The sequence below is a fragment of the Crinia signifera genome, chromosome 4 (assembly GCF_055691185.1).
Source record: "Crinia signifera chromosome 4, ASM5569118v1, whole genome shotgun sequence".
Classification (NCBI taxonomy): domain Eukaryota; kingdom Metazoa; phylum Chordata; class Amphibia; order Anura; family Myobatrachidae; genus Crinia; species Crinia signifera.
Window position 1 is genome coordinate 112,464,210 of NC_139220.1, and position 144,179 is coordinate 112,608,388.

The 144,179-nt window shown below is 43.8% G+C and overlaps 1 protein-coding gene and 1 long non-coding RNA gene across 2 annotated transcripts; one reads left to right on the top strand and one right to left on the bottom strand.

Annotated features, from left to right (window-relative positions):
* Positions 1-19,471: 19,471 nt before the first annotated feature.
* Positions 19,472-77,105, bottom strand: LOC146072401 (uncharacterized). Its single transcript, XR_014473110.1, has 4 exons — positions 76,972-77,105; positions 75,998-76,097; positions 54,363-54,430; positions 19,472-19,602 (listed from the first exon to the last, which is right to left on the bottom strand). It is a non-coding gene; the product is annotated as an uncharacterized LOC146072401 (long non-coding RNA).
* Positions 77,106-105,560: 28,455 nt separating this feature from the next.
* ASCL1 (achaete-scute family bHLH transcription factor 1) lies at positions 105,561-108,338 on the top strand. Its single transcript, XM_083179655.1, has 2 exons — positions 105,561-106,359; positions 107,268-108,338. Exon 1 carries the CDS (start codon positions 105,755-105,757, stop codon positions 106,340-106,342), a length of 588 nt encoding a protein of 195 aa, XP_083035781.1. The 5' UTR covers positions 105,561-105,754; the 3' UTR covers positions 106,343-106,359; positions 107,268-108,338.
* The last annotated feature ends 35,841 nt before the right edge of the window (positions 108,339-144,179 follow it).

A 144,179-nucleotide genomic window follows, 5' to 3' on the forward strand; every position in this document is an offset into this window, starting at 1 on the left:
TGTGTGTATGGGTGTTCATATACAGTATATATGTGTGTATATAGTATGTGTGTGTGGGGGATGTGTGCATTTACAGTATGTGTGTGGGAGGGATGTGTGCATAAACATATTTGTGGGGGGATGTGCGTGTGTGTATATAGTATGTGTGTTTTGGATGGGGGGGTTGGTGTATATATACAGTATGCGTGTGGGGAACGCTAAGCAGAAGTGCCCAGCTCACTATTTTTGCTGTGCTGTGCCTCCAGGCTTCCTTGACTTCCGCCGCCGTGTCCATGTCTGCTGTGCTGTCCACCAGGGATGTTACTGGGAGAAGTGTGTGTGCTTACATGAATATCCGGGACAGATTAGCGCATCTGCTGTAAGGGACTCCCTGCCACATGATGAAACTCAAGCAGGAGCAAAGGGCAAGGTTAGTACACTACACTAAAGAGGGGGTGTGGGTTTATCCTGCGCTAACCTTCACTGCTTAATACTTGTGGATGTATAAAATGGATGAGTGACACAATGTGTTAGTAAATAATAGTTTGCTTTATTTTATAAAAGGTAGAAAAAATACTTAGTACAAGTGATCATTTACAATGATAACAGTTCTCTGGGGTGTCCTAATACCGGTATATAACAAGACAAGACAAACTTACACAGAACATGTATGTGCACTACTCCTCTGTGGGCGTTTCTGGTGTTTAAATAATAAAGTCTCAATGGTAATCCAGAGAGAGCAAAGTCACTTGGTTTATAGCAAAGAATTTGCTTACCAGTAGATGGTGTTAGTGATGTATATTAGGTTTCCAGGGTGCGATCCTGGTCTGCCGGCAGACTGAACCTCCTATAGCAGCAGCGGTCTGTGCGGCTTGCTGTGTCAAGAGGGATCGATTACTCTGAGATCGACGTGTTTCGCCTGTATCACAGGCTTCCTCGGGATAAAACAGAGTCTGTTTTATCCCGAGGAAGCCTGTGATACAGGCGAAACGCGTCGATAAAACAGAGTCTGTTTTATCCCGAGGAAGCGTGTGATACAGGCGAAACGCGTCGATCTCAGAGTAATCGATCCCTCTTGACACAGCAAGCCGCACAGACCGCTGCTGCTATAGGAGGTTCAGTCTGCCGGCAGACGAGGATCGCACCCTGGAAACCTAATATACATCACTAACACCATCTACTGGTAAGCAAATTCTTTGCTATAAACCAAGTGACTTTGCTCTCTCCGGATTACCTTTGAGACTTTATTGGTTAAACACCAGAAATGCCCACAGAGGAGTAGTGCACATACATGTTCTGTGTAAGTTTGTCTTGTTATATACCGGTATTAGGACACCCCAGAGAACTGTTATCATTGTAAATGATCAGTTGTACTAAGTATTTTTTCTACCTTTTATAAAATAAAGCAAACTTTGATTTACTAACACATTGTGTCACTCATCCATTTTATACATCAACTAGTATTAAGCAGTGAAGGTTAGCGCAGGATATACCCACACCCCCTCTTTTGTACGTATACTTTGGTATAGGGTATTCTGTAGTGTACCCAGGATAAGTCCCGCAGCAACCATCTATACTGCAAACTCAGCGCAGTTGTTACCCATCTCCACCTAGTACACTACACTACACTACATCGCCCCTGACAGCCCAAACCATATACCCCACAGCCTAACCCTAACCATACACCCTGCAGGCAGGCTAACCCTAACCATACACCCCACCCAGGCAGCCTAATCCTAACCATACCACCTCCCAAAGCCTAACCATAACGCCCCCACGCAGCCTAACCCTAACCATACACCCCCACACACACACAGCCTTATTCTACCCATACACGCACACAGTCACAGCCTAACTCTAACCATACACAGTCACAGCCTAACTCTAACCATGCACAGCCACAGCCTAACTGTAACAATACATACACTCCCGCAGCCTATGTCTACCCATACACACACTCCCGCAGCCTATCTCTAACCATACACACACTCCCGCAGGTTATCTCTACCCATACACACATTCCCGCAGCCTATCTCTATCCATACACACACTCCCGCAGCCTAACGCTACCCATACACACACTCCCGCATCCAGAGGCGGATTTGCCCACCGGGAAACCGGGCCGTTTCCCGGTGGGCCGGACCAGATTTCACTTTGGCTGGGCCGCTTACCTTTGTTAGAAGCGGCCGCAGCCCAGCCTGGTCACAAATGGCAGCATTGCCTAAAACAAATATGGCCGCCGCATATATGCATATATTAAATCCACATATGCGGCGGCCATATTTGTTTTGGGCAATGCTGCACTGTCTGGGGAAGCTGGATGTTGCAGACGGAGGCACGGCGGTGAGTAATGTCTGCACCCCCGCCGCCCCCCCCCCCCACCCCTGGCTGTGGCGACAGCGTGCCCCATGTCATTATACAATGTCTGTGTCAGCGTGCCCCATGTCATTATACAATGTGTGTGTCAGTGTGCCCCATGTCATTATACAATGTGTGTGTAGGCTTGCCACCTGTCCGATTCGCCGGGTGTTCAGCAGTAGCTTGGCTGAGCTCTGACGCATTGCGGGTCCTCACTTGGTGGCAGTGACCTCCTGCCGTTGTTTATTGTGTTTCCTCGCTTGGCGGCAGGAGGTCACTCTCTTGCTGAGTGAGGTGACTTCCCCAGCGCGAGATTTTGCGCCTTCGCTGTTGCCTCATGCTGTGCACATTTGTCACCACCACCGCCGCTGGTCCAATTGGGCCTCCTGTAACTGGTAAACTTTCATTTTTTTTTTAAACCGTGTGTGTGCTGGCTATTTGTGCAGTGCGCATCTGCTTTGTGAAGTGCGCAGTAGTTCAATTTGCCTTTGACTCCAACCTGTGGGGCATATGTATAATGGGCATCATGTGTGTGGCATATGTATAATGAGCATCAAGGTGTGGGGCATATGTATAATGGAACCTCACGGTGCGGGCCATAATGTGTAATGGGCATCACGGTGTGTTGAGTAATGTGTAATGGGCATCACGATGTGTGGCATAATGTGTAATGGGAATTACAGTGTTTGGTATAACATGTAATGGGCATTATAGCGTGTTGCGTGCAAATTACGGTGTGTTGCATAACATGTAATGGGTATTATGGCACGTGGTATAATATGTAATGGGTGTGTGACGTGTAGCAAGCAATACGGTGTAATTTGGCGCGCTTTATCCCTGTTGTCCTTAGTTTAAAAAAATTGTTGAGCCCTGGCATAACTCGTAATGGGTATCACGGCCTCTGGTGCGCACTGTCACTGTTGTCCTTCTTTTATGAAAAATTGTTGAGCCCTGGCATAATCTGTAATAGGCACTATGGCATGTGGTATAATATGGATGTGTGACGTGTAATAGGCATTATGGAGCAAATTTTTGGTGCGCGCCTTCGGCGTAACATGTAATGGGCATCACGGTGTGTGCCATAATGTATAATGGGCATCAGTGTGTGGCATAACGTGTAATTGGCATTACAGTGTGACATGTAACGTGTATGTGGTATTGCTGTGTGCGAAATCAAGAATAGATTTGAAGCAAATGTAAAAAAAAAAAAATAAGGCGGTTCAAGGGGCGGGTCAATGGGTGGGCTGTGGGTGTGGGTGAGCTACTAGCCATGCCCCCACAGCGGCGAAAATGGGGCGTGACCTCATTGAAATAGGCCATGCCCCCATATCACTAGGTCACGCCCCCCAACATTTGTGGTACCGCGCCCCCCCCCCCCCCTCTAGGGCTGCGTCAAATTATTTCCCGGGCCGCTTTTAATTCCCAATCCACCTCTGCCTGTACCCACAGCCCAGGGGTTCCGGGGACAGCCCCAGGCTTCACCCTGGGCAGGTAAGTTCTGGAGAGGGGGACCTCTTCATTGGGGGGGGTCCCTACTTCCCCAGGACCCCTGCCTAGGCTGACCGGTCAGGGGGTTAAAGCTTTGGCCGGGGGACTTGTATAAAAAGTTTCCCCCCAGCTGTGGCATTACCCGGCTGGCTGTTTAGGCCTGGTGTTGGTTCACAAAATACGGGGGAACCCCTACTCGTTTTGTCCCATGTATTTTGGGAACCAGGACTGACCCTTGGGCCTGGTGCTGGTTTTAAAAAATACAGGGAACCCCTATTTAATTTGGTCCCTGATTTTTTAAAACCCAGGACCGGCTCTTTGAGCCTGGGGCTGGTTTTGCCCATTGGGGGGGTTTACAACCTGCATGGATCTTACTGATCCGTGCAGGCTAAGGCCAAAAACGCTTGGAAAATGAAGTGTATTTTCTTATTACTTATGGCTTAGTAAATTAGGAATCATCATACTTTTTAATGGGGATTCGTATTTGTTTAATGGCGTATGCATTCGTATTTGTAAATACGAATGTGCCATAAATACGAATATGAATTGTTGTATTTTTGGCATAGAAATTGCCAAAAAGACGAATATGCCTAAAATATTCGTATTTTCTAGTACGAATACAAATTTTTTAGGCATATTTGCCTTAGTAAATTTCCCCCGCTGTCTGTCTCTTGGGGATATTGGATTTCACAATAAGCTTGCCCTGCATGTAGTCATTCCTGTATTATGTTGTATGGCTCTATAAATAGTAGGAAAGATCTGGCACTAGGTCAATATGTCATTTTGTCTGAGTTTGCCTGAGGTAGAGGACCGGCAATCATTTACAAGGCAAAACCATCACACTGCCATTTGTTGGCACCTGTATAATGTAATTGAAAGATGCCAGGCCTGGGGCATGCCAGCAGTGGTGACGATACTATCCATGTGTACATGCCTGGCTTATCTGGGCTGCACTAACTGCAGCCCATAGAAACCATCTCTCTGTTTATCGCAGCCTGGACTGGCAGTCCCATAGGGAGGGATATCACTGCCAGTCACATTGAAGCCAGTGCAGTCTCAAGGACTGCTCCTGGCTTCACTGACACTGAAAGGGGTGGCGGCTATGGCGTATTTATAATGGGTGCAGTGGGAGCAGAGTTTTAGAGGCCCCACACTACACACGCTGTACCCATTTTGTAATGCTTACCCCTCTGGAGTCCTGCAATGAAGGCAGTAGTGCTACGGAAAGCACCGGATAAAATGACTGCTGCACAAATTTTGTACGGAGATCTGTGCAGCATGTATGATCTCCAGATCCGATCCCGGACCCTCAGTGTGATTCACTGATGGCTGCTTTCAGAATTCCGAGGGATTTACTCTTCCCTCCACAAAAATAAATTAGGGATGTGCACCGGCCACTTTTCGGGTTTTGGGTTCTGCTTACCTTGAGGTTTTGGGTTCTAATGGGTTTTGGCAAAACACCTCCTAAGTGGTTTGTGTTTGGATTTTTTGGGTTTTGGGTTCTGATTTTTTTGTTAAAAAAGCATAAAAACTGCTAAAATCGCAGAATTTGGGTGTTTTTTTTGCTCCTACGCTATTATTAACCTCAATAACATTATTTTCCAATCATTTCCAGTCTATTCTGAACACCTTACACCTCACAATATTGTTTTTAGGGCAAAAGGTTGCACCGAGGTAGCTGGATAACTATGCTAAGCCACACAAGTGTGCGGCACAAACACATGGCTCATGTAAGAGTGGCACTGCAGCGGCAGACAGGATGGCAGTTTAAAAAAATAGGCCCAAAAAAGACCCCTATCTGGCTTGATCGTGCACTGTTTACCATGTGCAGCCAAGGAGCGGTGGGCATTTTGTGCAGCACAGAGTTTGTCTGCAAGTGTGTAACTGTTTTGATCACTTTAACATCCAACAAGACCCCTATCTGGCTTGATTGTGTGATTATGATTAATTAATGTAATCTGATTGTTTAATTTTGTGATTATTACTAATTTATTACCAGTCGTCTCATCAATCATTGCCTAATGAGTGGAGGCGAGGGGGCTAATCAATGACTAGGTGGCAGCTGGAAGAGTTCTATCTGACTGCGACTTCTGTAACTCTATTGATCGCTAGGGTGGATTCAGGTGATCTGGCTCGCTAGGCGGGTGTTCCCTTTGCTCACTGCTTCACATGCGTCCCTCGTGAAGCTGCACGCTCGGTCGAGGAGGATGTCCTTTGCCGGTAGAGAAGTACTGATCTTCGCTCAAGGTGTTACGAGTAGCTGCACTCCCAGGGCCGTTTCTAGAGGCGGACAAGCCGTGCAGCAGCCCGGGGCGCCGCACGGCTTGCCCGCCTCTGTAAACAGCCAGGGCGCCCGGCAGCTTCCCCCCCAACCCCGACGCACACGCTGCCGCCGCCTGCCGCACCTTCTTCCCCCTCTCCCCGGCCGCCACAGCACAGCCCCAGGATGATTTCCCTGGGGAGGGGAGGAGAGCGGAGCGCATCGCCCGTCTCTCCTTCCCCTCGGTCACTGGGCTGTCAGCCAATCAGAGCTCGCCTCGCGGGCCGGCAGCCAATCAGGAGCCAGCCCGCGAGGTATGAATGGCTGACGGCTCAGGTAGTGGTACACACATTGAAGGGGAAGGGAAGGAGAGACGCTCCGCTCCCCTCCCCAGGAAAGAAGAAGAAGCAGCAGCAGCACCACCAGCGATGGCAGGGGACTTGAGGGGGAGACCCATGGCCACAGTGAGTTGTGCTGCTTCTGGCACTTTGGGGGCATATGTGTGGCAGTTTGGGGGCATATGTGTGGCACTTTGGGGGCATATGTGTGGCACTGTAGGGACATATGTGTGGCACTGTAGGGGCATATCTGTGGCACTGTAGGGGCATATCTGTGGCACTGTAGGGGCATATCTGTGGCACTGTGGGGGCATATCTGTGGCACTGTGGGGGCATATCTGTGGCACTGTGGGGGCATATTTGGCACTGTGTGGGGCATATATATGGCACTGTAGGGGCATATGTGTGGCACTGTGAAGGCATATCTGTGGCACTGTGTGGGGGCATATTTGGCACTGTGGGGGCATATTTTGCACTGTGGGGGCATATATGTGGGGGCATATCTGTGGCACTGTGGGGGCATATTTGGCACTGTGTGGGGCATATATGGCACTGTAGGGGCATATGTGTGGCACTGTGAAGGCATATCTGTGGCACTGTGGGGGCATATTTGGCACTGTGGGGGCATATTTGGCACTGTGGGGGCATATATGTGGCACTGTGGGGGCATATCTGGCACTGTAGGGGCATATGGCAGCGGCGCGGGACTGGAGGGGGAGACCCAGGGCCAGAGACAGTGAGTTGTGCTGCTTGTGGCACTGTGGGGGCATATGTGTGGCACTGTGGGGGCATATGTGTGGCACTGTGGGGGCATATGTGTGGCACTGTGGGGGCATATATGTATGGCACTGTGGGGGCATATATGTATGGCAATGTGGGGGCATATCTGGCACTGTGGGGGCATATTAGTAAACGGTATCAGTTGTACGGCAGCGGCGCGTGGGGCATAATGTGTAATAGGCATTCGTGTGGGGAGTATTGTGTAATTGCCATCACAGTTTGGGTGTAATGGGCATCACAGTGTGGGGTCTAATGGGCATCATGGTGTGTGACATAATGTGTAATTGTCATCATGGTGTGCGACATAATGTGTAATTGTCATCATGGTGTGCGGCGTAATATGTAATTGTCATCATGGTGTGCGGCGTAATATGAAATTGTCATCACAGTGTGCGGCGTAATGTGTAATTGTCATCATAGTGTGCGGCGTAATGTGTAATTGGCATCACGGATAAAAAGTGTATAATGATTTAAGTAGCCTGTCATTGTTTGGCCTTGATCTGTGAGGCGTACTAGGTCACTGTGTGGGCCTTTATATTTTTATGTCACTGTGTGGCCTTCAGCCGGCCAACTTAAATGCGGGAGGACAATGACAATTCTTGCGGTAACCAATGTCTGGACATGCAGGTTGCAAAAGTGAGATGTAAGGTATTTGTTTTCCTGCTAGACACGCCCTTATATTAAGCCACACCCCCTATAAAAATAAACCACACCCCTATTTCGCCGAGCGCGCCTTCAGCATGCGCAATTTCTTATGTGTATTTGGGGGGGTGGGGGCGCATTTTTTATTTCTTTGCCCTGGGAGCTAAATTGTCTAGAAACAGCCCTGTGCACTCCCCTGCTACAACCTTAAAACAAGTACCAAGACCCCTATCTGGCTTGATTGAGCACTGTTTACACAGTGCAGCCGAGGAGCAGTGGGCGATTGGTGCAGCAATCAATTACTCTCATTAGTGGAATGCAATCAGTTGTATGCATTTAAAAGACAAGTCCCTCATACGAATGCGTTCAGGGTCAAGGTCAAGCTCAAGTTTAAGCCCCAGCAGCAGCACCAACACACCCTCTCCCAACCCACTACTAGACTGGAGTGAAGATGGCGGGCGCAGCAGCCGCTTTTAAAGCCTCGCGAAATCTCAGCAGTGGGCACCAGACCAGACAGGTAGATGAGGCAGTACTAGGCACCACACTGTAGATACTGCAGTACTAGGCACAAGACCGGTAGATAAGGCAGTACTACGCACCAGACGGTATATAAGGCAGTATTAGGCAGTGAGCCCCAGACCAGACATCTAGATATGGCAGTATTAGGCAGTGGGCCACAGACCAGACGGTAGATACGGCAGTATTAGGCAGTGAGCCTCAGACCAGTCGGTAGATACGGAAGTATTAGGCAGTGAGCCCCAGACCAGACGGTAGATACAGCAGTATTATGCAGTGAGCCCCAGACCACACAGGTAGATACGGCAGTATTAGGCAGTGGGCCACAGACCAGACGGTAGATACGGCAGTATTAGGCAGTGAGCCCCAGACCAGACGGTAGATACGGCAGTATTAGGCAGTGAGCCCCAGACCAGACAGGTAGATACGCTAGTATTAGGCAGTGAGCCCCAGACCAGACGGTAGATATGGCAGTACTAGGCACAAGACAGGTAGATACGTCAGTAATACTAGTATTGTGCACCAGCAGAATTTATAATAATTAATTTTATTTTTAGGTACTGCTTGGCAGTGGCACTCAGTGGCACACGTCAGTGCACAAGCAGCATGGAATTATTTTTTACAGTCCCACACAGCACAAGTATTATTATTTTTTTTATTAAATTAGATATAGCAGCCTAGTATGTACTTGTACTACTAGGTAGGTACACTTAGGCAGTAACACTGCCAGTGGCAACAGTGGACTGAGTAAATAATACTGGCAACCTCTATTCACAGTATTCAGTGCAGGCAGGCAGCACCAGTGGACTATATATAATTCAATTCATTATTAATAATATAGCAGCCTAGTAGGTAGAGAAAATAAACTACTAGGTAGGTAGGCAGGCAGGCAGTAGCACTGCCAGTGGTCACCACAAAAGGTAGTTATTATATTACACACCACCAGTAGCTTTATGCAGTGCACCAGCAGAATTTATATAATAATTAATTTTATATAAGGTACTGCTTGGCAGTGGCACTCAGTGGCACACGTCAGTGCACCAGCAGCATGGAATTATTTTTTACAGTCCCACACAGCACAAGTATTATTTTTTATTTAAATTAGATATAGCAGCCTAGTATGTACTAGGTAGGTACACTAGGTAGGCAGTAGCACTGCCAGTGGCAACAGTGGACTGAGTAACTAAATAATACTGGCAGATTCAGTGCAGGCAGCACCAGTGGACTATATATATAATATAATTAATTAATTATTGATATATAATATAATATTACAGGCACAGCACAGCACCAGAGGTAGGCCCCAGCACAGAGGAGACAGTAGTACTACAGGTACACAGTTAGACTGTTCACCTAAGCAGAGAGGAGAACAGAGTACACAGCAGCACTGAGGGAGACAGCCCCAGCGAATAAAATAATTAATTACAGCACAGCACACCAGAGGTAGACCGCACAGAGGAGACAGTAGTACTACAAGTACACAGTTAGACTACACAGCAGCACTGAGAGACAGCCCCAGCGATTAAAAAATATTGCATTCAGGGTCAAGGTCAAGCTCAAGTTTAAGCCCCAGCAGCAGCACCAACACACCCTCTCCCAACCCACTACTAGACTGGAGTGAAGATGGCAGGCGCAGCAGCCGCTTTTAAAGCCTCGCGAAATCCGGCACCGGGAGATGACGTTCTGACCACGCGGACGGACCGGAGTCAGGCGGGAATCTCCGAGCGCTGCTCGGAACCGGGCTCGGTATGATGACGTCCGTGGGGGCTCGGATCTCTGGAATCCGAATCTGCACATCTCTAAAATAAATACAACAATTATAAATAAGAAAGAGCTGACAATCAGTGTTGTTAATCAAAGGAGCTTTTTCATTTTTAATTCTCTCACTTAAAGGTTATTTAATTTGGTATTTTTAGAAAATTATTTTTAAGGCAATTGGACACTGGCCTGTGCTGTGCATATATTTGTATTATGTGATAAGAGCATTTGCGATAAGTGAATAAATTAAAAATAAAAAGTTAATTTGATTAACTTATGGGGCGAAATGTAATAGGGTGCGATTTTTAGACTAAAAAAAAATCGCACCAAATCGCACCTTTAAAAATCGCATTTTTTGCCGCGAATTCGCATATGTAATAAGATGCGAATTTGCGGCAAAAAAAATGCGATTTGCCGCGATTTCGGGCGATTTTTAGTCATAAAATGTGCGCATTTTCAGTCATGAAAATGTGCGCATTTTCATAAATGCGATTTTGTGCTAAAAAAAAAAAAGTTTAAAAAAAAACGGCGTGGGGTCCCCCCTCCTAAGCATAACCAGCCCCGGGCTCAATGAGCCGGTCCTGGTTCCAAAAATATGGGGGGACAAAAAATCTGGGGGTCCCCCGTATTTTGAAACCAGCACCGGGCTCCAACAGCCCGCGGTGTCATGCCACAGCCGGGGGACACTTTTTACACAAGGTCCCCCGGCCGTACCATGAGCACCAAGGCTGGTCAGCCTTGGACGGGGTACCTGGAGGAGTGGGGACCCCCCCAATAAAGTGGTCCCCCCCCCCAGGCTTCACCCGTCCAGGGCTGAAGCCCGGGGCTGTCACCGGCGTCCGTGGCCAGTGGACGCCGGCCTGATAGGTTTAAATCGATCATACGTTACATTGCTTTATACCGGAGAACTACAAGTGCCAGCAGACCTCCCCCGCATGCTGGGACTTGGAGAACCACAAGTCCCAGCATGCGGGGCATTAATGGGCCCGCTGGGACTTGTAGTCCACCTGTAAAAAGAATGTTTATAAAAAACACACACACAGAGAAGTAAAAGTTTATTACACACACATCCACACACCTCACTTTTACACCAGCGTTACTTACCATTCCTGGATCCAGCGCTGGTCTGGCGGCTCCCCCCGCACTGACAGGCAGCGGGGAGAACCGGCTTTCTCCGTTGCCTCTAACAGCTTCTGTAGCGCTGCAGAGGCTGAGAGCGCGATTGGCTGAGCTATGCGTCTCCATGGAGACGTATCGGCCAATCGCGCTCTCAGCCTCTGTAGCACTCGGACAGCGCTACAGAAGCTGTTAGAGGCAACGGAGAAAGCCGGTTCTCCCCGCTGCCTGTCAGTGCGGGGGGAGCCGGCTGTGAAGCAGCCAGACCAGCGCTGGATCCAGGAATGGTAAGTAACGCTGGTGTAAAAGTGAGGTGTGTGGATGTGTGTGTAATAAACTTTTACTTCTCTGTGTGTGTGTTTTTTATAAACATTCTTTTTACAGGTGGACTACAAGTCCCAGCGGGCCCATTAATGCCCCGCATGCTGGGACTTGTGGTTCTCCAAGTCCCAGCATGCGGGGGAGGTCTGCTGGCACTTGTAGTTCTCCGGTATAAAGCAATGTAACGTATGATCGATTTAACCCTATCAGGCCGGCGTCCACTGGCCACGGACGCCGGTGACAGCCCCGGGCTTCAGCCCTGGACGGGTGAAGCCTGGGGGGGGACCCCTTTATTGGGGGGGTCCCCACTCCTCCAGGTACCCCGTCCAAGGCTGACCAGCCACGGTGCTCATGGTACGGCCGGGGGACCTTGTGTAAAAAGTGTCCCCCGGTTGTGGCATGACACCGCGGGCTGTTGGAGCCCGGTGCTGGTTTCAAAATACGGGGGACCCCCAGATTTTTTGTCCCCCATATTTTTGGAACCAGGACCGGCTCATTGAGCCCGGGGCTGGTTATGCTTAGGAGGGGGGACCCCACGCCGTTTTTTTTTAATAAAAACACTTTTGGGGGGCGTGGCCACGGCGGTGGGAGTGTAGGTGAGCGTGCTCTAGCCTCCCCATGCCGGCTGCACGAAAAATGTGTGCTCTCCCATACCCACGTGCAGCATAGTTAGCCGGACAAAGACCCCTTTCCTATCGGCAGTGGAGAAGCCGGTTGCGGGCTGACATACTTGGAGTGGAGGTGCCGGGCAGTGTAGTCTGTTGGACCCCAGTGGCGAGAGCGGCGTGTGACGGCGAGGCGCGAAGCATCAGCTCGTGCAGAAGGAAGGCGTCTGACGTCACAGTCCGGGGACGCCGCAGCCGGGCATACGGCGGCCGGGTGTGAGACGACCGCTGGGCAAGAGTGCGGACTACCCGGCTGTGAGCTACAGGCCAAGCTGAGCCTAAATACGGCGGTCGGGTGTGAGGCGATCGCCAGGCAAGAGTGCGGGCCTCCCGGCAGAGAAGCACAGGTACATTGTGCTATAAGTGGCTGGAACATTATTTCCCAGGTGGGACCCCCGTGTGCTGCCGGCCACAATAAGGCAATTTCCCCCGCTGCCCGGATGCCTGTGTGAGAGGCAGACGCCGGGAGTTAACAGCAGCAGACTGTCTAGTGAGTACAGAGTTTGACTCACAAACGTATCGGCGGTGGAAAATACAGCCAGGTGAAGGCAGCAAGGTGCATGTGGATCCGGGTGTCATAAAAAGCCAGCCTAAAAAGTAAAAGTCTCCACGGAGGACCAGCAGCTACACTCTAAAAGTGGAATATACAGCAGAAGCTAAAGCAGAAAAGTCCCAAACCAGCAGTGAGTAACTTCGCTTTTTCTTTACATATACTGTATTACGGTGCCAGTTGAAGAAGGGGTTTCTCACAGTGGTACAGAGACAGACCAGTGAGGTCCCAGTATACTGTGTAAAATGAGTAAAGCAGGTCAAAAAGCGGCAGCCAAATTGGAGAAATATGCCCGCACCCAAGTCCAGTCGGGAAGCAGCTCCCAATCCAATACCCCCATGACAACCCCAGTTAAAAGCAGCAATATACAACAAACCCCAGAAGTTACGCTACAGCAAGTCTTAGAAGCTGTAAATAACTGTGAATCTAGACTCATGGAACAGCTTAATAAAGTCCAATCGGACATAATGCTTCTTAGGAATGATGCCCAGAAGACACGGGAAAGGGTAACCGAGGTTGAGAATCGGGTGTCATTATTAGAAGACACTGTTGCCCCCTTGCAAGTCCAGGTAAAATTGATATCGGGCCAATTCACAGATATGCGTCAAAAAGTGTCAGACATGGAGGGGAGACTCCGACGCAATAATATACGGTTTATTGGTTTTGAGGAGCGGGCCGAAGGAAAAGAACCAGAGAAATTTCTGGAGACCTGGTTGATCCAAGCGTTTGGCAGAGAGGCATTCTCGGCTCAGTTCGCAGTAGAGCGTGCCCACCGTATACCTGGACGTCCTCCAGTACCCGGGGGCCCTTCTCGTGTTCTAATTGCTAAAATTCTTAATTTCAAGGACCGGGACTGTATTTTGAGGATGGCTCGTGACAGAACTGATCTTATGTACAATGGCAAGAAAATTGCTACATATCCGGACTTCCCGTTAGATGTCCAGAAAGAGCGGGTAAAATAAGGATATAAAAATGAGGCTAAGAGATCTGAACCTGAGTTACTCTATGCTATAGCCTTCTAAACTAAGAATTGCGGTGGATGGCAGCACCAAATTCTTTTTCACACCCGGGGAAGTAGCCAATTGGCTGGATGAGTTTTACCCTGGGAGTAAACAAGTGTTAGCTAAATGAATGTGTAAATATGTCAATGTAGTACAGTTATTGCTATTGGTTATATTGTCCGAATAGGAAAGTGTGGTTAAATAAAAGGAAAAAATATATATAAAGATTAATTAAAAAAAAAAAAAAAAGGTAGTAAAGGGGAAAATTTTTAAAATGTGTAAAATAGTCCGGCTAGGGGCTGCGGAGGGGGGCGGGGGAAACTAAACTACAATGTGTAGACAAATAATAGCTAAAGAGGCAGTGCGGGCATGGGGAGGGGGGAGGGAGCTCGTTTTTTTTCTGTGGCTAGCAGTTAATTGCCCTAGGGGTTAAGTAATTAGCGAAGAGTCAATAGTGGGTTTTTTTTTTTTGGTTTATTTTCTTCTCTCTTTTCTTTTTCTAGGGTTATAGGTATGTCTATGGGATTAGATCATACAGGGTGGGGGAGGGGGGGGTGTTGTGTGTAAATGTATTTGTGATGTAGTAAATGTATTGTTAGTCGAGAAGACGAAGCGGTGTTTGAACATGACATTAAATGAAGTCCTGCGGAGTGAGGTGTTAGGAGCTCGGTATACATTAAAGATAGCATTTATGATTAATCAATGGTTCGCATTTTAAACTGGAACACCAGGGGGCTGAACGATAAAATAAAGCGTTCACTGGTTCTGAGGCAGATAAAGCAAAGTGGCGCTGAAATAGTCTGTTTAACAGAAACCCATTTGATGGGAGCCAAATTACAAACTCTCAAAAAGGCCTGGGTGGGCCATGTATACCACGCTCCTTTCACATCGTCAGCACGGGGTGTATCGATACTCATCAAAAAAACTGTAACCTTTGTCTGTAACAGGGTCAAAATCGACCCAGGTGGAAGGTATATTTTTTTAGAATGTATTATCAATGCCCTACATGTCCACCTTCTTGCGGTGTATATTCCCCCTCCTTTTTCCTTTGATACCCTGGTAAAAGTAGCAGACTTTGTTGCAATTTCGCCGGATATTCCTGTTATCTGTTTAGGTGATTTTAATAATGTAATAGATCCCAGGTTGGATAGATGGAAAAAGGAGCAGGGAAGTAGAAGTGGCAATAGTGGAAGTAAAAGCTTTGGGAACTTTATCAAAGATATGGGTTGGGTAGACCAGTGGAGGGAAAGAAACCCAGAGCTAATTCAATTTTCCTGCTTTTCGGCATCCTACACAGCATTCTCAAGAATTGACTTAGTCCTGCTATCTAGAAAATTGCTTCCTCAGGTAACGGAAGTAGTATATAAAACAAGGGGTATCTCTGACCATTCCCCATTAGTAATTGAGTTAGCAGAATCCACTGACAGGGGGTGTACATTCTGGAAATTCAATGCATCCTGGCTGGCAAGCATGGGCGACACGAGGGCTCTAACAGATCAGTGGGTAGAGTTTTGGGCAACAAATAGAGGATCTACATCGGAAGCTATAATTTGGGACGCCTTTAAGGCATATATCAGAGGCTCACTTAAAAAAAAAACGGGGGAGATTAAAAGGGCAGGTAGGCAGAGAATATTAGAGCTAGAGAAGGAGTGTAATTTAAGTGAAATTAAATATCTGGCGGTAAAAACAGCAGAGGCCAAAACAGATTGGGATAATGCTAAAGAAAGGTGGCTAGAATACATCAAAGCAGAAAATATAAAAGCAATGAAGTATAGCTCACAATATTTCTATGCAAACTCTGATAAATCAGGTAGCTACCTACAGTAGCATACCTAGTCCATGCCGATAAACCTACAAATTCCATACCCAAAATAATGAATGTACATGGGATAATTCAAAGTAAAACAGCAGACATAGGAGCAACCTTTAGGGATTACTTTAGGTCCCTCTATGAATCAAGATCACCACATAATGTACTCCAAGTACAAGAATACATTAATAAATTAGATCTTCCGTCTTTAACAGCAGAAGACAGCCTAGATTTGGAAGGCCCTATAAGATTGGAAGAGATCATACAGGCTATTAAAACTCTACCCGGGGGCAAAGCCCCCGGTCTCGATGGAATCCCCATTGATATATATAAAAAATACATCGAGATATTTGCCCCATTATTGCTGGAAATGTTCACATCCTGTTTTGAGGTGGGTGTCTGTCCTGAATCTATGATGGAGGCTAAAATCATTCTTTTACTTAAACCAGGCAAGGACCCTAGAGACCTTGAAGCCTATAGGCCAATATCTTTGCTTCCATCAGAGGCCAAGATACTGGCAAAAATAATGGTAACAAGGCTGAATAAGCATATAGAAAAAATCATACACCCCAACCAAACGGGTTTTATGCCTGGCAAGTCGACCTCTATCAATATAAGAAAAGTATTCAGGCATATACAAATAACTCGGGAAGGGGAGAGCAATCCAGCAATAATGTCACTCGACGCTATTAAAGCATTCGATGCAGTAGAGTGGGAATATCTATGGGCTGTAATGAGAGCATTTGGGTTTGGACCAAATTATCTGAAGTGGGTTCGGCTATTATATTCAAACCCATCAGCTAGAATTTCGGTGAATGGCTGGACATCTACTGCCATCCCCCTATCTAGGGGAACAAGGCAGGGCTGCCCCCTGTCGCCAAGTTTATTCTCATTAGCCATTGAGCCACTGGCCTGTGCAATAAGAGCGCACCCAGATATTATTGGATTTAGGGCTGGGCAGGTAAATGACACGGTCGCGTTATACGCGGACGATTTGTTAATATTTTTGTCTGACTATATAAAATCTGCTCCACATGTGTTGCATTTGATTAAAACACATGGTAGCTTCTCAGGATTCGAAGTGAATTTGAGTAAATCCAGTATCCTAGCCCTGAATGAGCAGGAAGAATCCACTCCCAGAGCTACAATGCTGGTAAAATGGACCGAGACATTTAAGTACCTAGGTATTTGGGTGTCAAGAGATCCATTTGAATTTGTACAATTGAACATACAACCATTAGTGGAAGAACTTACGGTAAAACTCAAAACATGGAGCAAACTTTTAATTACCACGACGGGCAGGGTCAATCTAATAAAAACTATTGTACTACCCAAATTTTTGTATGTTCTGCAGCAGGCACCGGTTTATTTGCCAGTATCATTGTTCCAAAAAATAAATAGTTTAATATCCTCATTTATATGGAACAATAAAAGGGCTAAAATTCAGATAAACACACTAATGAGAAAAAAGGGGCAGGGTGGGGTGGGTCTCCCCGACTTCAGGATGTACTACATAGCAGGTCAGTTAATGCACCTCAGAGAGTGGGTTAAGGATGACGCGAATAATTCCATAATTAAATTGCTAGTAGGTCAAAAAAACACAAACTGTACACCAATGCATTATTTACTAAAGAATAATATCTCTAAGGAAGACCCACCACTTGTAGTACAGGCTGTGAAGGTATGGAGAGAAGCTAGAACTATAAGTAAATTCTCAGGCATCGAAGCTGATCACCCCATAGCAGACTATAAACGCTTTAAAGAACTGAAAGAACTACAGATAGAAAAGATATGGGGCCAATATGGGATTGAATCCATGGGTCAGTTGTATGGACCTGATGGGTTAAAATCTTTCATGCAGCTGGCTGATGAATTTAAACTCCCTAGAGCACACTTCTTTAGATTTCTGCAGTTGCGAACAGCACTTGTGGCCCAATTTATTAATACAACACCATTGCTCTCGATATCCCCTATAAAGAAAGCCCTGATGGGAGTGGGGAAAAGAAAATGGGTCTCAAGGCTGTACAATATACTGCAGGAATCAAAAGGTGAGGACGGGTTAAGTAAGCTTAGCCAAAAATGGGCAGTAGACATCGGCCCCATGACGGGAGACGAGTGGGAAAAGGCAATGGCTTCAATACAGATAGCTACCAACTCAATAAGAGTGCAACAAGTGCAGTTGTACATTTTGCACAGGTCCTATCTATCCACGACAAGGTTGGTGAAAATGGGGGGAAGAACATCACCAATATGCCCCAAGTGTAAAAGTATGCCCGGGACCTTTTGGCACTTGGTGTGGGAATGTCCAATCCTGGTAATATTTTGGGACAAAGTGAAACAGTTACTGATAAACACAGGAATACCTGTTAATATACTAACCCCTAAATGTTGTGTTCTAAACATCTGCCCAGTAGAAACAAAAAACAAATGTGATACAATATATATAACTAGCATATGCGCACTGGCCAAGTTATTAATAGCTAGATCATGGCTTGCGAAGGATGGTCCGGATTTCGCAGCATTCATACCATTAGTTAATCACACAGTTTTACACGAGAAATACATTTATATGGGTAGGGCAAAGAATGATAAGTATATGAAAATTTGGCACAGATGGCATAATTCTGGACACACACTAGAGAATTCCTAATTCACTTGTAAATAGATAGACATAAGCAGGTCGTAGTGTAGTAAACACAATGAAAGGTAAACACACAAATAAGTAGCACAACAAAAATAAGATAGAAGAGTGTAAATAAACAGATAAATAGAATTGCACATGTAAAGTAGGGGGGGGGGAATATATATAAATAAATAATCACATTAGTAATATAAAATAAAAGCAAGAAAGTGTTGCTAGAATAACCGGAAATGAAACCGCAGGTGCACGTGCAAAAAGAGATAATCAACTATGTTATATATAATGTATACAATATAAAATAGTCAGCAGGACAGGTGTCAGGTGGGACACCGCTGAACCATCAAGCTTAGTCTTCATATATGTTTTTTAGTATTATTCCTTTTTTTTTTTTTTTTCTCTCTGTTTCTTCATTTTTCTTTTTTTTTTTGTCAAGTTATGTGGCGTGTCTAATGTAATGTAAGTGTGTTGTATTTGTCAAACATAGCAAATAAGAAAATAAATCAAAACAGGTATAAAGTATGTAAAAACAACAGAATGAAATGTAATGCGAACTGCAAATATATGTAAAAATATGAAATGTAAGCAAAAGCACTTTAACCTGTAAATAATATCGGATGTTATGTTTTTTATAATGGAAAATAAAAATATTAAATCTCAAAAAAATAAAAACACTTTTACACATTTTTATTAACAGGACCATGCACACATCTCAATGATCTGTGCATGGTTCTGTCAAATTCGCCTGTCAGAACCTGGTCTATTTTTTTTGCGATTTTTGGTAACATTTACCAAAAATCGCACCCTATTACATTTGCGAGTTGTATACTTTATAATGGGAAAACATCTGGATGCGATTTGAAATGTGACTAAAAATCGCCACTTTCAAAAGTGCGATTTCGCGGTAAAAAGTGAGATTTTTACCGCGATTTTCAACCTATTAAATGTGCGATTTTCGGAAAAAGTGCGATTTCCGCCGTTTTTTGACCAAAAATCGCACATGTCTAAAAAATCCCACCCTATTACATTTCGCCCATGGTGTTTACACACGGTGAGGTGTGCCATGCGATGCGATCCCCGATAACATCGCATCGCACGGCATGCATGTGATGGCATACAATTTTGACTATATAGTGCAGATCTGTACACATGTTGTGTACACATCATTACACTGGTTGCCAGACTTTTGTGTTTTTCTTTCTGGTCTGCTTTTTTCTTTATAGAATGCACTTGCTATAGCTTACTACAAAGTTGATTGGTCGTCATGGGCAACTTCTCCACTGGCCTCTTCTCCACTCTTTTCACTGCTTCATGAATAGACACCAGTGTCACAGACAATGTATGAATAACATTCTTTGTTTAGAACATCAGAGTCCTCTAATCTGAAACAAAATATAAATGGAGTCCTGTGATTTTTCTCGGAAAGTTTTAATTTCTGTCTTGTACACGTTGTTCCCTTAGATGCCAGTAGCAAAAATAACAACATAAAAACCCTGGTGCCACAAAACCATCTGCACTGTCATGGAAAATGTGCAGTCTCTGCCAACATTAACAATTCTTAACCCTTAATTGCTAGACATACTCTGCTATATATATATATTCCGAAGCGTGGCGAGCGGACGCGGATACCTGTGAAGCCCGCGAGGGGACGCCGATACCTGTAAAGCCCGCGAGGGGACGCCGATACCTGTGAAGGTATCGGTGTCCGCTCGCCACGCTTCGGGCTCGGTGGCTCGGTGCGCTCGCCACACTTTCTATTCTCAACTCCACGCCGACGTGGATAGTGGGGGTATGAAAAGGTCGGAGGACACGTACCGCCGCCCCTCGCGGGCTCGGAGCGCTCGCCACGCTTCGGGTTCACGTTTATAGTGGGGGGGTGGCGTGGGGGTGCATTTAACATTGTAAGCACCCATTAGCGTGCTTATACAATTTTTAATTGCATCGCATCGCATTGTATGGCATTGTATGCCATACACAATGTCATACAATTTTAAAATTGTATGACATTGTACAATATCGCGCGATATCGCGTTGCATCGCATACCATCGCATGCCTTATGGTATGCGATGCGATGGGCGCCGCTATAATACACAAGTACCGAGCTGTCTGTAGCGGTGACCCGGCGATGAGCAGCGGGTCCCAACGGTTCCCCCCTCCCTCTCTTACCCAGCCTGGGTGCTGCTGCTGCAGGGGGGGCTGGCTCTCCTCCTCCCTGCTCCCGGGAAGAGGATGTACACTGCAGGGAGGAGGAGGTCACAAGTCCGGGCAGTACATATCTGTGCTGCCCGGACACAGGTGAGGGGGGTAGGCTTCTATGGGGCATCGCCAGATTTTTCTGGCGGTGCCCCCCATCGCGGTAACCTGGTGGGTGAGGCTTAGAGCGATAACGGGTTTTTATTGCATTTTTAGTGTAGAGAATCTTCTTCTCTACCTCTTACTTACTTTTCACCTTCTAGAAGATAATAGATTGGTTGCCTATAACAACATCCCACCTCCAATAGAACCCCCATCTTAGTAAATAAACCTATATATGTTATTTGTCAACAGTCTACATTGCCTCATACCTCCCAAAATGACCTCCTCCAGGAGGGACACAATTCTCTGTTCCTGTACTTCCCTATACATTCATGATTGCCATCACCTGTGTGGAAACACCTTTCTTATCCATTAACCTGTTTAGAACAGGTGATGGCAATCATACATTAAGAGGGAAGTCCAGGAACAGAGCAGTGTGTCCCTCCTGGAGGGGGTCATGTTGGAAGGTATGTTGCCTAATGCTGTGGTTCTTAAACTTGGATCTCAGAACCCCACACAGTTCAAGTTTTCCAGGTCATCCGACAGGTGCACTCATTACTGACTGACACATTTTAAAAGATCCACAGGTGGAGCTAATTATTTCACTTATGACATACCTCCCAACATATCCCTCTCCAGGAGGGACACAATGCTCTTGACTTCCCTTGTATGATTACCATTACCTGTTTTGAACACGTGAATTGATTAGATAAGAAAGGAGATTCAACACAGGTGATATCAATCATTAATTAAGTGGGAAGTCCAGGAATAGAGTATTCTGTCCCTCCTGGAGAGGGTCATGTTGGGAAGTATGCTTATGATTCTGCAAAACATGCACTGTGTGGGGTCCTCAGGACCGACATTGAGAACCCGTGGCTAACATATACATACACATACTATGTTTTTTTTGTTGTCAGATTCCAATGAACCTAATTAACCTAATTTTGGGAAATGAGAAGAAACTAGAACACCTGGGAAAAACCCACACAAACAAGGGGAGAACTCCATATAGATAGATAATGGTAATGCAGCACTGAGGTCACAGTGCTTAGAGGCAAACATTGTAACAAAACTAAACTAGCCAGTATTTATAATGGGAAACTCTGGATCAAATTAGGACATAGTGTACTTGCCTACCAAAAGGACAGAAAATTGGGAAAGCAATGCCTACGATATGAGCAGGGTGTTAAATTGGATGTGTACTGCTGTGCATGAGCATTGTTACTCAGTAGATATACAGATGTATCAAGCTTTGAAAAGTGATAAAATGGAGAGTGATAAACAGCCAGCCAATCAGCTCTTACCTGCTATGTTACCATCTGAGTTTGAAAAATGACAGGAAGAAGCTGATTGGCTGGTTATTTATCACCGTCCTCCCCCCCGGCACCGACGGTGGGGGGGGGCTTTGTATAGTGCAGAGCACAGCGGGGCTCACCACACATCGCCGTGGGCATACACACTGGGCGGCTTTGAGCTAAATGCCGCTCAAACATGTTTAGAGCGAATTTTAGCTCTAAGTCACCCAGTGTATATGGGCCTTTATGATGACTTTTGGGTTTCACAGTTGCTAATAAACTCAAAAATCTTTTTTTGAGAGGAGACAAATGTGGATCTTGTGCCATAATTATATTTCAAATTGAATATTTTTTAATTATCAAATGCTGTGAAAATCAATTCAATATTCTTAATACTTCAAAAGTGAATAGAGGCTATGGTTATATTCAGTGTAGCGCACGCAGGGGGGGTTTCTGAGTACCCAGAAACCTCCCCAGGAGTCTAAGTGCCCTCAGCTGAAAGCCGAGAGTCCCCTCTTTCCATTGGTACAAGAATTTAAAAAATCGGCTCTTGAGAACCGGAGATATCTGACTTCAAACCAGTGGTCCCCATCCAAGCCTGTTAATTGCTCTTCCCAGTCAGATATTTCAGGTTCTGTCTGATTTAGAGTTTTTCTGAGGGTATATTCCAAAAGCTGGGACTCTCCCCCTTTGATAGACACTAGTAGCTTGTCTCTACTCTGTCCAGAACCAGATATATCAGCCTTCCAGCTGCTGGTTACTGCTCCAGCTCCACATACCTGGTATGTAGTTTTATATACTCGTTGGCAGATTGCTCTGCCTCCTGAAATCTGATCCCCTAGTCCCCAATACCATTTGGTAGGTGGGATTCTCTAGTTTTTCCATTACAATCTAAGAAACCTATTTCTGGGACCTGGAGATATCTGCAGTCAAGCAAGCTGTCCTCCCATCAGAAAATTATGAATAATAAGCGCACTCCACTATACACCCCTCCTCTGCATATTAAACATCCTCTACCACCCTGGAATTTATGTATCAGGGCCCCTTCATTCAGCCCAATGCCCCCTTCTCCCACCCCATCTCCCACCATCAAAGCTTCCCCCACCCCTACCGCTGGAGGATCGGTAGCTGCCCCAATTCATTGCTATGCCCAGGGGTCTACACTGCTGTTGATGCCCCTGTATGTGTATATATGTATGTTTATATATATGTGTGTGTGTGTGTGTGTGTGTGTATATATATATATATTTTTTTTTTTTTAATTATTATTATTTATATACATTTGGTCTATCTATAATACTTTAACTGACCCGGCATATACTGGATCACCTAAGTGTCCATCTCCGTGCTTTGCTCCGCCCCTCTGGAAACCCCCTTCTGAAAATCCTGCATTTGCCCCTGGTGTTACTGCCAAACATGAATTCTTGGTTCTTTCCTTCTCGTCCATCTACTAAATGTGTTCTGGTTTCAGCCATTATAAGCTTTTAATGGTGGAAGCAAAACATTCTTTTAAGAGAGTTTTCATCCCAGGTAGAATATTACTTTCAAAGAATATCACAAGAATATATAAAGAGCGCAATTGTGACACTGGAATTACTGGTAAAAAATATGTTTTTTATTTTTTGTTAATATAATATCTTGATCTTTATAATTAGCACACACCTAATCAATAGGCAGACAAGCTAGTATGCCATCTTAAAACACATTTAATACATTATACATATAATAATAGCAAGAAAAATATATATAAATAAAATACAGTTTAAATGAAGGACATGGACATCCAATAAATTGTTAGGCTGGCCAGCTCAACTTTAAAACACTTAAATGAGTGTATATATTTCTGAATTTGAACAATAGATTTCTCCAACCGGTATTTGTTAGTAAGCAATCAAATGTGCATTAGCCAAGAACTTGAGGCTTAATGTGCCACTTTCAACACAGTCTTTTTAGATGTTATTTATTTGCCCATATTTTTAAAGGCTTTTTATGCAAGGATGACGCTTAATTCAAACAGTCACGATAGAACCGTAGTGGGAAAAGCTTGTTCTGTGTGCTGTGTCAGATGTTTTACAGCAGACCTTTAATGAGGTTAGATGGTAATGGCTTTGTACTCCGGGCTACAGGTGCTGACAGTGGGGTTTTCTTAGATCAGGGAGACATATAGATAAATTGTGGTTGCTGCTTACAGAATAATGAGTGCAATATAATATTTGGCAAATCTTATTATAACAAAGTAGCCCAATGAGTAGAATAAAAAGAGAGAGAGCAGTATATCACTAACGGACTTAGTTATTTTGGAAGAAGCCACTTTGTTAGCTAATTTTCCTCCTTCTCTTTACATAGGATTATATATGCTATTTTATCCCATTTTTTTCTCCATTAGCCGGGTGGCGCATCTCGCTAAGCAAGAGTAGCACACCTCATACCGTGTCGGGTTCAATTCCCGCAGTTATCAGCACAACAGATATACTGCTCTCTCTCTTTTTATTCTACTCATTGGGCTACTTTGTTATAATAAGATTTGCCATTGCAACATTTCCATAATGATGAATACATTGTTTGTTTGTATTTCTAATTGTAACCATTCCTTAGTTACAAACCACACACTAAATACAGGTGTATTAAGTAATTACAAATTGATTGCAGGTGATTGCAACAAACACACCTGTCTGATTGGCTACTAGCCTTTTAAAAATGACCCCTAGAGAGAGGAAGGGCATCTTCTGAAGAAACCGACATTGTTGGGAGTCGGAGAAACTAGTCAAGAAAGCCCCCCTGACAGGCATTGTTTCCTGTGCAAGGACGTGGACTCCAACTACCGTGTGTGGCTGTGTCTTTACAACATCCTGGTCCCGGTGCTGTTCTACAAACATCACGACGGTGCTGGTTACTTACCTCTGACGGGTGGATGCTGAATACCACACTTCTGCATGCAGTGAGGAGAAACATCGTGGCCGTAAGTCTGCTCCCACAGGCGTCCGTCCCCAGCTGAGTGAGTACGGACAGCCTTTGAGTGCAGGAAAAATCAAATATTATATTGCACTCATTATTCTGTAAGCAGCAACCGCAATTTATCTATATGTCTCCCTGATCTAAGAAAACCCCACTGTCAGCACCTGTAGCCCGGAGTACAAAGCCATTACCATCTAACCTCATTGAAGGTCTGCTGTAAAACATCTGACACAGCACACAGAACAAGCTTTTCCCACTACGGTTCTATCGTGACTGTTTGAATTAAGCGTCATCCTTGCATAAAAAGCCTTTAAAAATATGGGCAAATAAATAACATCTAAAAAGACTGTGTTGAAAGTGGCACATTAAGCCTCAAGTTCTTGGCTAATGCACATTTGATTGCTTACTAACAAATACCGGTTGGAGAAATCTATTGTTCAAATTCAGAAATATATACACTCATTTAAGTGTTTTAACCCCTTCCTGACAGAGCCAGTTTTTGCGTTCCTGACAGAGCCCTTTTTTTCAAATCTGACATGTCTCACTTAAGTGGGGATAACTTTTTTTTGCTTTTACTTATCCCAGTGGTTTTGAGATTGTTTTTTCGTGACACATTGTACTTCAAATTAGTGGTAAATTTGGGTCGATACAGTCTGTGTTTTTTTGTGAAAAATACCAAAATATCGTGAAAAAATGGAAAATTTAGCGATTTGCAAAATGTTAAATTTTCTGCTTGTGAGACAAATAATCTTACCACTCAAAATAGTGAATAACTAACATAGACCATATGTCTACTTTATGTTGACATCATTATTTCAACTTCCTTTTAATTTTTTGGGACACTAGGAGGCTTACAATATGAATAGCAAATTCTCAAATTTTCAAGAAAATTTCAAACACTGATTTTTTTAGGGACCAGTTCAGTTCTGATGTGACTTTGAGGGACTTGTATGTGAGACACCCCCATAAATGATGCCATTTCAAAAACTGCACCCCTCACAGTATTCAAAACAGCATTTTGGAAGTTTGTTAACCCTTTAGGTGTTTCACAGGAATTAAAACAAAGTGTAGGTGAAATTTCAAAATTTCTTTTTTTTTGCAGATTTGCAATTTTAATACATTTTTATAAGGAACACAGTACATTTTACTAGAGAAATGTGACTAAAAATTGATTCCCCCAATTCTTTTGTTTTCATAAATATCCTATATGTGGCCCTAGTGTGCACGGTGACCAAACCACAGGCTTCATAATAGAAGGAGCACCTACTTGATTTTGGAGCCTCCTTTTTATGAGATTATTTTTTAGGCACCATGTAGGTTTCAAGGCACCATAAGATGCTAAAAGTTAGGAACCCCCCCACAAGTGACCCCATTTTGCAAACTACACCCCTCAGGGAATTCATCTAGGGGTATAGTGTACATTTCAAACCCCCAGGGGTTTCACCAATTGTGGTACAACTGGGCAGTGAAAATGAAAAATTATTTTTTTTACACAAAAATGCAGTTCTGGCTCCAAATTTGTCATTTTCAGAAGGTATGAAGGAGACAAAGCACCCCAAAATCTGTGCCCCAATTTCTCCCGAGTACGGCAATGCCTCACATGTGACCAAAAAATACCAGTTGGGTGCATGGCAGGACTCAGAAGGGAAGGAGTGATTTTTGGATTTTGCAGCTCAGATTCTGGTGGAATTTTGGTGGGTGCTATGTCGCATTAGCAAGACCCCCCAAGCACCAATACAGTGGAACCCCCCCACAAGTCACCCCATTTTGCAAACTACACCCCTCAGGGAATTCATCTAGGGGTATAGTGTACATTTCAAACCCCCAGGGGTTTCACCAATTTTGATACAAGTGGGCAGTGAAAATGAAAAATTACATTTTTTTACACAAAAATGCAGTTCTGGCTCAAAATTTTTCATTTTCAGAAGGTATGAAGGAGAAAAAGCACCCCAAAATCTGTGCCCCAATTTCTCCCGAGTACGGCAATGCCTCACATGTGACCAAAAAATACCAGTTGGGTGCATGGCAGGACTCAGAAGGGAAGGAGTGATTTTTGGATTTTGCAGCACAGATTCTGGTGGAATGAATGGTGGGTGCTATGTTGCACCAATACAGTGGAACCCCCCCACAAGTCACCCCATTTTGCAAAGTACACCCCTCAGGGAATTCATCTAGGGGTATAGTGTACATTTCAAACCCCCAGGGGTTTCACCAATTTTGATACAAGTGGGCAGTGAAAATGAAAAATTACATTTTTTTACACAAAAATGCAGTTCTGGCTCAAAATTTTTCATTTTCAGAAGGTATGAAGGAGAAAAAGCACCCCAAAATATGTGCCCCAATTTCTCCCGAGTACGGAAATGCCTCACATGTGACCAAAAAATACCAGTTGGGTGCATGGCAGGACTCAGAACGGAAGGAGTGATTTTTGGATTTTGCGGCTCAGATTCTGGTGGAATTTTGGTGGGTGCTATGTCGCATTAGCAAGACCCCCCAAGCACCAATACAGTGGAACCCCCCCACAAGTCACCCCATTTTGAAAACTACACCCCTCAGGGAATTCATCTAGGGGTATAGTGTACATTTCAAACCCCCAGGGGTTTCACCAATTTTGATACAAGTGGGCAGTGAAAATGAAAAATTACATTTTTTACACAAAAATGCAGTTCTGGCTCGAAATTTTTCATTTTCAGAAGGTATGAAGGAGAAAAAGCACCCCAAAATCTGTGCCCCAATTTCTCCCGAGTACGGCAATGCCTCACATGTGACCAAAAAATACCAGTTGGGTGCATGGCAGGACTCAGAACGGAAGGAGTGATTTTTGGATTTTGCAGCTCAGATTCTGGTGGAATTTGGTGGGTGCTATGTCGCATTAGCAAGACCCCCCAAGCACCAATACAGTGGAACCCCCCCCACAAGTCACCCCATTTTGAAAACTACACCCCTCAGGGAATTCATCTAGGGGTATAGTGTACATTTCAAACCCCCAGGGGTTTCACCAATTTTGATACAAGTGGGCAGTGAAAATGAAAAATTACATTTTTTTACACAAAAATGCAGTTCTGGCTCAAAATTTTTCATTTTCAGAAGGTATGAAGGAGAAAAAGCACCCCAAAATCTGTGCCCCAATTTCTCCCGAGTACGGCAATGCCTCACATGTGACCAAAAAATACCAGTTGGGTGCATGGCAGGACTCAGAACGGAAGGAGTGATTTTTGGATTTTGCAGCACAGATTTTGGTGGAATGAATGGTGGGTGCTATGTTGCACCAATACAGTGGAACCCCCCCACAAGTCACCCCATTTTGCAAAGTACACCCCTCAGGGAATTCATCTAGGGGTATAGTGTACATTTCAAACCCCCAGGGGTTTCACCAATTTTGATACAAGTGGGCAGTGAAAATGAAAAATTACATTTTTTTACACAAAAATGCAGTTCTGGCTCAAAATTTTTCATTTTCAGAAGGTATGAAGGAGACAAAGCACCCCAAAATCTGTGCCCCAATTTCTCCCGAGTACGGCAATGCCTCACATGTGACCAAAAAATACCAGTTGGGTGCATGGCAGGACTCAGAAGGGAAGGAGTGATTTTTGGATTTTGCAGCTCAGATTCTGGTGGAATTTTGGTGGGTGCTATGTTGCATTAGCAAGACCCCCCAAGCACCAATACAGTGGAACCCCCCCACAAGTGACCCCATTTTGCAAACTACACCCCTCAGGGAATTCATCTAGGGGTATAGTGTACATTTCAAACCCCCAGGGGTTTCACCAATTTTGATACAAGTGGGCAGTGAACATGAAAAATTACATTTTTTACACAAAAATGCAGTTCTGGCTCAAAATTTTTCATTTTTAGAAGGTATGAAGGAGAAAAAGCACCCCAAAATCTGTGCCCCAATTTCTCCCGAGTACGGCAATGCCTCACATGTGACCAAAAAATACCAGTTGGGTGCATGGCAGGACTCAAAAGGGAAGGAGTGATTTTTGGATTTTGCAGCTCAGATTCTGGTGGAATTTTGGTGGGTGCTATGTCGCATTAGCAAGACCCCCCAAGCACCAATACAGTGGAACCCCCCCACAAGTGACCCCATTTTGCAAACTACACCCCTCAGGGAATTCATCTAGGGGTATAGTGTACATTTAAAACCCCCAGGGGTTTCACCAATTTTGATACAAGTGGGCAGTGAAAAAGAAAAATTACATTTTTTACACAAAAATGCAGTTCTGGCTCAAAATTTTTCATTTTCAGAAGGTATGAAGGAGAAAAAGCACCCCAAAATCTGTGCCCCAATTTCTCCCGAGTACGGCAATGCCTCACATGTGACCAAAAAATACCAGTTGGGTGCATGGCAGGACTCAGAAGGGAAGGAGTGATTTTTGGATTTTGCAGCACAGATTCTGGTGGAATGAATGGTGGGTGCTATGTTGCACCAATACAGTGGAACCCCCCCACAAGTCACCCCATTTTGCAAACTACACCCCTCAGGGAATTCATCTAGGGGTATAGTGTACATTTCAAACCCCCAGGGGTTTCACCAATTTTGATACAAGTGGGCAGTGAAAATGAAAAATTACATTTTTTTACACAAAAATGCAGTTCTGGCTCAAAATTTTTCATTTTCAGAAGGAATGAAGGAGACAAAGCACCCCAAAATCTGTGCCCCAATTTCTCCCGAGTACGGCAATGCCTCATGTGTGACCAAAAAGTGGCAGGACTCAGAAGGGAAGGAGTGATATTTGGATTTTGCAGCACAAATTCTGGTGGAATGATGGTGGGTGCTATGTCGCATTAGCAAGACCCCCAAAGCACCAATACAGTGGAACCCCCCCACAAGTGACCCCATTTTGCAAACTACACCCCTCAGGGAATTCATCTAGGGGTATAGTGTACATTTCAAACCCCCAGGGGTTTCACCAATTTTGATACAAGTGGGCAGTGAACATGAAAAATTACATTTTTTTACACAAAAATGCAGTTCTGGCTCAAAATTTTTCATTTTCACAAGGAATGAAGGAGACAAAGCACCCCAAAATCTGTGCCCCAATTTCTCCCGAGTACGGCAATGCCTCACATGTGACCAAAAAATACCAGTTGGGTGCATGGCAGGACTCAGAAGGGAAGGAGTGATTTTTGGATTTTGCGGCTCAGATTCTGGTGGAATGAATGGTGGGTGCTATGTGGCATTAGCAAGACCCCCGAAGCACGGTGAAATTATGAACCTAATATTCCATAGATGTGTGGTATATTTTAAAACACTCCTTTATACATAGGCCGGGTTTGTCGGGGCAAGTGTCACACTGGAAAATAGTTTGCTTTCTTATTCCCTTTTTATAGCAAACTTTGCACCTTTTTTGTGTCCTGCCCTTTTTTCCAGTGGAGGGGATTTCATCAGGAAAATGCTGCCCTGGTACAATACGGGGGCCAGTACTAGAAGTACTGGGGCCCTCTGCCTGCTGGTTCCCAAATATTAGGCCCTTTATGACTTCCTCTTGAAAGTGCATAAATGTCCCCCTCTGGCCGGTAGAACGGAATAGCACGTAAGCGTTATACAGTGCCATCTGGATGATATACACGGCCACCTTCTTGTACCAGATTTTTGTTTTCCGCAGGGCACTGTACGGCTTCAGTACCTGATCTGAAAGATCCACTCCGCCCATGTACCTATTGTAATCCAGGATACAATTAGGTTTGGAGGTGTGGGTACTGGTACCTCGTACAGGGACGGAGGTGGTACTGTCTCCGTGAATTGTTGTCAGTATAAGGACATCCCTCTTGTCCTTATATTTGACCAACAACATATTTTCGTTGCATATTCCCCTGCTTTCACCCCTTCTCATTACTTGGGCAATGTGCGTTTTTGGGAGGCCTCTTTGGTTCTTGCGCACAGTACCGCAAGCTGCTGTACCTCTTGAACCAAGGGCCTTAAACAGGGGGATGCTGGTGTAAAAGTTATCCACATAGAGGTGATAACCTTTATCCAGGAAGGGGTGCACTAAATCCCAGACAATTTTCCCACTAACACCTACGAGGGAGGGGGGGCATTCTGGCGGTTCAATTCTTGAATCCTTCCCTTCATAAACCCTAAACCTGTGGGTGTACCCTGAGGTGCATTCACACAGTTTATACATTTTTATGCCATACCTTGCCCTCTTACTGGGAAGGTACTGGCGGAATTTAACCCTTCCTTTAAAATGTATAAGGGACTCGTCGATACAAATAAATTTTTCAGGGATGTACACCTCTTCAAATTTGGCACTGAAATGATCAATGACCGGCCTGACTTTGAATAGCCGGTCAAAGGTGGGATCATCTCTGGGTGGGCACTGTGCATTATCGGTGTAATGTATAAATTTAAGAATTGTCTCAAATCGAGTCCGGGTCATGGCCATACGGTAAAATGGAGTACTGTACAGAACATCTGTACTCCAATATTGCCTAATTTCTGGCTTTTTTACTATGCCCATATGAAACACCAGACCCCAAAACGTCATCATCTCTACTGCATCTACAGGGGTCCACCTAGCAAATGATGACGTGGGGTTTTGAGCAATAAACTGCTGGGCATATAAATTAGTTTGGTCCACCATTAAATTTATAAAATCATCAGAGAAAAATAATTTGAAAAAGTCAATTTCTCTGAGACCTGTGGAATCAAATTGGATTCCTGGCATGGCCAAAAACTCAGGAACCTGGGGCTCAAAATTGTCTGGTGGTGGGGTCCATACGAGATCAATTATTGGGGGGGGGGGTCTCAGCTGCTCTACGGGGGCGTCTTTGAGGGGGTCCCTCATCACCAGAGGAGGAAGAGGAGCTTAAGGCGAATCCTTCAAATTCCCCGCTTGCATCACTGGCTGTGTCAGAGTCAGAAGCAAGCATGGCATATGCCTCCTCCACTGAATACATTCTCCTGGATGACTGGGAGGACATTTGGGAGGACATTTGGGAGGACATTTGGGATGCCATTTTTATTTTTGTGTTACTGGTAGTGAAATGTTTCAACACGTGTATAGTGTAGGGGGGGGTACAAACTTTATTTCAATCCGGGGGGTATGTAGTGTGTAGTGTGTATGTGGTGCAGAAAAAAAAAAATACTTTATACCAATAAAAAAAAAAAAAATGAAGGGGTTAAAAATAAAAAATTTAAGGGGTTAAAAAAAAAAAAAAAGGTCCTGCGCCAAAAATTGAGCACAGATGTTGGTCAGTAACGTCTGTCACTAAACAGCGCTCAAAGGCAACAGGAATTTGATAAAAAAAAAAAAAAAAAAGATCAACCCTGTGCCGAAAAAGATGATCAGTGATGTACGTCACTGATCAGCGCACAGCGGCCACAGGACACCCACAAAATCACAGTGTGTGTAAAAAAAAAATTAAAAAAAGACCCCACAGCACACACACAAAAAAAAAAGGTGATCAGTGATGCGACACTGATTACCAGTGAGGTGCAGCAGGTGCACAACCTTTGGTGCAACTGACAGGTATATATAAAAAAAAAAAAACTCTGTACCCCCAAAAAAGTTGCTGATCACCTCAGATATAGTGATCAGCACAAAAGGCGGGGGCAGCAGACACAAAATTTAGCACTCTCTATCACTCTCTGTCACTATCTCTCTCTATCTCTCTATCTCTCACTATCTATCACTCTATGACACTGCAGCAGCAGCACTGACAGGTATATCTATATATAAAAAAAAACCTGCGCCCCCAAAAAGTTGCTGATCAGTTAATTTATACTGATCAGCACAAAAGGAGGGGGCAGCAGTCAGTTATATAAAAAATATATAGCACAATCTGTCACTATCTCTCTCTCTCTATCTCTCTCTATCTCTCTATAACTATCACACTGCAGCAGCACAAAATATAGCACTCTGTCACTAGGCCTCTCTATCTATCTCTCTCTCTCTATCTCTCTCTCTCTATCTATAACTATATCACACTGCAGCAGCACAAAATATAGCACTCTCTGACACTATCTCTCTCTCTCTATCTCTCTCTATCTCTCTATAACTATCACACTGCAGCAGCACAAAATATAGCACTCTGTCACTAGGCCTCTCTATCTATCTCTCTCTCTCTATCTCTCTCTCTCTATCTATAACTATATCACACTGCAGCAGCACAAAATATAGCACTCTCTGACACTCTCTCTCTCTCTATCTCTCTCTATCTCTCTCTATCTCTCTATCTCTCTCTATCTCTCTATCTATCTCTCTATCTAGCTAGTACACTGCAGCAGCACAATTTCACAGGAAGGCACAAGTAGCAACAGGATCCAGGAAGCAGTGATGAAGCAGCGATCAGGTAAGTATGGAGCAAGTATGGAGCAAGGTTCTGGTCAGTATGGCGGCAGGGGGGTACGGTGACCGCACTGCACGCTATTCCAGACCGGAATGGCGTCTGCAGTGCAGTCACCGTTAGTTTAAATCCCCCTCCTTGGCTGTGATTGGTCCGTCGGTCCGACGGACCAATCACGGCCTTTGGGGGCGGGCGGGGTGAGGTGGGGTGACACCAGTGTCACCCTTACACCCCGCGGTGATTGGTGCTGTACTTTACAGCACCAATCACCTCTGATCCCGTGTCACCGGCGAACGTTATTCGCCGGTGACACAGGAAAACGCTGTAATTGGCTGTTCACACTGAACAGCCAATCACAGCGATCGCCGACGGGGGGGCGGCATCGCAGCCCCCCCTGGGCATGCACGGACATGTCTGCTGTCAGGGACAGCAGACATGTTGAAACTGTCACCGCGTCTATAGACGCGGTGACAGTTTAAATCCATGACGTACATTTACGCCATGTGTCGGGAAGTGCTTCCCGACCATGACGTAAATGTACGTCAAATGTCGGGAAGGGGTTAAAGTTGAGCTGGCCAGCCTAACAATTTATTGGATGTCCATGTCCTTCATTTAAACTGTATTTTATTTATATATATTTTTCTTGCTATTATTATATGTATAATGTATTAAATGTGATGGCATACTAGCTTGTCTGCCTATTGATTAGGTGTGTGCTAATTATAAAGATCAAGATATTATATTAACAAAAAATAAAAAACATATTTTTTACCAGTAATTCCAGTGTCACAATTGCGCTCTTTATATATTCTTGTGATATTCTTTGAAAATTTTTATCTACTTTTGGGGTTTTGCAGATACTCCCCAGTTAAGAGCTGCAAGTGTAACACTTTATAATTATTTAAGGAAATTGTATTGGTTAATGTGCGCCTGATTTTGAGTCTCTGTTCCATCCCGCACAGTGTCACGGGTGGATGTGTGTCTAAAGATATCACACATCATCATTCTGTGGCGCTCTGTGTGGAGGAAGCAGAGGACGCAATTTTAGAATATTACTTACCTGGGTACTTATGTAGTACCAGGGCGCCCACTAAGCAATTTGCTTAGTGGGCTATTCAGCGTAAGGAAATCGCATCAAATGTCCCGTTTTAGTGCCATACGATGCGTGCGATGCGATCTTCCTAAGTAATTTATTCACTGCTCTCTCGTCCCGGGCTTATCGCATCGCATGCTATTGCACCTGACGCAAAATCGCAATGCGATTGAATTCGATTTTATAGGGTGCAATGCCATTAACTTTACTACACTGCAATGACATGCAATGTGATTTTTAGGCACCCCCCCCCATTATCCACAGCACCCCGAAGAGTGGTGAGCGGCGGCGGAACACGTCCTCCTGACCTTTTCATACCCTCACTATCTACGTCGGCGTGAAGTCAATTGTATATAGTGTGGCGAGCGTAGTGAGCCATCGAGCTTAAAGCCTGGCGAGCGTAACGAACCCTGCGAGGGGACGCGGATTACTTTACATGTTTTCCGCGTCCCCTCGCGGGGCTCCCTACACTCGCCACACTTCATGCTCTGTTTTAGTGCCGTGCGGTGCATGCGATGCGATGCGATCTCAGTAGTTAATATGGATGGAATATGGATGGACGTTTGTTAGTTACCATAGCTATGATTTCAGAATAAGCTTAAGCTACGGAAATAGCATAGTCAGTCAGAACTTGCGTAAGTGTTCCCAGTCCCTGTAAGATTCATTCTGAGGGGAATAACTGATAGTGATGGCTGCTTCAGTGAGTGCTCGGAACGCGACAGAGGTGACATTCTTGGAAGGTGAACAACTCACCATGTTTGTGAAAACAGACAGGTTTCACTGAACCTGTGTGTTTTCAGTCGAAGCTGGTCTTTTTATCGGCGATCCCATAGGATATCCCGATAAAAAAAGGCGAAACATCAGCGGGGAGGAAAAACGGCCATTTTTCACTCTCAATGTTTTAAACCCCCCGCCCTTAGACTGTGCATATGATACTGTATTTTAAAAGGTAGAATATGGGTCACTACATGAGATGTAATGTGAATATGGGTCACAACATGTAGTGTAGCGTGAATATGGGTCACCATGTGAGGTTAAAGTGAATAAGGGTCACTATGTGTATTGTGTAATGTGAATAGGATTGTTCTATGCTATGACATAAATTGAACTGGGGGTACTATTGTGTGGCCATGGACATTTTTGGTTTGTGGCATTTGGCATATGGGGAACAAATTTAGAATTTGGAGGGTGCACCAAACACACTAGTACCAACCCTGTCTCCGCCTGCTGAGGGGGGGGGATGGGGGGTAGTTGGCAGGGAATGAGAGTTCCACCACCTCTCCATGACCACTTCAAGCCCTGGGCTACGACTTTGTGAAAACACACAGGTTTCATTGAACCTGTGTGTTTTCAGTCGAAGCTGGTCTTTTTATCGGCGATCCAATAGGATATCCCGATAAGGTGAAACGGCAGGGGGAAGGGAAAACGGCCGTTTTTCACTCTCAGTGTTTTAACCCTCCCCCCTCCTTAGACTGTGCATATGATACTGTAGTTTAAAAGGTATACTTTTTTTAGCCGGTTTATATCACTATTATCATTGATATATAGTAAGAACTATAATTTACAAAACTAGTACACAGGGCCGGCGCCACCACTAGGCAGCTCTAGGCATTTGCCTAGGGCGCCGGCACCTGGAGGGCGGCAGTTCGCCCTCACCTCCAGCATTTAGCGAACGGTACCTGTGAAAAAACGTGCGTCCCTGCTGAGCGCTGGTGCGTGCAGGGGTGTCTGTGCCGCCGGGGGAACCTGCGGCGCTGTTATTGTGTGTAAGCTGGCCGCGGCCGGCGGGGTCCCTACAGTGAATAGAAAATAACTAGCGCGGGAAGCGCTATTTGTTCCCCATATGCCGCGGCCAGCTTACACCCAATAACAGCGTCGCAGGTTCCCCCGGCGGCACGGACACCCCTGCACGCACCAGCGCTCAGCAGGGACGCCGGGGACGCACGTTTTTTCACAGGTACCACCCCCCCTGGCACCGGGGGGGCCCCCACCCCGACTCGCCTGGGGCGCTCCGGTGCCTTGCACCGGCCCTGCTAGTACATACAGTAAACATTACTGAGGATTCCATGTCATGTGATAGTGGAAAAGGTCCATAGGAAGGAAAGGTGGGGGGTTTGACACCATGAGACTACACCAGGTGACATCAACCCTAGTGACGCCTCTGGTGATATGCATTAGCTATGCCAAAGAAATAACTAGTATGCATATTATACTGATGTTGTTTTACACCTACGAGTTGGTCCTGTGCAGTTCTTGTTATGAAGGTTATATTATGCTATGCTATGCAGTAATGTGTAACCAACTGGTCTTTCTACGGAGAGGTCATTTTCTTAAAATGTCTTTGATGCTGCCCTGATTTATTACTGAGTGTGGACCGAAAATGATGGACAGTGTTTAGGTCGACCCTGAATGGTAGACGGCAAAAGGCTAAATGGGAAAAGGTCAACACAGACAAATAGTCGACACAATCAAAAGGTTGACATGGCAATAAGGGCTGATGGATAACCTTGGGGGAAGCAGTTGCACGCATTCCGTGAGCGTTGAAGCCCACTATCTATGTGCCAGGCGGAGCTTTCAATGTCTGCTCTTGCTAGATGATCTTACCAGGCAATCACAGTAACTTTGTACTACATTTACGAAGTGGCACCTCTGTAATGAGGCACTCACATTCAGTGTAAAGCCGAGAGTGCTGTATAATGAACGAAATTGCTACTTTTTCTGGTTCATACTAGGGATGTGCACCGGCCACTTTGTCGCATTTTGGGTTTTGTGTAACGCTGTCTTCTGCACTGAGTATGTGTAGGTGCTATCAAGTGCCTCCACCCCAAGATTTGGTGTTATAGGGTACAACTATCGGAATATTTAGATGATGATATTAGGGCGAACTTGGGGAATCACTCTCAGACAGATTAAGTAACCCCTAAAGTTACAACTCATTTACAGAACAATAATATCATTGCCCTAAATAAATACACACATCAGACATAGCTGAGACAAGGGCATCAACCTCCACCAATGTTTTATTTGACTGGAACGTTTGCAGAGTATTCCGGCTTAGTATACTTCAGAGATGCCTCCTTGTAATAAAAATATTATACATTCCTAAGGTAGTATGCTAAAACATATAACACATTTCATTTCAGACACAATGGAAATAGAAAAGTTTCCAACACCAATAAATAAATAGATATTAATTAACCTTGAATTATTATTGCGCAATAATATAAGTATTTGCAAGTGTACACTAGTTCTAAAAAAATATAAGCGCTTGGATTATTTTGTAGCGTTCCACATATTTGTTGCTGGATTTCCTAAGTCACTACTGTGGCCACCTGAGTCCTGTAAGGTGAGTACGGGAATAATACAGTCGTTTGCGGGAATTTATGACCTGCAAACTTTCTTTGTTCTAGGGAATAGGATTGCCACCTAGCAACAGCTGGTGGGTTAGGCTGGCAAGCCTCCCGACTGCGCAGGAAAGGTAAAGTAAAAAAAATTTTCACTTACCTTTCTCCTGACCTAGGGAGCGGGTCCAGGCGTCGGCACGTGCATGCGTGCGCTCCCCTGAGCACTGGATCCTACACCTAGCTTTAGTTTTTAGACAAGGAGAAGATAGGTGCAACAAAGATTTACTGAAAATAATCACATAAGTGAACAAGAACGGGTAAGGACGAACTAGAACCAGATATACTGTCTATAGAGTAAAAAGTCCAATAAGAAGGACCAAGTGGTCAACTTGAATCAGTGGGCGAATGAGCCAGACATATCTACTTGTTTTCCTTAGCTGGTTGTGCCTGTGGCTTCTTCTGGCCTTTTGGTGCGCCTGAAAGGGCAGAAAAGAATTACAGGATTATAGAATTGAGTTAGAGTAACCTGAGGGGTTTCTGTCTCACTATAATCGTGAGGTTTAGGCAGTACATCCTGCTTGCTAGAACCCTTATGGGACTGGGTTAGCGAATGCTGCCGTTCAGAGGCAGTGTGTTTGTGCCGACCGTGGGCAGAAGATGGTGGTATGTCACGCACCATTTGGGTATTCCGACTACAGGCAATACCCGTACGGGCGTCTCTGTGAGAAACATTGTCTGAATGTTTCTTTTTCATGCTGTCTTTCCTCACCTTTTTCTGAGGAAACACTAAGGGAGACTGTTGCTGACCACCAGGTGGCTCCCTCTCAGACTGAGAGCTGTCCCTGCTCTCCTCAGAGCAGACAGGGGCTGTGCACTTTTTTCTCTTAATAATAATTTCTTCTGAGGAGGAACTGTCCTCAGATACCTGTTGTCTCCTCTTTTTAAGCATTTTGGACAACTTGCTGACGGATGGGGACTGGTAAAGTGTGTCTGTTGCAGAGACAGACACTGAGTCCTCCATCCTGTAGAAAAAACTAAAGCTAGGGGGCGGGATCCAGTGCTCAGGGGAGCGCGTGCGTGCATGTGACCAGCATGCACGCACGCTCCCGGCGCGTGCACGCGCTCCCTAGGTCAGGTGAAAGGTAAGTGAAAAATGGCAAGCCTCCCGACGAACAAAGGAGTATAACTTCTATGAAGTATTTGTAATCCACCACAGGGTCTCTAATACCAAAGGCAATATTCTCCTCTTTGCAATATTGTATCCTACATGTGGGCTTGTACTGTCATTGAAGCTGTCACTCTCTCTTGGGATGTGTTTACATACCTCCCAACTTCTTGGCTGCTGGAATAGGGACACTCGCGCGGCACAGCGTCTATTCAATCAGCTTGGGGGGGCTCCCAACTGCCATCCCCCGCAGCGGGACAATGCCGGCCGCGGGTGGGACAGCGGGACAGGACCCGAAAATCGGGACTGTCCCGCTGAAATCGTGACACTTGGGAGGTATGTGTTTATAAGTCTGCTTAGATTCCAAGGACTGTACTGTTTTACTTAGCTAATAAACTTTAACTTGTTAATAGATAAATAGGCTGGCACTTTCTATGTAGAAATAACACTTTTCAGTTTAATCAACTTGGAGCTTAGTGAATAGAGTTGTGGATTTAAACCTATCATCTTATTGCAGCTCAAATGTCTCTCTCTCTCTCTCTCTCTCTCTGACGATCACTGAGTTGCAGCTCTGACTGACAGGAAACATGTGACATAACCCTCCGTATGGTTACAGAGTGTAGCTCAATATAATCAATAAATTAAGCTGTCTATTAGAATACTTAAATTGGAAGTTTGATCCACTAAATCTCTTGAATGTAGCTCAGAATAGTGTTCAGTATGATAGTAGCTAGAAAGAACTACTTAGGGAAGAATTCCGGTTCCGGCTCCAGCCACAACGGACGTGTGAGGAGGGAGCTCCGTGGGCGGCGAGGCGGGCGGCACCCCTACCTAGCTGAATCGCGGTCCCCAAGTACCTCAGCGGGCACCGGAACATAGAGGGAGTCGGGCGCAGTGCATGGAGAGATATCTCTCTCACATGACGAAGCGCCAGAACCGCCGCTCCACAGCCAAACCCCAGCCCAAGATGGCGGCCGCACCTCCTTCCCCTGCCTCTGACGGGACCCACACAGACGCACAGCACACAGCTGAAAGGCAGATCCCGCACCAGCAACTACACACAGCAGCAGGTACTCAGGGTCACCCACAACTTTATTGCAAGGCACACCTGAGTGCCTGATAAGAGACCTGGGAGGAGGGGAGTAGGACATGGACAATGTGGCATATAGCAACATGGTGAGGGATATAAAAGCAACAATAGCTCCCATGTTTAGAGAACAGGCTGAGGCTTTCAACAGGAGCTTTGCAGACCTAAAAGGACACATGTCACAATTAACACAGAGGGTGTCTCAAAACGAGTCACAAATAGGAGCAGCTTTCCATGATATACAGGAGCTTAAGGCTCACAACGCTGACCTCCAGAAATCCGTTTATACATTAACTAATAAGGTCGACGACCTTGAAAATCGGTCAAGAAGGTCAAACCTAAGACTGGTGGGGCTCCCAGAAACATTGAAGGGGCCGGCTCTGCACCATTTCATCCGCAATACCCTTCCCGCCTTGCTGGGTGTAGAAAGTGACTGTACAGATTTGGTCATAGAAAGGTCCCACAGGTTGGAACCCGAGAAGGAGGGGATTAACACCAGACCGAGAGTCACCATATTTAAGTGCCTGAATTATCTTCACAAGGAAACATTATGGACAGCATTGCGCAGGCAGAAGTCGCTCCAATGGGAGGGTCACAAGCTACACCTTATTCAGGACTATTCCGCCGAAGTGACTAGGGCAAGGAAGGAGTTTACCAGCATCTGCTCCCGCCTAATCACTGATAAAAGAAAATTTGCACTACTGTACCCGGCCCGTCTTAGGGTCTTTGAGGGGGACACATATAAGGACTTTTCCACGGCGGCTGATGCAAGAGCATACCTCCGAATGGAAAATACTGACAATGCCCAGCACTGACGCTACAAGTATGATATGTGAGACAGTTGAGGCTAATAGTCTCATGGCTACATAGCACTAAAGCTTACATATGGGGAGTTAGCTCCCATTATTGATGTGATTCTTAACTGAACACAATTTTTTTTTCTGCCTTTTGAATAAGTTTCAGCTTAGTGGTAGTAATACAAACTTATTGTATGATATTTTTATGTTGATGTGGGGAACGCGGTTGGTTATGCCAAAAGTAGATTTTTTCTTAATATAAGGGGTGCCGGCCCGACTACGCAGCCCGGGAGACTGGCTTAGGCACGTTGGTCCAGGTGCGTAGAAGTTAAAGGAAGTTAGGCAATTGCCGATAGAGTTGTGTTGGTGGGGGAGGGACTTAGTATACTTAGCTCTCTCTTTTCACTGCTAAAGTAGAGAAATATATTTTGAAGATTATGAGAGAATTGCTACTCTCGAGGGAATTTTTACTTGTTGGGGGGAGAGGGGAGGGGGGAGGGAAATGTTGATTAGTTTTCTATGCATAAATTGGTTCAGGAAGGGATTTGGGGGGGAGGGTGGGGATCAGGACTCGAGGCATCAATAGATAGGGAAAATCCTACTGTAAAAGTGCGATGTCTAATGTAAAGGTGTGCTCGTGGAACGTTGGAGGGATCAATTCACCGGTGCAAAGGAAAAAACTCTTCCTGTACCTCAGAAAACAAAAGGCAGACATAGCCCTACTTCAGGAAACTCATCTCACTGATGGTGAGCATGAGAAACTGGGCGTTATGGGATTTAAGGTAGAAGCTTATGCATCGTTTACCTCAAAGGCTAGAGGGGTGGCAATTCTAACAAGGAAAACACTGGGAGCAATAACCACCAAGACTATAAAAGACCCTGAAGGGCAATTTGTGATAGTAGAGATGTCAATACAGGGGGAACAGGTCATTTTGTGCAACTTATATGCGCCTAACATATATTCTAAGAATTTTTTTGCTAGACTATTAACAAAGCTATATCCTCATGCAGACTCATGCCTTATTATGGGGGGAGATTTCAACATTGTAGCAGAACCATCCTTAGATAAATCCTCTAGACCCAGGAAACAACCCACCTGACCTACACTAGGCATAGGGGAGCTTTTGGCCCAGCTTCATTTGGTGGACAGTTGGAGACTGCTGCACCCCACTGACAGGGACTACTCTTGCCTTTCGGCCGCTCATGGGACACTGTCTAGGATAGATTACATACTCCTGTCCATGGGCCACAGTGGGCGCCTACTGGAATCAGGCATGGAGCCGATCTGCTTGTCAGATCACTCCATGATATGGGCAATGGTGGAGACGACCCTGGATGTTGGGACCCACCGCCAATGGCGGTTCCCCTCCTATCTAGCGTCTTCAAAGACATTCAGGGACGCCCTGAAGGCCAAGTGGATGGAGTATATGCATACTAATAAAGAACATGAGACAGACCCACTAATGCAGTGGCAGGCAGCCAAAGCAGTAATCAGAGGGGAGATCATTTCATTTATGAGAAAATACTGTAAAGAGAGATCAGCAGATATAATTGAAGTGCAGGAGTTGTTAACATCCACTTATGCTGTATATAGTGCTTCCCCCACGCCGCATAATAAAAAGGAATATATGCAGGCTAAAAATCAGTTCGACGCCCTATTGGAATCCCAGACAGCGGCCTGTATAAATAACACTAATTTCCAGTTTTATAGGCACGGGAATAAAAACGGTAGATTATTATCTAACTTGATGAGAGGTACTAGAGCTTCCACGTTTATAAAAGCCCTTAAGACCCCACGGGATGAGAGGGTAAACAGGGGACCTGACATGATAGAAATTCTAAAGGAATTCTATTCAAAACTATATTCCCAGGGAGAAATAAATGGGGAGGAGAGGGATAGATTCTGGGCTTCTGTCTCTCTGCCCCGGATTTCGGATACAGCAGCGGAACACCTCTTGGCACCAATAACGCTAGACGAGGTGATGCAGGCGATATCCAAGCTCAAACCCCTTAAGGCACCGGGACCAGATGGATACTTGGGGGAATTCTATAAAATACTAGAGTCAAGTGGGTGAGACACTGGTCACGGTCTTTAATGCCATACTTAAGGGCCAGGAGCTTCCGCTATATTTCAATTCCACAGTAGTAAAGGTACTTCCGAAGCCGGGCAGAGACCCGGAAGACCCGGGGTCGTACAGACCCATATCACTTCTAAATACGGATTACAAATTGTTCACAAAAATGGTTTCTGAAAGAATTAAATACATTTTGCCAACAGTTATTTCTGAGGACCAAACTGGATTTATACATGGTCGCCACTCAGTGGTAAATGTACGCAAATTGCTGGCGGTGATACAGAGACTGGGAAAAGAGGGAGGCTCAGGTGACCGGGTCGTGTTTCCATGGATGCTGAAAAGGCGTTTGACCTGGTCACCTGGGACCATCTCTATGAGACAATGGCAAGATTTGGGTTTCCCCCAGCTTTTGTAGATGTTATAAAGGTCATATATTCTAAACCTTATACACAAGTGGCGTGCAATGGATATATATACTCCCCATTCCTAATACAAAAAGGGACCAGACAGGGGTGCCTGTTGTCCCCACTGCTGTTTGCCCTGGCCCTGGAGCCGCTGGCGATAGCGTTGCGGGACAGCCGGCAATACAGGGGTATTACATTGGGAACTGTGGAACTGAAGGTCAGCCTTTTTGCAGACGACAAGCTTCTATTTGTGTCCAACTTAGCAGAGTCGCTGCCAGCCATTAGAAACATTATAGAGGGATTTGGATCTTTTGCGGGATATAAGATAAATTTCCACAAATCTGAAATCATGCAAGTCCTGGGACCACGAATAGCCGAAATCCCCCCACAGGTCACGTCACCTTTCAGGTTTACTACTATATCGATTAAATATCTGGGTATAAATATACCGGGCAATATTAAAGACTTATATAAATGTAACCACTCCCCTATCATTGCAGAATTAACAAGACTGTTAGAGGCGTGGAAAACTCTACCGCTCTCGCTATTAGGAAGAGCCACAGTACTACAAGCTATAGCATTCCCAAAATTGTCATACTGCCTTCAAATGCTCCCGATACAGATCCCTAAACTGGACTTACAAAAAATCAACAAGGCCTTCTTCTCCTTCCTATGGCAGGGAAAGAAACCACGCATATCCAGACACAAAACACACCTTAGGAGGGCTGATGGGGGGGTTGGGAATACCAAATGTTTTAGCCTTTAGCCAGGCAGTCTTCATGAGATACATCCTGGACTGGCTCCAGGGCTCTAGCTCTTATACACACAAAGCCTTAGAGGAAAATATCGTACTGCCGTTTTCATTGGCGGGTCTGCTCCACGTTACACGGGCCAAATTGCCACAGCAGATCCAGGGCAATGTATTATTCATGGATACATACTCCGCGTGGGTATCCATCAACAAAATCTTGAACCGAAGTCATCAAAATACCAAATATGATACTTTCTGGGGTAACCCTGGTTTCGTTCCTGGGATGTCAGGTGTAAATGATGAAAGATGGAAGAGACAGGGCATAATAGCGGTCAAGGATGTATTCAACCCTGGGGGCCAACTCCTTTCGTTTCAGGATATGACAATAAAATATTCGCTAACGAATAGAGATTTTTACATGTACCTCCAGGTCAGGCCCTTTATACAATCAAAGGAGGGCCCTATGTTACCCCAGGACAAAATAGATGTATTCCAACAGGTGTTTGCCCTAAGCTCCACTGGGCCCTATCGATTAAAATACCTATATGGGGACATCTTGCCAGCATCACCGGAGACGGTCTGGACGGCCATGATACCTAAATGGCAGACAGACATCCCGGAGGTGACTTCGGTAGAAGTGTTGCATAGGCATATTGAGAAAACGCTAAAGGTGCTCCGGTCGGCTATGTTGCAAGAGGTGCACATCAAAACATTGCACAGGGCATACATATCACAAGCTCAAAGAAAATATTTTGTTCCAGGAGAAGTAGGGATGTGCCTTAAATGCAAAGCTTCCAATGCTACATTTTTTCACCACATGTGGGATTGTGGGAAAATTAGAAAATTGTGGGACAAAGTAATGGGGTATATCAACAGTATATGTGGTCTCTGTCTTATTAAAGACCCCCTAGCAATGCTCTGTGCCAATTTTTCAAATTGGAATATACACGGCCGGAAAACTGAGCTAGCCCCGTTTCTAACTATAATTGTTACGGTGGCTAAAAAAGTTATCCTGCGCAATTGGACCACTTCGCCCCCCCCTTTCCTACAGGATGTAAAGGCAGCATTGACACAGCTATTGTATTTTGACAGAAGAGCCACTCTGCCTATGGTAGAGGAAGGAGTTAAAAACTTCCATGTCAAATGGGGTGTTTACATAGAATCCCTGGAGGATGAGGCGCGGAAACAGGTTATGAAAATATTTGAAGGTACGACCTGGTATTTGCTCAGAACATTGACTGAAGGTTAAGATGCTAAGAGTCCTGATCGCGGGAGGGTAGGGAAGGGGGGAGGGGCGATACAATTCAGGGGGGAGGGTTTAGAAAGGTTGATAGAATTTAGCACTATAGTATGATATTAATTAGGATTACTGGTGAATCCGAATTAGAGTTGAAGATACATGTACATGTATTAAAATGTTTACTACGCCTGACAGCAGGGGTAGGGAAGAGATAAATTTGGGAGATAACTGTTATTGCACTGATAGCGCCCTCTGTAGAGGTCTAAAGTCACATATACACAGACCAATGTGAAATAACAGAATCCCAAACATGAATGGAAGATGTATTATGCTTTATTCACCAATGTACTAAAATGTAATAACATCACTGCAATGTACATGATATAGTCATCATATGTTATATTTTTCATATTTTTCATATTTGTTATATTGACAAACTTCAATAAAAACTGTTCTGAAAAAAAAAAACTACTTAGTGCTTTCCCTCAGTACTGTTATTGTTGTGAAGAAATAATGTCACTATCTCAGTGCAATAAGCAGACTTTTCTGAGGTAACTTGTGTTCGAAATTGAGCCAAATTCTCTTTCTTCCTTGAGTACAATCAGTACAATATAATACTTTACTGCTCAAATCTGGCTCTCCCACTGTGACTGTAATTATCCTCCCTTAGTTAAGTGTCTCAGGGCGGGATGTATTAATATACATTGCTGCCCTTCGTCTGCCAACCGCCGCGATGCTACCGCATACCTCCCAACTGTCACGATTTTGGAGGGACAGTCCCGATTTTCGGGTCCTGTCCCGCTGTCCCACCCGCGGCAGGCATTGTCCCGCTGCGGGGGGTGACAGTTGGGAGACCCCCAATCTAGTAGAATAGACGCTATGCGGACCACCCATTAGACTGCCCGGCGTCTGTGGCTTTAAATAGTTAGTCACTGCCGCTGCCCGGATTTTAAAACATGTGTACGGGACTCGGGAGGGCTGCGCGCATGCCCAACTGCACCCAGCTCCTCCAAGTCCCATGGTCCTTTGCGGAGCATGCCACCTGACCTTGGGCGGCTCCCTCTGTGTCCTCCTTCTCCGTCCTCCCTCCTGTGCTGCAGCTGCGGCATCGGCTAGCGTGCACACAGGTAATCTGTCCCCGTCACCCCCACACACACACACACACACACACACACCTCCACCCTCCCCCCTCCTGCCTGGCCCTGTTTTTTTTTTTTTTTTTTACTGTATGCTCCCACAGCATGGTGTATTGTGTGTACTGTGGGTTGTGGTGTGCGGGTGGGGTGGGGAGGAATGGGGATGGGTTGAGGTAGTGTTGGGAGGGAGGGTTGTGCCCCTGTTAAGCCACACCCCTGAAATCAGGCCATGCCCCCTTTTTGCCACACTCAAAACCGTTATGTGTATTCTGATTTTTTTTTTTAAGTCCTCTGCTCCCACCGCGAGGCTGATGGCAGTGGCTTCCTCCCCTGCCTGGCTCCCTGCGCTGCTCCCTCCGCCCGGCTCTCTGGTAGCCGGCATCCCCCGCACGACTCCGGGCTGCACATAAGATTTAGCAAATCTTATGTGCAGCAGGTCCGACCTCCCGACTCCGATCCGATGTGCACGGGACCACGCATCGGGTCTGACGGGATGTCTATATGTCCAATTTGGCCCGATTTCACAATTTCATCCAAATGTGGTGAAATTGTGCCCAAATCGCATAGTGTATGGCCGACCTTTAGAGTGAGAAAAAAAATAAACAGATGGGATTTATTGTGAAGGGGACTTTTTGTCTGTCCATTCCTCCGACTAGGGTACATATCTAAGAGATATCACCTTGAGTCCTATTAGAGAAAAAGCGCTATATAAATTAAATTATTATTATCAATGCTATATTTTATATAATTAAAGACTGACGCTGCTCCTCATCTGTATTGGAGGAATTTAAGTGTTGTGCCCTGTCTAACCTTGTGTAACAAACAGTAGCAGGGTTTGAAAAAAAATAAATGTAATACGTAAGGATGCTGGAAAATCACATGGCCTTGTTTTGGATAACACAGAAAAACAATTGTGCGTCAGAAGAGGAAGTAAGCTACTCATTCAAAGGTTGCAAGCAAATGGGATTCTTGAGATTTCCTGTCATTATTCCTTAAAAATAAGGATGCAGTAGTCTGCAAACTTAGTTCTAGCAACTGTTTCCCATTATGTGGATTGAAAGACAACTTTCCAAAATAAATCTATTACTGTCTCAGATCATATTCAGGTTTTGGATTCATTTTTTGTTTTAATTTAATTTAAATCATTCATAAGTAATTGCATTTTTTCAGGCCTTTGATCTCCACATTTTAAGGACATCTTATTGTGGCTTTCGGAAGATCTCTATTACATATGGTAGAACAAGTCCCTATGCTTTTACAGGACAAGATTTTATTTTGTCATGTATTTCCATCCCATCAAAATGTTGTCCTGCGAAGAACAGAAGCAATGGCGCTACAACCCCAAAAGACTCTATATAGCACCAATCCCAGGGAAATGGCGTAAAGAGACAGTACTAGTTCTCTTTATTTCTCATTTTTATATACTTGGATGTAAATGAGATGCAAATGTAATGCTTAAGAAGCATTGGCTCTCGCACTTTCTATTTATCTCTTCTGCATAATTTACACCAAATGTGACCATCCAACATTGTTATGTCCAAATAAAATCCACCTTTATAAAGATATTTCTTTCCAGACCTTAAATGGCAGAAATAAATCATTTGCACAATAAGTGATCTCTTCTTACTGGCTGCATTGCTGCCATCAGGCAAATAAGCCCTCAGGGATGTCCTTTCTGCCTTTGTGCCTATTCTAAAGGCTTCCCTGGAGCAATTGAGACTCTCCGCTTTCTTCTTAACTGACTTTCCCATGTGCTCTGATTATGATAATCAGTAGAAGGTTTGCCGGGCGCATCAGCTCACAAGCAAGTGGCTAGGAAAACTAATTAAACATTTAATTACCATATACAGATTGGCCACAATAGTAACACATTAAGCCATGACTTGTGATTAAACATGCTGCATGCTTCATTAGTGCTATCCATGTGAATTCTCCACCAGGCATTGCTCTAATGGCATGGGTAACACCTACTGACTGGGTGCCAGGACTAAGCCTACAGTATTATGTGGCTAATGATACATAGCTTCAGGTATATTACTGGCTGAAATATAACATATGAGTAAAAAGAAACTGTAGAATAGGAAACCAACTTACTTTGGTGCAGATTTTGGTGGCATCTTAACTGTGATATCTTAAAACGTTGGTATAATATTCAACAAAGTATAGAAAGTAACATAGAAAACAACGGATTCCAATAAAAGCAAAAGATGAAAAGACAATTAGAAAGCAGATAAGTTTATTGCGTGTTGGGTTTAATTTTTTTGATATTTATCATGTCAACATGAGAATGTCGACATGGTCACAATCAACACAACCAACACTGATGAAAGGTCAACAAACCCTTCATGGTGATCCAGCATTGGCTTATTTTAATTGGGGATCTGGAGGCCCACCAATCAGTTGACAGCTATTCCTGCTGTGAGTAATACTTACTCTAATCCTCCCCATAGTTCTTTAACCTAAATTCCCCTCCCACAGGTTAATTCCAGCCTTTCCTTCCTAAAAACTTAAAACTAGCACTCCCATCTCAGTCAAGCTCAGATTACCGCTTCAACGCCAAGATCAATAAGTAGGAAGGTGATCTCAATTCCGGAATTATCCATTAACAGTACTTGCCAAACAATAATGGTTCATTTATTGTACAGGAAACTGTAAACTCTCAGGATTGAGGTACTTACAGAAAAAGGCTTAGATTTTGCTATAAACCTTTGGTACTTGTTTAGTTTCACGGCGGCAGTTACGCAGTTTACGTAGTGCTGTATTGAGAATACCAATACAGCACTATGCTGCCTACGTAAACGACGTAACTGCTTCTGTAGCCCTGAAACTAAACAATGGTTAATATTAGAGATGAGCGGGTTCGGATCCTAGAGATCCGAACCCCCACGATCTTGCCTGATCCGAGGCCGGATCCAGGTAGTTCGATGGTCGCCGCCATTTTTTTGAGTTCAAAATGAGGCCGGACGTCATCTTCCCGCTGTCGGGTTCTCGCGAGACCTGGGGATATATAGTTCCCGGCAGTCGGCGCCATTTTCAAACAGGCTGGTGATTTCAGACAGCACTGATGTGTCCGTGGTGTCTGCTGAGCCGAGCTGCTGGGGAAACATGCTGGGGGGATGAAATGTTGGGGGGATGATTTATGCATAGGGGGCTGCTGCTAGTGCTACAGAGGGGGCTACATTATTTTAATTAAGCAAAAAAAAAAACATTTTTTTTAAATGACTGCTGCCAGTGCACAGTATAAGTCCAGGGTGCCCGCATGTGTGCTGCATCAGTCCAGGGTGCCCGCATGTGTGCTGCATCAGTCCAGGGTGCCCACATTTGTACTGTATCCATCCAGGGGTGCCCACATGTGTGCTGTATTTGTCCAGGGGTGCCCACATTTGTGCTGTATCAGTCCAGGGGTGCCCGCATGTGTACTGTAACCATCCAGGGGTGCCCACATGTGTGCTGTATTTGTCCAGGGGTGCCCACATGTGTGCTGTATCAGTCCAGGGGTGCCCGCATGTGTACTGTATCCATCCAGGGGTGCCTACATGTGTGCTGTATTTGTCCAGGTGTGCCCACATGTGTGCTGTATCAGTCCAGGGGTGCCCGCATGTGTGCCGTATAATTCTATGGGTGCCCCCTTGTGTCCTGTATCAGTCCAGGGGTGCCCGCATGTGTGCCATATAATTCCATGGGTGCCCCCATGTGTCCTGTATCAGACCAGGGGAGCCCGCATGTGTGCCGTATAATTCCAGGGGTGCCCCATGTGTCCTGTATAAGACCAGGGGAGCTGCCCTTTTTTAAATGAAAATAAAAATAAGGTGTTTTTTTTTTTACTGCAAGGGCTGTTAAATGCGCTGTAGTCCAGGGGTGAGCCAAGAGTGCTGTATAATTCATGGGGTGTTGCTAAGTAAGGTGTGCTGCTCTTTTTTATAATTAAAAGAATACAAATTTTTATTTTTACTGCAGGAATTTGTCTGCCGTATAATTCCATGCCTGTCGCCATGTGTGCCGTATCAGTCCAGGGGTGCCACCATCTGTGCCGTATAATTCCTGGGGTAAGCCAAATCTGCCGTATAATTCATGGGGTGCTGCCAAGTGTGCTGTATTAGTTAAGGGGTGATGCTAAGTGTGCCGTATCAGTCCAGGGGTGATGCTAAGTGTGCCAAATAATTCTTGGGGTGAGCCAAGTCTGCCGTATAATTCATGGGGTGCTGCCAAGTGTGCTGCATTAGTCCAGGGGTGATGCTAAGCGTGCCATATCAGTCCAGGGGTGATGCTAGGTGTGCCGTATCAGACTAGGGGGGATGCTAAGTGTGCCATATCAGTCCAAGGGTGATGCTAAATGTGCCGTATCAGTCCAGGGGTGATGCTACCTGTGCCATATCAGTCCAGGGGTAATTCTAGGTGTGCAGTATCAGCCTAGAGGGGATGCTAAGTGTGCCATATCAGTCTAGAGTTTGTGCCGCACACTTGTGTGGCTTATCATAGTTATCCAGCTACCTCGGTGCAACCTTTCGCCCTAAAAACAATAGTGTAAGGTGTGAGCTGTTCAGAATAGACTGGAAATGAGTGGAAATTAATGTTATTGAGGTTAATATAGCGTAGGAGCAAAAAATAAAAACCAAAATTCTGCAATTTTAGCAGTTTTTATGCTTTTTTAACAAAAAATCAGAACACAAAACCCAAAAAATCCAAACACAAAACACTTAGGAGGTGTTTTGCCAAAACCCATTAGAACCCAAAACCTCAAGGTAATCAGAACCCAAAACCCGAAAAGTGGCCGGTGCACATCCCTAGTTAATATCCCCACTCTTCACGTCATACCCCCAGTATCCACATCGGCGTGGAGTTGATTTTATAAAGTGTGACTAGCACAGCCAGCCACTAAGCCTGAAGCGTGGTGAGCACAGCGAGCCCCGCGAGGGGACCGTATCCGTGTCCCCTAACGGGGCTCCCTGCGCTCACCACACTTCGGGCTTGGTGGCTCGCTGCACTCGCCACACTTAAAAATCAACTCCACTGACCGCGTCCAATGGGTCTCCGCGATCCACCGATGGGTCCCCCTCCTCCGGTAGTCACTCCCCGGTGCCATCGTTCAATCCCCCTCAAACAACGAAGTACGTATAATATATCTTAGTGAGTAACAGATACAGTATTTTCCAACAATTACATAATGAAATCAGTGGTGTACCAATCGCGCCGCAGGAGCCAATACTGATGGGGTCTGCTTAAAAGACCTGGCTGCCATGCAGTGTTAAGCAGCAGGTCTGCCAGCAATGTGAGGTAGAGCTCCCGCATCCTGAGAGCCATGACTCTTCTGGCAGAAGGACAAAGGAGTTGGTGAGTAGTCTGCACTGCCCACTCCAGCCTTCGAGACCCCAGTGTGGACAACATGGAGAGTGACTCCTGGGAACATCCCTGCAAGGACACCCCACTCTCAAGGCACCCATCGTAAGGGTCCCCCGCACTGGAACCCCAAAGCCCAAATGTACATGCCACCCCACAGCCCCCCCTGCCTGAGTGACCCACTGCACAAGCCAAGGTACAGTATCTGCACCTTACATTAAGGAGACAGTGGGATGCTGCACTTCTCACACTGTTTCTCACCATCAAGAACTAATCATGGGTTAAAGACAATTTGGGGTGACGGACGCGTTCTCAACAGTCGGGATCCCGACAGTCATTTACCTGACGTTGGGATCCTGACTGTCAAAACGCCGCCAGCCGGGTGCCCGATGGCCACCCGATATTTTCCCTCGTGGGGGTCCACAACGGCAGTCGGGATCCCGATGTCAGGCTAATGACTGTCGGGATCCCGACTGTCGGAGCCCCATACCACACCCACATTTTGTGTTACCACTTTGTAGCAGAATCATTGGACTTATTAACTTTTGATTTCTCCACACACTTAGACCTTGATAATCCCCACCATGGTCACACACAATGGCCCTTATTCAGATCTGATCGCAGTACAAATTTGTTTAGAAAATGGGCAAAACCATGTGCACTGCAGGTGGGGCAGATGTAACATGCAGAGAAAGTTAAATTTGGGTGGGGTGTGTTGAAACTGAAATCTAAATTGCAGTGTAAAAATAATGCAGCCAGTATTTACCCTGCACAGAAACAAAATAACTCACACACATCTAATTCTCTCTACACATGTTACACCTGCCCCACCTGCAGTGGACATGGTTTTGCCCATTTTCCAAAATTTGTACTGTGATCAGATCTGAATAAAAGCCAATGTGTTATTGTGCTTGGTTGCTTGGATCAGAATTACAGATTTGTAAGCCCTACTAACAAGGATGTAACCCCTGGCAACAAGCATGTAACCCCTGGCAACAAGTATGTAACACCTGGCAGTGAGCATGTAACCACGTTTAACCCTTGGCAATGAGCAAGGAAACCTTGGCAATGATAAAGTAACCCTGGCAATTTGCATGTAGGTAATTTTTTTTAAATTAATGTTGGGGGCTTGGGGGCGCAAAATTTCAAGTTACGCCCCTGAATGAAATATACCTTCACCAATAACATGTATTTTACTAGATTTCAGTTCCCCAAGTACTTAAGAGTTTCTCAAGGCCGGTGAGAACACTGGCCCTGACCAATTAATATCCAGCGTGCTGGATATTAGTTACCGGGAGATAGCAATGCGCAAGGCCACGCATCGCTATTGCAATGGCCCCTACACACGGGGTGGTGTAGGGGCATTTTATAAGCGATCTAGTGAGATCCTATTGTGTAGTGGCAGTTTAACCATCTCTACTGATTGTGTATAAAGATGTGTAACCGATTCTAGGATTAAGTTCCTGTGAGAAATTTGGCTTGGTAAATATAGATTACTGCAAATTGGTGTTTACAGAATACAGAGACATGTTTAAAGGTCTAGGTTGTTTGCCTGGAGAGCATGACTGAATGGAAGCCCTGGGGGCGATACAGAAAGTTGATGAGCCCACTGAATGGGCGAGCTTTTTAGTATTCGTTGAAAAGAAAAATTTAAAACTCAGAATAAGTCTATAGCCAAGAGATCTAAACAAAGCTATTAAACGAGAACATTTCAAACTACCAACCAGAGAAAATCATGTCACAATATGGGGGGAGCAAAATGGTTCAGTAAATTGGACGCATCTTCCGGATTCTGGCAAGTGAAGCTACAATAGATGAGGCCAGTTCAATGCTTTATACATTTAATACAATAAAGATTTATTCGACTACGAATGGAATATTGTCTGCTCCAGAAGTATATCGCGAAAGGATACACATGAGTTTTGAACATATTCCAGGTGTTGAAACTATGAAGGATGCCATTATTGTCTGGGGATTTACAAAGTAAGAACATGATTTTAGATTGAGACAAGTCATGGAATTTATCAAAAAAAGTGAATCTAAAGCTAATCACGGACAAATGTGAATTTGGCGTGAATACACTTACCTTTACAAGTGACGTGGTCTCAGACCAAGCTATTAGACCTGACCCAAGGAAAATATCAGCCATAATAAACATGGGATGCCCTAACAACTAGACGATGTCAAAAGATTCCTTGCAATGATTACTTACTTAGGAAAGTTTATTTCCAAACTGTCTGAATGAAAAGCCCCTCTTAGATGGTTGTTGGACAAAGATAACAAGTAGATATGGTCACATGAACGAGAAAAACTTTGGCAAAACTTGAAACAGATCATAACAGAGCAACCAGGGCTAAGATTATTTGATCATACAAAAAGAATCAGAATTTCAGGAGATGCTTCACAATTTGGCCTAAGCTCAATGTACAGTAGCTACAAGAACATGTAGATCAGGCATGTCCAACGTTGGCCTTCCAGATGTTTTGAAACTACACATCCCAGCATGCTTTGCAATAGTTTTAGCATTCTCTAATAGCAAAACTGTGGCAAAGCATGCTGGGGTGTGTAGTTTCACAACATCTGGAGGGCCAACGTTGGACATGCCTGATGTAGATGAATGGCAACCAGTAACCTATGCATCTAGAGCATTGAAAAGTGCTGAAACAAGGTACACTCAGACAGAAAAATAAACTTCTAGCAATCACATATGCATGTAAGTGATTTCATCAGTTTGTGTATGGTCAAGTAATTACAGTGGAAACTGACCCCAAACCATTGGTAGCTATCATGACTAAATCGTTAGATGACTGTCCCATGAGAATTCAAAGAATGCTTATCAGACTACAAAAATATGATGTATAATTGCTGTTGTCACCTGGTAAATACTTGTACATTGCTGACACACTTTTTTGTGCTGTGGACAAAAGTGGAGGTTCCAGAAGTCTGATGGATGAAGAGATTGAAGCATATGTTAATTTAATTATAGTTTCTCTGCCAGTGTCTCTTTTAAGACAACATAAAATTAGAAAAGAAACTGAGACAGATGACACAATGAAGGTGTTAAAGTACATCATTCTGAAAGGATGGCCAGCAGAACAAAATGCATGCCCGTTGACTATTGGACTACATGATTATTGGTAGCACTGCAGTGACCTTACAGTTGTCGATGGTATTATTTTCAAAGGAAATAGGTTTGTCATACCTGCATGACTAAGAAAAACTATACTGTACAAGATACATGAAGGCCACTTAAGAGGAGAAAATGTAAGCGGAGAGCACGTGAAGTTATGTAGTAGCCACAAATGAACCAAGACAGCACAGACAACAGTTACATGTGAATTATGTCTTATGTATAGACCAAAGGTTGAACTAGATGGACGCAAGTCTTTTTTCAGCCTTACCTACTATGTAACTATGGGCCTTATTTTGGTTCATTCTTTCTGACAAAATCCTTCTTAGATGGACAAAACCATGTGCACTGCAGGGGGGCAGATGTAACATGTGCAGAGAGAATTAAATTTGGGTGAGTAATTTTGTTTCTGTGCAGGGAAAATACTGACTGCTTTATTTTTACACTGCAATATAGCTCTCACTTTGAAGTAAAACCCCACCCAAATCTAATTCTCTCTGCACATGTTACATCTGTCCCATATCTCTTCTCATATCTCCAGAAGGATATAAATACATTAGAGACTGTACAAAGAAGAGCAACTAAAATGGTGCATGGCCTACATCACAAAACGTACCAGGAAATACTAAAAGATCTTAATATGTATACTTTAGAGCAGAGAAGGGAAAGGGGGGACATGATAGAAACTTTCAAATATATCAAGGGCTTTAACAAGGTACAGGTGGGAGACATTCTTCACAGGAAGAGGAGCAACAGAACACGAGGACATGCACTGAAACTAGAGGGAGGAAGATTCAGGGGAAGTTTGAGGAAGAATTACTTCACAGAAAGAGTAGTAGATAAGTGGAATAGCCTCCTATCAGAGGTGGTAGAGGCAAATACAGTAGTACAATTTAAACATGCTTGGGATAAGCATATTGATATCCTTACAAAAAAATAAGGATCAAATGTGGTTTGGTGTAACATGTTTAAAAAAGGTATTGATAATAACTAGGTGAAGTGTCACAAGCAGAGTTTATTTAGAGAAAAATATAGATATAGAGAAAGAATTAGTGATGACCAACATTTGACCTATTATTAGAAAAATTCGTATATGGTACTAGGTTGGCGGTGCTCCCAAAGAAAGTTCAGCGAAATAACTGAAATAGGATAGGTGTCTAAAGATAGACGCAGGGAGAACAGAACGGGTTTTTGGGGCACACTAGTGTGCCCCAAAAACCCGTTCTGTTCTCCCTGCGTCTATCTTTAGACACCTATCCTATTTATGTTTAAAAAAGGGACAGACTAGATGGGCCAAGTGGTTCTTATCTGCAGTCAAATTCTATGTTTCTATGTAATATTACAAAGTTCTATGAGTTAGGTGCAGTATGCGTCTGTGATCATCAATGCTGACAGGTGGCAGGAATCCCCTATCAGTGTGGCTCAGATGCCAAGCTGATGTCCTCTCACACATACAAGGTCAACACCACCTCACTGAGCTAAGGGGCAGGTTCATCAGGCAGTGGGACCCACCCTGTTCCCTTAGCTGAGCCAGTCATCTGACTTTGTACAAAATGGTTGCGTGATGGCCCAGAGGAAAACTCATTGCTGGTCGGGCCCTTAATCATCCCAGGAACCTTGGGGCAATGCACATGCTGCACCAATTGTAGTGCCACCTCTGACCTCATTGATAGGTAACTGTCAAGGAGAGTGAACTCACAGCTCCATCCCTCCTATCTGCCACAATGCAGGAGTCAGGACTGTACCCTGTGATGGATAGCACATCCCCTGCTCAGACTCTGCCCCCTCCCTTTCCTATTCTACCTACAGTATCGGGCAGTAATAATGATCACTTTAGCTGTAAAGAACCTCACAATGGCACAGTGGGCAGCACATCTTTCCCGAGGGTCCAAGCATCATGATTGGACCCTCACATTGGCCAGAAAAAGGGTTAAATACAACCCTCTACAGCATGTTACCAAAGCATACCTCCCAACTTTCATGCAGGTGGAGGAGGGAGAACAGGAAACTCAGAAGTGCAGGGGCGAAAATTGCATGGGCATGGCCTATTGAAACGTTTTTGCCACTGTGGGGGCATTCCCAGTAGCTACGCGAGCTGCTGGCTATGCCCCCAGCCCCCCTGACTGCAGGAATAGACATGCGCACAGCATCTATTCAGGGTGAAAGGGAGGGACTCCCAACTGCGCCCCCCCGCTGCGGGACACTGCTGGCCCCGGGCAGGACATTGGAACGTCCTAAAAAACCCGGGACATTCCCGCAATAAGCAGGACAGTTGAGAGTTATGCCAGAGGTCTAACTGCTCAGGAAAAAGATCAACAATTATAGCTTGAAGCTGGCCATACACCTACAGATTTATTATCAGATCTGGCTGGTTGGAACAAAAACCTGGTTACGGACAGGGCCGTTGCAAGGGTGTTGGGCGCCCTCCTGCAAACTATAAATTTGCGCCCTCCCATACCTTATAATAGACAGTGCATGGTTGAGGCTCGCACGATAAAAAAAAGGGGTAATGTTCACATACAGTATGGAGTGTTTTTACAAATTACGGCACACAGTAGGACACATGTAGTGTCACAGATTCACATCACACCACACACTAGTTTCCCTTACACACAGTAGTGCCCCTAATATATATAATGCCAACAGTAATAGTGCCTTTTACATATAATGCCCACAGTAATGCTACTTATACATAATGCCGCTTACACATAATGACCAGAGTAGTGTAGGTTACACATAGAGGGTTATTCTGGTTCACTCGCATAGGCAAATTCACTGTCTAATGGACAAAACCATGTGCATTGCAGGTGGGGCAGATGTAACAAGTGCAGAGAGAGTCAGATTTGGGTGTTATATTGTTTCTGTGCAGGGTAAATGCTGGCTGCTTTATTTTTACACTGCAATATAGATATCAGTTTGTCCATATTTGCCTTTGCGAGTGAACCAGAAAAACTCCCATAATGTCCACAGAAGCGCCCCCTTACACAATGCGTAGTTGCGCTGTCACAATGCCCAGAGTAGTGCCCCATACACATAATGCACAAAGTAGTAACACTTGCACATAATGCCCATAGTGCCTCATACACATAATGCCCAGAGTAGCGCACTTGTATAATGTACAGAGTAGTGCCTATATACATAATGCCCAGAGTAGAGATGGTTACACATAATGCCCAGATTAGTGCCCATACACACCCCTGTGTCATGCTCCAATTCAGTTTGTGCTGCACCGACCAAGCAGTGAAGGGAGGGATCGCTAGGCACATATATATATACATGTAATTATGTATGTAATGTATGTGCTGGATCGATACCCCAGCGATCGCCAGCAATGAGTAGTCTGGGGGGTGGGCTTAACAGTGCATAGATGTTTATGGTGATTCCTAGCTGCAGCGCCCGATGCTCTCAGCGCTGGCGATCCCTGGGGGATCGACCCAGCACATATATTACATACATCATGATACAGTAACATGTATGTATGTATATATGTACATGGCCGCCGAGAGGGGGGGGGGGGAGGGTACATTTTACCTGGGCCCGGGCCTATCAGGGGGCCCGGGGCCCGAGAACACATAAAAAACATTTTTTTTTTTTTTTTATCTCCAAGTAGTGCGTTGCGCGGGTTCCTTGTAGCAGGAGTCGGGACTTGGAGCGTGGGCGGCGGTACATCAAAGGAGAGGCCGCGGTGAGCGGGGGGCTTCTTACTGTCAATCACACACTGCACTGTGTGTAGTGTGTTGTGCAGGGCAGGCAGCGGCATTCCACCGCTGCGGAGCTTCCGTGCAGAGAGACTCTCGCAAGATGATGTCATCATCTCGCAGGTCTCCTGCCTGGATCTGCAGACTGCAGCAGCTGGGACCGGATGCTGCAGCCTGCTTGTGGGAGCGAGTCTGACAGCAACAGGAAGGGGAAGGTGCGGTGTGGAGCCGGAGGAGCTCAGAGGCTGAGCTCACTGAACAAGTGCTGAGTCTGACACACTGACACAGAAAACACCCTGTGCACCCAGTCTAAAAACGCTGCAAGTAGTAAGTACACTTGTCTCCTCTCCTCTGCCAGGCTTAATATCTATGATGTATTTGTGTGTGTATATATATATATATATATATATATATATATATATATATATAGATTATATATATATATATATAATCTATATATATATATATAATCTATATATATATATATAGATATATATATATATGTGTAGAGTGGTATAACCTCCGCGCCTTCAGTGTTTTTATTGTGACAGTTTATATTCTGACAATCCTTCTATAGCTCTTATATATGCGTACCAGAGGACAACTAAACAGTCGCCTGTAGCTTTTTCTTTATCTTGAAGGATCTCCCTCGTTCCTCTCTGTCCGTCTCAGATATACGTTCCAGACATGAGGGAAGTTTTTATGGGAAGTATATTAGTATTTGTCACAACTCATTTGATGATTATGTGACTTATTGTGAACAAATTATTATTAATATAAAGTGCTTGTGCTTAAAAGGATGATTTGGTGAGCAACGCCACCTAGTGGTTGTACTTAATTATCACATGCACTTAGTGATCACCTTGTGAAAAACGGATGCAAGAAAATGGTTTTAATTTAGAACTCACACTTTTAGAATATGTGTGTCCAGATGGTATTTCCTGTGGATATCCTCCAGGACCCTTAAAACCAAAAAATTCCCCCAGAGTGGGAAGAACTCATAGCATAATATTGTTTTTGTAAAAAAAGGATATTTATTTAAAACAATACAAATAGAATAAAAATCAGAGTAAAAATTATAGTGTGGGTGGACTCGTACATTGACAAAAAATATTCATTAGCTTATCTGGTTTATGATGCCAGCCTGGATGGAGAGGTGTTGACCCAACCGGTTTCGTCCCTTTATGTCATACAGTGGGACTTCATCAGGGGTTAGAGATGAGGTGACCAGGATGAATGGCAGTATAAATAGATTGCGGCAAAAAGCCTTAATTGACTGGCGTCCGGAAATGTGTGTTGCGCATGCGCGCGGTACCCGCGTTGTTATAGCAACATTCGGGACCTAGTTTCCAAAAAACATGTGCGAGTGCGCATGCGCGAGTACTCCGCGTTCTCGCGGTGGTGCTGTGTAGTTCATCCTCCATTTTGGATGTAGTTTCCCGATTGCCTGTGTTAACTGCGCATGTGTGTGTGCTTGCGATGACACATATGGTTCATCGCGCATGCGCAGTACCTGCAGGGATTCGGGAAGTAGGGGCGGGTTCTATGTAGTTTATACCTAGGCACTACTGGACCAATAGGAATCATAAGAAACATTCTACTATTTGGCTTACACGGGCATATTCCGGATACATCTTGTGAATGGAGTAAGAGATTACATGCTGTAACTCTCCACCTTCACTTGTATATAATATATACATTTGTACACAGTGACACATAAGATTCTTTACACGATAGCAGTAGCAATGGCAATGTTGTCTTATATTCTGGACAGAATGCTTTTATGACGTCACCCAGAAGTACCGCTCAGTGTGGATCCACTGTAGCAGGGAACTGGATGACAGCATATATTCAAGGTTCCCTTATAGAGCAATTAATGATCTATTTACCATTTTCATATACAGAGATTGCTGCATAGATCATATCCATACCTATCAAATTAAAACTTACTAAAATCACAATGTGCATATATATCCACATAAGGATATATGTATAAAAAGATATGCACATAGAGAATACAGGATATACAGATGTGATATGGGTGCGCAAATATAAAAACCAGCCTATTAAAAGTATTGTTTATCCATTTATAATATTAAGGTGAGGAGTGTTCGTTCAGATGAAAGGTGCTATCTCATATGAGTCATTTAAACCAAAAGGGGTTAGGGTATTTAGGGAATATATCCAGAACATTTCCCTTTGGGATAATTTCTTATCCCTATCACCTCCCCTTTCCCCCAGAGTGACGTGTTCTATGCCCTTAAAAGAAATATGGTCAGGGTTGGATTTGTGTAGGTTTAGGAAGTGCTTCGGAACAGAGTGATTTTCCATTTTATTTTTGATGGCCCTAATATGCTCTTGTATCCTTATTTTAAGTGGTCTCTTGGTCTTACCAATGTATTTATATCCACAAGTGCACTCCAAACAATAAATTACATATGTGGTGAGACAGTTTATTTTCTGTTTTATTTTATGGTTCACTGTTGAATCATGGTTAGTGACCTGTTTTCCATCCTTATGTGCATATTTGCAGATGCAGCATTGGTTGCACCTAAAGAAACCTGTGGTGCTTAGCCAAGAGTTGGTAGGGTTACTGGATGGATGTTTTAATAGGCTTGGTGCTAGAATCTCCTTCAGGTTTCTAGCTTTTTTAAAAATAATGTTAGGTTGTTGAGGCAAGGTATCTTTTAGAATGGGATCCAGTTTTAGGATTCCCCAGTGCTTTTTTAAGGTTTTTCTTAGTTTGGTTTCTCCCGAATTGTAGGTGGTGATAAAATTGGCGTGTTGATTTTCCTCCTTCTCCTTGTTTTTATATATAAGGAGGTCCTCCCTGTTTTGCTCCTTGGCTCTAGTTTTAGCTTGTTCCACCAAGGGTGTGGGGTAACCTCTTTCTATAAATCGGGATGAATAAGTTTCTAATTGTTGGTCGAAATCTTCATTGTTATTACAATTTCGCCTAAGCCTGCAGAACTGGGAATAAGGGATATTCGTTTTCCAACTCTTAAGGTGTCCGCTTTGATAGTGCAAATAGCTGTTTTTATCGACTTCTTTAATGTAGTTTTTGGTGCTAATAGTTCCATTGTTAGACATCAGGACTAAATCCAGGTATTCAATTTCCTTACTTTGGATATTGAATGTAAATGATAGATTGTAATCATTAGTACTAATGTTTTCAAAAAAGACTTTAAAGGATGTTATGTCCCCTTTCCATATCAGTAAGATGTCGTCAATGTACCTTCTGTACATGACAATATTGGCGGCCAGAACATTACCATAAATATGTTTTTTCTCCCAACTACCCATGTGCAAATTCGCAAAACTTGGGGCAAAAACTGTCCCCATGGCGGTCCCGCAGACCTGCAAATAAAATTCGTCTAAGAACTTAAAATAATTATGTTTAAGAATAAAATTCATCAAAAGGCAGATAAAATCTTTGTGTCCTTCCTTTAGGTCTGGATCATTCATTAAAAATTCCTTACATGAATCTATTCCCTTTTGGTGCACTATGGATGTGTAAAGTGACTGTACGTCAATAGTAACCCAGAGAAAGTCATCCTGCCATGTGTAGTTTTTCAAACTTTGTAAGACTGCTGTAGTGTCTTTTGTAAAGGAGTCTAGACTTAAGACATATTTTTGTAAGAATATCTCCACATATTCTGAGATATGTGATGTTACAGAGTCTATTCCCGCAACGATGGGGCGGCCTGGTGGTTTGTCTAACTTCTTATGGATTTTAGGGAGGAAATAAAATATAGGAATTACTGGATTGTTGATGATCATATATTGGTATTCATCTTTGTTTATAAAACCTAGTTTAAGACCATCCAGAAGGATGGTACGGAGATCCGATACAAATTCTTCAGTTGGATCATTTCCCAGTTTCCTATAGAAATGCATGTCATTCAGAAGTCGATTGGCTTCGTCTTCATAATCCTCTCTATTCATTATTACCAGGCCGCCCCCCTTATCAGCAGGTTTTAAAACTATGGATGTGTCGTCTTTTAGTTTTTTTAGGGCATTTTTCTCAAAATTTGTTAAATTGTCTTTTGAACTTGTATTTAAATCTTGGCCTAGATCTTTTTTGACCAGTTCATAAAATAAGTCAATTTGACTACTTCTGGATTCTATGGGATAGTATTTTGATTTGTTTTTTAGTCCTGATTTGTTCTCTTTGGTTTCATTTCCTGTTTCTATCCTTGTTTCAAAGTTTTTTATCAAAGCTGTGTCTTTTCTAAGGAAGTGCCTTTGAAGCGTGAGTTTGCGAATATATTTATTCAGATCTATAAAGAGTTGGAATTTATTTTGTTTTGCCGTTGGTGCAAATGAAAGTCCTTTACTAAGGACTGATATTTCTGAGTTGGTTAGGGATCTACTTGATAGGTTAAAGATACCATTCTCTTTCTGTGTATTTAGTGGCGGTTTCTTTTTCTCTGATTTTGGTCTTCCTGCTCTTCTTCCTCTTCTTCTCTTACTGTTCTTTTTAAGGGAGAGGCTATATATACATTTTCTTTTATTGTGTTCCGCCTGTATCTGTCTCTCCAGTGCGGGGTGCCTGGTGATAAAAAATCGCTGTCACTTTCTGAGTTGAGGCGATTTAGTGTTGTATACCTGTTTTTAACGGATAGATCTCTTTGTCTAGGTGTGACGTTTTTTCTATGATTTTGCCTCTGTGGTTTGAAGGGGATTGTTTCCCATCCCTCTTCATACTGTGATTGATTAGGTCGATCTATGAAATAGTTTCTATGTGTCCTAGGTTTAATGGTGTTTCTATTCCAGTTTTTTATTTTGTTATTTTGATAATCCTGTTTATCTCTGAGAAATTTCTTCTCCTTTCTTTGAATCACCTCTTTCTCTATCCTCTCCATCTTTTTTATTAGCACTGTTTCATTAATCTTAAAATCCTCACTAGTTTTTAGGGGTTCTAAAGCAACCTCTCTTTCTTTCAATTCAGCCTCTATTTTAATCAGCTCTTTCTTCTTTTCTGAAATGATGAGCTGCATCAATTTCATTGAGCAGTCATGCAGGATTTTATCCCAATTTGCTACAAATTCGTCATTGTTTTGGCCAAATGTGGGATTTTTGGATACTCTGAGGCCTCTAGGTATCCTATTGACTTTTACATATTGTTCTAACCCTGCAATATCCCACCAGACTTTTGTTTCTTTTATCAATTGTTTTTCTAAGTCCCAAAACATATTGTCCAGGTCATTGTTTATGGTGCTAGGGTTAGTGGTTTGTTCGTCATTAAAGATTTTTTGGCACATCTGGGATCTAGTTCCCCCCAGATTAGACCTAAAACAACTCATAGTTTACACTTAAGTGGAGCAGCTCTATGCCAAGTGGAAAAAGGTAAGGTATGCAATCTATAGTGCACAGTAGCGCTTCACTCAAATAGTGTTATGGGGATAATGTGACAAAAATATTTTACATAAATAAGTGATATATACAGTGAATTTTCAAAGTTATATAGAAAAACACTCCAGGATTTGTGCTGTGTCGCTAGAGGTCATCAAGGTATCCTAATTTCCATAGGACAGGGAAAGTTCATGTGTAGAGTGGTATAACCTCCGCGCCTTCAGTGTTTTTATTGTGACAGTTTATATTCTGACAATCCTTCTATAGCTCTTATATATGCGTACCAGAGGACAACTAAACAGTCGCCTGTAGCTTTTTCTTTATCTTGAAGGATCTCCCTCGTTCCTCTCTGTCCGTCTCAGATATACGTTCCAGACATGAGGGAAGTTTTTATGGGAAGTATATTAGTATTTGTCACAACTCATTTGATGATTATGTGACTTATTGTGAACAAATTATTATTAATATAAAGTGCTTGTGCTTAAAAGGATGATTTGGTGAGCAACGCCACCTAGTGGTTGTACTTAATTATCACATGCACTTAGTGATCACCTTGTGAAAAACGGATGCAAGAAAATGGTTTTAATTTAGAACTCACACTTTTAGAATATGTGTGTCCAGATGGTATTTCCTGTGGATATCCTCCAGGACCCTTAAAACCAAAAAATTCCCCCAGAGTGGGAAGAACTCATAGCATAATATTGTTTTTGTAAAAAAAGGATATTTATTTAAAACAATACAAATAGAATAAAAATCAGAGTAAAAATTATAGTGTGGGTGGACTCGTACATTGACAAAAAATATTCATTAGCTTATCTGGTTTATGATGCCAGCCTGGATGGAGAGGTGTTGACCCAACCGGTTTCGTCCCTTTATGTCATACAGTGGGACTTCATCAGGGGTTAGAGATGAGGTGACCAGGATGAATGGCAGTATAAATAGATTGCGGCAAAAAGCCTTAATTGACTGGCGTCCGGAAATGTGTGTTGCGCATGCGCGCGGTACCCGCGTTGTTATAGCAACATTCGGGACCTAGTTTCCAAAAAACATGTGCGAGTGCGCATGCGCGAGTACTCCGCGTTCTCGCGGTGGTGCTGTGTAGTTCATCCTCCATTTTGGATGTAGTTTCCCGATTGCCTGTGTTAACTGCGCATGTGTGTGTGCTTGCGATGACACATATGGTTCATCGCGCATGCGCAGTACCTGCAGGGATTCGGGAAGTAGGGGCGGGTTCTATGTAGTTTATACCTAGGCACTACTGGACCAATAGGAATCATAAGAAACATTCTACTATTTGGCTTACACGGGCATATTCCGGATACATCTTGTGAATGGAGTAAGAGATTACATGCTGTAACTCTCCACCTTCACTTGTATATAATATATACATTTGTACACAGTGACACATAAGATTCTTTACACGATAGCAGTAGCAATGGCAATGTTGTCTTATATTCAGGACAGAATGCTTTTATGACGTCACCCAGAAGTACCGCTCAGTGTGGATCCACTGTAGCAGGGAACTGGATGACAGCATATATTCAAGGTTCCCTTATAGAGCAATTAATGATCTATTTACCATTTTCATATACAGAGATTGCTGCATAGATCATATCCATACCTATCAAATTAAAACTTACTAAAATCACAATGTGCATATATATCCACATAAGGATATATGTATAAAAAGATATGCACATAGAGAATACAGGATATACAGATGTGATATGGGTGCGCAAATATAAAAACCAGCCTATTAAAAGTATTGTTTATCCATTTATAATATTAAGGTGAGGAGTGTTCGTTCAGATGAAAGGTGCTATCTCATATGAGTCATTTAAACCAAAAGGGGTTAGGGTATTTAGGGAATATATCCAGAACATTTCCCTTTGGGATAATTTCTTATCCCTATCACCTCCCCTTTCCCCCAGAGTGACGTGTTCTATGCCCTTAAAAGAAATATGGTCAGGGTTGGATTTGTGTAGGTTTAGGAAGTGCTTCGGAACAGAGTGATTTTCCATTTTATTTTTGATGGCCCTAATATGCTCTTGTATCCTTATTTTAAGTGGTCTCTTGGTCTTACCAATGTATTTATATCCACAAGTGCACTCCAAACAATAAATTACATATGTGGTGAGACAGTTTATTTTCTGTTTTATTTTATGGTTCACTGTTGAATCATGGTTAGTGACCTGTTTTCCATCCTTATGTGCATATTTGCAGATGCAGCATTGGTTGCACCTAAAGAAACCTGTGGTGCTTAGCCAAGAGTTGGTAGGGTTACTGGATGGATGTTTTAATAGGCTTGGTGCTAGAATCTCCTTCAGGTTTCTAGCTTTTTTAAAAATAATGTTAGGTTGTTGAGGCAAGGTATCTTTTAGAATGGGATCCAGTTTTAGGATTCCCCAGTGCTTTTTTAAGGTTTTTCTTAGTTTGGTTTCTCCCGAATTGTAGGTGGTGATAAAATTGGCGTGTTGATTTTCCTCCTTCTCCTTGTTTTTATATATAAGGAGGTCCTCCCTGTTTTGCTCCTTGGCTCTAGTTTTAGCTTGTTCCACCAAGGGTGTGGGGTAACCTCTTTCTATAAATCGGGATGAATAAGTTTCTAATTGTTGGTTGAAATCTTCATTGTTATTACAATTTCGCCTAAGCCTGCAGAACTGGGAATAAGGGATATTCGTTTTCCAACTCTTAAGGTGTCCGCTTTGATAGTGCAAATAGCTGTTTTTATCGACTTCTTTAATGTAGTTTTTGGTGCTAATAGTTCCATTGTTAGACATCAGGACTAAATCCAGGTATTCAATTTCCTTACTTTGGATATTGAATGTAAATGATAGATTGTAATCATTAGTACTAATGTTTTCAAAAAAGACTTTAAAGGATGTTATGTCCCCTTTCCATATCAGTAAGATGTCGTCAATGTACCTTCTGTACATGACAATATTGGCGGCCAGAACATTACCATAAATATGTTTTTTCTCCCAACTACCCATGTGCAAATTCGCAAAACTTGGGGCAAAAACTGTCCCCATGGCGGTCCCGCAGACCTGCAAATAAAATTCGTCTAAGAACTTAAAATAATTATGTTTAAGAATAAAATTCATCAAAAGGCAGATAAAATCTTTGTGTCCTTCCTTTAGGTCTGGATCATTCATTAAAAATTCCTTACATGAATCTATTCCCTTTTGGTGCACTATGGATGTGTAAAGTGACTGTACGTCAATAGTAACCCAGAGAAAGTCATCCTGCCATGTGTAGTTTTTCAAACTTTGTAAGACTGCTGTAGTGTCTTTTGTAAAGGAGTCTAGACTTAAGACATATTTTTGTAAGAATATCTCCAAGAATGTTTCTTATGATTCCTATTGGTCCAGTAGTGCCTAGGTATAAACTACATAGAACCCGCCCCTACTTCCCGAATCCCTGCAGGTACTGCGCATGCGCGATGAACCATATGTGTCATCGCAAGCACACACACATGCGCAGTTAACACAGGCAATCGGGAAACTACATCCAAAATGGAGGATGAACTACACAGCACCACCGCAAGAACGCGGAGTACTCGCGCATGCGCACTCGCACATGTTTTTTGGAAACTAGGTCCCGAATGTTGCTATAACAACGCGGGTACCGCGCGCATGCGCAACACACATTTCCGGACGCCAGTCAATTAAGGCTTTTTGCCGCAATCTATTTATACTGCCATTCATCCTGGTCACCTCATCTCTAACCCCTGATGAAGTCCCACTGTATGACATAAAGGGACGAAACCGGTTGGGTCAACAACTCTCCATCCAGGCTGGCATCATAAACCAGATAAGCTAATGAATATTTTTTGTCAATGTACGAGTCCACCCACACTATAATTTTTACTCTGATTTTTATTCTATTTGTATTGTTTTAAATAAATATCCTTTTTTTACAAAAACAATATTATGCTATGAGTTCTTCCCACTCTGGGGGAATTTTTTGGTTTTAAGGGTCCTGGAGGATATCCACAGGAAATACCATCTGGACACACATATTCTAAAAGTGTGAGTTCTAAATTAAAACCATTTTCTTGCATCCGTTTTTCACAAGGTGATCACTAAGTGCATGTGATAATTAAGTACAACCACTAGGTGGCGTTGCTCACCAAATCATCCTTTTAAGCACAAGCACTTTATATTAACAATAATTTGTTCACAATAAGTCACATAATCATCAAATGAGTTGTGACAAATACTAATATACTTCCCATAAAAACTTCCCTCATGTCTGGAACGTATATCTGAGACGGACAGAGAGGAACGAGGGAGATCCTTCAAGATAAAGAAAAAGCTACAGGCGACTGTTTAGTTGTCCTCTGGTACGCATATATAAGAGCTATAGAAGGATTGTCAGAATATAAACTGTCACAATAAAAACACTGAAGGCGCGGAGGTTATACCACTCTACACATGAACTTTCCCTGTCCTATGGAAATTAGGATACCTTGATGACCTCTAGCGACACAGCACAAATCCTGGAGTGTTTTTCTATATAACTTTGAAAATTCACTGTATATATCACTTATTTATGTAAAATATTTTTGTCACATTATCCCCATAACACTATTTGAGTGAAGCGCTACTGTGCACTATAGATTGCATACCTTACCTTTTTCCACTTGGCATAGAGCTGCTCCACTTAAGTGTAAACTATGAGTTGTTTTAGGTCTAATCTGGGGGGAACTAGATCCCAGATGTGCCAAAAAATCTTTAATGACGAACAAACCACTAACCCTAGCACCATAAACAATGACCTGGACAATATGTTTTGGGACTTAGAAAAACAATTGATAAAAGAAACAAAAGTCTGGTGGGATATTGCAGGGTTAGAACAATATGTAAAAGTCAATAGGATACCTAGAGGCCTCAGAGTATCCAAAAATCCCACATTTGGCCAAAACAATGACGAATTTGTAGCAAATTGGGATAAAATCCTGCATGACTGCTCAATGAAATTGATGCAGCTCATCATTTCAGAAAAGAAGAAAGAGCTGATTAAAATAGAGGCTGAATTGAAAGAAAGAGAGGTTGCTTTAGAACCCCTAAAAACTAGTGAGGATTTTAAGATTAATGAAACAGTGCTAATAAAAAAGATGGAGAGGATAGAGAAAGAGGTGATTCAAAGAAAGGAGAAGAAATTTCTCAGAGATAAACAGGATTATCAAAATAACAAAATAAAAAACTGGAATAGAAACACCATTAAACCTAGGACACATAGAAACTATTTCATAGATCGACCTAATCAATCACAGTATGAAGAGGGATGGGAAACAATCCCCTTCAAACCACAGAGGCAAAATCATAGAAAAAACGTCACACCTAGACAAAGAGATCTATCCGTTAAAAACAGGTATACAACACTAAATCGCCTCAACTCAGAAAGTGACAGCGATTTTTTATCACCAGGCACCCCGCACTGGAGAGACAGATACAGGCGGAACACAATAAAAGAAAATGTATATATAGCCTCTCCCTTAAAAAGAACAGTAAGAGAAGAAGAGGAAGAAGAGCAGGAAGACCAAAATCAGAGAAAAAGAAACCGCCACTAAATACACAGAAAGAGAATGGTATCTTTAACCTATCAAGTAGATCCCTAACCAACTCAGAAATATCAGTCCTTAGTAAAGGACTTTCATTTGCACCAACGGCAAAACAAAATAAATTCCAACTCTTTATAGATCTGAATAAATATATTCGCAAACTCACGCTTCAAAGGCACTTCCTTAGAAAAGACACAGCTTTGATAAAAAACTTTGAAACAAGGATAGAAACAGGAAATGAAACCAAAGAGAACAAATCAGGACTAAAAAACAAATCAAAATACTATCCCATAGAATCCAGAAGTAGTCAAATTGACTTATTTTATGAACTGGTCAAAAAAGATCTAGGCCAAGATTTAAATACAAGTTCAAAAGACAATTTAACAAATTTTGAGAAAAATGCCCTAAAAAAACTAAAAGACGACACATCCATAGTTTTAAAACCTGCTGATAAGGGGGGCGGCCTGGTAATAATGAATAGAGAGGATTATGAAGACGAAGCCAATCGACTTCTGAATGACATGCATTTCTATAGGAAACTGGGAAATGATCCAACTGAAGAATTTGTATCGGATCTCCGTACCATCCTTCTGGATGGTCTTAAACTAGGTTTTATAAACAAAGATGAATACCAATATATGATCATCAACAATCCAGTAATTCCTATATTTTATTTCCTCCCTAAAATCCATAAGAAGTTAGACAAACCACCAGGCCGCCCCATCGTTGCGGGAATAGACTCTGTAACATCACATATCTCAGAATATGTGGAGATATTCTTACAAAAATATGTCTTAAGTCTAGACTCCTTTACAAAAGACACTACAGCAGTCTTACAAAGTTTGAAAAACTACACATGGCAGGATGACTTTCTCTGGGTTACTATTGACGTACAGTCACTTTACACATCCATAGTGCACCAAAAGGGAATAGATTCATGTAAGGAATTTTTAATGAATGATCCAGACCTAAAGGAAGGACACAAAGATTTTATCTGCCTTTTGATGAATTTTATTCTTAAACATAATTATTTTAAGTTCTTAGACGAATTTTATTTGCAGGTCTGCGGGACCGCCATGGGGACAGTTTTTGCCCCAAGTTTTGCGAATTTGCACATGGGTAGTTGGGAGAAAAAACATATTTATGGTAATGTTCTGGCCGCCAATATTGTCATGTACAGAAGGTACATTGACGACATCTTACTGATATGGAAAGGGGACATAACATCCTTTAAAGTCTTTTTTGAAAACATTAGTACTAATGATTACAATCTATCATTTACATTCAATATCCAAAGTAAGGAAATTGAATACCTGGATTTAGTCCTGATGTCTAACAATGGAACTATTAGCACCAAAAACTACATTAAAGAAGTCGATAAAAACAGCTATTTGCACTATCAAAGCGGACACCTTAAGAGTTGGAAAACGAATATCCCTTATTCCCAGTTCTGCAGGCTTAGGCGAAATTGTAATAACAATGAAGATTTCGACCAACAATTAGAAACTTATTCATCCCGATTTATAGAAAGAGGTTACCCCACACCCTTGGTGGAACAAGCTAAAACTAGAGCCAAGGAGCAAAACAGGGAGGACCTCCTTATATATAAAAACAAGGAGAAGGAGGAAAATCAACACGCCAATTTTATCACCACCTACAATTCGGGAGAAACCAAACTAAGAAAAACCTTAAAAAAGCACTGGGGAATCCTAAAACTGGATCCCATTCTAAAAGATACCTTGCCTCAACAACCTAACATTATTTTTAAAAAAGCTAGAAACCTGAAGGAGATTCTAGCACCAAGCCTATTAAAACATCCATCCAGTAACCCTACCAACTCTTGGCTAAGCACCACAGGTTTCTTTAGGTGCAACCAATGCTGCATCTGCAAATATGCACATAAGGATGGAAAACAGGTCACTAACCATGATTCAACAGTGAACCATAAAATAAAACAGAAAATAAACTGTCTCACCACATATGTAATTTATTGTTTGGAGTGCACTTGTGGATATAAATACATTGGTAAGACCAAGAGACCACTTAAAATAAGGATACAAGAGCATATTAGGGCCATCAAAAATAAAATGGAAAATCACTCTGTTCCGAAGCACTTCCTAAACCTACACAAATCCAACCCTGACCATATTTCTTTTAAGGGCATAGAACACGTCACTCTGGGGGAAAGGGGAGGTGATAGGGATAAGAAATTATCCCAAAGGGAAATGTTCTGGATATATTCCCTAAATACCCTAACCCCTTTTGGTTTAAATGACTCATATGAGATAGCACCTTTCATCTGAACGAACACTCCTCACCTTAATATTATAAATGGATAAACAATACTTTTAATAGGCTGGTTTTTATATTTGCGCACCCATATCACATCTGTATATCCTGTATTCTCTATGTGCATATCTTTTTATACATATATCCTTATGTGGATATATATGCACATTGTGATTTTAGTAAGTTTTAATTTGATAGGTATGGATATGATCTATGCAGCAATCTCTGTATATGAAAATGGTAAATAGATCATTAATTGCTCTATAAGGGAACCTTGAATATATGCTGTCATCCAGTTCCCTGCTACAGTGGATCCACACTGAGCGGTACTTCTGGGTGACGTCATAAAAGCATTCTGTCCTGAATATAAGACAACATTGCCATTGCTACTGCTATCGTGTAAAGAATCTTATGTGTCACTGTGTACAAATGTATATATTATATACAAGTGAAGGTGGAGAGTTACAGCATGTAATCTCTTACTCCATTCACAAGATGTATCCGGAATATGCCCGTGTAAGCCAAATAGTAGAATGTTTCTTATGATTCCTATTGGTCCAGTAGTGCCTAGGTATAAACTACATAGAACCCGCCCCTACTTCCCGAATCCCTGCAGGTACTGCGCATGCGCGATGAACCATATGTGTCATCGCAAGCACACACACATGCGCAGTTAACACAGGCAATCGGGAAACTACATCCAAAATGGAGGATGAACTACACAGCACCACCGCGAGAACGCGGAGTACTCGCGCATGCGCACTCGCACATGTTTTTTGGAAACTAGGTCCCGAATGTTGCTATAACAACGCGGGTACCGCGCGCATGCGCAACACACATTTCCGGACGCCAGTCAATTAAGGCTTTTTGCCGCAATCTATTTATACTGCCATTCATCCTGGTCACCTCATCTCTAACCCCTGATGAAGTCCCACTGTATGACATAAAGGGACGAAACCGGTTGGGTCAACACCTCTCCATCCAGGCTGGCATCATAAACCAGATAAGCTAATGAATATTTTTTGTCAATGTACGAGTCCACCCACACTATAATTTTTACTCTGATTTTTATTCTATTTGTATTGTTTTAAATAAATATCCTTTTTTTACAAAAACAATATTATGCTATGAGTTCTTCCCACTCTGGGGGAATTTTTTGGTTTTAAGGGTCCTGGAGGATATCCACAGGAAATACCATCTGGACACACATATTCTAAAAGTGTGAGTTCTAAATTAAAACCATTTTCTTGCATCCGTTTTTCACAAGGTGATCACTAAGTGCATGTGATAATTAAGTACAACCACTAGGTGGCGTTGCTCACCAAATCATCCTTTTAAGCACAAGCACTTTATATTAATAATAATTTGTTCACAATAAGTCACATAATCATCAAATGAGTTGTGACAAATACTAATATACTTCCCATAAAAACTTCCCTCATGTCTGGAACGTATATCTGAGACGGACAGAGAGGAACGAGGGAGATCCTTCAAGATAAAGAAAAAGCTACAGGCGACTGTTTAGTTGTCCTCTGGTACGCATATATAAGAGCTATAGAAGGATTGTCAGAATATAAACTGTCACAATAAAAACACTGAAGGCGCGGAGGTTATACCACTCTACACATGAACTTTCCCTGTCCTATGGAAATTAGGATACCTTGATGACCTCTAGCGACACAGCACAAATCCTGGAGTGTTTTTCTATATAACTTTGAAAATTCACTGTATATATCACTTATTTATGTAAAATATTTTTGTCACATTATCCCCATAACACTATTTGAGTGAAGCGCTACTGTGCACTATAGATTGCATATATATATATATATATATATATACACAATGGATAGATGCCGGCACTCAGCTCCTCATAGATGGCTTCTTGCCTGGTGCCCTCAGAGAGGACGCTGCATAAGCAGAGTCCCAATGGATATGCAAACAGGGGACCACGGCACTCAGGTCTTAATCAATAAAAGTACACAATGGGCATCACGGTGTGTGGCATATGTATAATGGGCATCTCTGTGTGGCATATGTATAATGGGCATCTCTGTGTGGCATATGTATAATGGGCATCTCTGTGTGGCATATGTATAATAACTGTTACGGAGCGGGGCATATGTATAATGGGCATCACGGTGTGTGGCATATGTATAATGGGCATCACGGTGTGTGGCATATGTATAATGGGCATCACGGTGTGGGGCATATGTATAATGGGCATCACGGTGTGGGGCATATGTATAATGGGCATCACGGTGTGGGGCATATGTATAATGGGCATCACGGTGTGGGTCATATGTATAATGGGCATCACGGTGTGGGGCATATGTATAATGGGCTTGACGGTGTGGGGCATATGTATAACGGGCATCTCTGTGAGTGGCATATGTATAACGGGCATCTCTGTGAGTGGCATATGTATAACGGGCATCTCTGTGAGTGGCAAATGTATAACGGGCATCTCTGTGAGTGGCATATGTATAATAAGCGTTACAGTGTGGGGCATATGTATAATAAGCGTTACAGTGTGGGGCATATGTATAATGGGCATCTCTGTGTGGCATATGTATAATAACTGTTACGGAGCGGGGCATATGTATAATGGGCATCACGGTGTGGGGCATATGTATAACGGGCCTCTCTGTGAGTGGCAAATGTATAACGGGCATCTCTGTGAGTGGCATATGTATAATAAGCGTTACAGTGTGGGGCATATGTATAATAAGCGTTACAGTGTGGGGCATATGTATAATGGGCATCTCTGTGTGGCATATGTATAATAACTGTTACGGAGCGGGGCATATGTATAATGGGCATCACGGTGTGGGGCATATGTATAACGGGCCTCTCTGTGAGTGGCAAATGTATAACGGGCATCTCTGTGAGTGGCATATGTATAATAAGCGTTACAGTGTGGGGCATATGTATAATAAGCGTTACAGTGTGGGGCATATGTATAATGGGCATCTCTGTGTGGCATATGTATAATAACTGTTACGGAGCGGGGCATATGTATAATGGGCTTGACGGTGTGGGGCATATGTATAACGGGCCTCTCTGTGAGTGGCAAATGTATAACGGGCATCTCTGTGAGTGGCATATGTATAATAAGCGTTACAGTGTGGGGCATATGTATAATAAGCGTTACAGTGTGGGGCATATGTATAATAAGCGTTACAGTGTGGGGCATATGTATAATAAGCGTTACAGTGTGGGGCATATGTATAATAAGCGTTACAGTGTGGGGCATATGTATAATAAGCGTTACAGTGTGGGGCATATGTATAATAAGCGTGACGGAGTGAGGAATTATGTTTTTCTTTTTTTTTCTCTCTCCTTTTTTTTTATGTAATGCCCCGCCCCTTTTGTAGCTCCTCCCACATCTCCGCCCACTTTCTGCCCCCGCCCACAGTTCCTGAACCTATTTTCCTACAAAAATAGCACTGCTGTTTCACCCCCCCTTCCCCCATGGGGGCCCTGGGAAGTTGTTGTACCGGGGCCCAGGATTTCTCTTGGCAGCCCTGTATATGTACCTAGCTATCTCCCCCTCCACTGTTACTGAATTGTAGTGACCTAGAGTTTCTTGCTTGAAAGACAATCTGAAAAGGTACAGTAATATCTGTATCAGCTTCATAAAATGACAACAGCATTGTGTATAGGTACCTAGCTATTTCCCCCTCCTTTTTGTTGAGATACATTTTGTTTATTTTTGAGTACCATACCCATTGCTGCCTCTGCTTCTCTCACTTCTCCACACATGTACTCCATACTTGCCTACTTTTGAAAACTAGTTTCAGGGAGATTTTGAATGCTCGAAAAATGCGTTGTGCCGCTGAGGGGGTGTGTCATGCTCCGCCCAGCGTGTCTAACTTCACTTGTGGGTGTACCTATCGCCACTAAGGTGTGTGTCCTGCAGTGGCAGAAGAAAACTGTGGAACACTCTGGGCCTGGGTCAGATGTGGGTGTTGCTGACTGTAGCACTGCACTAAACATTTGAAAGAAAACTTTTCTGCCTATGTGTGTGTGTGAGAGAGAGGGAGCCAGGGAGAGAGTGTGAGAAGGAGGGATAGAGTGTGAGACAGAGGGAGAGAGTGGATGTGAGGGAGAGAATGAGTGTGAGAGGGAGGGAGAAAGTATTGAGAGAGGGAGTGTGAGAGGATGTGCGAGATTAGGAGAGAGCGTGTGTCTCACATACACTCCCTCACTGTGTGTGTGAGAGAGAGTGTGGGTGTAAGATAAAGGGACAGTGTGAGAGGGATAGAGGAGAATCTGAGAACGAGTGTGTCGGTGTGAAAGAGAGGGAAACAGTGGGTGTGAGAAAGAGGGAGGAGAGTGTGAGAGGGTTAGAGGAGAGTGTGTGTGAGAGTGTGAGATAGAGGGAGAGTGTGAGACGGATAGCGGAGAATCTGAGAGAGAAAGAGGGAGGAACCTAGACAGCTGCTGTATGCAGTAAGATGGCTGCTCACCTTGGAGGGACCAGTCTCACCCTGCACACACCAATAACCATTGAGGATCCAGGAGGCCTGTGCTGCACCAATTTGAATTCTTCAGCTGATTTTCTTACACCTAAATAAAATTAGAAAGGTGGAACAGTTGGTAGAGCTGGCTTGAGGAGGGGAGCTCATGGGCACGGAATCCCCACTCTGAGAGACCCCCACCTGTTGCTGCAGTTTGAGGAACTGCTACAGGCACAGTGCCAGAATAAGGGTACGGCTTCCAGGCACGGCCTCCACTACTCCTAACTCTGCAGTGCCCGGCCTCTTTCTATCCGGCCAGGGCAGTGGGGACTCTGGAACATACAGATGACCTATATTCGCGATGGCAGTGGGTTAATCCAGTAGAATTATGTGGCTTTCTGGGCAGCGGAAAACTCTGCATTGGCCTGGGAGTCTCTCCACAGGTTGCAAGAGGATCCCTCCCCCCATACTACAGCAAGTACACACTGCCATTACATAACACACATCCCCCCATATTACACCCCGTATACACACCACTATGATACATTACATACATCCGCCCCATATTACATTCAATACTCACATTATTATATTACATTATACAAATCCCCCCAGCTAGTTGAGTACACGCATCAATGAATTACATTACACACAGAGCCCCCCACACACATCACTGTATTACATTACAGAGCCCCCCTCCTCCACACACATTATATACAGCCCCCAGCACACACACATAAGAGTCCCCCCCTCCCCCACACACATTATATACAGCCCCAAGCACACACATCACTGTATTACATTACAGAGCCCCCCTCCTCCACACACATTATATACAGCCCCAGCACACAGATCACTGTATTACATTACATTACAGAGCCATACACACATAATATACAGCCCCAGCACACACACCACTGTATTACACCCAGTCACACAAATTATATACAGCCCCTGACTCCCCCAGGATACACAGCACTCACCGCAGGAAGAAGAGCTGCAAAGCTGTTGCTGGCCTCACGGAGCTCAGTCAGTGGTGGGCGGGGCTAGCTTCCAGGAAGTAGCAGAGTCCTGACCCCTGGCCAGGCTGACAGCTCTCTGCTCTCCCGATGTACAGCCACAGACTGACTTCCTGTCAACATGCAGCAGCTGGCAGCTACATCACGGGCTCAGCCGGCCATCCACAACCCCGCGGTGGTGATGTATTCCCTGCGGGTCCCACCCCCACTAGTTGCAGAAGTGCGCATGCGCAGTGTGTGCGGCTTGCAACAGGGGTCCCACAAACCAGGAGGACAGCGGGAGGCTCATACAAATATCGGGAGCCGGTAGGCAAGCCTGATGTACTCACAGTGGCACAGCATCACCAGTCCTGCCTGCACACTGTTTCAAACTCGGCGCGGCGGCTCCTCAGTCAGGCTGCTTCTGTCAGGCACGCACACAGCACAGTGCAGCCTGCAGAGCGCCGAGCCTAGGACACAGAGGGGGAACACTCTGATGATGTTGGCGCTCCCCCTCTGTGTTCTAGGCTCGGCGCTCTGCAGGCTGCACTGTGTAGCGTGCGTGCCTGACTGAGGAGCTGCAGTGCTGAGTTGGAAATAGTGTGCAGACAGGAGGGTGACGCCATGGCCGCTGTCACTCATGTGGAGGAGTGAGAGCAGCGGTGCACGGAGCCAGGTGCCCCCTACAGCTGCGACAGTGACACTTGAGTCGGCAGCAGCAGTGTCAGTGGAAGGTGGAGGGGGGAGCGCCTCTCGGGGCCGGCGCCTACCTGCTTTGCAGGAGGTGCTGAGCGGGTAGCGCCGGCCCTGGTTACGGACGAGAGCACATGACAGTTGACCATTGGCTTGGAAATGCTGGAAAACTGACAAACTGTCAATCAGAAATTACCAGATTTTTGTTCCAACCAGCCAGATATGACAATAAGGGGGAAATTTACCAATATGAAAAACCTAGTTTTTCGTATTGGTTGTTTCCCTACGACTGCATACGACTGTTTAAGTCGTATGCAAAGTCGTGTTCCGGAGGGGGATTTACAAAGCAGTCAGATACGACTGCTTTGTAACCCTCCGATGGTGTAATGATTCGTATTAGCGGCCGTATATACGGCCGCTAATACGAATTATTTCTAGCAGTCTGCACGGATCAAGTCAGATCCGTGCAGGCTGCAAGGTGTAAAAAAAAATAGAAAAATAAATAAATTTAAAAAAAAAACGGCGTGGGGTCCCCCCCACAGCCATAACCAGCACCAGGCTGAAGGAGCCGGGGCCGGTAATTAAAAATCAGGGAGCCCGACAAATAGGGGTTCCCCGATTTTTAACAACCAGCCCCAGGCTCCAGGTCCGGGGCTGGTTCCCAAAATACGGGGGACAAAATGAGTAGGGGTCCCCCGTATTTTAAGAACCAGCCCCAGGCACAACCAGCCGGCAGGGTAATGTCACAGCCGGGGGACACTTATAATATAAGGTCCCGCGGCCAAAACATTCTCCCTACCGACCAGTCAGCCTGGCCAGGGGCCCTGGGGGAGTGGGGACCCCCCCAATGAAGGGGTCCCCCCCCTCCAGGACTTACCTGACCAGGCTGAAGCCTGGTGCTGTCCTCGATGCCCCTGGGCGGTGGGCATCGAGCTGATAAATGTTGTAAAAAATAGATAAACCATTGTTTTTTACTGTGGCACTACAAGTGCCAGCAAGCCTCCCCAGCAAGCTGGGACTTGGAGAACCACAAGTCCCAGCCTGCTGGGCATTAAAGGGCCCGCTGGCACTTGTAGTTCTACAGTTAAAAAAATAGTGCACAAAACACACTGACACACTTTTAAAATAAAACTTTATTACACACAAAGCCCACACATACTAATACTTACCTATCTTCTCTCCGTAGGTAGCCCTGATGTCCTGTGTCGGCGTCTTCTGGTCCTGTGTCGTCTTCTTCCTCCATGTCGACGTCGCTGTCGGCGATGGTGTCCCCGTCCGGATCCGAAGAAATCCATTTGGGAAGCTGTGGAAGGAAACCATACTCACCTGTCCCAGCGCGACGTAGTCCAGGTAAGGGTCTTTGCAAAAAAATAAACCGAAAACCCCGAAACCAAACCGGACACGACGGAGACGCACGGTGTGTTTGTTTACATCGTGCGGCTCCGCCTCCCGAATGCCGCTATTGGCCGCTAGGCCGCAAGGCGGCCAATAGCGGCATTCGGGAGGCGGAGCCGCACGATGTAAACACACCGTGCGTCTCCGTCGTGTCCGGTTTGGTTTCGGGGTTTTCGGTTTATTTTTTTGCAAAGACCCTTACCTGGACTACGTCGCGCTGGGACAGGTGAGTATGGTTTCCTTCCACAGCTTCCCAAATGGATTTCTTCGGATCCGGACGGGGACACCATCGCCGACAGCGACGTCGACATGGAGGAAGAAGACGACACAGGACCAGAAGACGCCGACACAGGACATCAGGGCTACCTACGGAGAGAAGATAGGTAAGTATTAGTATGTGTGGGCTTTGTGTGTAATAAAGTTTTATTTTAAAAGTGTGTCAGTGTGTTTTGTGCACTATTTTTTTAACTGTAGAACTACAAGTGCCAGCGGGCCCTTTAATGCCCAGCAGGCTGGGACTTGTGGTTCTCCAAGTCCCAGCTTGCTGGGGAGGCTTGCTGGCACTTGTAGTGCCACAGTAAAAAACAATGGTTTATCTATTTTTTACAACATTTATCAGCTCGATGCCCACCGCCCAGGGGCATCGAGGACAGCACCAGGCTTCAGCCTGGTCAGGTAAGTCCTGGAGGGGGGGGACCCCTTCATTGGGGGGGTCCCCACTCCCCCAGGGCCCCTGGCCAGGCTGACTGGTCGGTAGGGAGAATGTTTTGGCCGCGGGACCTTATATTATAAGTGTCCCCCGGCTGTGACATTACCCTGCCGGCTGGTTGTGCCTGGGGCTGGTTCTTAAAATACGGGGGACCCCTACTCATTTTGTCCCCCGTATTTTGGGAACCAGCCCCGGACCTGGAGCCTGGGGCTGGTTGTTAAAAATCGGGGAACCCCTATTTGTCGGGCTCCCTGATTTTTAATTACCGGCCCCGGCTCCTTCAGCCTGGTGCTGGTTATGGCTGTGGGGGGGACCCCACGCCGTTTTTTTTTTTAATTTATTTATTTTTTCTATTTTTTTACACTGAAGCCTGCACGGATCTGACTGATCCGTGCAGGCTAAAACGCAAATAGAACAGGAAAATGGTGTTCTATTTTCCTGTCGTATTTGCGTGGGTGTTTCACACCACTAAGCAGCCGTATTGTCAGTACGGCTGCTTAGTAAATCAGAAACCACCATTCTTTTGAATGGTGATTTCTGTCGTATCCTATCGATGGTGTAGGGCATTCGTATTTGTAACTACAAATACGAATGTTCCATCTTTAGGACTACGAATTGTTGTATTTTTGGGATTGTAAATCCCGAAAATACAAATTCGTAAAAAAAAGGTGTATTTCTCTCTACGAATACACCTTTTTTCTACGAATCCATTTTGGTAAATGTCCCCCTAAATCTGTAGGTGTATGGCCACCTTAAGTTTGGGCGTTAAACCCAGAGCTTTCCCCATGAGGTAAAACTCGCACTTCTTTTTACTTTTGTTCTGTTCCAATTGTGTAATCTGCAGTTGCTCCGTAGTACATTCAGCAGCTGCTATTCTGCTGCTGCCATCTTGTGGAGTAGTTTAGTAATGCATTAACTATCTTCTGTAATGCTTGCAGATTCACTCAGATTTTTGTGATAATTGGGGAATCCTGTTCTATATCATTTAAAACATTTTCTAAATTCTTAGAAATGTTATGGGGAAAATTTCAAGAGTTCATATGATCCTGAAGGTGGTAATCTTAACATGGGCAGAAGTGTTCCAACCTGAGAAGATATCTGTAAATAAATGTAATTGATGATAGAAATATTGTTTTAATGATTAAAACCCTGGTTTCTATAAATAGAAAATATGTGATTAAACGCATATTACCATATTACCTCATATAACAGGTTATCACCCCCATGCTATTTAGATTATGATAAAACGTGATCTGTGGGCAGTGCTGAGATTTTGGTGATGTGGCCACTAGATTTAAAGCACCAATTTGTTCTAAAGCAAAACTGTTTGGAGTCAATCTCGTTGCACAATAGTGGGAAGGAAACATTATACTCACTGACAACAGCATACAGAGAAACCAGATTTCAAACAAAATCAATAGTGTACTCTCTATAAATTGACATTCGTCCTTCCTGACATACTGTAAGGCAAGTTCCATGCAATCAACCACATGCAATGCCCATTCTCTTCTACAGGTTTACTAAAATGAAAACAAGTATACCTCCCAACTGTCCCGCTTTCCACAGTAATGGCCCGCTTTTTGGGGAGGTTTCTGTATACGGCGCCTGGGGCAATTGCGAGTCCCCGCTGCCACCCACTGGGCAGCAGTGAATAGACGCTGTACGCATCCGCACAGCATCTATTCCTGCAGGTAGAGGGGCTGTCTATGCCCCCACAGTGGCAAAATGGGGGCGTGGCCTTGTGGGAATGATGAAATTTTAATGCCACACCCCTTGCCACTAGGACACACCCCCAAAATTTAGGAAGTCCCGTTACCATTGTTCTGAAAGTTGAAAGGTATGAAGAGGTGACGTTGGCAATAGCAACCAATGAGATTATGGGCCAGATGTGCTAAACAACCAGCCAATCAGTTCCTACCTGTCATTTTTCAAAACCAGCCGGTGACATGGCATATAGGAGCTGATTGACTTGTTGTTTATCACTCTCCATTTCATCACTTTTTGAAGCATGATACATCTGGCCCACTGTCTTTTATTTTCTCGGAGGCAAAAGAGAAATGAATGAGTGGTTGCTATGGGCAACATAAACTTATTTTTTTGAATCTTTAGTAAATTTACCCCTATGTGTCCATACTCACAATGGCACAGTGGGCAGTCTACATTTCTGATGCAGTCGGGTGTTGTTCCATTTCAGCATATCACTGGATTTTAAGTTCTCACAAGCATGTCTTTCTCTACTTCCCAGGGGGGCTGATTCAGAACTACAGGTCCGAATTTGGCCCCGTTTCTGGGGGAGTTTGAGCAGGTGCATACAGTAGGTGCCAATGAGCATGTGCAAACCCCCACAGCGAGCACCTCAGAATGGGGGGGTGACGTCACATGATGTCAGCACCCACCCCCAAATCACACAAGATCATTCATCTGAAAAGGAAGTCCTGGATCAAGGTGCCAATAATGACTGTAGAGTTTTACTGTGCTTGAAAAATCTATTTCCTTATAAGCACATTGGGGCAGATGTATTAAGCTTTAACAAGAGATAAATGCAAGGGTGATAAAGAGAGATAAACGTCCAGACAATCACCTGCTAACTGCCATGTTACAGGCTGTGTTTGAAAAAAGTCAGTTCGCAGGTGATTGGCTGGACGTTTATCTCTCTTTATCACCCTTGCATTTACCTCTTGTTAAGGCTTAATACATCTGCCCCATTGGGCCTTATTCAAAATTAAACCATTCTTCCCTATTTTGCTGTCCCCCTCTGATGGACCCATAAGCAGTAGTTCACTTTAGAGCACTGGTTAAAGTGAGCTGCAGCTTTTCAGCATCACTTTACAGCACCCAGGGTCACAGGAGCAGCACAAAGCCCCAATGACCAGCAGCCCTCAACGGAGCACATAGCGGACCCTGGGTAGGTTTTTCACTGAAGCAAGGTTGAAAATTTGTGAGACAGTATGTGGTGCAATTCTGTACCCGTGCCTGGAAAAATGAAACTCTGGTAGCTGCATCTTGCAAGGTCTTTTTAATCAAACAAAGGATGTACTGGCATACTGGTCTCCACCACAGAGAGTTCACGAAAAAGGGAACAGTTTTGTGCATTGGTTTGCAGCTTGCTCCTCATTTTTTGGCCCCAGTTGAGCCTTCTGAAAACCCATGCAGATCTGGAAGCCTAGTCTTCCTGTTGATGAGCGAGAAAGGAGATTTATTAAGTTATGCTTGTACTGCGGTAAACCAGGTCACCTTCTTGCCAACTGCTCCCAACACCCGCAAAATGAGCTGCTGTGGTGAGGATAGATGCATTTCATCATACTCCAGAGGAAAGTAGTCCTTTCCTGTTATTAGGTAAAGGACCAGGGGTTCTCAAGACCTTCTAAGATTCCATCACAGATGGTAACTTCATTACAGCAGACAAAGTCTGAGAGTCAGGAATTCCTATAGTGTGTTACTGCAAGCTTCAGTCTGTGTCATCAGAATTAACGGGGAATAAGCTGTGCATCGAGAATGGGATTGCTCAAGTGACCTGTTACTAGGAAAGATGCTGCCTCGTGGAGAACCAGTTGGTATTAGAATACATCAAGTTGAACCTAGAATAAGGGTTTATCAGGGACTTTTCTCTGTTAAAAAGGACAGAGGCTTGAAACCATGTATTGATTACTCGGGTCTGAATACTATTACCATCAAGGACCGCTAAATGCTACACCCTAAATTAAGAACTCTTCGACTTCGAATTAAAGGGGCAAAGATTTTCTCCAAGCTGGGTTTTGTGAGATACACAATGTTTTCTGGGCTTCTGTAACGACAGTTCATCAGGAACTTTGTGTCTGTTGCAATGCTTTTTATTCAGAATATTGCAACATAACATAAAAACCAAGATATTTGAAAAAGTGGATTACTCTTAAGGTGCCCATACACGGTGCGATGTGCGCTCCCGCGGGCATCACATCACACAGTACAAAAAGTTTGTGCTGCACATACTTTATGTACTGCCCTCGGATCGCATCGCACGCAAATCGCCTGCAAAACGCATGCGATGCAATCCAGCCGATTACGGGTGCGATCATTGCACTGTGTATGGGCACCTTTAGTGCACAAATCACGCAGCTAGTATAGGTCACTCAGGAGTGTTCTTTGGCTCTCCAAATAACACAATATAACAAGAAAGGGGAGTACCCTCCACCAGCGCGTCACACAAAATACACTTCCCTTATATAAGGAGATCCTGAAGGTATATCCCTGGACCTTTTCTGGATTCCATACAGCAGTGGCAGATCCTATGCGGGGATTGTTAACATGTTATAGAAAGGATCATATATAGCATAATACTGATTTAATCACAGACTCCACATAAATACACATAATATATTTAAGACAGAAGGGAAATCTGAACGATCAGGTTTCACAGATGTGGATCTGTGCTGCATGTAACAATATACCTGGTACTATTGAGAAGATAGATAACAGACATCGTCACATCCGCATACCCATTGGAATGCCCAGAGTTTTCATGGGGATGCCCATAAAATGCTAAAATATCAGGACAGGGACAAACTTGCAGTACTGCAAGTCAATCAGAATCACCCCCTTCATACTCTCCCCCAGAGCTTAAAGTGGTCATGCAGAGGTGGGGGAACTCATTCCTCTATGCCACCTAATAACCTCCCCTGCCCTACCCCCATTAGGCATAGACAGGGTCAGTGGTAGGGTTTTTGGCACTCCCCTGCAAACTAGAATGCTTTTCTGTTAGAGTTATTGTTCAGGGCCAATGTGGAGGTTAAAATGTTCCACCTTACCATTAGAGGTGGTGGAACTCAGTTCCATCCCGTTCCCCCTCACTTTAACCCCTGCTCTCCCCCACCCCCCTTCTCCACCCTTTACACCCAACAACCTACTATTGCATAACCCGCCACCCTTCACCATATGAGAAACCGTTACATACTCCATAACCTAACTTAATTACACATAACTACCTGATACTATTCTCCTATCAAATATGCATTCCCAAAACCAAGTTCAGCCATTCCCACAAAGAACCATTCACCATTCACACCTTCCCATTCTGCCATACTTCCATTCCCTTTCTTACCACCATTAACAAGTGGGAAGCTTTTTGCCTTCCTATAAAGGGCCAAATGTAATATGGTGAGAGATTTTGGGAGAGTTTTCCCATGTTTTTAAAGCAACAATCAATTACACTGCAAAACCAGGTTGATTTCGCCATGGGGGAAAACTCTCCCAAAATCTCTCACTTTCTGAAACTTTCACCCTATTACATTTGGCCCAAAGTGTTTTTAGTCAATTCATCATTTTTATCGGGAAGCCATAACCTTTAAGCATAGTCCACAGGTATTCATGATTGAACCGGTCAAAAGCTTTAGAGTGATCTGGTGCTGGCAGGAATTTCTCATCTTCCCCAGTCCTACACTGCTCCACGGCTTCCCAAATGTCAAATACGACTGAACTAAAGGAGCTAGATAGTCAAAATCTCCTAGAAGGTTAGCCAAAATCTCCATATGTTTCTCCTGCTTAGTCAATATTGTCTAGCATAGATTGCTTAGCATAGTTTGACTGTGCAGGAAAGGCAATTTTGACTAGATCATAGACTATCATTACTTAGACAAAATCGCTTAGTCAGAATCTCCAGTGCATCTAGCCAAAATCTCTCTCAAAATGGCTTAGTTAAAATTGCTTAGTCAAAATTGTCCATTAGCCAAAATCTCCCTGTGTGTACACCCCTTAAGCATTCAAAAGAGGGATCTGACCCCACCAGACCAGGTGTCTCCATCAGAAATCTTTCCATCCTGTCTCTGTTTAGTGATTTCTCAGGTAGAAAATCAGAATAATAATAGGCTCTGATAACATCCAGGAAGCCTTCCTTCTCTTCCTGAAGCACAACCTTTCCGTTATACAGGGCTCCGGTCTCCTTTACCTCAATCACTTTTCTACAACTCTACCGGTAGTAGGGATCAGGCTGTTCTGGAATACTGTACATACTCTATAACAGTGATTCTCAAACTCAGTCCTTCCAACCACCAAACAGTCTGTTTAAAGAATATGCATGCATCTGCACAGGTGAACCTATTAGTATTTTAGTCATCCCTGCGCAAACATTAGGCAGATCAATCATACAATATAATCTTATAACCATTATTGTCTATGGTACTTTTCCTTTGTCTGAGATTGTAAGGAGTTGTGCGCCCATCATTATTGATGTAGAGATAAATGGATTATGGATTAATCAATTACGTTTTATTCTCAAAACATGACTTTTTGATTTACTCTTATGTGATTACTTTTATAAAAGCTATTTTTTTACCAAGATATTTAGTGGTAGTGAAAACACTGTTGACAAATATGTGAAAGATGCATACTCTCCAATTGTCTCAGTTACAGCAGGAAAGTCCTGATAATTGGACACTGTCCCACTGCCTCACCTGTGGGTCGCAGTATCTGGCAGGGGAGCAAATGACACAGTTGGAGCAGCCGGTTATCACAGGATAGATGCCGTGTAGGTGTAAGTGCATGCAGGGGCGTAACTATAAAATTTGCTCCCCCAAGCCAATTTTATTTATGGTGCCCCCCCCCCCGAAAAAAAAGAAAATGTCCAGGTACAAAAGCACTCCAAACCTGCTCCCCACACACACTCTCCACCCCACACACATTATAAACCGCTACCTTTGCAAGGTGGTGGTGGTGGTGGGGGGGTGTCAGGGAAGCGACACAGAAAATGGCAGGCAGGAGGGGACATAGGTGCATAGTGGATTAGGGCCACAGATGCCGGGCTGTGTGGGGGTGAGGCCACAGATGTCAGGCGGAGCGCTGGAGCAGCCAGACATCGGCGGGAGTGTGGGAGCGCAAGGGGGGATGGGGGCCACAAATGCCAGCTGCATGGGTTGGAGTGTGGGTAGGGAGACACTTGTTGATGGGGCAGACAGGCTTTATAGTGCTTCTTACCTGTCTCCTTCCTCCCTCCACACGCTGTCACCGGGTTCCCGCCTCCTTCTGCTCTGTAACCTGCTCCCCAGCCATTCACTGTGCTGCAGGGCAGGCTGCTGGCTGTGTGATACACGATTGGACAGCTGAGCCGTCGCTCAGCTGTCCTGTTTTTCTATACAGTCGGCGCCTGTCAATCCCGGCAGCAGGCAGGGAACTGGGGGCGGAGCGGGCGCTGCACTGTGACCCGTCCCTGCACAGCATCCAGAGACTTGGCGTCACTCCCCGCAGACCCCGGCTGGCTCCCCAAAGACACCGCGGGGTACTGTTACGGCACTGCCCCTAGCTCCAATTGTTACGGCAGTGTCCCAGGCGGGTATCAGCGCCCACGCAGCCCCCGCTGCGGCTCGCTCCCCCAAGCAGTGGCGGGGGCTGCCTTACGCTAGATACGCCACTGAGTGCATGGAGGCGAGCAAAACCCCCCAAAATAGTAAAAAAAACAAGGGTTACGGTGCTGCTTTATTTTTACACTGCAATATAGATGTCACTTTGGAGTAAAACCAGGGGTGGATTTAGGTGCCAGGCCGCCCATAGGCACAACATTCTTAATTCCGCCCACAGCATATCCGCCCATGGACGGAGTCAGCACCCGACAATGAGGATGTGGTGTGCATATGAGCGTACGCGACCATGCACGGATGGTTCACAGCCTCAACAATCTGAGACAGAACGCAGCTCCTATCAGAGGCGGTGGCGTACGCCCGAGCACGGTAGCGTACGCGTCACTTGTATGGACCAGCAATTGATCTGCTAATTAGAAAATTGCTAGAAGCCAACTTCAATGGGAAATCACTTTGAAGTTGGCTTCGATCCCTTTTCCAATTATCCTAAGTGTCATGTTTGATTTGCTTATGATTATCTCATTTTTCTCCCTTAATTTTACTACAATTTAACCCTCATTACATGTCTATTAAATGTGTACTAATTTAGAAATTTGTACACCATCTATGTTTACCCCAATAATATATGCCCCTTTCTCACAGCAGGTCTTAAACGGTATATTGCTGTTTTTTCACCCTTTCTAAACGTTTAAGGCTGCAGTGGGAAAGCGCCAGAGTTGATTTACCGGTTAAAGTTAACCGGTATTTCAACCCATTTCCAAAGCAGAGTCCTACACGTTTCAGAGCCGTTTTTTATGCAGTGAGAATTGCTCTAAAACGGTATTTAGGATCCTACACTAGTCTTCCCCCTCTCCTGGTACCTGTACTGGCCCCCTCCTGGCCCTTCCCTGCCCCCCCCCCCCCCGGTACCTTGCAGCTGGTACCTTGCATCCGGGCAGCGGGGCAGCATGGTAGGCAGGGTAGGCAGCGGGCATTCAAGGGCTTCTAGTCAGCAGGTCCCCCCCTCCCCTGGTACCTTGCAGCTGGTACCTTGCATCCGGGCAGCGGGGCAGCATGGTAGGCAGGGTAGGCAGCGGGCATTCAAGGGCTCCTAGTCGGCAGGTCCACCCCCCCTCCCCTGGTACCTTGCAGCTGGTACCTTGCATCCGGGCAGCGGGGCAGCATGGTAGGCAGGGTAGGCAGCGGGCATTCAAGGGCTCCTAGTCGGCAGGTCCACCCCCCCCCCCCCTGGTACCTTGCAGCTGGTACCTTGCATCCGGGCAGCGGAGCAGCATGGTAGGCAGGGTAGGCTGCGGCATTCAAGGGCTCCTAGTCGGCAGGTCCCAGACTGATTGCTGAAAACATCATGCAGGAGGAGGCTGCAGCTGGTGCACAGACAGTGGGGGCACTGGGGATCCGGGCAGCCTGGTCCGAGCACGGAGGAGGAAGTGCAGGAAGGTCCATTAGGAGATTGTCATTTCATCAGCGGGGGTCCCTGCCACGAATGGGAAATAGCGGAGCCGTTCATTAAATATGCACATATTTAATTAGTTATTGCGTATATGTAATTTTCAGGGCCCGCTATTTCCCATTTGCGGCAGGGACCCCCGCTGATGAAATGACAATCGCCTAATGGACCTTCCTCCGCTTTCTCCTCCGTGCTCGGACCGCACTGCCCGGATCCCCAGTGCCCCCACTGTCTGAGCACCAGCCTCCTCCTGCATGATGCTTTCAGCAATTAGTCTGGGACCTGCTGACTAGGAGCCCTTTAATGCCCGCTGCATACCCTGCCTACCATGCTGCCCCGCTGCCCGGATGCAAGGTACCAGCTGCAAGGTACCAGGGGAGGGGGGTGGGGAGCAAGGTACCAGGGCAGGGGGGGAGGGGGTACCAGGTACCAGGGCAGGGGGGAGGGGGGTACCAGGGCAGGGGGGGAAAGCGAGGGTACCAGCTGGCAGATACGGGGGGCAGGACAGGTACCAGGGGACACGAGGGGATTAAACGGTTTACTGTGATGTGAATGGTACTTAAACGGTATTTAAAATGGTAATCTACTGCAATGTGAAAGCTAAGTTTTAAATACCGTTTAAAAATACCAGTTCTTTAAACGGCTTGGCAGTGGGAAAGCAGCATTAGTAACATTTTTTTTTTGCATTGTATAAAGAATGAGCATACTTAATATGTTGCTATTTATTTACATGTCTTTCTACACTAATGATATGTGTGATGTTTTACTGGACCCACAAATAACAATCATGTGCAATTTACCCCTACAACCCACACATACCCACAACATTCATTTAAATTACATATATATCTTACATGTATTAATATTGCAGTCAGGTGTATGTAATTTACTGTACTTGTGTTTCACGTTAATTAGCAGACCCAGGGCTGCGGCACTCAGACGGGAAGTCTAAGAGTGGTAAGGAGCACTCTTTGGTGTCCAACTGTTTTGTGTAAAAAATGTACCGTGCGCTCACCGAGCGAGGCGGTTGCCCCTCTGTGCAGTTTGAGTACACACCCCCGTATACACCCAGGTATACGCCCAGTTTTGCCCTCTTTTCTGACCTTGCCCCTAAAAACTCCCACATTACGCCCACTGTGACCGTGTGCTTGCGGACAGGAGTTTTTGCTCGGAAAGGTCCATTCGCGAGCAGAGTGCTGTCGCCGCACATGCGCATAGCAAATGGTACGCATGCGCAGAAGGAAAAAATACTGTTCTGTCCGAATGCGGTCCGACCGCACCACTGAGAATAAGGGTGTCCACACATGGTGCAAGTGTCCACACACGGTGCAATGTGCTCAAAGGCATTTTGTACTAGATCGGATCACATCTAGTTAAAAAAGCATGCAATACATTACAGCAGCATGCATTTTAAACTAGATGCAATGCATTCTATTATAAAAAGTATGTGTGTGTGAGCACCTTCTAGAAGATAATAGGGTACTTGTTTCCTAACAGGGCGCCCAAATTTCCTACATACGCTCAGTAGTTAATTTAGTTAATTTATTCACTGCACTCTGAGTGAAATCGCATCGCATAGCCCTTTTTTGTGGCATGAGATCATGTGAGATGAGATGAGATCTCAGTAGTTCATATGGTAAAACACCTAAAACAGCATGACTCTCCACGTCACCCCGGAGCGTGGTGAGCCCCGAGAGGGGCGGCGGAACGCATCCTCAGACCTTTTCATACCCCCACTCAGTGGCGTAACTAGGTTTTGGGCGCCCCCCGCCGTTAAAGGGAGGGCGCCTGGTGCCCGCCCCGCCGCACCAACCCCCGCCCCGCCGCCCATGCAAACCCCCCCATCCCCCGCAGTCTTACCTACATTCAGTACGCGCTGGTCCTGGCTCCCTTCTTCTGCTATGAGGACCACCACAAAATGTCCGCCCCCATTAAGCAGACAGTTTCAGAGAACTGTCTGCTAAATGGGGGCGGACATTTTGTGGTGGTCCTCATAGCAGAAGAAGGGAGCCGAGACCAGCGCGTACTGAAGACAGGTAAAGACTGCGGGGGATGGCGGCGGGGTGTATATAGCACTGCAGCCCCCGGCGCCCGCACATGCACAGCGCCCCCCGCGCGGTCGCGGGGGCTGTGGTGCTATAGTTACGCCACTGCCCCCACTATCCACATCGGCATGGAGTTGATTTTATATAGTGTGGCGAGCGCAGCGAGCACGAAGTGTGGAGAGCACAGAGAGCCCCGCGAGGGGATGCGGAATACATGTAAAGTAATCCGCGTACCCTCGCGGGGCACGCTACACTCGCCACGCTTCGGGCTCGCCACACTATATAATTTTGACTACACACTGACGTGGATAGTGGGGGTATGAAAAGGTCGGAGGATGCCTTCCGCTGCGCTCGCCACGCTTTGGGGTCACGTGGAGAGTGGTGCTGTTTTAGGTGTTTTACCATATGAACTATTGAGATCTCATCTCATCTGATCTCCTCTCATCTCATCTGCGATGCGATTTCACTCAGGGTGCAGTGAATAAATTAACTAAATTAACTACTGAGATCGCATCGCACACATCGCAAGGCACAAAAAGCCATGCGATGCGATGTGCGATGCGATTTCACTTCGCAGAATAGCCCACTAAGCAAATAGCTTAGTGGGCGCCCTGCTAGGAAACAAGTACCGATAATAGATAGTGAGCGGGATGTACCAAGCAGTGGCGGTGCATCCCGCTGCCCATCATGCCGATGCTCACCGCATATATACTAACATGCGGTGAGAAACGCGAAGGGCAGCTCACCCCATAAGAGTTGCCCTTTGCGATCCCTGCGGCTGCCTGGACTTCCATGTTTCTAGCGGGGAACTCCAACTCCACATGCGTAGAGTAGCTGGCGGCCACTGGGCATGTAGGGAGGGATCAGTATAGGATCCCTCACACAGCAGGGATTTTTTTGTTTAGTATATCCCGCCCATTATCTGATTCGTTGCTCATAGCAACATCCCTTTATATTTATGTTTTTTTAGTAGAGATTAGCTTGCAATCTATGCAAATTATTAGTTCTATTATTAACTATGGTGAAATTGGATGGTTCTTTTATTATAAAAAATACACTAATTATATTTAGCAATTCCCTGATGAAGCCCTCATTAGTGGGGGAAACATGTTGGAAAAGGCTTTTTATAATGTATTTATATATTAAAACTCTGAACTAAACATACAGAGCATTTACTTTAAACAACCAGGAGACTTTTATAGCTGTATAAATGATTGCCTGAAGCTACTGAAAACTTGCCGACACAAATGTATCACACACTAAATATGAGATAGAACCTTGGATTAGGATCGGAGAGTAGAACTTAGCCAGTGAGCTGTTAGTGGCTGGCCACATGAGAAGAGTCTGAATGATGACACTGTTTAAAGCAGGAGGATTGCAGTCTGATTGCGCATTACTAGTAAAGAACACACATTTTATACACACTACTGGAGAGTTATGGTTAGTCGCAGCGTTTAGGGTAAGGGAAATACTCTTACCAGGAAGTAAAGGTCATTAGAGCCCTGGAAAATACGACTGGAGGTGTAGAAGCTGCCAGGAGTAAATAATCCACAGCTGGGCCACCAGGAAAAAAACAGTGTAGGACTAAGGGGGGAGGGAGGCAGGGGTGATTGCCTTATTGCCCCACCCACAGAGGAGCCCCCACACAGAGTCAATATAGCCCTATATTTTTTAAAGAACTGTTGCCCAGTGGCAATGGGGTCTGCCACCACTCTTCTTTCTGCCTGCACAGAAAAACTGCATACAGAACCCAATGCCTATATTGGTGCCACGGTATACATCACATCCATGCCGCTGATGAGCAAACTTGTGGATGTGGGGGAGGCACCACTAGGTGTGCACTGTGTAGAATACCGGGGGTGTCGGAAGCATTTATTATTTATTTATTAATAGTTTCTTATATAGAGCACTCATATTCCGCAGCGCTTTACATATGCTTTACTAGCATTGTAGCCATATATAGGTGTGGCTAGGTACGGGACTATTTTATTAGTTGGAGATCCCACAACTTAGTTCTCTTAGAGGCCCTAATGTGCCAGAGTTATGGTCTGAACACATTATTGAACTTTGCTCTTCCTTGTTCAGCCTCTCCAGTTGTAAGGCTTGATATTTCCATAATGTATCCAATATACAATTGGGCATTTGCGCATTTGATTGCACTCTTAAAATATGCCACAACGACTGGTGTAGAACTCAGCAGACAGTTTTGCCCTATGAAAGGCCATTGTCTGCTTTTCAATGTTAAGGAGCAAATAGTCCATTGTCATTTGCATTCAACCATTAGCAGATTGTCATTTCCACACGCCATATCTGGCAGATGATCTACCAGATAACTGTGTAGTGTTAACTTGAAACAATATAAAACCCACCAAATAATTTTATCATTCAACAATTAAACAAATTTCATATCTCATCTGTTTGGTATTTCAACGACTGCTATAAAGCCGGGTATGCGACTACAGGGTGACTACCGCAAACTGACTATACTCGCATACCCGGCTTTATAGAAGTTTGGCAGGGTGACTACCGCAAACTGACTAGTCACATACCCGGCTTTATAGAAGTTTGGTGCTCCGTGTGTGTCACATTATGTAATGCATATTGAAATATTAGCAACTGTGCCTTGTATTATCCTTGGCCATTTTAAGGGCTATTGTCTGTCTGCTTGTGCCTCTCAAATTTAACTGCGGGACCAGACCGGCATTTCTATACTGAAGTTTAGTAGACGCGTACCCCGTCATTTTTGTTTAGGTTCTGTACTCACGCCTCTTTGTTTTGGTATGCCCTTAACCCAGCCCATTATGATAAATTTGTTCATATATATCGTGTCAAAAGCCCAAATCGAGAGAGTGTGTACGGTGGTACAATCTTTTTCTTGCGACTGTTTGGACGGGAGTACATCGGACGTCGCAAGTAAAATTGTACAGGTGTGTACGCGCGTGATCGGCTGTTGTTTGTGGACGGTCCGACGGGAGTACAGTCGGCCAAACGGTTGGATTGTATATATGTGTACCCAGCTTAACATTTCACCAACACTTTTGGGAAATATGAAGTGTTGCTTCCTCCAGCCTTTGAGACCAAGGTAGCTTCTATAGCAAATCCCTTTAGGGAGATTTACTTAATTGTAGGAAGAGATAAAGTGTAGAGAGATAAAGTATCACTCATCTTCATGTTACAGGATGTGTTTGAAAAATGACAGGTTGAAAATTTACTTTGACAAGCAAAAAACAGTTTCTTGCAAAAAAAAAAAAAAAAAAAAACATACTTACTAATTCACTCTCTGTTTTTTGGCCCCCGAGAAAAGCCTCCGGGATGCCCCCAGACCACTCCCATCATTTCTTTACCATAATTCAAGGCTCTTCAGCAAGGGGGCGTGGATAAAATTACACAAATTGCGGTATTTGCTACACTGGGGGTGGGGCTTGATGTTGATGAGAACAGCCCCTCCCCCCCCCCCCCCCCCCCGCTCCAAAGTGCAGCCCCAGAGAGGAGACAAAAAAAGCAGGAGAGTGTGGTGTGCATATATCTGGGTTTGTGACCTGGTGGATGAGTAGTAGTGTGCAGCCAAGAATTGGGTCCCTCTGTGTCTGGCTGCTGGCTGTGTACTGTCTCTAGGGTTCCTGCTAATGCCTATAGAATAAATGCTGCTGATTCCTCCACTCGTGTCAGCGCAGGGAAGACGATCGCTAATGTCTGATGGCAGCAAAGATAGCTCCCAGTGGTTTGCTGGTCGAGCAAAAGCACGAGGAGATGCTGATGATGCTGAAGACAGGTAAAGACTGCGGGGGATGGCGGCGGGGTGTAACTATAGCACTGCAGCCCCCGGCGCCCGCACATGCACAGCGCCCCCCCGCGCGGTTGTGGGGGCTGTGGTGCTATAGTTATGCCACTACCCCCACTGTCCACATCGGCATGGAGTTGATTTCATATAGTGTGGCGAGCGCAGCGAGCCACTGAGCATGAAGTGTGGCGAGCACAGAGAGCCCCGCGAGGGGATGCGGAATACATGTAAAGTAATCTGCGTACCCTCGCGGGGCACGCTACACTCGCCACGCTTCGGGCTCGCCACACTATATAATTTCGACTACACACTGACGTGGATAGTGGGGATATGAAAAGGTCGGAGGATGCCTTCCGCTGCGCTCGCCACGCTTTGGGGTCACGTGGAGAGTGGTGCTGTTTTAGGGGTTTTACCATATGAACTATTGAAATCTCATCTCCTCTCATCTCATCTGCGATGCGATTTCACTCAGGGTGCAGTGAATAAATTAACTAAATTAACTACTGAGATCGCATCGCACACATCGCAAGGCACAAAAAGCCATGCGATGCGATGTGCGATGCGATTTCACTACGCAGAATAGCCGACTAAGCAAATAGCTTAGTGGGCGCCCTGCTAGGAAACAAGTACCGATAATAGATAGTGAGCGGGATGTACCAAGCAGTGGCGGTGCATCCCGCTGCCCATCATGCCGATGCTCACCGCATATATACTAACATGCGGTGAGAAACGCGAAGGGCAGATCACCCGATAAGAGTTGCCCTTTGCGATCCCTGCGGCTGCCTGGACTTCCATGTTTCTATGGGGGAACTCCAACTCCACATGCGTAGAGTAGCTGGCGGCCACTGGGCATGTAGGGAGGGATCAGTATAGGATCCCTCACACAGCAGGGATTTTTTGGTTTAGTATATCCCGCCCATTATCTGATTGGTTGCTCATAGCAACATCCCTTTATATTTATGTTTTTTTAGTAGAGATTAGCTTGCAATCTATGCAAATTATTAGTTCTATTATTAACTATGGTGAAATTGGATGGTTCTTTTATTATAAAAAATACACTAATTATATTTAGCAATTCCCTGATGAAGCCCTCATTAGTGGGGGAAACATGTTGGAAAAGGCTTTTTATAATGTATTTATATATTAAAACTCTGAACTAAACATACAGAGCATTTACTTTAAACAACCAGGAGACTTTTATAGCTGTATAAATGATTGCCTGAAGCTACTGAAAACTTGCCGACACAAATGTATCACACACTAAATATGAGATAGAACCTTGGATTAGGATCGGAGAGTAGAACTTAGCCAGTGAGCTGTTAGTGGCTGGCCACATGAGAAGAGTCTGAATGATGACACTGTTTAAAGCAGGAGGATTGCAGTCTGATTGCGCATTACTAGTAAAGAACACACATTTTATACACACTACTGGAGAGTTATGGTTAGTCGCAGCGTTTAGGGTAAGGGAAATACTCTTACCAGGAAGTAAAGGTCATTAGAGCCCTGGAAAATACGACTGGAGGTGTAGAAGCTGCCAGGAGTAAATAATCCACAGCTGGGCCACCAGGAAAAAAACAGTGTAGGACTAAGGGGGGAGGGAGGCAGGGGTGATTGCCTTATTGCCCCACCCACAGAGGAGCCCCCACACAGAGTCAATATAGCCCTATATTTTTTAAAGAACTGTTGCCCAGTGGCAATGGGGTCTGCCACCACTCTTCTTTCTGCCTGCACAGAAAAACTGCATACAGAACCCAATGCCTATATTGGTGCCACGGTATACATCACATCCATGCCGCTGATGAGCAAACTTGTGGATGTGGGGGAGGCACCACTAGGTGTGCACTGTGTAGAATACCGGGGGTGTCGGAAGCATTTATTATTTATTTATTAATAGTTTCTTATATAGAGCACTCATTTACTTAATTGTAGGAAGAGATAAAGTGTAGAGAGATAAAGTATCACTCATCTTCATGTTACAGGATGTGTTTGAAAAATGACAGGTTGAAAATTTACTTTGACAAGCAAAAAACAGTTTCTTGCAAAAAAAAAAAAAAAAACATACTAATTCACTATCTGTTTTTTGGCCCCCGAGAAAAGCCTCCGGGATGCCCCCAGACCACTCCCATCATTTCTTTACCATAATTCAAGGCTCTTCAGCAAGGGGGCGTGGATAAAATTACACAAATTGCGGTATTTGCTACACTGAGGGTGGGGCTTGATGTTGATGAGAACAGCCCCTGCCCCCCCCCCAAAGTGCAGCCCCAGAGAGGAGACACAAAAAGCAGGAGAGTGTGGTGTGCATATATCTGGGTTTGTGACCTGGTGGATGAGTAGTAGCGTGCAGCCAAGAATTGGGTCCCTCTGTGTCTGGCTGCTGGCTGTGTACTGTCTCTAGGGTTCCGGCTAATACCTATAGAATAAATGCTGCTGATTCCTCCACTCGTGTCAGCGCAGGGAAGACGATCGCTAATGTCTGATGGCAGCAAAGATAGCTCCCAGTGGTTTGCTGGTCGAGCAAAAGCACGAGGAGATGCTGATGATGCTGCAGACAGAAGCGGAAGTGACGCAACGTGATTAATCTCCATGGCAATGGGAGACTTCTTCTTTCACCATCAGGAGACTTCTTTTCCTTCCATCATTACAAATATTATTTTCAAGTACCCCCAACTGGTCTGCAGGGTATCCCCAGGGGTACTAGAACCCCAGGTTGGGAACCACTGTACTAGGCAATCACCTAAGTTTATCTAAGAGATGTGGAAATTCTGTGAAACCCTAAGTTTGTCTCAGTGTGAGATCTATCTGCAAACTTTCACAACATATGATAGAGCAGATTGGTTATCCACTTTGTAAATAAGTAGGTGCCCTTGCATGGTTAAAATACACTTTTTTAGAGGTTGTAAATAACATACCTCCAAACTTCGGCAGTTCAGCAGTCGGGACGCTGCTGCTGCGCGCCGGAGGCATGCCGAAATTTTCGGGGGGGGGGGGGGGTGGCCTAATTTGGGGGCGTGGCCTATAATCGCGGCTCCCACGCTATGGGGACATGACCCAGAGGCTCTGTGAGCGTCTAGCCATGCCCCCAGCCCCCTGGCTGCGGGAATAGACGCTGTGCGCATGCGCACAGCGTTTATTCCCCACTGCTTAGCAGCTGACAGGGGGGACTCCCAACAGCCCCCCCACACCGCGGGACACTGCCGCCCGCGGGTGGGACAGCGGGACAGGCCCTGACAATCGGGACTGTCCCGATAAAATCGGGACTGTTGGGAGGTATGAAATAAGCCTCCTTTACTTTTTCGTCAAAGTTCATTATTTACACGGAAATAAAAGGCATGCAGTGCTTAAATTCTGACACTTGATGGCGCTCAGAGACTATAAAATACTTATTCCTGTATGAGGCCCTTCTGTACAATTTTATTAATGCCAAATGATTGTGAACCCCAGTGAAACAAGGCACTGATCCATATGATTTTCTGTGTATAAGTAACAAGACTGGGGAGAGGTAAAGTGGAAAGATGCAAAGCACTAACCAATCAGCTTCTAACTCTAATTGTACAGGCTGATTGAAAAATTAAAGCTGATTTGTTGGTGCTTTATTTCTCTCCACTTTATTTCTCTCCATACTTTGATAAATACCCCCAGCAAATGACTTCCATGCTGCTGGAATAGACAAGTAGACATTTGCTAATGCTGTGTACACATGGTGCAATATATTGCTCAGTGTCTCCTGTTCATCAGCGACCAGAGATGGTCATTGATGAACAGGAGACTCTGCCGGGGGAGCTGCAGAGGGAAACAGCGACCATTAGGGGGCTGAACACGGGAGCATGCACCCGGCGATTTATCGCTGCAGCCCAAAAAATGTCGCTGAATGACCATATTGCCAGCGATATTGCATGTGTACACAGCTTTGGAAGAATAATGAATATTTGCAGCTATTTCTCCAAAAACACCCATTTTGGGGGGTTTGCCGCAAGTATTAAGTATCCCCTGAATGTATAAAGGATTCCCAGGGCAGCCAGGGGGGGGGGGGGGGGTGTTTGAGCGGGTACTAATTACCCGGGCCCAGGCCCTGGTCCGACCCCTCCCTTCCCCTCCGTCCCTCCCGGGTAGCAACAGCAGCACACACTTCTACAGCATGTGCTGTGCTGACAGCAGGCTCAGCATGAGTGTCTCACTGACAGCGTGAGAGGTCATGCTGAGCCTGCTGTCAGCACAGCACATGCTGTAGGTGTGTGCTGCTGCTGAGATTAAAGTTTTTAGAGTTTTCTTTCACCATCCTCTAAACATTTTGGGGGCATGGCCTAAGTGTGGGAGGTGCCATGGGGAATGGGATGCTGCCCAATTTACCAATATCCAGAATGTGAAGCATTCATGATACTGGTTCCCCGAGCTACTGCCATCTGAAAATGGTGACAGCCCATTGCATTTTATAGGCTACACAATGCATAGCTGGGGATGCGCAGACTGACCGCAGCTCAATGTCTTTCAAAGTTCCAGTCACTGCGAGTGCTCATTAATATTGCAATGCGATCTCGGGCGCTAATTGAATATGCAATCAATGATAAATGGGCCCCTTAATCATTACAGAAGTCAAAGTTTGGCAATTTATATGGAATGTCTCCGGTATTCTACAGCAATCCATAAATGTGGTGCTGTTACAGGTGTGTACCACTAGAGGGAAGACTCCTACAGTATAATAAATATAATGTATCTCATTTATCTACATGGCTAGCGCAATAAAAGATAAATCAAGTGATTGTTTAACTGGAAAATAGTAATAAAAAAGCGGCTGCACTCAGCTTGTCAGACAATGGTCTATGATAAATGTTTCCATTTTACAGGTGCTATTTGCATTCATTTGCATAACTGAAACGTTTGTGAAGCAGTGAAAGGGTTAACACTTCAAACCTGAAGGACCTGAGCCCAAAGTACAGAGGTTAAGTATTATTTCTATACAGTTCCTTTCCAGCAGTATGATGTGTCAATATTTATCCATTATTCGTTGACACACGGGGCTGCAGGAGAGAAGAGAAATGATTTATGGATAAGAAGTGCCTCTTTCCTGTGTGTTCATGTTCAGTACTTTGTGGGGAAGGGTGGGGACTCTTTTTTGGACTGTAAGGAGATGATGGACAGAGAACATGTGACTTCACAATGGAGACACACGACTGGCCTCAGCCACTTCTGCAAACTAACTGCCATGTCAAGGAGGTGGAAAAACAAGCTTGTAGGAGAGTACACAAACACCTGGCAGTCGATAAGGTTACTGCTGGAGAATACTCTCTGCCTGTCAGGCTGCACAGACACAGGACACATATTGTAGATCCCAAACATCTACCATGCTGTGTAGTACAGGGGAATGGTGTTTAGCAATGCCCAGTAAGGAATGCTGCTCACTGATAAATCATATACACTGCCTGGAAATACGAGGCAGGGGTAGCAACATGGTATAAACCCCAGTATATCCAGCAGTTTCATCACTACTTTCACACTATACCTGCATTAAGTTATTTTTGGAGCTTGCATTGCAATGTATTAGAGTACAGGTGCTCAAACTCGGTCCTCGGGACCCCACATAGTGCATGTATTGGAGGTCTCCTCACAGAATCACAATCGAAGTAATTAGCTCTACCTATGAGTAATGAGTGCACCTGTGCACCTGCCGGTTGACCTGGAAAACGTGAACTGTGTGGGGTCCTGCGGACCGAGTTTGAGAACCCCTGTATTAGAGCACCCCCCAACAGTGCACGTTTTCCAGGTCACCTGGCAGGTGCACTCATTAATCAGACACAGTTTAATAATTATTTCACTCGTGATTCTGTGTGGAGACCTGGAAAACGTGCGCTGTTGAGAGTACTTGAGGACCAGGGTTGGGAACCCCTGTATTAGAGTATTATTAAATCTTGCAGTCACCCATAGCACCCTATCTCTAATGATTAGCTTTCTAGTGCCATCCTATGATAGTAGTTAGATAATGACTATCTATAAGCACCTTGTTCTATGCATCAGCTTATGGCTAGTAAGGCAGAGAATATAAAAGTTAAATAACTTGGTTTGTACAATGGCGAACATCAAAGATGTTCATCTCCATCCACAATTGCTGCTGGTTTGTGTACTGACAGTCCAGGTAAATGCAGAACCTGACAACGTCTTTATAGAAAACTGCAGTACATTTTTATCCTCAAATACAACTGAAATCTCAGCAAAGTCCTAATTAAATAGACCAATAAAATAAAGCTAATTTGCCTAACTTGGACAATGTAGTTGGCAATAAGCTGCTACTTTATATGCAAATACAATTTGCATTTAACACATAAATGTATATCATGGAAAATACTAAAAGTAATATGCATACAATTTGAATAAACTATAAACTCTGCTATGTTGCATTCTGGGCTTTCTGGTTACAAACCCGTCTAATCTAGAAGTTGCCAGTCTCAGCCACAGACCCTCTCCTGTATCTAAGGTGTTTCTATACAAACCATGGCTTCCAGTTGTCATATTAATTATTACACAGAGTAATGACTGAAATAGTCAAAATAAGGAGGGGGTGGGGAATTTAAGAGAGCCCATTCTTGGTGCTTAAAGACTTAGCAAAAGAAGGTCTGCAACAAAGCATTAATTGGTCTGCAGAAATAGTCTGACAAGGCATGGAAGATAGGTTTCATACAGCCAGGCAATTGTGAAGGGGGGAAGAGGTCTGTGAATAGACCCCACGCTTCTTTTCTAAACTCTCTTGCTGAGCAAAAAATGGACTGCATCTTGAATACAGGCCTGATCTTGAATGCTATACCCAGCAGAGAAAGAAAAAAATGCCCCATTTATTGTAAGATTTTTTTTCAGCTATTCATGTGTTGTGTGGGGAGAATCAAATGGATTTGTTTACCATGAAAGACCCTTATTTTACTTTCCTAGTAAAAAAAATGTTTATATATGTGTATGTATATATAAACGTGTATACATCTACGTTTCGGGGACGTGCTCCTCTTCGTATATATATGTGTGTGTGTGTACTGTAACAAAATGATGAGTACAACAAATTCTAGGGCTTCCTATTTATTGTATTTAGACAATTTTTTATGCTTGTACAATAAAGGAAATTAAAAGAAAATGGTTGTTTAAGACCAAAAAAAATCTTATCCGTCTTTATAGAAGACTTCAAAAGGAGTTCGGAGTCTAGCTGGCAAGCAGGGTGTTTGTGAGGGCATAACACGATGACAGTTCAGGATTAAATAGAAAGCAAGATCAGATCTAGGGAAAGAATAAAGCCTCCAGTCCCAGACCAGTCACTGGTAATACGAATCATCCCCTCTGTGCTGGACGCTTAATGTCAACTTTGTTAAAAAATATATTGTAACATGAAAAGTAAACAGAACATTGAATTTGTTACAGTCTGAAACTTTCTGTGTATTTATGTATTAACATCATTATTCTATTCTTTTTTTGGTCCTTGGATAGATCTATGCCCCAAGCCATTAATGGTGACTTATTCCATCTTTATTTTCTAGTAAGTAACCACCTTTACTTTACCAGTGGTGTCAAATGCATGGCCCTTCAGTTGTTGTGGAACTACATGTCCCAGCATGACCTACAGTTTTAGCAATCCATTATATAAAATCAGTGGCAGGGCATGCTGGGACGTGTAGTTCCACCGCAGCTGGAGGACCATGAGTTTGACAAAAAGAAATAAAGTATACAGATGGTATACATACCATCTGTATACTTTATTACGTCATTACTTTTTCACATCGTTACCAGCATTAATTATGTAGCAAATGAAAACTGTAAAACTTTATTGGAACACAGCAGTAGCCAAAGCTAGACTGAAGGCTTTGATATACTAGCTAGCAGAATGGCCATGTTAATAATGTGCACCCTGCGAGTGTACATATAGTATATGTATCACTGCTGGAAACGTAAAAGTCAGGCCGCTTCCTTTGCTAAGGTTCCAACTGTAACAATAGTTTGTACTTTCGGAGCCAGCTTTAATGAGCACTTTTATTTTATTGGTGTCCAAAGTTCACTTCATTGAAAGGTTTGTACTAAGTTATTTGCAATTTATCTTTGCCAGAGGAAGAAGGAGGGAAACAGCATTCAAAACGCAATTATCCCCAGTGCTAAACAACGATCACAGAACATCTCAATAACAGCCCCACTTCTTATACATGTACAGTACAGTATAGCAGGGGTCGCAGCAGATACACCTGGCCACCTTCTTCTCTACACTGCAGGTAGAGCTGCTCAGACACAGGGAGGAACAGCTAACATATCATTACCTAAATATGGATCACTATGTCATCGCTCCCTACTCGTGTTTATTATTACAGGTGTATTCAGTTGTGTACAGTTACTGAGCATCATTGTGGGTACAACTCAATAAAGCCAAATGAGTAAGCTCTTGGGGCCTCAATGTGAATCCAGGTAATATCGGATTGGTGGGTTTGTCCCCCACCCTACACAGAAGAGCACTTAGCAGACATCACACGTTACAGTGAGCAGAACAATCATGTGGCTGTGTAACATCCATAGAGCCGTCACCCGGCAGGCTGACATCTCATGGCCAGGCGCAGGGGAGTGATCTCCTGATAAGTCAGCTCCTATCTTGATGTCCTGATCAGACTGGCGGCACTGCCAAAGCTCTGCCGCTTGATCACAGGTCAGCCTGTATGAATAATGGGCCACATTGCTTTCTACTTCTTCCGATGGCCGACTGCCCTGTCACCTGCACTGTGGACAAGTGACAGGTGCAGGAAAGCTGATCACATAGGCCAGCAGCCACCCCAGGCTGCTGTGCACCGTGTTACTACTGTATTTAGTGGCAGTGTATTTAGCACACTACCGAGTGGTCATTACAGTTTTTTCTTCCAATTCTGCCATAGCCTTAAACATGCAGGTGCAGCTGGCTATTGTACTGTACTGTACATTTTATTCCTAGGTAGGGAAAGTCACTCTCTTTGGGATACATTGTAAATGACCCTTACACATTGTAGGTACAGTGTATTTATGGTTAGCCACCCCACATCTATATGGCATGAGATGGCTAATGTCTGCATAATCCCATCCAGCTCTCGGTGAGCTAGAAGAGGCAGCAGCATCCCCGTCAGACAGAAGTTGGCAGGATATGCTGGAACTTATTACAGTAGTAAACGGCCGACTTTGATCTTATTATGTATCAGCCAGAGATGATAAAGTGCGACTCATACTGCAATCCCAGAGGATACATGCAACGAGAAACTGATGCCTCCCTCCATACAATTTCCTAGTTCGCTTCCCTCATACAAGTGTGAGTATTATTTAGGAAATAATGGTACCCAAGTGTGTAATCCCCCTGCAGCGCTGCGTCTGAGCTGCTTGTGAGGACTAGTCCTGAAGAACAGCGCCCAGCGCCAGGCACAGTACTGTACACGCTCCCCATCCATCCCCAGCCTACAGGAAACCTCACATCCTTCTGCACAGGCTGCCGGGCTCTGCTGCCTGCTAGGTGCTCGGTACACCAACGGTGTGCCATCTACAGCAGGCAGAAGAACCTTTACATGGCATTGGCAGGACTTTATCACATGCTGTCTCAGTATTGAGTGACTAATATCAGACACTCAGCAATCACAGGTATATGGGTTTATATAAAAAGACACACGTCCAGCCAAGTGCAGGCACTGGGTATTTCACATACATAAATAGTAATATATTATAATATCATATAGCGAGTCATATGCAAGACATCTATATGTAGGCATATAATAGGATTACAGCGCCTGTTATAGGGAGGTTGCAGCGCATGTTATTTATAGGGGATGGGGGGGATTTCAGCGCCTGGGATAAGGAGGTTGCAGCGCCTGTTATAGGGGGGTTGCAGTGTATGTTATTTATAGGGGGGTTGCAGCTCCTGTTATAGGGGTTACAGTGCCTCAGGTACTGAAGATCTGCAATGCATGGTCTATCATTTATAAGTGCGTTGCCCAGCATAAGGCATTGCCTAATATGAGCAGGTTGAAGTGCTTGGTATAGAATAGTGACTGTGCAGATGTCAGCATGAACAGATTGTGGTACAGGGCATAGGTTATGTAGTGACAGGTACTGTATGTATGGGTATGTAGGGCATGATCTGAGCCGATTGTGGTACAGGGCATAGGTTATACAGTGACAGGTACTGTGTGTATGGGTATGTAGGGCATGATCTGAGCAGATTGTAGTACAGGGCATAGGTTATACGGTAAAAGGTACTGTATGTATGGGTATGTAGGGCATGATCTGAGCAGATTGTGGTACAGGGCATAGGTTATGTAGTGACAGGTACTGTATGTATGGGTATGTAGGGCATGATCTGAGCAGATTGCGAGGCATGTGTCATTAGGTCGACAGTCAAAAGGTCGATCACTATTGGTCGACAGGCAGGAGGTCAACACGTGAAAAAAGTCAGCATGCATTAGTTCAACATGGTCAAAAGGTCAACACAAAGCAAAATGTCGACATGAGGTTGACATGATTTTTTTTTTAAATGACTTGTTCGTACTTTAGCATGTCAGTGGGCATAGAGGGAGAATATAACAGTGTGTCAAGCGCACAGCCAGCCACAGGAGGGGACGTGGTACACTAATACGCTGTCCATGCTGACCTATGTTGACAGACACCCCCAAAAAATGGAAAACTCATGTTGACCTTTTCCTATGTCAACCTTTTCCATGTCTACATTTTCTTGTCAACCTTTTGACCATGTCGACTTAATGCATGTAGACCTTTTTCATGTGTGGTCGACATATTGATTGTCGCCCTAGACACTTTTGACCTAATGACCTACACCCAATTGCAGTAACTTGCGCAGATTAGTGAGGATAGACTGAATCTAATAGTATTAAAAGTTTATAGACTCAAAGCATGGTACAGACAGGTGGCAGTGCCCGTCCCAGACAGGCTGCCAGTGCAATGGTATGATCAGATTGCATTGCATGCTATGGGGGATAAGGCATAGCTAGGCTGATGGGCATGAGCAGGTGTCAGTGCACGGCACAGGTAGGCTGGAGGGCACGGGATGAGCAGGTCGGTCCTGCTGCCAGCCCCGGGCTCAGCCCCTCTCCCGCTCTGCCTGCACTTGTTTATTCAGCGCTCGCAGCGGCACGCGCCAGGCGCACGCACTGGAACAACAAACCCCAGAGAATGGAGCCCGGGGAGGGGGCGGGGCCTGGCAGCGCGCGTGGAGCTTGTGCCCATTGAAAAGGCGGCGGCGGCCGTGCGACCCCAGCACTCAGTGCAGCCAGCCAGGGAACGTGCGGGACAGAGCGCGGGGCTCGCCTTCTCTCACACAGCCGCCGCTGCCTCACCCGCACAGCAGCCAGCGCCACACGCGAGCGACACGAGTCTCCCCCACTGCCCGTCCAGATGGACAGCACTGCCAAGGCGGAGAGCGGCCCCGTCCAGCACTTCCTGCAGCCAGCCTGCTACTATGCCCAGAGCCTGCAGCTCAGCCCGTCAGACGGACAGCAGTCCATGGGCAAGTCCGGTCCCAAGCAGGCGAAGAGGCAGCGCTCCACGTCCCCGGAGCTGATGCGGTGCAAGAGGCGGCTGAACTTCACCGGCTTCGGCTACAGCCTCCCGCAGCAGCAGCCGGCCGCCGTGGCTCGGAGGAACGAGCGAGAGAGGAACCGGGTGAAGCTGGTGAACTTGGGCTTTGCCACCCTGCGGGAGCACGTCCCCAACGGGGCAGCCAACAAGAAGATGAGCAAGGTGGAGACGCTGCGCTCCGCGGTGGAGTACATCCGGGCGCTGCAGCAGCTGCTGGACGAACACGATGCTGTCAGTGCTGCCTTCCAGTCCGGGGTGCTGTCACCCACCATCTCCCCAAACTACTGCCACGACATGAACTCTATGGCCGGCTCCCCTGTCTCCTCCTACTCATCAGATGAAGGCTCCTACGACCCCCTGAGCCCAGAGGAGCAGGACCTGCTAGACTTCACCACCTGGTTCTGAGCTGCTGTGGAAAGCAGGTGAGTTGCTGCACTGTATGCTGCTGCTACTGCTGCTGGGCTGTCATACCAGGCATGACAACTGCGCTCTCTCTTTCTCCTCTGCTCTCTCTCTCTCTTTCTCTCTCTCTCTCTCTCTCTCTCTCCCCCCGGGGAGATGGGATGCTGCCGATATTCTAAAAGGTGCTAAATAATTAATAAGTTGAATCTGATTGGTTGCTATGGGCAACATCCCATCTTTTTTTTTTTTAAACCTCCATCTTTGTAAATTTACCTCTCTCTCTCTCTCTCTCTCTCTCTCTCTCTCTCTCTCTCTCTCTCTCTCTCTCTCCCTCTCTCCCTCACTCTCTCATTCTTTCTTTTCTCTTCTCTTACACTATGGACCAGATGTACTAAGCTTCAAAAAGTGATAAAATGGAGAGTGATAAACAGCCAGCCAATCAGCTCCTACCTGCCATGTCACAGACTATGTTTGAAAAATATCAGGCAGGAGCTGATTGGCTGGCTGTTTATCACTCTCCATTTTATCACTTGAAGCTTAGTGCATCTGGCCCTATGGGTGAAATGTAATAGGATGAGAGAATCAGCAGGTTTTTTTTAAAGGGGAAATCATTTACACTGCAAAACCAGTGTGATATTGCGCTGTAAATGATTGCCGCTTTAAAAAAAAATGGAGATTTTTACCAAATCTCTCACTTTCTGATTCTCTCGCCCTATTACATTTCACCCTTTTCTCTCTCTTCTTGCTCTGGCTCTCTCTATCCCCTCTCTCTCTCTCTTTCTCTCTGTCTTACTACTGGCTTATCCTGTTCTGTTCTTTCAAATGTCACAGTAGAACTTCTGGCTGACAGGAGAGACTTCATTGTGTAACCAGCCCCTGTCTGTACTGCTGCCAGAATGTATTACTGATCGGTCTCTTTGTATTTCAGGCCTGCTGCCCAGCCTGCAGTGTCACCTTACTGCCCGGACACGGAGATAGTGGAGCACACAGGAGCTACGAGCCTGTCCAGGAACACTGAAGCACTACATTGCACTCCAGCGGCGTCCACAGGATGAGCAGAGACTCCAACCTGTGCAGAACAGGGGTGCTGAAGCACACGGCACAGAGCACAATGCTCACGCATGGAAGAGAGATTTCTGGTCCGCCAGATCCTAAAACTCACCCAGGGCTTCCCCAAAAGTCTATATCTAGCCCTCACTAACACTAAAGGATGATTTTTTGGGATGGTCATTTGTGGAGTTTGTATTCAAACTATGCTGAAAGCGCCCCTTCAGAACACTCTTCTTCTATTTTTGTACCACTTCATCTTAAAAAAAAAATGCTTCCAATCTTTTTGTGATGATTTTTTTTATTATAAAAATCTATTTCTATCTATCCCATATGTTTGGGATGTATTAAGCTATTTTTGTATATAAGAGAGAGATTTATAGAGGTTTTGTACAAATGTTATAAAAAAAAATGTGTATATCTTGATACATTATAATGTAATGCTTATTACCTCTGTGTATTTAGACTTGTAGTCTATATATTTCAGTGACAGTCAGTCTTGGGAACTCCTGCTGATGCTGAAATTCATTTTAAGATTGGCTGAGCATCTTGGGTCATGTAGTTCAGCAACAGCTGGAGCACTGATTCTGCCCATCCCTGCTATAATTACCTTACAACTGCCATTTTGTATGTGGTTTTTGTGAAAGGACACTCCTTTAAAGGTGGGGTTGGAATTCCTACAGATGTACTTTAGCACCAACGTGTCTTACTTTATAGGAACTTTGATAATGTATTAATTGTGTTATTAAACAATGTTCACAATGAACAGAGTTTATGCAGCTATTGTCCAAACACAAAATAGTGGTCCATTGTTTCTATGCTGCCTTTTGGAACCTTACACCACTGCCTTTTCTTACTGTTTTATTACAAAATTACAAAGGTCCTGCATAACAAATGTGTTTTTTACACACTAGTTTCATAATAAAATGTTTTATATATATATATATAAAAATTGCCTTATGTTTTATTTTGTTAAAGCCTTTCTCAAGTGTCAGGATGCTGCCTAGGAAAGCTTTGATAGCCTCAGTCTGATGTATCTACTTGGGACAGACACAATACAGATGGGTATCAATTGTTGCTATTCCACACATGAAAAGATTCCAATGCCAAAGGATTGATTAATGGGTTTATTGTCCTTTAAATCTGTGCCCAAGAAAGAATGACTAAATAAAAAAGCTGTGAAGAGGGGGCGCTCTATACCAGCCAGAGTCCCCATCTCGCCCTTAAGCAATTATCCCACAGGCATAATAGATGGAGACAACCTAACCCTACATATATTATACATTTAATGATCAAATGCAGGAATAGGTCAACATACAGTACTGTATGCATTCTTTTAAAGTGTGTGTTAGATATTGACACACAGAGGACATCCAGGGTGTAAGCTTGACTTGAAGTAACCAAATGCATTTTATTTATATATATATATATATATATATATATATACAATTTATAAAAAAAAATTGTCAATAAGAAAAGCGAACTTTCAAAAACCCATCATGCTGTTTCCAAGAAAAAGACAGCTTAAAAGGGAGGAGATGGCTGCTAGATCAGAGACACTGATCTATAAGCATGTCATTCTATCCAAAAAGCGTGATCTGCCTGTAAAAGTACCCAATTACTAAGATTCAAAAAGAAATTGGTGGTGGGGCTTTTTTTTTTTTTTTGGCTGAGTAGCTTGTTGTCAGTTAGCAAGGACGTGACTAGAATGATAGCCCTATTTTCTTTGCCTGAATTCTCTCTCTCTTCCTAAATTACTTGCAAATTCAGTTTGCGTGCATCAAGCCAAGCGGAAAGTAAAGCGCAAAATGCAGCTTAGAAAACCCAACAAAGGACCCAGAGCCAGCATGCCGTACACTGCTGAAAATCTGTCCTGACTCTGTTTGTACATCCATTCCTCTTATTTACATAGATTTTACAGAAGCCCTCATGCATTCAATCAGCACAGTTCAATTGCAATTGCAGTGAAGTCCACACACATTTAGTGACATGTTTTCTTAGGTTTACAAATTATTAATCAGAACCGATGGTGCTAAGCATGTGTTTCTTAGGCCCCTACACATAACATGTTTTTATGAGTGTTTTGTTTGGTTTGCTACCGTCAGATAATGATATTTTTCTGCAGGGCATTTCACTTTAGTCTTTTGTCAATTTGTGTAGCTAGCATGCAAAGAAAGTTTATGCCTATGAATATAACATTAGGATAATGTTACATCCAACACAAAAGGAGGGGTTGTCATTCCTTGTGTAGACAGGTGTTCACTATTGCTAACTCTTCAACAGTAAATATCCAGACTCATTAAACTAAAGGCAAAGTTAAGCTGTTGTTTGCAACAATGTATCAGAAGCACTAAGAAATTCACAAAAACACACAGTTTTACTTAAAAATAGGAAAGGGCAGAGCTGGACTGGGGTAAATCTCATTATATCTGCTCTAATCGCTTAGCAACACAAAGCCCTTTCTTCTGCTAGCAGAGACAGCTATTGAGGCAGCATCTAGCAGTGTTCAGTTAGCATTTGTGAACTCCATAAATCAAGGGCCTTACCATGTGCAGTGTACATTTAAACTGCTGCTGCTATTATTCACGTGGAATATTTCTATCTCCGTGCAGGCCTGTGCTTGGAAACTATTTACACATTGTAGAATGCTCTAGATTTTAAACACCTTATTACAGAATGCACCAATATTGTGTAGACACCACTTGGAATTTCGATGATATTTTCTTGGACTACAATTAAGACTGTTCCTTTCTAATACAAACAGTGCAAATATAATTTACACTAAGGGCGTTATCAAAGCGGGAAGAAAAATAGAATAACCGCCGTAAAAATTATAATATTAATAACACCAATGAATAAAAACATATATATATATATATATAGATAGATAGAGAACAGAAACAGAGTGCGCCACTATTGTATAGCTCCACCATCAAATATAAAGGAACTGTAATAATTACAGACAAAAACAATTAGAAGATTTAATACAAATTCATAAAAAACAATTGAAAAACTTTTTCATCTGTATGAGGTCAATCATTCAGTTCAGCATGACAAGGAAAACAACACTAAACGCGTTTCGTCATAACGACTTCCTCAGGGGTAACTTTCCGTAAGTTGTTATACAGTGGATATAGAAATTCACTACAGGTATGTCCCCTTCTGGCAAAGGTAAAAATAGATGGACCTCTTGAAGATCCTAATACTGATGCATAATTAAATGGCATCAATTTCCATAAAAGTTCTTTTAAAAATCAACTGGTCTTGAAGGGATTTTTCAAGAAATTCCTCAAATGGAGTCAGAACAGGTAAATCTGTCACCGGCTAAAAGGGAGGACTAATAGAGTTGCTGCCCTAACCTTATTTAGCGCATTGAAAGGGTACCCCATTTTTGTTTTATATATATACACCTTGACAAAGGGGCGCAGCCCCGAAACGTTGTTTGTCTTTTCCACTTTGAATACAGTTTTCTACAAAGACCTGCGAGTGCCAGTCTCCTTCCTTTTTGCTATATATACATATATATATATGTATACATATATATATATATATACATATATATATATATATATATATATATATTGTCTTTCTGTTATCTGCAACTTAAATAGTAGATATTTTTACACTACTTTTACACTTTTGCTAAGGATTCTGGGTAATGGTTATGTCTGAACTGTTGATATTACAGAGAGAAACATTATGTGTGGATTAGTGTACAGCTACTTTTATATATACTTGTGAGATGTATGTACTGATAACTTATATAATAAACCGGTTATGTATAATTTAGGATATGCATTTTTATAACAGAAAGTAAAAAAAAAACTTTAGGAAATAATTATTCCAAGTTACACATTTCCTGTGGAGAAAATCAGTGCCTCTCCTGGGACACTGGGACGCATGGAGGCACTAATGTAATTACACATAAAATAATGGCTTCCTCACCATGTGATTGGCTTTCTTATAGCCTTGTCCCTGCTTCTACTTTGTAATCTAGGATTCCACGATAATCTTAGACTAGGAGGGAGTAGACATTTGCTTTGGTCCTGGCTAATTGGCAGCCATTAAAGATTTTTATAGGGATGACGACTCATGGTCAATTGTACAGAACAGTATCTTTTCACTATTAGGGTCGCAGAACCATCTACCCATAAATACCATCCCAAGACAAGCCTATAGCACGCCTATGCGTTTGCATGGTTGCATCTCTTATACAATGAGCATTTAGATCAATATTCATGTTCAGAACCTTTAACATACTTACCAATTTATCAGCCACCTAATTTATCTATAAATACAGTATATAAAATGCTAACTACTCCTCATCTCTGTGAAGTTCCACCAGTGACCTCTAGAGGCCACTTGACAGACCAAATTACTCTTTGGTGTGCTAAAAAGATGTCATAACAGAAAGGGAAAGCAATTTTTGCAGGGACATTGGTCTGTTTCAAACTTGCTGGATATGGAGATAGGGTGCTGTGAAGAGATTGGAGGTAGGAGCAGACAGGGAATGGGGGTGGGGTGGAGAGTTTGTGGGCTAAAAACTGTCACAGCTCAGAGTGAAAGTACATTGCAAAATTATAATAGCCATATAGTTCCGGGTGTTTCATTGAATGGATTATTTGAATAGAATAATGATTATATATATGTGTGTGTGTGTGTGTGTGTGTGTGTGTGTTTCTGTTTGCAGCTGTAACAGTACTGGATAGCACAGGTCATGTTGATTAGGGTCACTGCTATGACCACTGACTTAAATTTTCTGTTTTGTTTTTACCACTATAACATGATACATGATTTTTATTTTATTTTCTGTGCACTTTCTTATAGCCAAACATGTTAGTTTGTATTTATTATTTATCAGTATTTATAGTTTTGTGAATGACAAACCTTCATACATTTATTTGTAGGTAGAACCTTGTATTAACTCAGTATTCCATTGCTGAAAGTGTAGAGTACGTCAGACTGGCTAAAAATGTAAGCCTGAGGGACAAGCACACAAGACTAGACCATAAGCAGTAGCCACTCTTACAAGATGAATTTAGGTATTGAACACAGGGGGTTTATTTATCAAAGGGTGAAATGCGCTGTCTCTGGAGAAAACATGCTAGTGAAAGAGCTTGTGTTCACTTTTTTCTACATACTAATGGGGCTACCATTGATAATAATCCCCATTGGGGGAGCTTGCTATCAGGCAGTAATCAATAATGACACCGTTGACAGAACATAAGCGGCAAAAAACATGAGTAGTGTTTATATTATTGTTAATTATATTTTTTGATCACTATTAAAAAATATCCTTTGGTGCAGAATATTTAAACTGACATGAAATACTGTATATTTTATATACTTTGTAACCTGAATCAAACTTATTTAAAAAAAGTGTTTCTTTCTTTAAGTAGTTATACAGATACCTTTATAAGTCACAGAAGTGTTTTTTCCACTAGAATTTTTTTAAATTCCCAACTACTGGCTACTACAGTCACTGAATAAGTAAGTACATCTAGGACCATATTAAAAGCAGTGTATTCCCTTTGCACAGCAATGCAATGCCCATACCCACCTATTGACAGGTAATTTGTTTTTCAAAATCATACATCTCTTGCAGTCCTGCATAGTCTCTTCACATGTTACTGTACAGCGAATAGCTGCCAGCACTTTAATTGGTGGAGTGCTCCATCATTCCACCAATGAGCATGCTGACAGCCTTTACTGAATAGTTGCATGCTGGAAAGCAGGTAGAGAATGCTGCCTGTCTTCTTTAATTGTATGTAATTCACAATCAGAGTGGCCTGGTAGCTTTCTCTACCTGCATCCTAAAATGCTCTTGTGGCACCAGCCCATAACTGCCCAAAGGCCCCCTAGAATCGTGAAACCAATATGTTAAGATGGTCTGAGTATGTCAGATGGGCAGGAGAAGATTAAAAAATAATTATACTAATGTGTCGCTCAATGAAGTGGTTGCCACTATCTGTGTCCTCCATCAACTCAATGTGCCAAGTCACACGTCGCTGCATTTGAGGGAGTTTTTGGCCAAGCACAACTTGACAACACTGCATCAAACACCCTACAGCCCGGATCTGGCCCTGGCTGAATTCTTTTTGTTCCCCCGGATCCAACGTGGCCTGAAAGGACACCATTTTCAGACCATGGACAAAGTAAAAGTGGCATTTTTTGTGGGCAGTAAATCGGTGGGATGCAAAACAGCTTGAAAAATGCCTCGATCCTGCCAGTTCAAAATCACCTCTCAATAGCTAAGGGGAGCAAGTCAATATAAACTACCTACATCCAACACTAAATACACTTTCAAGCACACACACATAGGGGGGAAATCAAATGCACATGAGGTTTCACGAGAAAAAAAACCTTGAGATCCTCATGTCCATTTTTGGATTACCTCAGGTATGCACACTCCCAATGCTTGGGGTTCAGGTTTTCAGTTTTTTCTCTGAATACCATTGAAGTACAGTACAACATGGACAGAAGAAGAGGTCATGATGGAGAGAGAGGTTTGGTGAGTGTGAATTTCTTTTTTAAGAAATGACTACCAATTTCAGTTTCTGTGTACTGTCTTTATTTTAATATTTTCTTAATATTGTTCTTTACAGGAAGACTACAGGTACCAGCAAGCCTGCCTGTAAAGAACAACATTATTTTCTCTCCTTTACACAGCCACCAGTCTGGGGGTTAATTGGAGGGGGAACCTTTTATTGAGGGGGGTATCAACTGGCTGAGAAATTGCAACCCTATCCAGTCTGTAGTTGGATGCTGTTGTGCAGGGATGTCTACCCTCCTAGAATGCCTGGTAGGCTCCCGAAAATCGAAAAAAGGGGCAACCTTCCCGGATACCGCCGGAGCCCTCCAGATCCGGCCTGTCCATGGTGATAAATTACTAGCGGGTTTTCGGGGAGGGGCTAAAGATGCAAATTGTGTCATTTAGGCCCACCCCCATCCCGAAGACCCACAAATTGCGTGATTTTTCCCTACTGGGGGCAGGCTCTGTGTTCTTGTGCTATAGTGTCAGTCCTTTGGCTGGTTCAGCTCGGTTACGGTTACTGGAAAATATGGGGAACCCACATTTTCGCCCTATTTTACAGTAACAGTGCAGGCTGAGAGGTCTTGTGCTGTTTACTGCTTTGGGAGGGATGGAATTTACAGATGCAAGTCCCAGATACTGTACAGTATCCTAGTCATGCTGACATTCTCAAATGTATTACAGTAGCTGCTATGGCAGTCCACTGGATGCTGCAATACACAAGTATTGAAATAATGACAGTACACACACACATAATAGGAAATAAAGACATCTCCACATTACTCTTGTTTACCCATGTAATATTCACATAGATGATCCGCATGCTTTCCTGTTATTCTATGGGCAGTATTCAATGAGGATAATTCGCCCTGTTTCACGGCGAATTTGTGCTATTTTAGGTGATTTTTTGGGTCAGAAAGCGAATCACTCTATTCAACATGCACTTCTCGCCGTCTTTCTAAGTGATTTTCGCTGTGTGTCGCCGTGTAGCAAATCACCATCTTTTCATGGTGAAAGTGAACTTTTAAAATAAAGTTGTTGTTGTTTTACATTTGGTGTCAAAAAATCAGGAATTTTATTCTGTGAAGGGGCATGCTATTTTTATTCATGTGCTTATAGCACATGAATATATATTTAATTAAAAAAAAAATAATATTTCTTTTACACAGAGCAGCCAGCAGGGGGCCGGGAGCCGAGAGCCGCTTATTAGATATTCATATATTCACTGCACCCGATCATTACATATGCACGATCGGGTGCAGTGTATACCTGGTCCCCTATTGGCTCTCCCGGGGGGCAGCCTGTGCTGCCTGGCTCCCGGTGAGCCCCCCTCCCCACCACATAAGTTCTGGGGCTTGGAAGGGAGACTTCCATCTCCCTGCCTGCCACCATCCTCAGGCTCCCTGTGGCGTCCGCCGCAGGGGTTCACACTCGCCGTCAGGGGCAGCGAGCCCCTGCGACGTTGAATAGGGGGGACAGCAAGGCTCCGGAACACGGCGGGCAGTGGCGAGTTTGCAGCGAATCCTAAACAGAATTCGCTGCACGCCGTCAATATTCTCATTGAATACGGCCCTATGTCTTGTCTTTAATATCTTGAATAACTTAGAGACAGTCATTGCCATAGAAATGAATGGTCAGAGCATGGCTGTTCTCACATGCTGAACAATCAAAGTGCTATCATTTCTAAATAAGGGTTGTTTGGAAGTGTTCTTTATTTTTTTTTCAAGTACCCTGCAGGTGCATATTTACTTATGGTGTGTACACACGGGTACAATCAGCATGAGATTTTGACTATATAGTCAAAATCACATCGGGATCGCATGCAGATCGTACAGGTTTTTTACTTTGCGATCCCAATGCGCGCTCCCGTGGCAGCACAAATCTAAACCCAGATAGACAGGGCAGCAGTGACTATATAGTGCAAATGTAATGTAGATAGCATGAATTGTATGTAAATAGTACAGAGTTAGCAAAGATAGTATAGCACTCGAATCTTAAGTCGAATAGCAAGGGGATCTCACCGTGTGTACACAGCATTAGTGTAACAAAATAAACTTCCCCTGTGCATTGGCTACACTCCCATGCACTGTTCCTGACAAGCAACAGATGTAATGCAGACAAGACAGAATACAAGCTGCAGGTTAGGTGGCATTTGAGCATTGACACTTTGGGGCCAATTCAGGATCGCTTGTAGTGATCCGAATTCGGCACCAGCCCGATGGTGGGGGTTTGTGCATGCGCATTTCTGCGCATGCGCCAAACTCAACTGCTATCTTTTTGGGTTTGTGACTAAACCCTGTGTCAGCTGCCTTTAATTGCGCAGCACACACCACAAATTTTCTTCCTTTTTTGAACTAGTCGGTGTGCTGCAGCAGTTATGAGCTGTTTTTCTAATTTTTCAGAAAGAAAAGACAGGAGACAGAATTATATGTCACAATGGACAGATGATAAGATCATTGACTCTCATTATGAGAAAGATAATTGGTTTAAAGATCTATGTAAAATTGAAGATCTAATGAAGGCTGAATCAAGGAACTGGTTAGATGCCACCAATCTCGAACATTATGTCGAGAAAAAAATGATCCCAAGAGGACTCCGTATCCTTAAGAATTCCATTTTTCAGGATTCTACAGAATACCAATCAGAGTGGGACCAGATCCTTGATTCTTGTTCATTTTCTCTAACGAGAATAATAATTAAATATAGGATGTCTAAAGTGAACCAACTAGAAAAAGACATTGAGGAAGTGAAAAAATCTCTAGATAAACATAAATTAGAGAGCGCATTTATAGAAAAGGACAAGTCAATCAATGAAAGGATTTTAAAATTTGAAAAAGATTTAGCATTCATGAAACAAAAGAAATTCAAGCGTGATCTTTACGATTACCAAAATAATAGTGTAAGGACGTACAGAAGACAGAGAGAGAATACCAATGGTAATAATGACAGATCAGAAAATAGAAGTTACTATAAAAAACCTATAGAAAGAACTTCAAGTAGTAACTATTCATCACCTCAAAGGACCTATAGACGTGACTATCAAAACAAACCTCATAATGATGCAACTTATTCCCATCAAAAAAGATCCCAAAAAGACATTAATCTAGATAAAACAGATCGCCAAAATACGTTAATAACACCTTTTTTGGGGGCACGCCCAAAGACGACGAGATGGGATCTCGGTCACTCCCAATCGAACCGAGATTCCCCAAAAAGAAGAAGGGAAGGAAGTATAGGGGAAAACGAGGAGGCAAACGCCTCAAAAAGAAACCAAAGACACCCCTATTAACCACAAAAATTCAATGTGTCTTTAACCTGTCTAATAAACAATTAAATGAGAGCCATCTTTCTGTATTGCAAAACGGACTAAAATTTAGTCCCACCAGTCAACCAAATATATTTGATTTGTTTGTCGAATTGAATAGATTTGTGCGCACATTGTGCCGCAAACGCTATTTTGCACAGAAAAACACAAACATTATAAAAGATGGCTCCATTGAAATTGTTTTAGACAGGAATGACGATTCTGTACTAAAAAGTTTGGAAAAATTATGGGAACAGAATCACACAAATGATATTTTGGTACCTATATTTGATATAAAAAAATCCCTGTCCACTCCGTTTCATTTAAAATCAGAGTTCTTTCCAATTACTGCAAAAAGCTCCAGTATCGAGTCTTTTTATAAAATTACTCTTGAAGACTTCAAAGAACTCTGTACAAAAGAGCAGTCTAAAACCTATTATACATCTAACCTAACAAAAAAGGAAAAAGAAGCTATAAAGAACTTACAACAGGATAAAGAAATTATAATAAAACAAGCAGATAAAGGGGGGGGGGTAGTTTTGATGAACAGACAGTATTACATAGATGAATCCCATAGACAGTTACATGATAAAAATTTCTATATACAATTAAATAAAAAAGACCCAACTCAAGAATTCCTCTGTCAAATTAAAAAATTGTTAGAACAAGCTCACCACTCGGGAGTCACGTCCAAGGAAGAACACAGATTCTTGTTACCCACACATCCCATCACCCCCACTTTTTATTTTCTCCCCAAAATTCATAAACAACTCACTTCACCCCCGGGTCGCCCTATTGTTTCTGGTGTTAGTTCCCTTACAGCAAATTTATCACAATATGTTGATTATCATTTACAACCCTATGTTCCGGCTCTCAGGTCATACATCAGGGACACTGCAGATTTGCTTTTAAAAATTCAAGATATAGAATGGAAAAAAGGCTATGCCTTCCTCACTATGGATGTAAATGCATTATACACACACATCCCACATCAGTTGGGATGTGAAGTGATCCAAAGAAAACTAGTCCTTGATGATGCCCTGGAGCCGAAACATAGGCAATTTATTTTGGACAGCATTAATTTCATTCTCACTCATAATTATTTCACTTTTCACGGTGATTATTATTTACAGACTATGGGGACGGCCATGGGGACCAGGTTCGCGCCCAGCTATGCGAACCTGTACATGGGAGAAGTAGAGGAGACCCATGTGTGGGGGAGCAGCTGGGCTGGGAGCCTGGTCTTCTATGGCCGTTACATAGATGATTTGATTATAATTTGGAATGGGGATTCAGATTCTGCACTATCTTTCGTTAATTCACTTAATTTGAACACATATAATTTATCATTTACTCACTCATACAGCCAAGTCTCTGTGGATTTCTTGGACGTGACTCTCGAAGTCCAAGATAATAAGATTATATCTTCAAATTATGTGAAACCTGTCAATACAAACTCTTATGTACATTATAAAAGTGCTCATTTTAAACCTTGGAAAACTAATATTCCAAAAGGGCAACTCATGCGTCTTCGACGCAATTGTACCGACAAACAGCGTTTCATTGAACAAGCAGAAGTAATGACTGTTTCTTTTAAAGAAAGAGATTACCCTGAAGATCTTATTCAAAAAGCATTTCAAGAGGTTCTCGAAATGGATCGAAAAGATCTCTTAATACCAAAAAATAAAAAGGAAAAGAGTACAATACAAATAGAAAGAGAAGAAAAAAATAAAGATAATCGAGAATTTGCATTCATTAGCAAATTTAACAACTGTTCTACTGAGATTAAGAATATAGTTTACAAAAATTATAGAGTCTTACATCAAGACAAAATCTTATCCAAAATTATTCCAAAAAAAACAGTGATCATTCATAAAAAAAACAAAACACTCAAAACAATACTCGCCCCAAGTCATCTTAAAAAAGAAACAATTGAAAAAACTAGAGAAAACCATCTCAATTGGTTGCCTGAGAAGCCTAAGGGCTGCCACAAATGTGGTAAGAATAAGTGTTTGATGTGTGAACACGTAGCAGAAAATAATACTATAGCAACAATTTTTGTTCTAGACCCCCCTTATACACCAAAATCCTTTATCAATTGTAACTCTTCTTATATAATTTATTTACTTTACTGTAGCTGCAAATTGCCCTATATAGGTAGGACTACAAGGTCCCTACGAACAAGATTTACTGAACACCGTCGAAATATACTAAAGGGTTTTCAAAATCACAGCGTGTCAAGACATTATCAGACACATCATAAATCGAACCCAAAATGCTTATCTATAATAGGTTTAGAATGTATATCTCATACACCACGGGGAGGTGATAGATACAATCAATTATGCAAAAGAGAGATCTATTGGACCTTGAGGTTTAATTCGTTACATCCCGATGGTTTAAATGAAACCATCGAATTGAACACAGCATTATAAATCAATACTAAAAACAATAGAATAAACATATCAATTAATTTTTTGAATAAGTATATGATGTCCTTTACCATACAAGAAAAATATATTTGTATCTCTCTGTGGTATTATTATATAATTTTTACATCATTAATTATTATATAATAATCTTTATATATATTTTTTTATTATTTGATCTGTATTTTTACTATCATTCAAATATGTATTTTTCATTATTTTATGTATATGTTTCATTTAATTAGTTTTTTAATGTTTTAATTTCAATTTTTTATTATAAATTATATATTGTAATTCTACTCTATGTACGTCTACATGAAATAAGATTATACACCATTATTTCTGAATGCTATATATCGATACGTCCTATCTATATTTTTATACCTAATGCTTGATATATATTGATATGTCCTATCTATCTTTCCAGTAACACATATTCTGACGTAGCACAATCCAATGACTCAGTAGGGATGCTAATATAGCAACCAGTCTCTGGTGCGTCGTCATGACGACGCAGTAAGCACCCAGATAGACCCGCACGTCGAGCGCGGTGACGTCAGGTATAAGCCGCGTTGCACAGGCACGCGGCGCCTGACGAATATCCGGGTTAGTCGCCGGGTCGTCTGGGTGTACGCTGAAATGCACGGCACGCCAGAGTCACGTTTCATCACGTGACCTTTCGTTGCCGGGCAACACCAGAGACGCCGGGGAGGTAGGAGGGGACGCGCCCCTAGCTCTAGCTACCGATACCGGCAATCGGTGCTGGGCAGAGGCGCGGGACCTTCACACTCCGCCGACCTAGTCCTTTGGCTCTTGATCTACGTCAGGTATGTTTCTGGGAAATGCTTATTTAAAGCAATATTTAAATGTCTAAGTCACCAAAATTAGACCCACTTCCGGGTCACGTGAGCGCTACTTATAGCTATATTGGAAAATAAAAAGGTTTTTTAATCCAGTTTATTCTAAATTATTAGAACATAATGATAATATCTGTCCCCTGTCAAGATAAGTTACATTTATCTACTATATTATACACGGTTCTCTTGCTATATTAGTTTATTGTTTATAATGTGAACACATGTGAATCAGTGAGATCAATTAGCTTTGCTGGTATATAAACCCAGGACAAACTGTCCCACAATCACACTTGCTCCTGAGGAAGCCGGAGGTTCCGGAGAAACGCGTTGAGCGATCTATCTATTGCTGACCCATCCTGTTATCTTCAAAGTGACCTGGTTCATCTTTTCATCCCTGAGACGTCCACCTTCAAAAAATATTTCCTGGACACTGCAAAATAATCTGGGTTTTCAATTGTCCCTAATTGCTCCAAGGAGAAGGATATTAGGACTGTCGATCCAGGACCCTTGAGCCTTTGAAATTATAAGGCAAAACAGAACCTCAAAGCGTCACAAGATATTATTACTGGCCAACACAACAATCTGCGCCAAGGGATGGTAAATACTATTATCAGCATTCTTTTACCCTAATATAGGATTGTCGCTAATTATACCTCCAAAAAAAAGGAAAAAGTTTTTTGCTGCTGAAAAGTTTTCTTTATGTTGCTAATTGATTCACAATACGAGATATAGTGTTTATTATTTTTATTATATGTATGAATTGTATTTTGTTATATTTATATATTTTTTCTAATTAAATTTATACATTTTTTAAGAGAACCGTGTAAATAATTATTTAAACAGCAGGCGCTGACACAAACCTCCTTTTCCTTTATATTACTATCTTTTTGGGTTTGTGACTAAACCCTGTGTCAGCTGCCTTTAATTGCGCAGCACACACCACAAATTTTCTTCCTTTGCCAAACTCAACTGCGTCGGGCCATTTGCTTCAGGGAGGGAGGGCAAGGGCCGGACACAGGGATGAACCAGGTGAACACCTTGTGTTTTATGGGCCTTCCCAGATAAATGGTTGCCCTTTATTTATGGAATACTCTCTTGTTGAAATACAAAGCAAGTTTATTATCAATAGGCAAGCTGGAACTTGTAGTTCCAAAATGGCTGAAAGCCCATAGATTACAATAGTACAGTATATAGTGAGCCACTTAAAGTGAAATGTAACTATAGACATGAACCATTATGTATGAGCAGTACCCCATCTTATGAAGTGGTTTTAGGTACCATACTCATAATACCTAAAACCACCTTAAGAAATAGGGTGCTTGTTATATAGGATATGTCCGCGTGCGTTCGTTCCGCCGATGTTTTGTGTTTGCGCATGTGCAGAGGCATATCTGCGCATGTGCGAAAGGGACATACGTCCAAATTCCGCATGAATTGTTTACACTACGAACAGGGGGAGGAGAGGGGCGTGAAGGGCTGTTTGGGCTCATTAACATATGCATACGCCCCACGTTTCATGGGCGTTCCCATGAAAACGCTGGGCGTACGTATGGTAATGCGGCCGTGACGCACGTGTAGGGGGCGGACATATGACATTGCCGGATGTCAGCTGCCCGCCCAGATCCCTGCTTTTGCACGGAGAAATGCCCGAGTGTTCTGAGCTCACGGGAGCTGCCTGACCGCTCGGTCCTGCATTCGATGGTATGCGACCATCGAATGATGGGGGAGGTTCCCAGAGATGGAGGAGGTGTATACATGAGAAATCCACTCGTGCTCCGTGCGGTCAGCGGCTTACCGCATTCAGACCGTGTGAGCGATCCGTACGAAAGGCGGGGTTTAGGACGCACGGTCCTGGCCGCATATTCGGCTCCGGCCGCACAGACCAGAATAAGGCCCACTCTGCACTATGGGCCCGTTCTGTGTGTTACATTTATCAGCCAGATTGTGTACTATTGTTTCTTACATTATACTTTACTTGCACATTTACAAGTCATTATTTTGATGGTTGCACATCGACTGGGAGGGGCATAGTATGCGCTTGCATACCTCCCAACTCTGTGAAATTGCACTTTTAGGACCCCTGCACGCCCAGAGATGTAGATTGCACCAACCAGTCTGAAGTTTTGGCTCTTACAAAGTTACATTGCTGTGCTGAATATTAAAGTGCAGCACTCGGCTCCTGACAATAGGCCTGATTTAAACACAATCACACAGCTGTGAACTTGTATGGTGAACGATTATCGATGAACTACACATGCGTATAGGCCGCATTGTGCGTGTGCGATGCCTGCCAGCATAATAATAATAATCCTGCAACTTTTTCTGATCGCTGGCAATTCACACAGTGATTGACAGGAAGTAGGCATCTGGGGGGTGGTAATCAGCCATTTAGTGGGAGTGCTAACAAAATGTGGGCGTGTCAAAAACAAACGCTGGGGGAGACAAGGAAAATGCAGGCGTGCCTAAAAAACACTAGGTGTGGCAAAGACTGTTAGATGCATGTAACCTTTCTCCTGTTGGTAACTATGACTGATGACCACATCATTGGGCTCATTGAAGTAGGCCCAAGTCCCAATCATTGGAGATGACTCCAACTGTGAGCAAAATGACTTCTCCAGCTAGGATATCACTTTACTTGTCAGAATGTCACAAATTTCACCTTAGATCAGATTAGAGTAGATTTAGAGCAGGCAGAATCTACTCATCTCCCCAATGTCTAAGCTCCATGCTTAATGAGATTTCCATTGGATAGAAAGAAAAAGGAACAACTGATATATCTCCATAGCACTCGCTTTCTGAATGTCTCCACCCAGTGGGACACTTGTGTATACAGTAAGTTCTTGCACCATAATGATGTTACTTGCTCGCTCCTTTAGGACATTGGTGTGTGTGATATTTTACTCATAATAAGGGGGAAAAATGATACGGATAGATAGACACCACAGAATGTCATTAATGCTGCAGCTGACAGGGGGTTGCTAACAATATAGCAAGACCTGTTCTGCACATGTGTAGAAAGGGTCTAGTGTCTGAACAGAACACACACCATCACATTTCTACGTAAACCATTGGGTTTATGTACATATCTGAATTAAGTGTAAGCACTATTCATTTTATAAATAGAAATAAGGAGTATAGCTAACATGGTATGCATAATACCATGCAATGGTTATATGCACCATTTAAAATTTTGCTCAGCTCCACACCCCCCTTTGTGATTGGTTGAACAGTGCCCTGTTTCCCACATCCAGTCCCTAGCCACTAGAGTAAACTAGTATTCACCCAGAGTCTAGTACAGTGATGGCTAACCTTGACACTCCAGCAGTTGTAGAACTACACATCCGAGCATGCGACCATCGAATGATGTGGGTGTTCCCCAGCAGGCTACGAATGGATGTTTATGTAAAACATCCATTTACATGCCGTGCAAATGTACAAATGGTGGGCCGGCGAATGGTGTGCCGACGTACCACCATTCGCAAGACAGGATCTGGTTGACTCGCAATGATGTGAATTCACATCCGGGTGAATAAAGCAGAATAACCCCCAATCTTTCTACATATACACAGTGGTGGCAGTGGTGAATGCACCATATATATCAGTGGTGATACAGAGGTACTCAGCATGGGCTCTCTGGCACTGTACACAGTCTCTGGTCAGCAATGACCACTTTCAACATATCTTATCAGATTCCTGGAAGCCTCTGACCTATTCACAACTGCACAGATGCCAAAAACTCTTCAATGGTTCGGATTTTGCGAATGGATTTGCGAATGGATTGCTATTAGCGATCCATTGACAATTCTCTTGCGATTCAGCAAGGGCTTTTTCTCTTTCGGTCTGGGCGGTTGCTTTCCCCTTGCAGTCCACTGCGAATTCTCACATGAGTGATCCATGCTGAATCAGTCTCACAGATCGTTAATGCATACAGATTTATTCAGCTGTCAGTGGAGCACAGTAAGCGTGAATTGGGCATTTCTGGGTGGTAACGAGATGGCGAATACCATCACACAAAATATGTCTGCATCATAGAAATGTTATGGGAGTGGATGACTTGTGCTCATTTGTAGCATCAGACACCTGTTTCAGATGGATCTTTTGCACTTGGCATGGGGCTGGTGTAAGTTCAGATACTAATCATGATGGCTATGGAATCAAATGTGGGCGGGATAAGCCTCTATATGCAGTATCACAGATTTTTACTATACAAAGGAAGATCTGCACATTAGCATAATGTAAAAAGCAGACATTAGCGGATAGACGGAAAAGTAACCAAATGTCCGACTGTGGAATAGGCCGTATTTTGTCACATGAAACCTTTTTACATGAAGACGTAGGAAGGTTAGAAGCTAATAAAATCACTACAATGTAAAATATGTCAGAGCGGTGCCGAAGCATAATAGATTTGTCATTTCACCATATTGAGTTTTCCACCAAATGGTTGATGTCATTTGTCTACATTGCAGAATAAAGGCCTGATACACGATTCACCACAGAATAAATAATAAATAAATTGTGTCATTTGCTGAAGCCTGACTGCATTCAGACAAGTGTATATTCTCTTCTCATTTTATTCAAATGCAAGCCTTTTGTCTGAAAACTTATATAACCTAGATAAAACAAAGCAGAACTTCCTCTTTTTAATGAGGAGATGCTGCGTTTGGTGAAGGACGATGGATTCAAGTCATTTCTGAGTTGAGCTTGAATAAAAGAGCCATGCTGTGTCCTGCTTTGGATTAGACAAAGTATTTCATGTCCAATTCATCCCTTGAGTTTGATGCAGATGGTAAGGAGAGGATGACTGGCTGCCCAATGAGAGACCAGTTATTTGCACACATACAAGGGTTGTTACACAGCACATAAAACATCACACTGCTTTATAGTGTCTCGTCCATGCCTTCACATCACTGAGTATCATGGACTATATGCTGGAAAATGAGCTCAGTTGCAGCTGTTCCTGATAATCAATAGCTGTAAACATGTACACTATAAGCAGCATATCTATGGGATAGAATATAAATAATATTCAAAGGATCTTCTTGCTGATCCTCTGTAAGTTTATGCACTAAACACAAACACCCACATATATATTTAGACAGAAACAGTGGATTTTGAGAACCCGAGTTACTTTAGACAGGGGGAACCCCCTCCCACTTACATTACTGGCCGCTAACTGCACGGGAGAATATTACACTGTCAAAAAACAGATTAAAGGCAGTATGAACTTGGTCAATGGGTAACTGCACATGAAAAGCCTGTGTTTGTCCCTCTGTACCTTACTCTGTTGGACACCTCACAGGCTCAGCGCTGCCTCTGATTAAAAACCCTCCCATGATGAGGCTGCTGCTGCTGTCCTCAATGGGCCTTAGAAGCATGTGATGAGTTTCATGGGACTTAGTCAACTCCCAGTAATGCACTGCACATTTGTGCAGTCAATGTGCCTTGGCTCCCGATGCAGGTGATGCAGGTGAGCTGGACCAAGCTTGGTTACTCCGGACACCCTCTTTAAACAGGGCACCTTTCTAGCCCAAAGTAATTACTACACAAGCCAATAATAAAGTGGATATATATTTGCCATAACTGCATAAAGGATCGCAACCTGTTTGGGGATACCATTACCAAACCAATCAAACAGGTGCCGCAAAATACTACATTGTTGTTTACTACACACAGCATGGGACTTTGCTTTCCTAAAATTGGAATAATTTAAATATAAACAACACAGGAGTGTGGTTTCTAGTAAATACATTGTTTCAAATCATTTTTAATCATGTTTTTATAATTGTTGTATGTCTTTTATACATAAATTGACTAATATGCTAATAATAAAATAAATTGAATAATTATACTCAGCTGTATGGCGCTCTCTCTTAAAAGAGAATTTGTGTGTGATTTTAATTTTACACACACACATATATATATATATATATATATATATATATATATATATATATACACAAAAGGAGAAACCCTTTCCTGCGCTAATGGAATGAAAGCAGCACCTCTGAAGGGTCCTCTGCTACAAAAGACCCAATCAAATAGACATAAAGAAAAGGGGGGAGATCAGAGTGCGCTAATGAACAATGAATGTCACTTAGAAAATTGTATATTTAATATAAAATATAAAAAGTACACATATACATTATGTACAATAAAAGAACCCTTCTTGGGGTATCACAAATACACAATTGGTGAACGTCAGTAGGATTTGCTCGATTCAAAGATTTCTTAATCGCAGATACAAGGCCCAACGCGTTTCGTCAAATCATGACTTCATCAGGGGCAAAATATTGCAATCAGCAGTCACTGTAATTTACAATGATACATAAAATCAATCAAAAGTTCAAAAAATGAGATGTCAATACAGAGAGGAAGAACAGGAGGAGGAGATGGAGAGAATAGGAGAACAATGACCAAGATGAAAAGACCACAATTAATACAATAAATAAATAAATGAAATTAGCCCATGACCACCACGTGGTGAATTAATGATAGGACACATACCTATGAATGTTCTATGCAATAAATACTTAGGAGTCAGGTGTCTCAGAAACAATCCGGTACGCTTCCAGCAATCTATATAGATTTTCAAAAATGTCACACTCTGACCCATATATTTTAAATCAGAATTCAACAACCAGATAATTTTACATACCAGAAAAAATGAGAGATATTCCTAGTTTGGCTTAACCAATCAAAGAAATTGAATGAACCAAAATAGGGCCCATAATGGGACAAACTAACATATATATTTGTGATAATATGTGGGTCAATCAATAATTGACGTGCGTTTCCTTTAGGAAAAACATAAGTGTTTTAATTACTTATAGACCCGGACAATAGGGGTATATAATTGAAAAAAAGGTGGATAAATACATACCATGTATATACCCCAAAAATATATAATCTACAGTGGTATTTCCAAAAAATCAGAGCATATCCATATAAACTGAACTTGCATTTACAATATTAACCATATTCATCGCATAGTTATGGCAATTCATGAATTTGACATAACTGTGCGATGAATATGGCTAATATTGTAAATGCAAGTTCAGTTTATATGGATATACTCTGATTTTTTGGAAATACCACTGTAGATTATATATTTTTGGGGTATATACATGGTATGTATTTATCCACCTTTTTTTCAATTATATACCCCTATTGTCCGGGTCTATAAGTAATTAAAACACTTATGTTTTTCCTAAAGGAAACGCACGTCAATTATTGATTGACCCACATATTATCACAAATATATATGTTAGTTTGTCCCATTATGTCATATAAATAAGTAGATTGGTATACACTTTAAAAATGGCCGCTGATTGGAACGCACATTAGAATTTGTGTGTTCCACATGTCAATTTAACACTTCCTAGAGCTAGCGCTTAAGGTGTTCCTTAACCAGGACATCACGTCCATGAAATTAGAAGTGCACAGTTCCTATGTAACTTTTCCAAAATGGCCGCCGGATGGAACGCATATTAGACTCTGTGCGTCCCACCGGCTTTCAATATTACTTAGAGCTAGTGCTCAAGATGTTTCTGAGCGGGCCATTACATCCGCATAAGCATTGCACTCAGGGCGCTTATCCCCTGTGCACACCTCCGTTCCTTCGTAATCCAAAATGGCCGCCGGTTGGAACGCACGCCATCAATTATGCGTTCCACCGGCTAGAAATATCAGTAGGACTACGATATTTTGTTCTTTTTTCTACCCCCTCACTAGATAATGATGCGGTTTAGCATCACAAAGTAGTCTCATTAGAGCTTTTCATTTTAAAATCACTTTTTAAGCACTTTTTCTGCTATCACTAGCCCGGAAGTGATGTCACACTCCCTGGGCTATATATACACTGCAGAGACACAGGGCTATCATTCACACTGGTGAACCCATGCTGTATGTGACTGCTCTTGTCCTTGCTGGTAAGTATTTCCTCTTATGGATGCCTAGTCTGATGAATTGAACTTGCATGTTATATTTTGGACTGTAAATTTACATTAAGATTACATTGTTTTTGTTATTAGATTTATTTTGAGGATTCCATTACATCTGTCAAATTTCTTTGATTGGTTAAGCCAAACTAGGAATATCTCTCATTTTTTCTGGTATGTAAAATTATCTGGTTGTTGAAGTCTGATTTAAAATATATAGGTCAGAGTGTGACATTTTTGAAAATCTATATAGATTGCTGGAAGCGTACCGGATTGTTTCTGAGACACCTGACGGTACTTGTGTATTTTGGCGGCGCCCATCGCATCGCATACCATAACGCATACGATGGTATGCGATGCGACGCGATATCGTACGATAGTGCACGATGGCATACAATTTTGAAATTGTATGCCATTGTACATGGCATACGATGCCATACGATGCGATGCGATGCGATTAAACATTGTATAAGCACCCTAATGGGTGCTTATACAATGTAAAGCACCCAAATGGGTGCTTACAATGTTAAATGCACCCCCACGCCACCCCCCCACTATAAACGTGAACCCGAAGCGTGGCGAGCGCAGCGAGCCCGCGAGGGGCGGCGGTACGCGTCCTACGACCTTTTCATACCCCCACTATCCACGTCGGCGTGGAGTTGAGAATAGAATAGTGTGGCGAGCGCAGCGAGCCACCGAGCCCGAAGCGTGGCGAGCGCAGCGAGCCCCGCGAGGGGACGCGGATACCTGTGAAGCCCGCGAAGGGACGCGTTTACCTGTGAAGGTATCCGCGTCCCCTCGTGGGGCTTGCTGCGCTCGCCACGCTTCGGGCTCGGTGGCTCGCTGCGCTCGCCACACTATTCTATTCTCAACTCCACGCCGACGTGGATAGTGGGGGTATGAAAAGGTCGTAGGACGCGTACCGCCGCCCCTCGCGGGCTCGCTGCGCTCGCCACGCTTCAGGTTCACGTTTATAGTGGGGGGGTGGCGTGGGGGTGCATTTAACATTGTAAGCACCCATTAGGGTGCTCAAAAGCACCCTTTAGGGTGCTTATACGATTTTTAATCGTATAGGGGGCAAAATCACGTTGCATTGCATCGTATGCTATCGGGTGCATGGCATGCGATGCGATCCGTTCATCGTACGACGGACATCGGGGGCGCCGCCAAAATACACAAGTACCCACCTGACTCCTAAGTATTTATTGCATAGAACATTCATAGGTATGTGTCCTATCATTAATTCACCACGTGGTGGTCATGGGCTAATTTCATTTATTTATTTATTGTATTAATTGTGGTCTTTTCATCTTGGTCATTGTTCTCCTATTCTCTCCATCTCCTCCTCCTGTTCTTCCTCTCTGTATTGACATCTCATTTTTTGAACTTTTGATTGATGTTATGTATCATTGTAAATTACAGTGACTGCTGATTGCAATATTTTGCCCCTGATGAAGTCATGATTTGACGAAACGCGTTGGGCCTTGTATCTGCGATTAAGAAATCTTTGAATCAAGCAAATCCTACTGACGTTCACCAATTGTGTATTTGTGATACCCCAAGAAGGGTTCTTTTATTGTACATAATGTATACGTGTACTTTTTATATTTTATATTAAATATACAATTTTCTAAGTGACATTCATTGTTCATTAGCGCACTCTGATCTCCCCCCTTTTCTTTATATATATATATCTCTTATATATTTGGCTACATCTGTCACTCAAAGTGTGTCTGAAGCTGTAACGCTGGGTGGAGCCTCTGACTCACATGACTGACTCACATGACAGAGAACCAGCCCAGTGAGCCCACAGTGCCAGACAGTGACACCCTCTGCCTCTCCATGTTACACAGCAAAGACACAGCTACTCACCAGACACACCAGGTGAGCGCCCCACACCTCCATACCTCCCAACATGACCCTCTCCAGGAGGGACAGAATGCTCTGTTTGTGGACTTCCATCTTAATATATGATTGTCATCACCTGTTTTAAACAGGGTAATTGATAAGAAAGGTGTTTAAGACACAGGTGATGGTAATCCATAAATTAAGAAGAAAGTCCAGAAACAGAGCAATGTATCCCTCCTGGAGAGGGTCATGTTGGGAGGTATGCACCTCCCCCCCCCCCCCCATTCACGGCAACCCCACGATTAAATGGCACATGTAAAACACTGACATGGCTATGGTCGACAATGAAAAAGGTTTTTGAAGATTTATTTTTCACTTTTTCAATGTTTTCATATCCATTCTCATGTGTCGACATGGACACCAATGAAGTGCCACACTTATGTCAACATTTACATGTGTTGACCTTTCTATGTTGATTTTTTCTTGTGGCGATTTGCGGCACCCCCCGGCGACCCCCCCCCCACGATTCTCAGCACACACCCCCGCAATTCGCGGCGACTCCCGCGATTTGCGGCCCCACCCCGTGACACCCCACGACCCCCCCTCCCACGATTTGCGCCAACCCCCGGGCCCCCCCTCCCACGGTTCGCGGTACCCCCCACCCCCCGTGACCCCCCCTACCGCGATTCCCCCCCTGACCCCCCCTCCTGTCATTGCGGCAAACCCCCCACCCCCGCGACTCAACCTCCCACGATTCACTGCAACCCCCCGCGTCCCCCCCTCCCACGATTCGCGGCACCCACACCCCCCCGCGACCCCCCCTCCCGCAATTCACGACATCCACCCACGACCCCTCCTCCCGTGATTCGCGGACACCCCTTACCTCCTCCCTCCCCCCCACCCCCGCTCGCGATTCACGGCAACCCCAGGATTAAATGGCACATGCAAAACACTGACACGGCTATGGTCGACAATGAAAAAGGTTGACATGAGTTTTTGAAGATTTATTTTTCTTTTTTGAATGTTTTCATATTCATTCTCATGTGTTGACATGGACACCAATGAAGTGCCACACTTATGTCAACATTTACATGTGTTGACCTTTCTGTGTTGATTTTTTCCAGTGACAACTATGTGCACGTCAACCTACACAACACATCATCAACCAATTCTTTGTATAATATATAACACCTGTTCTGTTTTACTGTAGGTGTTTTAAGTCAGATCTTTTACTGCTACTATTACTGTTTATGTAAATGCATTCTGAATGACAGCAACATCCTACCATCCTTCTACAAGAATATATAACCAACTAGGTGATTCATCGCGCCCCGTGCCCCAATCTCCCGCAATTCACGGACCCCCCGCGCACCCCCCTCCCACGATTCACGCCCCCTCCCACGATTCACGTCACCCCCCACACACCCCCCCTCCCGCAATTCGCAACCCCCCCCTCCCGCAATTCACGCCCCCTCCCACGCTTTGCAGACCCCCGCCCTCTCCCGCGATTCGCGGACACCTGCGCCCCCTCCCTCCCTTGATTCACGGCACCCCCCGCGCCCCTCCCACAATTCACGGCACCCCTAAGCCCCTCTTTAGTCCCCCGTATACTCACACACCCCTATCACTACCCAGCTTCCTGCTCTCCTGAACCGTAACTTCCATCACTGGGGAGTCACTGATGCTGTTTTGCCCACATGCCCCTATCATGCCTCATAGACCAGCCTCCTGCTCTCATGGACACTAACTCCCACCCAGTAGGAGGAGACACTGACTCAGGGCCACCATCCTGTACTCCTGTACTGCCACACTGGACCCTCACCCACTGGCAGAAGCTGCACAGTATCTCCCACCCTCCTCTTTAGTCCCCCTTATGCCCACACACCCCTATCACTACCCAGCCTCCTGTTTTCCTGTGTTGTGACCTCCGCCAGTGGGGAGCCGCTGACTTAAAAACACCCTACTATACTATTGCACACACACCTAAACAACATGCACACACAGCCCCCCCCCCACCCACCCACAAATGTCACTGTACCATCCACACTATCAATGTACATCTTACCAGGGGTGCCGAGAGGGGGGGGGAGCAGGTACAGTTTACCCGGGCCCAGGCCTGTCAGGGGGGCCCAGGGCTGGACACACCGTTTTTTTAAAATTGGTGACGAGTGCACTGGGTCTGAGTGCGCCGTAGTCAACTTTTCAGTGTCAGTATTGGGAGTGCGGACGTGGGCCGGCATGGGGGCAGCAGCATCACAGAGGTCCTTCCACTCTCCGGCTTCAGGGCATGCTGAGAGCCGCCATGTGATTGGGAGTTTACTCCTGGCAGAGCATGTAACCCCAGGCAGAGCATGTAACTCTGGGCAGAGCATGTACCTCTGGGCAGAGCATGTAACTCTGGGCAGAGCATGTAACCCAGTGCAGAGCATGTAACCCCTAGCAGAGCATGTTAACCGCTGGCAGAGCATGTAACCCCATGCAAAGCATGTAATCCCTGGCAGAGCATGTTAATCCCCTGGCAGAGCATGTAACCCCTGGCAGAGCAGGTTAATCCCATGGCAAAGAGCATGTTAACCCCTGACAGAGAATGTCAACCCCTGACAGAGAATGTCAACCCCTGGCAGAGCATGTAACTCTGGGCAGAGCATGTAACTCTGGGCAGAGCATTTAACTCTGGGCAGAGCATGTAACCCCTGGCAGAGCATGTAACTCTGGGCAGAGCATGTAACCACTGGCAGAGCATTTAACCCCTGGCAGAGCAGGTTAATCCCATGGCAAAGAGCATGTTAACCCCTGGTAGACAATGTTAACCCCTGGAAGAGCATGTAACTCCAGGCAGAGCATGAGTATGTAACTCTGGGCAGAGCATGTAAACCCATGGCAACGAGCTTGTTAACCCCTGGTAGAGCATGTTAACCCCTGGCATCAAGCATGAAGCCCAGAGCATTTAGGTAAGTGGAACTTACAGTATGTGGCATAATATGTGTGGTATTATATGTAATTGTCTGTTACAGTGTGTGGCATAATATGCAATGAGCATTACGGTGTGTGGAATAATGTGTAATGGGCATTATGGCATGTGGTAAAATATGTAATAGGTATTACAGTGTATGGTGTAATGTGTACTTGCCACTATGGTGTGGCATAACGTGTAATGAGCATTATGGCATGTGGTATAATATGTTATGGGTGTGTGACATGTGTAATAGGCATTAAGGTGTCAATTTTGTCCCTGTATCCACCTTGGAAGCAGTGGCGTAACTAGGGTGACCAACTCATCCCTTTAATCTGGGACACATATTAATTGCACAGGTTCTGTGGCAGTTTAAAACCAGGTAAAATGGAGTCTTGAGGTGTGGCAGTTTAAAACCAGGTGAAAGCCAGCCACAGAACCTGTGTAATTAATATGTGTCCCGGATTAAAGGGATGAGTTGGTCATCCTAGGCGTAACAAGGGTCAACAGAGTGTGCGGGGAGCTCTGTCCATGGGGGCCCCAGGAAGTTGTTGTACTGGGGCCCAAGATTTCTCTTGGCGTCCCTGCATCTTACTCTGTAACCGCTTTTTAATTAAACAAAACAATACACACCCCCTTCCACATCATATGCTCTCTATTTAACACATTTCACCTATAACTCAAGTTGCAATACAGGCATCTGTCATACAATTCTAACCATCTTTTTCATATACAAATGTTCACAAATTAAGGGGGCGCAGCCCCTTATGACGGTGTGAAGAGCGCCCGTAGGGCGCGATGAATCACCTAGTATATATATATATATATATATATTATCTTTTATAATATTTTGTATTCTTGGCCATTTAAGCAAATATCCAGTTTGCTACTGGGAGCTGCCTTAATATCTGTGATTTATAGTTGTCCAGTTAATTATTTTTTTGATACCAATGAGAGTTATATAATATTAGATCTTAATAGTGCACCTGATTTAGTGTTTTCTTTGTATAAATTGTTGGTATTTGACTGGGGATGATGTATTAAGCAGTGAAAAGAGTTGAGACATGGGCCAGTCAAAAAGTTGCCCATAGCAACCAATCAGGTTTGTGGAAGCATATACCATGAATATTCTAGAAAATGAAAGATAGAGGCTGATTGGTTGACATGAGCAACTTCTCCATTGGTCCACGTCTCCACTTTATTCACTGTTTGATCAACTACAGTGCATGATGTTTCTTCAGCTATCCTGGTGGGTCATGCACAGATAGGCATTCATTAAAATCAGCAAAAGAGGACTATGGGATGTATTCACAGTTGAAAGCAAAAGTACAGTATTTGCTTCTTTGTAACCTATTAGTTGGATGCACATGCAAGTCAGCAACTGTGGCTACATCCTCTTGCATGTACCATAATGTTTCTGGAATATGTCAGGAGGTGTGGCCTCAATATGAGTGCAAAAATGCTAACAACTACAGTTCATGTGAGCATATAGTGTAGTTCAGAAACAGGGCCAGCCCGAGTCTAATTTTTTTTTTGGTAAGCAAACATAGATTTTAGTGCCCCTCACTGTGGATATTGTAGGTGGAGCTACAATGTGGGTCGAGTATCAACTGATACACAGAAACAGGGACAGTGCGCCCCGGAGCGCCCGTCAAAAGTTTAGGGCATAGCCACATAGTACAAATTCACATTACACCACACAGTAATGACCCTTTGACACTGTGCCAGCTAGAGCCCCTTAGACACACAGTGCCAGCTATATCCTCTTAAACACACCATACCTGCTAGAGCCCCTTAGACACACTGCCCCAGCTAGACTCCCTTAGATATGCCGCATCAGCTAGAGCCCCTTAGACAAACCGCGCCAGTTAGTGCCCCTTAGACACACTGTGCCAGCTAGAACCCCTTAGAGACACTGTGCCAGCTAGAGCCCCTTAGACACACTGCGCCAGCTAGAGCCCCTTTGACACACCGTGCCAGCTAGAGCCCCTTAGACACACTGCCCCAGCTAGAGCCACTTATATACACCGCAACAGCTAGAGCCCCTTACACACACAGCACCAGCTTGAGCCCCTTACACAAACTGAAACAGATAGAGCCCCTTAGACACACCATGCCAACTAGAGCACCTTAGACAAATTGTGCCAGATAGAGCCCCTTAGACACACTGCACCATTACCCATTGTGCCACACTGTACTATTTTTCTGTAAAATAGGTTCAGGAACTCTGTGTCTAAGGGTGGAGTTATATAAAAAAGCAAACATTGATATATAGATAAAAATAACTGCAATATCTATATATCTATCTATTATTAGAAAAATATTTTATTTTATTTAAAGTACATTTTGGGCCTGGTACGGTCATATTTAATGAGAGGTTCAGGAACTGAGTTCCTTCTAGTTCCTGCTGAAAAATTGCACTGGTGCCACACACCTAGGGGGGATTACATGCTCATTGCCAAGGGGGATTACATGCTCGTTGCCACAGGTTAGTTAAATGCTCATTGCCAAAGGAGAGTGAATTGCTCATTGCCGAGGGGGAGAGAAATGCTTGTTGTTAAGGGGGAGTGAAATGCCCATAGCCAAGGGGGAGTGAAATACTGCCGCCAGTAGTGCAAAATTGACAGCAGTGACAGCCGGGCAGAGATCGGTGGGCTACCCAGCTGTCTTCAGAGCAGGTTTGCAGCTATTTGAAATCTTCCACTGACTCGCAAGATAATCGGAGCTCGCGGTTCGGTAGCCAGTCATGAGCAGCAGTTTGCCTGCGGTTTGCTTCTTTTTTACCTGATTTACCTGCGATCTCCTTGCCCTTAAATTGTAAATGTTGATACTACTTTTGCATACTATTTTTTATACTACTATATTTCGTAGTTTGCAGATATTAACATTTACTCTGCTGCTCCTTCCAATGCTCCCCACCCAGCAATGAACCAGCCTAAAGATATGGACAAAACACATGTATGTTACTCCAACAGAAGTCACTGATAACATCTGCTGATATTAGAGATATGTGATAATGCTTATCTGGATATAGATGCCGTCTGACTACTATAATGTTAACCAGGGGCTAGGAGAGTACTCCTTACCCGGGCTTCATGGAGCGTCCTGGGTCTTCACCATGCAGTGGCGCTTTGGGCGGGCCGGGATAGAGGGAAGAGTCTGCTGGGCTGTGGAGGGTCACTGAGCAGCTGCAATCTACTCTCTTCCTGCATGATGCGTGAAGTGACAGCACTGATTGTCCCCTCTTCCTGTAAATAGCATTCAGTAGAGCTAGGGTGGCCAATACCTTGATCAGGATTGGCGAGATCCCAGGATTTTGGCCTAAAATCACCGGGAATTTCAATCCCGGGATTGGTGCTTTCAATACTGGGATTGAAAGCACATGCGCGGTTGTTGTTTTTTAAATGCCGGGCAGCACTCAGCAGCAGTTGGCTAAGATGCTGCCCGGCTGCCCCTACCCTCAGCTATGCGCGCCCGCCCACCCGCTGCCTAAAACAGTGTCCATCCTCCAACACCCACCCGTGAACACACCAGGCAGCACTGAACAGCAGACAGCTAACATGCTGCCCGGCTGCCGCATCCCTCAGCTGTGTGCAACGTAACGCCAAAGGTCACCTCGAACGCCTGTCTGTTAACATGCCGGGCAGCAGACAGCTACAATGCTGCTTGGATGTGTGCAGGGTGACCTTTGACATCACACAGCACAGCCCAACCACAGCCTTCAATGGAGCACGCCCATGAGCGCCCGCCGAGGAAATTAAACAACTGGAGGCAGATACTTGGGGGATGGTGGCTGCAGGGGTGAGAGAGAAGGACTGATGGACAAGGGGGAGAAAAATGAAGAGGATGAAGTCGTGCTGCTGCTGGCTATTTTTTTAATCCTGGGATTCCCGGGATTGAGCATTTTTCTATCCCGAAACCCACATCCCTAAGTGCAGCACATGTCATTGCCAAGTTTTATGCTTCCAGCCTGAAGAGCAGACATTACCAGTTAGACCTACTGAAAGCTAGGATATTTGGTTGGGGTACGGCACAGCCCTCGAGCAGGTTTACTAATATGGTAAGTATTGTTAATTTCACCTAACATTAAATAACTGATGTGTGTGATGACTTCCGGTGGGCGGACCGAGTGTGTGGCCGCAAGCTCGAGCTCTCTCTGGTCTCCGTGTCCCGAGCGCTGAAAGCTGTGTATAGCAAAAGACAGCAGCGGAGACGCGGTTCAAAGAGAGATACAGGCGGGTAAAGAGGAAAGATCTATACCTCAGGCTCCCCGCAAGGACATCAACTAAACCCCCGGAATCCAGGCAAAAACACGCCAGCAAGAGACAGTGCAGCAAGCACACAGACCCCCATCTCTGCGGCAGCACCCTGACTACTTCCGCCGGAGCCAGTGACGATAGCCGGAAGGCGCTCCGACGGTCACAGGCATCCATCGGCGGCAGAACGCTGACGACACCAGCTAGAGCCATCAGCGTCAGTCAGAGGCTGAGAAGTCGCTGCCCTAATAGAGCCAGAGACAGCGACGTAGCAGCGAAGAAACAGCAGAGGAGAACCGGAGGCGGGTGAGAGCCGCCGAAGCCGGGGGAGAGCCGAGCGAGAGCCGGGTGAGAGCCGGCTATTATTTATCTGTCAGAGCTGCGCTACCGACACGCCGACAAGAGCGGCAGCAGAAGGCACGCGCCGGTGGAATAACCGGAGGGACAGGAGAGAGAGACCCAGAGGCGGGTGAGAGCCGCCAAAGATAAACTAAAGACAATCCGGCTGCCACGGCCATAGTGGAGTATTACACAGGTTGGGGCAGAAGGCTAAAAGTAAGCGCTACTGTAAAAAACACATTAAGCGAAGCTACAGAAAAACCACAGAAGCCCCAAAGAGAGAGAGGCACTAGAGAGCTGTAGAGATAAAGTGGAGAAGTGGAAGGAGACTGCTTTAAAGGGCAATAGAGTCGACAAAAGAAATAAAGGCTGAGTTCTACCCGGAAAACAGCGCAGCTGAGCATCGCTGAGTCCGAAGACCTCTGAGGGCTGGACGGGGAGAGGCGGTGCGGTGGTGCGGCGGAGCCCTGGTACCCCGGTACTATCCCGGCACTATCTTGGCATCAACCTGAGAACCTACAAATAGGAAGAAGGACTGGGTGAGTGCCAGTTTCTGGCAAAACATTAAAAAAAAAAAAAAAAAGAAAAGGGGAGCTGTTTATTAAACATCGCAACATTAAGAGTCTTTAATATCGATGGCAAAGGTGAGATAAGCCAGAGATATAATATCGACCTGAGAAGTAAGTCCTTGCAGGATTGTATATACCCCTATCGCCCCCCCACCCGCCCCCCAAGAAAAACATGGAGAAATTTGTGGGTAAATCTGCTAGAAGTAATAAAACAAGTGCAGCAAATAAAGGAAAGGACAATAAAAACCAAGCGTCTTATACCACTAGCCCACCTGCCTCTCCAGTCAACCCTGCTAGTCAAAAAGGGGCAGAGTCGCCCACGAGTAATGCAGTAGCGTCTATTACAGCAAAAGATATAGCAGCTATTCTGGCACCATTGCTAGATGAAAAACTAGCTGGTATCAAAGAGTCAATGGAGTCGATAGGGACACAGCTGAGGGAACAGGCCCAAAGGTACACAGAAGCAGAACAAAGAATATCAAACTTGGAAGACGAACTGCTAATAGCCAAAAATACAATAGCATCACAGGCAATGGCGATTAAAGGAATACACGATAAACTGGAAGAAAACGAAAACAGGGATCGAAGAAATAATTTGCGTCTAATTGGACTGCCCGAATCAATAAAACCAAGGGAGTTGCTGGACTTGGTTTCAAAATGGCTCCCGAGGGAGCTACAATGTGTGGCAGAATCTGGAGCCATGTTGATTGAGAGGGCACACAGGATCGGTCCGGACAAGCAGCTAGAACATCGCAGACCGCGCCCTGTAATATTTAAATTCTTGAATTACCAGGACAAAACCTTGATTCTAGATGCATATAGGAAGAAGAAGGAGCTATATTTCCAGGGAGAGAAACTGTTATTATTTCAGGACTTTTCATCACAGGTGGCCTTAAAAAGAAAGGAGTTCTCACCAATTTGTAAAACTCTTTATGAAAAGGGAATTAAATTTGCCCTTATATACCCAGCAAAATTACGGGTCTTCCAAGAAGACAAGACACACATGTTTGAAACAACGGTCTCTGCTCAAAATTATTTGGATCATATCCTAACAAGGCCGGTAGCAGCACATTAAGGAGGGGGGAGGGAGAAGAAAGAAGAACTGTTATAAGTAACACAAGTAATAAGATAACATGAAGGGTTTTTGGTTAATAGTGGTGACTGATAAGGCACTTAGAAATATAGACACAAAGTTAAAACAAGAAATACAATTAAGTACACTGGATAATAGAAACGGAAAACACTGTGCACAGAAAGAAAAGGAGAAAGTTAAATATAGGCAAGACGGGTTTAAAAATGGTAAATATAGAAAACAAAGAAATAAGATAACACCAAAGACAGAGGCCCCACTTGCTGGGAGGGGGTATGTCAAAAAGATATTTGGGATCACTTTTATTAAGGTATATAAAACTGGCATAGGATAAATAATGTCGTCACATTGTAATAATACACTCATCACCCGCACGTGTATAAAATTTGTCACATGGAATGTGGAGGGATTAAATTCTCCTCTAAAAAGAAAAAAAATAGCACAACATTTAAAACGCCTGAAACCAGACATAGCAGTACTCCAAGAAATACATTGGAAGGAAGGCGATCCAAATAGTTTTAGAGACACATGGTTCACAGAATATTTTACCTCAACTTTCACAGCAAAAAAAAGGGGGGTGATGATTATTATAAATAAACATTTAAACTACGAAGTGTTAGACCAAGTAAGGGACACAGAGGGTAGATTTATATTTATCAAAATAAAGCTAGAAAGGGAAATATATACGATTGCTACAATATATGCACCTACAGGCCCTGATACAGTCTTTTTCACAGAAATATTTGTAAAATTACAGGAATGGGCAGAAGGCCAAATAATACTGGGGGGGCGATTTTAATACCACACAGCAGCAATCCCTGGATAGATCAGGAAGTAGTATTAGGGATAAAACTCCGCCAGCATTAAAATTATTGATGAGCTCATTGGAGGTGATGGATCCTTGGAGATATCAGCACCCAATAGAGAGAGAATACACGTTCTTCTCCCACCCGCACCATACGTCTTCGCGGATAGATTACTGGCTTATATCAACTAGACTAATGCCCAGAATAAAACGCTCTAAAATCGAGCCAATCGAAATTTCAGATCATGCGCCATCATGGTTCGAACTATCATTGACATCCCCCATCACGCAATCATATAATTGGAGATTTCCATCATACCTGTCGGAGTCCGCGGAGTTTCGCTCAGCACTGCAAAAATATTTCTCAAATTATGCAGAGAATAATGCACAGCACCAGGAAGACATAAACCTGTTCTGGGCTGCATCAAAACCGGTAATCCGAGGTCAAATTATAGCATATGTAGCAATAAAAAGGAAAACCATACAGAAACGCTATATAAAACTTAGCGAGGAAGTATCCTCCGCGTATGCGGCAATGCTGAGCGATAACACCCCGGAGTCGAGGCAGCTATTTTTGGAAACGAAGGAGATATATGATAATATATGCATAGAAAAGGCCCAATACTGTATAGATCTCCAAAGACATAAATTTTTTCGATGGGGGAACAAAGCAGGGAAGCTCCTGGCATCGATAGCTAAAGGAAAGCGGCCAATAACGAGAATTATGGGCATAGATTCGGAGGGGGGCCAGCAAAACAGAAATTTTGCGGATATCGCAGATTCCTTCCTAAAATACTATACCAAACTATATTCCTCACCTCCAGACTATCCAGACCTAGGGTGGGAATTTCTGGAAAAAGCCAAACTCCCCACACTGTCACAGGTAGAGAGAGAAACTTTAACGAACCCAGTTACAGAGATAGAACTTAAACAAATAATAAAGAACCTACCCAACAACAAATCCCCAGGACCAGACGGGTTAAGTGCGGAATATTATAAGATCTTGTCACCCGAACTAATAAAACACTTACTCTTATTATTCAACTCAACTTTGGGAGGTAACACCCCACCGACAGGCTTTAATCAGGCTAGAATAATAGTATTAGTAAAATCAGGGAAAGACCCCAAGCAGATATCTTCATATAGGCCCGTCAAGTTTCCAGCTGACGCGCGGCACCCGTCAGGGATGTCCGCTATCCCCGCTTCTATTCAACCTAGCAATCGACCCTCTTATTAGGCGATTTTATTTGGAGGAGGATTGGCGAGGCATACAATTCGGGAAAACTGAATTGAAGGTATCTGCATATGCGGATGACCTTCTGTTGTATTTTAGCAACCCACAAGAGGCCTTCCCCAAATTGATTCAAAGGCTGACCGAATATGAACTAATCTCAGGATTTACAATTAATAAACTGAAAACCAAGGCATTAGCACTCCATAAAGGGGCTAGAGTAGGATGGGCGCACAAATTCCCATTTATATGGGCAGAAAGGACCATCACATATTTGGGTCTGGTGATAACAACAAGGTCAGAAGATCTATATGCTGCCAACTACCCCCCAATAATAGCCAAAATGATGGCAGATTTCCAAAAATGGAGTTCCCTTCCCATATCATATATGGGAAGAGGCCACCTGGTTAAAATGATTTCTTTCCCGCGGATACTATATATGATTCAAATGCTACCTGCCTTGGTTAAAGATACAGACATACACTTAATAAACAAAGCAATAAGTAGGTTTATTTGGGCGGGTAAAAAGCCAAGAATATCAATGTTTAAACTAACACAAGACAAAGCGTTAGGGGGGATAAATCTTCCATGCATTAGGAGTTACACACAGGCAGCAAACTTTCGGTATGCAATGGATTGGATACACTCAACAGAAAACTTTGTAAATCTTACAATTGAGCAAGCCATGAGTCCTGGGATATCTTTACCAGGTTTACTACACATGAGACCATCTAAATTCCCTAGGGAAATAGCAAATAATCTGTTATTAACCTCAACATGTACAGCTTGGCGAAAAGTTCGGTCGAGACTGGGTTTGTCAACCCACAATACAATATTCCAGCCATTAGGATATAATATCTCCATGGATACACAGATAATACAGGACACAAGGCTGCTCAATAAGTACGATAAAGAGGGTTTAAGACTTGTAATGCATGTAATGGATAAAGATGGCATAGAAATGTTGACATACCAATCACTGTGTACAAAATATCCGAATGTATTGATACCTAGATTCGTGTATTTCCAATTAAGGAGTTACGTTTCTAGTGTAAACGAGAACACAGCAACAACAGAAAAAGCAAGAGGGCTGGAAAAGTTAATAAGACAAAGTGGGGAAAAAACAATTAAAACAGCAGCAATATACCCCTATATAAAGAGGCAGATAATATTAGAAGGAGAGAAAAAAGGCTTAGTAAAATGGATAGATGATCTCCCGAATTTAACACCTGAGGAGCTACTGAGCGCGTTCATAAAGTTAAATAAAATACTAGTATCTGCGACATATATAGAGATGCAGTATAAGTTATTGCATAGAGTATACTATACCCCTAAAAAGAGAATGCTGATGGGGATAACACCAGACTCAACTTGTTCTAAATGCATGGAAATAGACGCAGATATTATGCATTGTATGTGGCAATGCCCAGAGGTAAAAGCACTGTGGGAAGAAGTTACTGGGTATTTACAGAATAGGTATAATATAAACATTATACTCACACCAGAGAGGGCCATTTGGAACATAGTGCAATCAGTAAAGGGACCACAGATATCAAAAGGACAGAATGCACTGTTAGCGAAAATTTTTGCTGCAACACGGAAAACAATTCTGTCACAATGGACACAATCTAAAACTCTAAATATAAAATTGGTGGAACCTAGAATTGCACATTTGTTCCAAATGGACTGGCTAGAAATGTCACTTAACAAAGAAATGAAAGTTAAAAAATTTGTCTCTATTTGGTCACCGCACATAAAATCTCTGCCAAGTAAAATAACAGAAACCTTAAAAAGGGAAATACAATTGACAGAGTGGTATAATATGGAGACATTACGGACAGGCATAAACCCTATATAGAAATAAAAAGTAAAAAGTGGAATGGAAATGGGTAGATGGTGGGAACTGGGACTAAATAATTTAGGAATACCAAACACAAGAAAGAAAAGTAAAATGAAACTCTCTCCCTTAAAGTGAACAAAAAAAGTGATACAAAAAGCTAGAAGCAATATAAGATGGAACATGGTAACATGTATGTAAAATCTGATTTTAACAATTATATGTATGTTTGTAGGTATATGTAGGTATGTCTATATGTATGTAAGTTAATATTCTTTTTTTTTGTGATAACAATAAAAATTTATAAAGGAAATAATCCTACCAGCAAGATGAAAAAAAAAAAAAATAAAAAAAAAAAAAATAACTGATGTGTGAAACAATGATTAATTAATAAATGAGTGTGTGAATGGTTGTGGAAATAATAAAAACGAATAAAGCTAAGTTGCAGGATTTAACAAAATGGCAGTGATTTTAAATTATGTAATATAATATAAACTTTTTTATAATAATTTTGGTCCATGTTCAGTTTGTCCTACTGTTAGGAGAAAATACATTTTACTGACCAAAATTAATTTCTTTCTTGCTGAGATTGCCTTGTACATTTACAAATGGTTGGATATCCTGCCCTTCACTCCTTAACAATTTGATACATAAACAGTGCCATATACATAAATATATATCTTGTATATGAATCTTATCTTGACAACGGAATAATCTTGACAACGGAATCTTATCTTTATTATGGAATAAACCCCGAAACGTTGAAACAGTACCTAGTGTCTGATACCAATTTGTGGAAAGTCCGA

What these genes read in the sequence shown, in the direction of transcription:
- ASCL1 (XM_083179655.1), top strand. Translation starts at nt 105,755, where the DNA reads ATGGACAGCACTGCCAAGGCGGAGAGCGGCCCCGTCCAGCACTTCCTG.